Source organism: Triturus cristatus, chromosome 11 (genome assembly GCF_964204655.1).
Source record: "Triturus cristatus chromosome 11, aTriCri1.1, whole genome shotgun sequence".
NCBI classification, from domain to species: Eukaryota; Metazoa; Chordata; class Amphibia; order Caudata; family Salamandridae; genus Triturus; species Triturus cristatus.
The window spans coordinates 987,631,358-987,775,536 of record NC_140594.1 but is presented as its reverse complement, the minus strand read 5'-3'; the positions used below and the strand labels follow the sequence as shown (position 1 = coordinate 987,775,536).

General features: G+C 43.8%; 1 protein-coding gene across 1 annotated transcript; it reads right to left on the bottom strand.

Moving 5' to 3' along the window:
* Positions 1-84,166: 84,166 nt before the first annotated feature.
* LOC146785786 (carboxypeptidase B-like) lies at positions 84,167-131,070 on the bottom strand. The gene is made up of 11 exons (XM_085635045.1): positions 130,955-131,070; positions 129,396-129,471; positions 124,597-124,721; positions 119,252-119,348; positions 119,051-119,152; positions 109,272-109,373; positions 107,207-107,317; positions 107,028-107,118; positions 98,227-98,429; positions 86,691-86,775; positions 84,167-84,395 (listed from the first exon to the last, which is right to left on the bottom strand). Exons 1-11 carry the CDS (start codon positions 131,017-131,019, stop codon positions 84,211-84,213), a joined length of 1,242 nt encoding a protein of 413 aa, XP_085491171.1. The 5' UTR covers positions 131,020-131,070; the 3' UTR covers positions 84,167-84,210.
* Positions 131,071-144,179: the final 13,109 nt, after the last annotated feature.

Sequence of the window (144,179 nt, the reverse complement as noted above, 5' to 3'; positions counted from 1 at the left end):
GACAGTAAAGGGGGTAAAGCACAGGGCCCAGATGGGGTACCAATTGATGTGTATAAATTGGTACCAGAAATATGGGGGCCCTTGCTAACCAATATTTTTAATGCAGCTGTCAGTAACGAGATGCCCCCGACCTGGGAAGAATCCATCCTAATCCCAATTTTTAAGAAAGGGAACCGTGGCGAAGCCAAAAATTATCGCCCAATTTCCTTGTTGGATTCTTCCGTAAAAGTCATGAGCCGAGTGCTCTTAGTGAGGTTGGAAGAATGGGCGGAGGAAAATGGCATTTTGGCTGAGAGTCAGTTTGGGTTCAGGAAGGGTCGTGGTACGATTGAGCAGTGTTTAAATTTAGAACTGCTCATCGGTAAATATACTTTGGCAAAGACCGGCACTATTTACCTCTGCTTTGCAGATCTGAGTAGTGCTTTCGATCTGGTGGATTACGGTATTCTCTGGGCAAAGTTGTTAGAAATGGGGGCCCCAGAGGGTATCGTGTTCTTTCTAGCACGCCTTTACTCCAAACTGAGAGCATGTGTTCGTTATGGACCTAAAGGTGAATGTACAACTATGTTTAAGATCGGGCGTGGAATACGCCAGGGATGTGTGCTGGCCCCACTGCTTTTTACTCTTTTTATTAATGAGTTAGATTCTTTCCTTAAATCCCTGGCAGTGGATGCTCCTAAAATTAATAACGAATATGTCCCTGTGTTACTTTACGCGGATGACGCGGTTTTAATTTCACGTACCACATATGGTCTTCAACAGCTGTTGGATGGTTTTATGCAATTTATGAACAGGAGAAAGTTAGTGCTAAATAAATCCAAAACATATGTCATGGAATGTGGCCGCAGGTACGGCAAGAAACAGCCCCCTTTTTTTATAGAGGGACAAAAGGTACAGGCTATTGACAATTTTTCGTATTTGGGGGTTACTTTTACAAATAAGAATACTTGGGTAAATGAACATAAGAATGTTCGGTCTAAAATGGCCAGAAGCGCTCATGGAATTTTTACTATGGCTACAAAGTTGGGAGATAGGCGGGTTAATGATAAGTTGAACATTTTTCAATCACGCTGTGTTTCAATCGCCTTGTACGGAGCTGGCATTTGGGGCTATGCCCCTGCAGGGTCTCTCCAGGTTGAGGAGAATGAATTTCTGAAGAAACTTTTGTGCCTGCCAAGCTCTGCCTCTAATGCGTTAGTGCACAACGAATTGGGTATCCACCATCTCGCCGATTTGATTCTCCTCAGACCATTGACCCTATGGCGCTCCATTTGGATTAAAGAAGAGACCTCTTTGTGCAGAGCTATTATTTCTGATTGTCTCTCTTTGGCCCATTATTCAAAAATCCCATGGCTAAAGTATGTTGTGGATAACTTTCGGGAGATCTTTAACATTAATATCATCGTGGATCACTATGGGGCAGCTGAGCTGTCCAAATCCGATCTCAAGCAGTGTCTCCTAGATCAGTTTTCCATCAGAAGACATCAAAAAAGCTCTGATCTTTCATCATATGTTTCTTACCATGATTTAAATGAATTTGTGGGTTTTCAACCATATTTGTCTCAAGTAACCTGGAAGGCACACCGGTTTGTGTTGGCCAGACTTAGGATGGGAGTAGTCCATAACCTTGTTGCCTTCCCCTCTTTGCATTTACATCCTGTCGGCCCATGTCCATGTGATTACACTACATCTCAAAGCACTGTGCACTTTCTCTTGCTCTGTCAGCTGTACAAACACTTCCGGACTGCCTATTTGAAACCCCTGTTTGTTAAATTCGGGGTTAGGTCATTACGTGACTGTATGTGTTTACTTTTTAATTTACATCACCCTGATGTGTGTTTTTATACGGCTACTTTTCTTCTTAAATCAATCAATGCTAGGAAAAGTATGCTTTTTAAATTATTTTTGCTGATGTATTTCCTGCCTCTGAACATTGTAATATTGTTGTCTTTTTTTTAATGTCGTGCTTTTATGAACTTGTTTTTATGTTCGAATAAAGCCTTATGAAATGAAATGAATATCAAATGTGGACTACAAAGTGTATTTACATCATCCACATATATCAAACAAATATGTGGGCCACAGGTGTACTACTACGCTCTGACAGGTCTGAAGTTTGAAAACAATGCAATGACACATGTAAAGGAAAAGCGCTTTGGTGATATAGGATTTTTTTTTTGACATACTGACAAGTTACTTTAAAGTATTACTTGCAAGCCAAAGTGTTGGGTGCTTAATCTATAAAACAAAAAGTGACACAACACATGTTTTGAAATGCATGCCATGATAATGACTTTATGTCCAAAAGCTGTTTTTACTATTTAGATTTAGCGTACATTTCCTGAAATAGGTCTAGATATAAATAAAGATCTTAATTTGTGTCTTGGCTTGTGTAAATTCTTACAAAATGATTCAAAGTTATGTTTGACTCAGTTTTCAAAATCTGATCTAGTGGTAGAATTTGATATTTGATGACTTTAGCGGAAAGGTAACTTTGCAAAAATGTTAATTGTACTGCCCAGTTTTTCCACTCATCATACCTCCAAAGGCCACTATGCATTCCTGGCTGGAGTTGAAGACCATGGTGTCCAGACACCCATTGCCTGGCCTCTCTTACTAGGAAGACAGGCGTGCTGATCACACGTTACCACTTAACAGGAATTAGTCATCTGAAAGGGGTCCAAGAACATTAGGCAGATCAATGGGCAGTTTTCACGTTACCTCTTTTCACTTGGAGACCCCATGTCAACAAGGTACCTGAACTTGCGCCTCCACAGGAGCTGAATGGCTGAAGAACTACTCTTGCTGAAAATTTCCCAACTCCCCTGCACTCCTAGAACCGGAAGACTCTCCAATTCCAGAACCACGGGGGAAAGGGGAATGGGAATATAGAGAGACTGCCACACTGGTGATGTCACTGGAAGGCCTGCACCTGTAACATTAAGCAAAGGGTCATAACAGTTCTGAACTTTCTAGACTACTTAAACTCTCCCCAAACCACCCTTATTACCTTCATGTGTGTGTGGATTTTGCTTCTCTCTAGCTGACCCGGTAGGTTGGTTATTCTGGGTAATTATATCTTATATTCCTTTCTTTATGGTGGATGGAACTCAACTGAGGTGAAGAGCTCAGACTTGGCACTGACACCCCCAGCTGAATAGAGGGCGAGGCTGGTAAAGATGGTAAGTAAAAATATATATATATATTTGTATTTACTTGATAGATGAATGGGAGGTTGAAGCTGGCCAGGTAAATGAGCTGGAGATCCTCGAGAGGACTTGTAATGTAGATACGATGGAACACGCTGAATTGAATAGAAGCGTTTAAATTAAAGTTCCAAATCTTGTGCTTCTAAAGTCAAAGTTCAAAGTCTGTGCGCTGCAGGTAGGAATTTGGTCAAGCGCTTCCAAAACTGGAGTTCACAGAAATATTCACTTCAAGAAAATATATTTATCTCAAAATTCAACTGCAATATCATAAGGAGTAAGTCTTTACCCAAAACGGCAATGTGAGAAAAGATACTGTCTCTCGGCAGCTGGAACAAACTGGAACTGAATATTAGCAACGAAAATACCTGAATGGCAGCAAGGAAGTATACTTCTCACGCTAAGTAAACCTGGAGATTGCAAGCGAGAAAATACTCGCAAACAGAATTTCTGGAATTGCTTGAAGCGCTGAGGAGAAAACTCGACTGTTCCTTCAAAAAACGGCAGTTGAAGTGCGCGGAGCACAGAGTGCGCGCGCGCGAACTCCAGAACACAACACTACAGAACCCAGAGTGAAACACTAGAACGCTGACCTGAATCAGCGACCGCCATGTTGAATGTGTCTTTCTAGGTAGGGGAAGACGAGCTCAAGCCTGAGCATTAGCCGCTAACCCTCTAGCCACCCGGTGACTCCAACAAAGGGGTGCGTACCAAAAGGTGTAACCCTGCCTAATCTTGAAGGTAGGGGCTGTGTGTCTAATACATGAATCAGTGTGGCCTATCCTGACAGTAACCCCCACTAGAACCCCCTCTCTAGGTTTCTGTGGGTAAGTTTTGTGAAATTCCTTCACTAGTTCTGGTGCATGAACATTAGTACTGGGTTCCCAGGACCTTTCCTCTGGACACTAACCTTTCCAATCGAACAAATAATACAGACCCCCTCTCTTGAGCTTAGAGTCTATAATTCTTTTAACCTCGAATTCTTTTTCTGAGTGTACTTGAATTGGAGCTGGTGGTAGAACCTGTCTTAGATTTGGGGGACTACGTTTAATCAAAGAGACATGGAAAGTGGGATGCACCTTAATCTTTTCCGGAAGTCTAACCTTTACACTTACTGGATTCACCATCCTAACCACAGGATAAGGACCCAAAAATCTTGGCTGAAACTTCCGATTCCACTTCAACTTCATGTTTCGAGTAGAAATCCAAACCAGATCCCCAGGTTCAAAATTTGGACTTTCTTTTCGATGCTTGTCTGCCTGTTTCTTGTAGGACTCTTTGGACCGGATTAGATTCTCAGTCGCTGTCTGGTAAGCTTCTTGCAATTTCTGAAGAACCTCTCCAGCAGCCGGAACTTCTATCTCAGTTTTCCCAATTACCATATTAGCATGTCTGCCTGAATTCAGATAGAAGGGGGAGAAGCCTGTAGAGGAATGGACAGAATTATTGTAAGCAAATTCGGCTGTACTAAGCAAGGTGGACCACTCTCCCTCTTGGTCAAATAAGTACAATCGCAAATATTGCTCCAGATCTTGGTTGACCCGCTCCGTTTGCCCATCAGTCTCAGGATGGAAACTAGTGGACAAACGAGGATCTATTCCCAAACCTTTTATAAAGGACTTCCAAAATCGAGAGGTAAATTGCGGTCCCCGGTCGGAAATCACAATTTTGGGAATTCCATGTAGTTTCAGTATGTTCTGAATGAACAGAGTAGCCAATTGAGGAGCAGTAGGAAGAGCACTTAAAGGGATGAAATGGCTCATTTTGGAAAAATGATCTACAACCACCCAAATTACAGAATAACCCTGACTGGAAGGTAAGTCAACAATGAAATCCATGGAAACAGTGTGCCAAGGATAAGGTGCTACAGGTAAAGGCATTAAGTGTCCTTGTGGTGACTGTCGAACTGTCTTTCCATTAATACACTGCTCACAGGTAGCTACATACTGCCTCATCTGAGTTTCCATGCCAGGCCAACGAAATGATCGCCTTAAGAGTTCCAGAGTCTTCTTGACCCCCTTGTGGCCAGCTAAGGGGTGATCATGAAACCATTGAATGACTTCTTTTCTCAAATCTTCATTGGGCAAAAATGGTTTCCCTTGAAAGAAAGGTTTCGCATCCTTAATTTCCCTTTCAGTATCTTCCATCTCCCAACTCTCTAATTCCTTCTGTGGGAAACTAGCTCTTATCTTGCTTTCCAATTCTTCGTATACTGTTATTCCCACAATCTTCTCAACTGGAATTATATGACCTTCTTTCAACGGTTCCTTTTCATCACCTATGTTTAAGCGTGACAAGGCGTCCGCCTTTCCATTAATTGAGCCGGGCTTATAGGTCAGAACAAAATTGTAGTCCGCAAAAAAGAGAGACCATCTAAGTTGGCGTGGGGAAAGAGTCCTGGCAGGCTTCAAGAATTGCAAATTGCGATGATCAGTAAAAACTGTAATTTCATGTTTCGCCCCAAATAAATAATGCCTCCATTCCTGAAATGCATCCTTAACTGCCAATAGCTCCTTGTCAGCGATTGAATAATTTACTTCCGCAGCAGATAATTTTCGAGATAAGAAAGCAACCGGATGCAGCTGTCCAGTATCCTTATTCCGTTGAGATAAAACCCCTCCGATGGCCAAGTTTGAGGCATCAGCTTCAACATTAAAGGGCTCACTCAAATCAGGATGCTATAGAACTGGGGCCGTGATAAAGGTTTCTTTCAACAACTGGAATGCATCTTCAGACTCTTTACTCCAACCAAATTTTTCTTTCTTCCTTAGTAGTCGTGTTATTGGACTAACCTTCTCAGAAAAATTTTGAATGAATCGCCGATAAAAATTGGCAAAGCCCAAGAAACTTTGTATTTCCTTGACTGATTGTGGAGCAGGCCATTCCTTGACACTCCTTCAGGCGACAATATAAAACCCAAAAATTCCACTCGCTGTGCATGGAACACACACTTCTCCAGCTTAACAAACAGTTGGTTTTCCAATAACCGTTTCAAAATTGATCGCACATGCTGGACATGTTCTTCTTTATTCTTAGAAAATATGAGGATGTCGTCAATATATACAACAGCATAACGATCCAGAAATTCTCGCAAAATATCATTTAAGAAGTGCTGAAATGCGGCTGGGGCATTACACAAGCCAAAAGGCATGACTTGGTATTCGAACAAACCAAATCGTGTCCGAAATGCCGTCTTCCATTCTTCTCCTTCAGCCATGCGAACCAGATGATAGGCTCCTCTTAAATCCAATTTCGTGTAGAACTGGGCCTCTCTAACTTGATCTAGTAATTCCGAAATTAAAGGCAGTGGATATCGATTCTTTTTGGTGCCTTGGTTCAATGCGTGATAATCTGTACATGTTCTCAAACTCCCATCCTTCTTGGGAATATAAAAAAGATGGGAGGAAACCGGAGCTTGAGATGGGCGAATAAACCCATTGGCCACGTATTTTTCCAAATATTCCTTTAAATGCTGATTTTCAGATTCAGATAGGGCATAAATACGACTACAAGGCAACAAAGCTCCTGGTTCTAGCTCTATCTTGCAATCGTATTCCCGATGAGGGGGCAGCTTCGAAGCTTCCTTTTCATTGAATACAGACTCCAAATCTTGATACTCTTCTGGGATGCCCTGAATTTCCACAGCACAAATCATTCGAGCTTTCTCTGCCAAACAGGTGGATGGGGAAAACCCAGGTTCGTTCTTATCTGAGTGAAAACAATGTTCAATACAGAACTCTGAGTTCATCTTTATAGTCCGTTTTGCCCAATCAATCTGCGGATTGTGTTTAGTGAGCCAAGGTAAACCTTGGATCAACTGAAATTGAGGTGCATCAATGAGATTGAAACGTATGAAACTTCGATGCTCTTCAGGACCCTTCAACATGATCTCTTCAGTATCATACGTAATGGGGCCGGACGAGAGATTTGTACCATCCACGGCTCTAACGGGCTCTGGCTTTTCCTTCTTGATAAAATTGATTCCCAATCGTTTAGCGAATTGGATGTCACAAAAATTTCCAGTAGCTCCTGAGTCAAGCATCACTGCAACCTCTCTCACCTCCACTTCCCGAAATGAAATCTGACTGGAAATTATTAAGTGAGGCGCAGATGACTGCAAAGTATTCAACAAGAACTGAGGATTTGGAGTTGTCTCTTCGGCAGCTCTTACCAGAGCAACTCCTTCTACTGGTGGAGCTGGTCTTTTACCCACGGTGAATTCTTTGGTTTCTTAGGACATTCTTTGACAAAGTGGCCGGATGCGCCACAATACATGCACAACTTGCCTTGTCGTCTCTTGTCTCGTTCGTCCTTACTAAGGGGACCTCGCACAGTACGAATTTGCATGGGCTCTTCACTAGTTCCCACTTCACTTGACCTGGATACTTCCCTTCTGAGCCTATCAAAGCGAGGAGGAATTGGCCGGGAATCCTTTCGACGTTCACTTCTTCTTTCAAATTGATGCTGATCAATTTGCAACACTAAGTCGATTAACTCTGACACCTCTGTGGGTCTTTTCGGAATCTGGGCCAGACCATCCTTCAATTCGTCTCGTAAGCCCCTGTAGAATATGGCTGCTCTTTTGGCCTCTGGCCAATCTGTCTCCACGATTAGTTTATTAAATTGCGCCAGATAAGCCACCAGCTCTCGATTCCCTTGTCTTAGATCCAACAACTCATTGTCTGTGGTCTGTGAAATAGTTCTTCGATCAAAAATTCATTAAAAATTCAGATTTAAACTCTTCAAAATTATAAAGGACTGGATTGTTGGTAGACACAAGAGGCATGGACCAAGCTGCGGCATCTTCACTCAGGTAAGACAGTACGAAAGCCACCTTGGACTGATCTTCCTTAAATATGATTGGTTTACATAAAAAGTGTAGTGAACACTGTGTCACGAAAATCTGCGCCTTGTTAGGATCCCCTTGAAATCTTTCTGGTGGGGCTAATGGAATAGTTGGAGACAAGGCATGGACTACTTGAGTAGTTAATTCTGAAGAGGAAGGGGATGGGGTAAACGCTTGAGACTTCTGTTCTCTAAAACTGGGACTTGGACTAATGGTAAGCTCATCTATTCTTTGTCGTAGATAACTGGCTTCCTGAGTAGATTTCCTTACTTCAGCCCTAGTTTCACTTAATTGCTTCTGTAGCCCCTCTAGGATTAGCGCCAAAGCCTTGGCGTCAAACCCTCAGCCATTCTGCTCAGGTAGAAGTCTTTTCTTGTGGGCACTTCAATCTGTCAACAAGGTACCTGAACTTGCGCCTCCACAGGAGCTGAATGGCTGAAGAACTACTCTTGCTGAAAATTTCCCAACTCCCCTGCACTCCTAGACCCGGAAGACTCTCCAATTCCAGAACCACGGGGGAAAGGGGAATGGGAATATAGAGAGACTGCCACACTGGTGATGTCACTGGAAGGCCTGCACCTGTAACATTAAGCAAAGGGTTATAACAGTTCTGAACTTTCTAGACTACTTAAACTCTCCCCAAACCACCCTTATTACCTTCATGTGTGTGTGGATTTTGCTTCTCTCTAGCTGACCCGGTAGGTTGGTTATTCTGGGTAATTATATCTTATATTCCTTTCTTTAAGGTGGATGGAACTCAACTGAGGAGAAGAGCTCAGACTTGGCACTGACACCCCCAGCTGAATAGAGGGCGAGGCTGGTAAAGATGGTAAGTTAAAATATATATATATATTTGTATTTACTTGATGGATGAATGGGAGGTTGAAGCTGGCCAGGTAAATGAGCTGGAGATCCTCGAGAGGACTTGTAATGTAGATACGATGGAACACGCTGAATTGAATAGAAGCGTTTAAATTAAAGTTCCAAATCTTGTGCTTCTAAAGTCAAAGTTCAAAGTCTGTGCGCTGCAGGTAGGAATTTGGTCAAGCGCTTCTAAAACTGGAGTTCACAGAAATATTCACTTCAAGAAAATATATTTATCTCAAAATTCAACTGCAATATCATAAGGAGTAAGTCTTTACCCAAAACGGCAATGTGAGAAAAGATACTGTCTCTCGGCAGCTGGAACAAACTGGAACTGAATATTAGCAACGAAAATACCTGAATGGCAGCAAGGCGAGTATACTTCTCACGCTAAGTAAACCTGGAGATTGCGAGCGCGGAAATACTCGCAAACAGAATTTCTGGAATTGCTTGAAGTGCTGAGGAGAAAACTCGACTGTTCCTTCAATAAACGGCAGTTGAAGTGCGCGGAGCACAGAGTGCGCGCGCGAACTCCAGAACACAACACTACAGAACCCAGAGTGAAACTCTAGAACGCTGACCTGAATCAGCGACCGCCATGTTGAATGTGTCTTTCTAGGTAGGGGAAGACGAGCTCAAGCCTGAGCATTAGATGCAAACCCTCTAGCCACCCGGTGACTCCAACAAAGGGGTGCATACCAAAAGGTGTAACCCTGCCTAATCTTGAAGGTAGGGGCTGTGTGTCTAATACCTGAATCAGTGTGGCCTATCCTGACACCCCAAGTGGAAAAAATGTGATTTATCCATGTTGCGTTTTAGGTCTTTGGCACAAGGTCTACCCACACAAGTGAAGTACTATTTTTATTAGTTGACTGGGTGGAAGGAAGTTTGTGACCCCCCACAGATTCCAGACCTTTCCATCAAAGAAATATGAGGAAAATGTTTTTTCAGTCAATATTAGTGGTCTGCAAGGGATTCTGGGTAAAAAAACCTGATGATAGCAAAACACATCCCCCCACCCTGGATTCCCTTGTGTATGGTTTTCAAAAATGTACAGGATTGTTAGGTTTCACTAGGTGCCAGCTGAGTTGGGTCCAAAATCCACAGCTACCCTCAATGTAAAAAATGGGTCCATTTTCAGTGAAAAGGTGAGATGCGTCCATGTTGTGTTTTGGCCAATTTCCTGTTGTGAGCACTAGACCTGCCCACGTAAGTGAGGAACCATTTTTATATTGTTAACACCAATTGGACTTTGCTGCATTTGTTCCTTCCATATGTCAGCCAGCGTCTAAGAAAAAAGACATTTTGAAACACACCCTCTAATCATATGCTAGTATGGGTACCCACAAATTCAGAGAGGTGCAAATAGCCACTGCTCCTAGACGCCATATCTTTTGCCCATTCCATAAATACATAGATTTCCTTGATACCCATTTTTAACGCTACATACTTCACCATATGAAAACAACATTGTACGATGCAGCTCAGTTCTTGGCCCTGGGTACTTTGGGTTCTTGAAGTTTCTACAAACCCTATATAACCCCTCAACCAGAAGGTTCTAGCAGGTTTAATGGTATATTGTTTCTGTGAATCAGCAATCATGACAAAAAGTTACAGATGAAAACTTCTCAAACGGCCATTATTTCCTACTCATTTTTAATATCTATTTGTTTCAACAGTTAGTTTCTTTAGGAAAACCGTAAGGGATCTTCACATATGACCCCTTTCTGAATTCTGAAATTTTTCAGAAATCTATAGTTTTTCAGGATCACCCATGGGTTTTACACGTGTTTCCACCACAAACTACTTTCAGGTTGAGAGCACGAAAAACAAGAAAAATGGGCTACCTTTTTAAAAAATGCAAAACATTTGGGATAAAATTTGTTTTTTAATTCAGAACTGTATGTTCCTGAAAGCTGGGAATATTGTGACTTTAATACATACAATTTTATCTGGAGCAGTTTTTCCCTATCCCCCTCCCCAAAACTCAATGTGCAACAGGGAAATCCACAATCCCTTGGTACCTGAAGAGCCTTCACCTTTACATTCCCCAAGATGTTGGAAAAAAAGGATGGTAATTTGGAGTAGATACTAGGCCTGGGCTAAAATTTCGTTCCGTTTGCAGAAATTGCGATAATTTGACATTTTCGCGTTCCGGGGAAAGCGCGAAAATGTCAAAATTTCCGCATTCCGCAGCTTGGCGATAATTTGCTTCTTGCTCGCGCTATAAAATAATACATTCTCGCGCGCGCGTGATCGCCTTACCTGAATCCCTGCGTTCGCCGACAAGTTTTCTTGATCCGGTCGCGTTCTCCATGCGATGTTGTATTGTTTGTAGCCATTTGCGCTGTCTCGCGACAGTTCGCGCCCGCAGTGACGTCATGCGTCACGCAATCACGTCTTTCTTCTCGCGATCATGCACCGCGAGATAACTGAAAACAAGATGGCCGCGCCCGCGAGCAACCACATGGGTAAGTTGGCGAGCTGCAACCATGCAGAAAATCCCGTGAACATGCGGGAAAAAAACTTCCGCATCTGCGCGATATTTCCGCGTGTTTGCGATAATTTTTAACATTTTCGCGATAATTTGCGAAAGTGGATTTCGCAAATTCCGCCCACCCCTTGTAGATACCGTATGTGGATCAGACATTATAGAGCACTACGCTCAAAACACTCCAAATGGCCATAAAAGGGCTCAGCACTTTGGGTCGGGGGGAAGGGAAAGCCCGCCAGTTAAGGGGTTAAGTAAATTACAATTATAATTATTATCCAATGTAATGCTACTTGTGTTGTCAACAATGCCGGACTGCCATAATCTCTGACATTCTAACAGCTCCATTGGCGAACCATGGAACCTATGTAGAACAAAGAAAATATTTTTGAATTTATAATGAGTAATGGAACTCTGAAATTCTTATGTTTTAATTGAGAGTCAGTCTGATCTGGTGCAGTGTGAGACACACAAGCATCTGTTTGCTGATGTTGAAAAACATATAATTTACCTGGCATGCAGGTGAAGGTTGGAATGAAGAGATGCCTGCTGCTGAATGCTTAGTTAGAATTTTAGAATCTACTTTCTTGCAGATGACATTTACCGCTGGAAGTATTTTTCTAAATGTACTTAATCTCAGAAGAGTTGGACAGTATGTAGCGGTAGTGGTTGGCAAAATATTGTAATGTAAAGAGAGTGGGATGAGTAAGATGAGAAAAGCCTTTCTATCATAGTCAAATCAGAAGAGATGTGCAATGGGACAGGATACATTTGAAATTCTAGAACAGCATCAAATGCTCTGTAGTGCTTAAAGACCAATGTCAATTCATGATACAGAAGCCATGGTCTATTAAAAATAATGATATTTAGCTTTGAAATTATTCTTTCATTATATCCGCAGTCTGGCTAGGTTGGATTTGTTCAGGACAGATTCATGTTTGCCATTTATGTATTTTGGTAAGGTATATGCACTTAAAAGTTAACCCAGGTTCCCTACTAGTAATATTGGCATTCAAAGAAATAAATTGGACAGCTTAGGTTCGGAGTTGATATGGATTGGGATAGGTAGAACTGTTTTTATATCAACAGCAGCATGTCCATAGTCTAGACCGTATATTCTAACCTTGGGGTGACTCTTATCATTAGTTCTCGACTTGTCTCCATATGTCCTGGGATGTGACCTAGCCACACTGTTATTTTATCTTGTTTTTGAATTCCTATTCTTTTTAATTAGTCCTGTACTTGTTATCCGTTATTTCATGGAAATAGTCATAAAAAAATATGAAGTTTTGAACAAACTTCAAAAATACTTTATTCTGTCTGTTGTGCTCTCTGAAGGTCCAGGGTGAACTATAACAAACCTTTGATGGTCCAGGATGAATTGGAACAATGCAGAAGCCAATCTTTAGAATACAAGCCCTCTTCAGATTAATAAAAATAAAATTGGATATTTGGGACTATCAGTCATGCATAATCTAGAGAAAGTCACCATAGTAAAATAGCATTTCTCAGGTTCATTCTTCCCGTAGGAGGAATAGACTCTAATACACAATACCCCCCGCCATCATAATATGGCCGGTGGTATTTCTCGTTACAATGGCGTAATGGTCGCCACCGCCGGCTCTGCAGTGGCAATCGTTACGCCATCGTAATGATCCCCTTAGAGGGCAAAAACGTTTCCCTGAGTACAAAGGACCTCCTTACCTATTGGCTAAAAAATAGATATTTGAGGGGTCGCCTATCTCATATCTTATCATGGCATGCTTTATCCTCGGTTACCCCCAACAGTGGAGTAAGGTGGTACTAGTCCAGTGGACTCAACCAAATATGAAAGTTCTTTGATATTCTTTTCAGGACAGTAGAGAAATGTCAAAATATTCAAATAAAAATACCTAGGGGTATAACCCAAGAATTGTTTTTTATTTCGGGGGTACCCTTGATATAAGTTAAAAACATGCAATGAGTAGTTAGTGAGTGAATTTAAATATTTCACCTAACCACAAATAGCTGCCAATATTTTTCAACCGATTTAAATGTCAAACAAAGGTCAATGGTCTTCTTCAGGGCTCAGAACTCCCTACCTAACAAGTGAATGTAAGGCACTCAGAAATTAAGCATACGGCTCTCATACTTGTCTGTTATCACTCAGCAATGAGCAGCTATTGTGGGGTACATCTGAGCTTTATGGTTAAGAGTGGGGGGTCATCTCCCCAGTGCTACATCACCACTATATATAGCATATTTGGTTTTTGGTGATATTGGTTAATTTATCAGTTTAGGATTGCAGAGGCAGCTGAGGCAATGAGTCCAGCTATACTCTGTGTATCTGCGCAACCTAGGTGAAATGAGTTCAAATACTCACCTCTATTCATTCCGGAAACGTTTTGCTAGGAAGTATTTCTAGCCAAAAATATATTAACAAATACAACTCGATATCTTGTCTACAATATGTTTTAGCTTGGAATAACTCAACAAGTGTCTATTCTATTCCATAGTGGATTTCACCTGCAAGACCCCTCATCTTTTTGATGATGGACCATCACATTTCGACCAATCGATTTCACAGGGTGTGAGATTTGTTTTATTTTTAAGCTTTGATTTTGCTTTAGTGTTTCAAACCTACACAAATAATGTATTCATTTTGCTGTATCCTCAGATAAGGAACCTTTATAGGGCTTAATGACTATCCTATCAGGAATTAAGTAGTACCTGTTAGAAGGATCTTAATGAAATAGCACCGCCGCCCTCTGACTGTGAGGGACGACACCGCGACGTGGGACACCTCCCCGTGGAAACCCGAGGCTGCCGTGCCCATCCCAATGAAGAATAAAGGTATTTGGGACTGTTCGTGCTAAAGTACGGCCCGTACCTGCCTTCGTACGAGCCGTACCTGCTTTAGAAATAATTGGGAGCTGTGCGCGTAAATATGGCCCGTACTTGCCTTCATACGGACCGAACTGGCCACTGAAGTATCTGGCTTTGACCCATACTGCCTTGTGACTTGGGTCGTAGTTCGACCCGTACTGATCGTACTTGCATTTGAAGGATCTTGTGTCTGGTGCCGTAGTTTGAACCGAACCTGCTTTGGTAGTATCCTGCTTTGAACCGTACTGACTTGTGCCTGGTGCCGTAGTTCGACTCGTACTGCCCTTGTACGCGCCGTCCCGGTGCTGCCGTCCGTGTACGGCGCGTCCCTGACACTGTACGGACCGTATAGCATTGAAATCTATTGCCGGCGCTCACGCGGGAAGTGTGAGACTTGGCAAGCGTGAGAAACGGCACGACGTACTAAAATAGTGGTACGAAGCGTACCTGAGGCGCTACGAAGCGCACAACACCCGAAAGAACCATTTTTAATAGAACTGTGCCATTTTTATCATCTGTGGACTGCCTTTAAGCCGTTTAAAGAGTAACTGGATTAGTACTTACAAGAGAACTGTATTTTAGCAACCTGCCTGCAAGAAATCTTTTATATAAAGACATATATTTTTACAAAAATACAGCCTTGTGTCTTTGTGTGGTGGGGAGGTGATTATTGTGTGGGACAACTTGCAACACTTAACCTAATGCCCTCTGGAAATCTAGCCTGACTGCTCGCGCCACGTTACCTAGAGGGTGAGCAGGGGTTATTTTTAAAGAGGTAATCCTACGCCCTGACTTAGATGAAAAGGGTCCCTGCTTGTCGCAAGTGCATACCTGCGCCAACCAGAGACCCCGGATTCTAACACTATCCAAAAAAAGGACAGTGAATATTTAAAACTGATATAGACAATTAATTCAGACAACGCTCCTTTGTCTGGGTGATTGTTGCACACATGTCCTCACTTACAGGCACATGCCTAGTGCTGATAAGGACACAAAAATTCAACTCAAAGATCAAAACATAATGAAAGCCTTGAAACATTATGTTTCAAGCAGTGCAGTAAATGTTACTGCAACCAGGGCAACAGGACCTATAAGTAAATATTTATGTTACTCAACTCTATAGGACTTCAAATGTATTTCTCTACCTATCATTCCAGGATCACCATTGGTTCGTCTGGATCACCGTGCAGGGTTAGCCTTTTCGGGATGAAGCCTTGCCTAAGGTCTTAAGACCAGTAGTGGCCCATGCAGGTAAGAGTGGTGGGCCATGTGGGAGGGATTCTTCAGACAACAGCGTGGGAAAATTAAATAAATAATTAATGTTTCCTGTCGTCATCTGTCGAATCCTCCCCCGCCCACTCGGCCTCACCGTTCTTACATGCACAGGCCGCTACTGCTAAAGACAGCACCAAAGTAATCCCAAACATGATTGCATCAATGACAGGTCTTCCTCATATGAAAAGGGTTTCATTGTTTTCAATGACTGGGTGATTCCGGTGCCTTCTGTCACACACTCATCAAAGTTTAGCAAAAGACTATGTTTGCTTCCTCAACATGTTTGTTGGCAAGTTAGCAATGAATACATTTCACCAGTGTCCATGCTGGTATTATAATTCCTTTTTGCATTATTCCAGATGTGGTGAGAATGCTATTCACCACTATAAGCAGAATCATCAAGTTGTAGTACATCTACTGTGGTTTCTAGATCTGCACGAGACCCAGGCCAGAGTTGTCATTTGGAATCAAAGGCCATTGTGGCTATGGTTATCATTGCCCCAGGGGCTTAATCTCACTAAAAGCCGCTAGATAGGTACCTCTTTCTCAGACATTTGGCAAACGTGATGCGTCCTGCCACTGAAGTACCAAACAAGGATTCCAGAGGTATTAAATAAGGCCAGGTTAGCATAGTGGTGAAGGTCACAACAGGAGAAGGCAAAGCACTGAAATTGGTATGATATGTAGACATTATGGAAACTTTCTTCTGGGGTTTGCAGACTCTGTGAGATAAACAGCAGTACTGACATGGACAGAAAATATGGTACCAAAGCATACCTGAAATGACTAGGGAAGACTCCAATCCTGGAATTCATTGACATAGCAGCAAAGTTGTTGTAGGCGAAAGGCAATTTGATGCCTTAAATTGCATCTATTTTATTTCATAGGGTAACATGCACTGGCCAGATCATTGCAGGGATTTCTGGTTGCCAGACTGAGTATGATATGGAGAAGGTTTGAGTTACTGGCGGGCGATATTTAATGAGCTAGCAGAAGTCATTGCTCGTGCTGGCGTGCTCCTGATTGGAGTTACTTCTGCATTTCTTTTCTCTTCTTTCTCTCATTCAACCTGTGATACCAAGAATGAGAACTGTGGATGCAATGCTTATACCAGTGGTTACCTTATTGTTCAGAGTGGCCTGGCTTCCCATAGTCAGGGCCTTATCTATTTTCACTTGTGAATGTTGGAGACAGTCTCTTCCCTCCTCCAATGGTTTGCTCTTCCTCTGCTCATGTTGTAGAGACTCAAGCGTTTGTTCTGAAAATTGAAATGTTGGTCTCCAGGAACATGATTCTTTGTAAAGGTGTATTTGGTGTAATGTGATACTACTAGAATTTAACATGTGTTCCAGAAGGTCTTGGCAGTAGTACTTATATGGGTAAGAATGGTCAGATGATTGGACCTTCCAGCAAACTTGAGGATAGGATGGAGCCAAAAGCCTTGCTTTCCCACAAAGAGTTTATTTTATTTCACCTAGTGCATAAGGTGCTTCCACCACAGCGAAGATTACCTTTGGATGATAAGTTTAAGATTACCTTTGGATGACAACTTTATTCTTTTACAGTTTTTTCCCCTCAAAATTCCTCTCCAAAATAATCAATAGTTCATGTATTAGAAAGGATGTTAGAAACCAGCACAGAAACACTTAGGGGCTAATTACGAGTACGAAGATCCTAAGATCACTGTCCCCCCGGCGGCAGTCCAACCACTGTCTCCTCGGCATGCTTGCCAGATTACAAGCATGATTGTGGGACCACCACGAGACCTCTGCCACCGCCAGGATCTTGGATCCTGTGGCGGTGGATAAAATGATGGGCCATGGAGGTGGTACCATTGCCTGCACAGCTGTGCTGATTACGACCTGCCTTTCTGCCAACCTTTTCATGGAGGGGACCACACAATGAAAAGGTCTGCGGAGAGGCATGAAAGGAGCCGTAAACAGGGCCCCTGGTTGTTTTAGCTCAATGGGCATTGTGGCTTGAGGCACCTATGCCTGCACTGTTGTGCAGGCACTTTGTGCCATGCACGACATGGTCCATGGCAACAGTGCGCGCACAACAGTGCAAGCGCTGCAGTGGGGCGGCATTGCCTTCAGTCTCTCTTTGAGTGCCGAAGCATGCCACCGGCACTCCACCAGCCTGTTGGTAAACTCCAAATACAGCGGCTGGGATGGCACCGACTTGGTAGTACTCTCCAGACTGCCAACGCACGGCTTGGTGGTCCGACCACCAAGTTCAGAGCCTAAGTCTGAAGATACCAGTGGAGTACCGTGCCAGAAAATCATTGCCAAAATATAATCTAGTATAAATATTGTGTTCTAAACATCACTTACAAATATATTGCCCTTTTGTAGTAAATTATAGAAAATCATGGCTGTATGTGAGAATATTAGTTACAAAAATATTGTCTGACATATATATTGTGGCCTCTTGCAAATATATTCATCTGTTGACTGCAGGTTTTGTAATATTAACCCCAGTGGGGGTGTGGGGAATATTTTTGTCAGATGATATTTAGGCACCAAAGTTCTGATACCATACCAAAATCTACATCCAATGGAACAATATTTTTATGAGCGATATTTAGGACACAATATTTTTCTCTAGTGATATTCAAGATTCCGCTGAGGTTTGTGTAACTTAACAGAATAAACAGTGGTAATTTTATTACAACTTTTACTTTCTTTCCAGCCATAGTCATTACGGTTTATCTCACTTTGTTGGCTGAAGGGGATTGAAACAGTGTGAAATGTTCCTCTGGGATAGATAATACAAGATGTATTGTATAAAATATTCTCCTTGATGACACACCAATAGGTATGTGACTAGGACAGCATTAGGCCCAGGTGACATTTTGTTCACATTTTCCAGAATGTTTTAAATACACGAGATTAAACTAATATTTCATGTCACGTAATTGAGATTTCGTTCGGGAAAAAATCCCATCGAAACAATGCGAAAAAATCAAAAGCTACTGATTGTTGTTCACATCATGCAAACTTTGTTCTATTTTGTGTGAATGCTTCCTCATGTACCTTTTGAGTATGAGGATGCATCTTTGCTAACGCCAATCAATAGCACCAGATACTATATTGACATTTCCCTTATTTTCTTATAATTTAGCGTAATGTTTTTGGAATTTCTCGTTATGGCCTAGTATATTAAGGGGCCGATTCCGATTCCGGCCGTAAAACGTACCGACCGACACGGACCGGGAACAGAGACCGACCGACACAGACCGGCGCCGTACGAACCCTGCAGTACGATGCAACGCGTGTGAATTACAACCTACACGTACGGAATACAAGCCGTACGACCGAGCCATAGAGAAACCAGTGATTCGCCAGGAAACGGGATGCAATTCGCACCGACCGACACGCACCAGGAATGAACCCAACCGACACGTACCCGTGATGTCTGACCCGTGCAGTACGATGCAATGCGTGTAAAACCAGACCGACTCGCACGGAGCGCAAGCTGCATGACTGACACGCACAGAAAACAGGGACTTGAAGCAATAGAGATCTCCGTGACCGACGCATATGAAACACAGAAGAAAGTCAGCGTGAAAGACCCGGAGAAGCCCGCACGAGCCAACATCATTGTCCGTCTCGGTCAGAAGAACGTCTCCTTCATGCCTAAAAAACCCAAAGGAAAAAATACAAAAAAAGGACAAAACAAGCAATGACAAAGTCAATAAATATGAAGAAAAAAAAACTTGGAACAAAGACACACCCACAACTCCACCTATATAAAGGCCACAAATCACTACCATGATCCTTTGCAAATTCAAGAGAACAGCCAGCAGAGAACACCATCAGACAGCAACCACAGACACACTCACAACTCACCATCACACAACTTTCACACCATTAGCACCTCTCCAAAAGCACTCACACATACATCTAGCAAAACTGACACTCACCCACCCTCACTTGCACCCTCACACGCACACCACTCACCACCACCACCCATCACCATGCCCATAAAGAAGAATCCAAAGTTAACAGATAGTGAGTTAGAAGTCATGGTAGATGAAATCATCAGAGTAGAGCCACATATGTTTGGTACATTGGTCCAAAGGACCCCCATGTCACAGAAAAGAAAGATGTGGGCGAAGATTCTGGACAAGGTCAACGCACAAGCACCAATGTTGCGCACAAACGATGATATCCAGAACAGGCGGTATGACGTGCACAGGATCAAACCTTGAGTCAGCGCACTGGTGGTGGCCCTCCTGCCAAACCAGTATACTTCAGGTCCTGGGAGGAGAAGGTGCGGGACATCCTACCACCAGAGAGCATCCATGGTCTATCAGACATACCAGAGCGTGGTGAGTACATAACCAATATACTCAATATTGTGTGGCAATACACACACATCACTGTAAAGGGGTCAGTGAAACCATGCACCATTAGCAAAGCCACAGTAACCAATAGAAAATCATCCCAAGATGTGTATGCTAGTCAGACAAACACAATACCTGCCATCTCATAGTGACTTGTAACTGTGTCATGACATGTACAAACCTACCAACAAATAGAGCAAGGCAGTGCCACAAATCTAAATAAACACTGTCAGACATTTTGCCACCACAAACACACTACCTCACAGTGCAGCTGACTGACAGGAAGGAATAGTGGGTATGCTGGTGAAGGGAGTGTATCCAAAAGCATAATGGGGTTTGTAGTCACAGATAATGCTCCCCTTCCCAACTGGCCCATCAAGACCTCTCTGAACTATGCTTACATCACAGGGAGTGGAAAATAACTGACAACATGGCTGACACTGGGTGTTGCTGTGGGGAGCACAAGGCCCTGGTAGGGCTTGTGCTCAAATCAGAAGCAGGACACCACTGCCTGACATCCTGAAAGCCAACTTGCACGCCCTGCAACGGAAGCATGTTTCATGGTGGGATGTCTGGCCGGGTGGGAAGGAGGACTGACAGCTCTGACCATACTTACCAGCATGTTTAGACACACATACCCCTCAACACAAACTCCACACAACTCACCTGGGATAATGCATTGACCCACACCCAAAGATACACCACACTGGGTTCTGCTGTATAAAGCACAGGGGCTCTCTTTGGACCTGTAGCCAAACAAACACCAGGACTGCACAGTCAGCCATCTTGCCATTGCTGTCACACTCCCTCACAGGGAAGCAGAGTCAAAAGGAAGGAAGTATGGGCATGCTGGGAAGAGGGGTGTAGCCAAGAGCATGATGGGAGTTGCAGTCACAGACAATCCCCACCCACCCACATGGCCCAGCAAGCTCACACTGAACCATGCTCAACTCACAGGCAGTGGAAATGGACTGACAAGATGTCTGACACTGGGCTCTGTTGTGGGGAGCACAAGGCCCTGCTGGGAACTGGGCACCAACAAACAACAGGACTGCACTGACTGACATCCTGAAAGTCAACCTGCACCCACTGCAATGGTGGCACGCTTCATGATGGGATAACTGGCCTGGGGGAGATGGAGGTCCTGACTTGAAAACAAATAACACCGATGCTGGCCATACAAACACCTTCTCTGCTAAAACACATTGCACACATGGTACCAGTCACTCACAAAGTAAATGCCCGGACAAGATGGCTGACACATGGGCCTGATAAATGATGTGGCTGCAAATCACACACATGCACTGTCCAACACGTTTGAACACACAGCCATTGCAACCGTATGTTCAAACTCACTGTCTGGGGATGTAGTGTTCAGGGGTGCCCTGGCTGGCTGTGGAGGTGTGTCTTGCAGATAACAAGTGTGGAGATCCATATATAGTACATTGCACAAAACACACAGGAACTCACATATACAACATTGACAGGGGACATCTGACAGTGAATGGAATGGACACACCAATGTAGCTGACACCATAGCATGGTCTCATTCACACTAGGTGCTGTTGTGAGCTTCATTCTACTCCTACATCGTTCTGCAACATATTCATCCTTCACACAACACACCACTCACTGTCATAGACACTGTAGACAAAAGGTCTAACCTGGACTGCATTGGAGGAGACATGCTACTCACAGCAGCAAAACCGCAACACACACAACACTGGCTATCACTGTCATGAGCATGGAAAAGCCAGAGAGCTGCCTTGCTCAATCCATATCATCATGGAGAACATTGACAAGTCAAATCACATATGCACGTACAAAACTCAGCACCAGACTCATTAACTACGGTGACATCATCACTTGTATGAAATGAGATGGGAACTAGGAACACAGGAAAAAAAACACTTTCTCCCAAGAGATCACAGGCATACTGGACTGTGATCATGTCGTACCAACACACCAATGTGACGCACAAAGACTAGCAAAAACTGCTACCACACATGCCCCAATCTTGCAATATATCCTAAGTGGAATTGCACGTATGTCCTCGTTAAAGGTCAAATGTGGACAGAGATGACACACCTGTGTCAGCTACGTGATGGCCCTTGAGTAGTAATGGCCATGTACAGTCGAATCTATACAGGAGCTGGTCATGCACACACTTCGCCATGCACATTGAAATGCCTCATGTTGGCTGGACAATGTGCTACAACAATATCAATCTCTGTCCGTGACAACTTTGGACAATGCAGTGTACAGGCACGCATCCTGACGTACAGTAGCAAATATCATGTATGTGAACCATTGATGCCTGTAGAAACATAACTTACATTGGGTGTGTCTTCCAAACACAGGTGGTGCTGGGGGCACAGCAGCAAATGAAGAGGAGTCCCTGTCCCAGACTCTGGTGGATCCTCAGCTCTCTGGTGTGGATCAGTCTCTGTCTTCTTTGGATGACGTAGAACAACCTGGCACCTCCGGTGTGAGTCATCATGCAGCACCAACAGTACAAACATCTGCACCCACACCTCCAACATCTGGCAACAGACAGGGCACCCCACCAACACGGACAGACCAAGGACACAGAATTCCGACAGCACAGGGACACATGCCACCCAGGAAGCTACAGACAACACCACCAGTAACAACACCCAAGCGTGCCCAGGGCCACCTGTGCGTTCCGCTGCAGGTCCTGCCCGTGTAGCTTGGGGTGGTGGGAGGGGTGGTAGGCAGAGGTCGCGGCTTGCAGACGGGTCTGGACTGCATGATGACCCCCAACTGGCACGCATCATAGATGCGTACTAGGGTAGCACTGGAGGATTCAGCCAGGTAGTAGGGATCCTCAAGGACATTCAACAGGAGCAGGCTGCCCATCATGCTCGCATGGAGTCCAAGTGGGATGCACTTACTGCGGTGCATAGGGACATACTCACATGCCTCCGCCAGATAAGCACCAACATGTCCACATCTCCCTGTGTGCCCACAACATTTGTTGCCGCTAGATCTGCTAATGACACAGGGAGGGAGGATGACTGTTGGAGAGTCCTCTGCACCACAGACGCCTGCACCTGAGGAACCCCCCCGAAGAAGAAGAGGGGTCGTCCGAAGAAGGACAAGTGAGAGGCAGATGGCCATGCACATCCCCCAGGGCCTCAAAACCTGTGCTGGAAAATGTTCTTTGTCTGCAAGCCATTCATCTTGTCATATATAACACAACTCGCCAACATGACATGGAGGGTTTATGTTGGTCTAATGTAGCAGATGACTGTGGACTTTACTCTGGACATTTCATCTACCAACACTTCCAACTCTTCTGTGAACTTTGGATTCAAAGCCCAATGTACAGCACCCACAATCCTGTGCACTATCCTCACACTTGTTTGTAAATAAACTCACCAGTACACTATACTTGCCTCTGTTGTGATTCCAACTTGGTATTAGGCCTGGGCGAAAATTCCGTTCCGCTCGCGGAAATTGCGATAATTTGCCATGTTCGCGTTCCGCGGAGAGCGCGAAAATGTCAAAATTTCTACAATCCGCATCTTACCAGAAATTTTTTTCTTGCTCGCGCTGTAAAAAAATACATTCTCGCATGCACGCGATCGCCTTACCTGAATCCCCGCGTTCGCCGACAAGTTTCCCCGATCCGGTCCCGTTCTCCACGAGATGTTGGATTGTTGGTAGCCATTTGCGCTGTCTCGCAAAAGTTTGCGCCCGCATTAACGTCATTCGTCGCGCGATCACGTCATTCGTCGCGCGATCACGTCTTTCTTCTCGCGATCATGCACCGCGAGAGTATGAGATGATTGAGATCTCGAACACGTCATTCTCCACCGCGAGCGAGAGCGTGAGGACGCAGGCACGTCATATCGAACGCGAAAAGGAGCAAGAGACCCCGAACACGTCATATCCAACAAGTAAGTTGGCGAGCCGCGATCACGCAGAAAATACCGTGAACGTGCGGGAAAAAAACTTCTGCGTCTTCGCGATATTTGCGCGTGTTTGCGGAGATTTTTAACATTTTCGCGATAGTTTGCGAAAGTGAATTTCGCAAATTCCTGCCCACCCCTACTTGTCAAGGAGATGATGATCTGCTAAAGAACACAGTGCATGCCAACTACTACAGCAATGTGATCACCATTATGTGAATCATGGTGATGTGACACATGTGAGGGAGACACACCACTATGGCACCACAACACATACTCACCATGGCCATGTAACTCATCGCATACAATGATGTTGACCGGAAATACAGTGGAATGCACAGACACCATACCTAGCCACAGTCAGTGGTGACAAGCCCACAGGTGAGGTAAGCAAATGTCAGTCAGATGTGGGAAGACAGAAAACACACATAACAAAGTGTAGCACAGGTTCATTACACATCAGCAACATGTTAACATGTTTATTCCACAACAGTTGCAAGGTAATTCTACGTGACAGTAGACACACGGTCACAAAGTGTCGAAGAATTGAAGTCCAGGGGTGTGTGGTACATCACTTGATGGGAATCGACAACTTCCACCCTGGGATTGGATTCTGGGTGTTGGGGGTCAGAGTTGACCAAAGAACAGGCAAAGTACCCTGGAAAGGACAGACATAAGACAGTCAAAACCACAGCAGAACAGAAGAGAAATGCAATACACATGCACAAAACATGTCACAAGAAACCTACATAGAAACAAGTTAGCATGTCAACACTATTGTGGAGTACAGACTACCTGAAAGGACACAACACTGCACGCATCCAGTCAAGTAGCACACAGACACACTCAAACAGCAACAGAGCAGCCCCAACACATTTCAGGCTAACTCAATACATTGACATAACAATCCTGTAAACTCACATTCAGGTGAAGAAGTTGTTGATGAGCTGTGTGCAGACGTCACCCTCATCATCATCATCACTGGCTTCGTGGCCAAGGCCTGGATCCTCCACAGGTGGCGGATGTATGTCATCGTCATCCTGGATGAGAGGGAACTTCTTCCACACTGCCATGTTGTGTAGCATGCAGCATACAAGGATAATTTTGCACACCTTTGCAGGTCTTGTACAGGCAGCGGAAGCGGCTTTTCAGGAGACCAAATGTCCGCTCAATCACCCTCCGGGTCCGACCATGTGCCTCATTATAGCGCATCTCGGCTGGTGTCACAGGGTTCCTGAGGGGTGTCAGCAACCATGGCATGTTGGGGTATCCGGAGTCACCTACATACAAACAATTGAACAATTAGCTGAGTTTTGAAAGAGGGTGGAATACATCATTGCCAAACACACACAATGGTAAACAGTCAGTACACACCGACAAGCAAGGCACGCTGGTTTGGCATCTGGGACATCAGCATTGCAATGCGACTTCTCCTCATGATGTAGGCATTGTGCGCAGAACCGGGGAAATGTGCACACACATGTGTGATACACATGTCCACTAGACATACCACCAGAGCATTGATTGAGTGGAAATGTTTCCTGTTCCGGTATGTCTGCTCATGTGCCCGTGGTGGTACCAGGGCCACATGTGTACCATCAATATATCCGATGACTTTCGGCATCCTCCCCAGTGTATAAAAAGCATCCTTTATGTCAGTGAGTTGACCTGGACTAGGAAACTTGATGTACAGGTCAAGGAAATGCAACATCCCTGTAGGAAGGTGAAATCTGACTATATGGTTGCCCCCATTTTTTTCCTGGTGTTTTGCTGGTTTATGACTTAGTTGGACTGGGACCCTGCTATTCAGGGCCCCAGTCTATCTGCTTTCTCTGTAAAATGGTTTCCATGTACATTAGATACATTTCTTATTGGATTCTGGAGTGCCTTATAAGCCCCTAGTATATGGTATACTATGTACCTAGGGCATAGGTACCTCAGAGGCCCACCAGGGGCTGAAGCATGTATTATGCCACCCCTGGGAAGCACTCCAAAATGACACCACAGGTCTGCTACTGCAGCCTGGGTAAGGTGGTATAGGCTACCGATATCACTACCATTGCACACACATATAAAACCTATAAGTCACTCCTATGGAAGCCTTAACAATCCTGAAGGCAGAGTGCTTGGTTTTTATGTGAGAGGGTGCCCCTGCATGAGCAGAGCCCCTCTGCAGCGTTCGGAGTACCTCCTCTGATGCTGTTTGTGGTGCAGCCTGACCATATACTCTTGAGTACATTATAATCTCGAGGTAAATGCTAACTTTGCGATGGTTGCACGGAAACATGTCATGTCAAACACTTTGGAATACAACCCCCTCACCCCCCCGCCAGTTCTGGCGGCGGGGGTAGCATTCCACCCTTCTAGAGGGAGAGACATGTTCACACTGGTGTAACCCGACAGGCAGATGTGTATTGGGGCTGGGCGGGAGCACTCTCTGGTGCTTTGAAGTCCTGCACTGGGGGCACACTTGGTGTCCCTGTGCATAGTCCAGTTCAAACTGGTTGCAAGGGCTACCTGCCCCTGCTCTGGCACAAAACTGGACAAAGGAAAAGGGTGTAACCACCCCTCTTTCCAAACCCTCCCATAGGTGGGTCCCTAGAGTATGTCCAACCCCCAAACTTAGTATAAGTGTGGGAACCCAGTCCTTGCGAATTTAGATTATCCTGGATAAAACTCTGCAACATATATCCTGGACCTTCGACTTTCTATTTCGACTAGAAGACGGAAGAAATCTCCCTTGGGGTCAAGGAGTGACTCCCCTGCTTGGCAGGCACCAAAGAAGCAACTGACCGGTTTGCATCGCTGAAGCTCCCGCCGGACGCCAAAGTCTTTGCATCACCAAAGGTAGATTTCCAGACTTCCCCGAGGCTACCCTGAGTACACAGCAAAGCTGAGGCCCGTGGCTATCGTGGGTGACGTGGAACCGTGACCCCTGGACACTGTGAACGTTTGCAGCCCCATCATCTTCCTGGTCTTCCTCGAAGTTGTGCTTTGGGCTCCGAGTAGCCCCAGCCTTGAGCATCTCCTGCACCAAAGATTTCTGGCCTCCATGAGTGACCCGTGAGCCAGTTTCCAGTGCGACCGTTTGAGGCTCCTTCGCGATTGCTAGCCCGTTGGCTAGTGTGTCCCCACGAAGACAACTCCTCTTCTGATTGGGCTTTCCCCCAGACCTTGTTGGTCTGCACCGCCGTCCTTTCTCTGATTCCAAGTGACTTGCCGTTGCCAAGGCTTGTTGGGTCCAATATGGTCGCCGACACCGCAGCACTCGACAGACTTTGTGGGACAGCTCAAATCCAGCTCCTGGTCATCATCGGCACCTCCTGGACCTCGTGGCTGAAGAGTCAAGACACCTGTCAACTCCCCTGAAGCACCCGACATCTGTGGGCATTGGTCAATCGTGCCCTTGATCACTGGTAAGTGACCCAGACTCTGTCCCTTCTGCTTTCAGGTTCCTTCCATCCTAGATCCAGGCTTGGATCGCTTCGGACACTTCTCCTCTTCACGGCAGCAGCACTTCTTCGCCAGCTTCCATTGAAATTAACGACGTGACCCCACACCAAAATACACCTATGCACCCGGCTACCCTGGGTGAGGTAACATGAGTACTCCGGTGCTCCCGTGGGTGCTAGACCTAGAACTTACTAAATCCAAAAGGGTTTGGTCCTACCTCGATTCTAAGTGTCCCTAATATTTAAATTTCCAACCACGACATTGCCCATAGAAGCTAACGGGAACCCGCGATTGTGTTTACACACTGCACACGGCCCCCGTGGGTCCCCTGTGTCACTACCTTGAGTGGTTCCTTGGGGTCCCATTTTATAGGCTTTAGGCCTTGTGTCTAGTTCAGTTGTGGTTCTTATACCACTTTATTGGTATATGGTTTGGTACACCCCTGGGGCCCAAACGTGTATTTGTGCTATTACTGTTGATTGCTTACTTGTAAATTAAGTACTTCGAACTCCAGCCTCATAAAGAGACTAGAGGGGTGTGTTTTATCTTAAATACATATATTTTAAATATATACCTAGTGTGGTTGTCCTTTCATTTGGTCATTCAAGAGATTATAGACTGGTAAAACAAGCTGCTTTACATTCCTTCAAGACTTAGCCTGAAGGCTGCTCTCCATATCTACCACTAGGATAGCTTTCAATAAAGGTTTTCTTTAACCTATTCACCATAAGAGGTTGTTTGGACTGATACAAGGTGCCCACTATAATTAGTGGACAGCATATATCAGGCCAACTTCTCACAATCCCCTCCAAGACATCGCGTAGCACACGACTGAACATGGTTTGCGACATACCACCAGCAGTAGCCACAGTGTACTGGAAGGTACCGGTAGCAAAGAAGTGCAGGGCTGCCATCACCTTCCCCTCTGGGGTCAGTGCTGTAGGGTATGTCCGGCCAGGTAGCAGATGTGGCGCCAACAGCTCCGCCAACTCCTCAATCAGTGGCCTGGTGAAGCGGTACCATCGGATGCAGTTGCGTTCCTGCATGGTTTCAAGGTCTGGGAATGGTCTATGAACAGCCGGTGCCCTGCAGTACAGAGATGAACAAAGGAAGATTGTCGATTCATCCACCCATGTGGCTATGACCAAGCAAAATATATACATCATGACAATACACAATGTACTGAGGTGTGTGCTGTTGGGTATGGACACATATGTCACCTACATGCCCATCATCTCACATCTCAAGTACACATGTCTACATAAGTTACATGTAGTTCAATGGCCAATCATTAGGCTGTGTCACAGTACCTACGTACTGCTGTCACGTTCCAAACACACACCACAGTGATAAGTGAGGCCTGATGTCTCCCAGGCATCACAGCACTTTGACAGGCAGATACCCAGGGTCCCTGTATTGCCACATGGACACTGGCATGACATGGCGTATCATGTACATGCCACAAAACAACCATGAGTCCCACAGGTAGTGGCCCCTGTTATCTCTGCAGGCCATACATGGACGTCTCTGAGACACACACACAACATCAATGTTGATGCACAAACCACATGGATGTGGAGATTGTCTCCCTTTGGGCACATGGGATCAGACACATCTGAGACAACATGCACACAAACTGTGGGTGTACATCAGAATTGTGGCTATGGGTCTCACTGTGACGTACATACCATCCCACCCAGGACTCAGGGTGTATGTGACATGTCCTAAACATATCCAACCTGCAACTGTGTCCATGACTCATGCCCATAACTGTACAGTAGCACATCACAGTGGTAATGTGCACAGCACACAAAGGATTCTGTCCCCATAAACACGTGCACAGCCTGGGAGTGGCTGCACAAGAGTGCCACACAACAAACCAAATGATGCCCCCCTACACACACAGGTAATGCAGCCTTACATGCAATGGGATACAGTGTGGCACATTCTGTAGTGTGGTAGGTGTGCACCTGAGTCCCTGGCAAGTGATTGTGTGTGGAATCCGTCAACAAGTCACACCAATGTCAACCGACGTGGGTGACTTCCACAGAGATGCATTGCACAGTTCTGGACCGAGCCGTGCGCACGCCTTGGCTATTGACTGCAATGTGAACCGATGCTGGTGACTATTATGCATACGGGTCGTGCAGGCATGGACCGAGCCATGCGCACTCATAGCCCATTGACTGCAATGTGAACCGATGCGGGTGACTATTATGCATATGCGGCATGCAGGCATGGACCGAGCTGTGTGCACGCATAGCCCATTGACTGCAATGTGAATCGATGCAGGTGACTATTATGCATACGCGTCGTGCAGGCATAGACTGAGCCGTGCGCACGCATAGCCCATTGACTGAAATGTGAACCAATTCGGGTGACTATTATGCATGCTTGTCGTGCTGGCATGGACCGAGCCGTGTGCACGCCTTGGCCATTGAATCGTATGGAGACGGGTGCGTGTGGATTTTCAAACTACACGTTGTACAGTTAGTTGACCGAGCCGTGCGCACTCATTGGCTATGGACTGTCATGGAGACGGACGCGTATTCAAAACTTGTACGAGTCGTGCGCTGGAAATTCAGTTGGCTGACTACAACAATGTTGCAATTTCTGGGGTGTCATGAAGGTGAAAATGTGAACGATGCGAAAGACGTGTACGAGTCGTACAATTCCATGGATTTGCCCAATTCATAGAATGCAACTGTGTTGAACCTATCACTTAGGACACATGGCACAGATTCTGCCTCTGCAGCACAGATATAAGGCTGGCTGGCCCCCAGGGAGCTCACTTGCCTGCACTACATGCTACTGGACCACATCTCTGCTACCACTGCTGCTGTCTCTGCATCCTCTGGCTACTGCTATGGCACGTACTCTGGAGAGAGCCCCAGCCTTCACTGAGGAGGAGAACCAGGCCCTGCTGGATGGACTCCTTCCACAGTACTGCAAGCTGTATGGGAAACCAGGGGAGTAGGTGAGTGTGCAGTCCCCTGCCTTCCTAATTGTGCATGCTGTCTGACTAGCAGTACTAGCAGTGTGTACACCAGTGGCAAGCGTACTCACTGAGTACTTTCAACCCCCAAAGTGTGTAGGTACATGTGATGAACAGGTGTTCTGCAGCAAAAGTGCATTTGTACAAGCTTTAACTTCCCAGGCAATGTTAACATGTCAGACATGCAGGGCATTTCTCCATTTCTATGGGTGCACTACCTGTGTACCACATTTACCTTTGTGATGACTACATGTATATCCAACTGTGTGCAGCACAAATATGTGGCATGTGTGGTAATGGCCTTTTCACTTTGTCATCCTCATAGGTTGATGCCCACCAGAAGCACAAGATCTGGCTGACCATCGCCCGGGCAGTTAGATCAGTGGGGGTCTACAAGCGTCGGATCTGCAACTGCCAGATGAGGTGGCAGGACCTTCGGGGCTGGACCCGGAGGATCACAAGGGTCCAGCTGAAGCTGTCACCTCCTCGCAGGAGGGGCGGACACAGCAGCAAGGATGGGATACATCCATGCCTAATCTATGTACTATGTCTGACATGCTAGTTGCAGTCTTTTGGCCTGGTCACACTACCACATTACGTCGGTCTTGTAGTCCAGGACTCATGTCCCTCAATTGTGTTATGCACCCTCTTCATCTGATCCACAGGTGTGGCCCCTACAGTCTGTGGCTTGTGTTGCTAGGGCACTGTGTCCCTGCAGTCAGCTATGCTGAAGGTTCTGGACAGCATCTGTTGCCGTGACTCTGTTGTGTGTTTCATGGGTGGGTCAATTGTTTACACAATGCCTGAGATCTGACATGTGATCTGTGTGTGCCCTTGATATGTGTTCCAATTGCTGGTCTGACTCGCCACATGTGCCTGGGGTATTTCAAACACACCCATGCAACAGGTGACTCAAAAGTTTGGGACTCAGGAGTATGTATATCAAGTGTGTCACACTTGCTTAGCCACCTGCCTACTGTCCAGGGCTATACACTGTTTCACGTAGACCTGGGCAGTCATGCCTACTCCAGGGCATTTAGAAACACTCTGTACTCCCACTCCTGTGTATCAACTTACAGATTGTGCTTAGTGACATGTGCCTTCAGTTGTCTGCCTCTGTGTCATTGTGGTGTGGCTTCCTTTTCAGGAAAACTGGGGTGTTCATGAGTTTGAGGGTCAGCAGGACATCTGAGATGTGACTAAAGGAGACGAGACCTGTGTGACATATAGGTGTGTGATCGCTTGACAGTGCACAATGGTGTATGCAACTGTGAAGATCAGGCAGCTGTGTTTCATGCACAGCAGACTGTGAGGTGCTCATGTTCAGGGAATTGTGTTCACAGTCACTCATATGTCTGATTTGTATGATGTGGGGTCATCTGGGTCCGGGATATGTTGTTTGCAGGGGATGGACAAGTGCACTTGTCAGCTGCAGAGTTTGCTTGACCCATGACCTATGTTATGTTATGTTAGCCGGATTTGTATAGCGCACAGCTGCCCCAGCAAAGGGGCGTCCCGGCGCTTATGATTGTGACACAGTGCATACTGTTGTTGTCTGGATGCCCTGCCCCTGTGACAGGAGACAGCGATGACTGACTTTCCAGGCATGCTTGTGCTATGGCATTTAACTTGCTATGAGTGCTCCTGCATTGGAGTCAAATGTGCTCCATGCACCCCATTGTGGCATTGACTATCAGGACATGACAACATCATAGTGTGTGTTGCTGGTATGCATCACAAGCATGTGAAATGAGACTCTGACCATCCCTTTTTCCTGACACCTGTACTGAGTCAGTGGCAAGAGATGTGATGTGTGTATAGTGACAAACTTCTACATGTTCACTTGCATGTCCAACAACTGTGTAGGTGGTGCATGCCTGCACATTGGGGTATTAGCATCCAACATGCAACAGACATATGGGTGCAAGTCCAGGAGGGATATGAGTGCCATGGCTGATGGTCAGACTGACAATTGGCTTATTCAACACAGTGTGAGCACTTTGAGCAGTGTTCAGATGATGATGCCAGGGATTTCCCTGTGATGTGCTGTACTCACTGTGGTGTGTGCGGTCAGTACAGGTGACTGATGTTGTTCTGTTTTTCCTAATTTTATCCAGATACATCCACGGTCACAGGAGGGGACAGCGCCACGGACCAGGAGGAGCCACACTTTTGATTTGTATTTCAAATTTGCTGAATAAAGCATTTGTAGTTATCCTTGTGAATTTGATTTAGCTGTACATTATGTTGATAATGTTCACCATGACCTTGCAGTTATAATGCTGAATTTTCAATGTTGAATACTGAGGTGTTGATGTGATGTACTCCATGTGGTCCATGAAATATGTATCCTATTCTGGTCGGTATCCATGTCATCCTTTGCAGCAAACTGGGTGTGTCATGATTAACAATTTGTGAACATTTCTGAAAACATTTCATTTGCATGGTCACATCTGTGGCTTGCACCCATACACATATGATGTGCTTCCCATTGTCCAATTTGTCTATTTCCCTGACTGTGGGCACATCTCCACTGGACATGCAGGTGTAGGCATCATTGGTGTAGGAGCAACCAGGTCCTCTGTGCAACTTGCTAGACATATGTATTGAGTATGTGCAGATAACTTAAGGGACACTCCCGTACCCAGGCTGATGTGACCAAAGCCTTCATTGGATGGTAACTGATGGCTGACTGACCAAGTGTTCTGCTGACATGACTGAGACCTGCTGGGACTATGTCTGGCACAGCTGAGCTTCCACAGGAGTTGAGTCCCCTCAAGTAAGTGTGTTGTTCCGTGACATTGCCTGGGCCCATGGTGTGTGTTGTGTGAGCATGTGTGCGTGTGTGTCCACATCCCTTTTTCTACCCAGGCTGTGTTCCCTTGATATGTTCCTGTTGTTGATGCTTGCTGAGATGTCCTGTGTTCATCCCACATCTTTGTCCTGGGCTTCCAGATATGTGGGTGCATGACACACTACTGTTCATTGGTGTTTCATCATTGGGATTTGTCAGTTCTGAGTGGTGATGATGTGGTCAGACGCAGATGGGACACAGTCAGGGGTCCCCATGGCACTTGTTTGTTCGCAATATCATGTAGTTGTCCCTAGGTGGTACCTTTCGGTGATTGAGACATGTGTATGTGTGTGTGACTGCTCCCACTCATCAGGTTCAGAGCTGCAATGTTGGCAGGTGTCAGCATGTGTGCCTTGTGGTTCTCCTTGGCTTCTGCATTGTCCTGGGACTGTGGCAGGGATTCCGAAGGTTACGGGAGCTTTGACATCATGGCTATGTACCGCATACTGTGCAGTATGTCTGTCATTCACCAGGGTTGTAGACTGTCATTGTGTGATGAGTCTGTGCACCTTAGTTCCTACCAACATTACTGTGTTTGTCATGGGTGCATGTGCATTGTCACATGTCCATTTGGGCTTCACTGATGCACATTGGTGCAGTTCAGGGTGTGTGGTGTGGTGTTGAGGGTGGACAGATGTGAATGTTTGCATGGCTCGGCCCCTACCTCACATTTGTCCCTGGATAACGGGCCATGCTGAGTGATTTGTGTTTGTGTAGGTGTGATGTACGTTTGTGGCACAGGACACATGTCTGAGTTTCACAGTTTGTACAACATCTACCTTTGTCATCACAGTGGACGTATCATGCATGCTTGTGTCACCCCGATGTATGGTCCCTGGGGGTAGTGCTATTGTGTGTCAGTCTCTTGCTGTATTAGTTGCTATTCATTCCAGCTTGTGTCACATGTGTCTGTTGGGAGCCCTCTCATCTCACAATGCCTGATTGCCCACTAAGGGGTGCCCAATTGATGGGTTACTTTTGTATGGCACTGTGTCCACATCTGAGTCACTGTGGTTCAGCCCCCCTCATGTGTTGTGTAGTTGCCTGGGGATACTGAAACACACACACACATGTTGTATCAGATGTGTAGTGTGAGGTTGCCTGTTTGTGTTTGTGCATCTGCATCAGTTCATTGGTATTGCTGTTGTGGGCCATTGGCTGCAAGTTGTTTGGGTGAATTTCAATGCTTTCCCTGTGAGTCATATCTCATCATTCTGCACATTCATCTTGTTTGTTAGGTCCCATTGCTGCCATGGAATGGGAGTTTGTGACCTGACACCTACAGTCTACACAGGATGTATTGATTTGTGTGTCTATTTTCGAGATGTGTGTATGCATTATGATGGTCACTTCTGCTTTTGTGTCATTGTACACTGTATGCAATGTCAGCCCCCATGGATGGTGCTTGTCTGCACATGGCCGAGAGTATGTTAGATTTTCACAGCACTGTTTGCCACACCACATTTCTGTGGGTATGGGACACAACCACTACTTTGCATCAAAAGTGTTTCATGTGTTGGGACCAGGATACATGCTGTTTGGCATTTGCAGCTTTTACCTTGATGACTCTTACCTTTTGGTCACTGTGATGATGGTGGGTTTAGACCCCATTACCACAATGCTCAACTTTTGCTGCAGTTTGGAACGCCACCCTTAACTTTTGTTCACACAGTGAGGGGGGGTTAGTGCACATTGACACAGTGCTATTGTGATGCTTGCCTTGTGTAGGCCACAGTCAGTTTTTGGTCACCCAGGATGGGAGTTACATTGTATGTTCGAAGTCATATTCACTGTTGTGGGCATTTGTCACAGACTACACACTCTTGTCATGATGTTAGGGGGGATGTATTTTGATGACATACCTAATGTTGGTGTATGATGGATGTGTGGCGCATCACCAATCCTATGGGCGTGGGCGTTGATATTGATAGTCACACAGCACCCTATGAGTGGGGGCGGAAGTAGTGATAGGCAACATGCCCCCTATGGGTGGAGGTGGCAGTAGTGATGGGCAACAAGTCCCCTATGAGTGGAGGTGGCAGTAGTGATAGGCAACATACCCCCTATGAGTGGGGGTGGCAGTAGTGATGGGCAACAAGTCCCCTATGAGTGGGGGTGGCAGTAGTGATAGGCAACATACCCCCTATGAGTGGGGGTGGCAGTATGGATGGGCAACAAGTCCCCTATGAGTGGGGGTGGCAGTAGTGATGGGCAACAAGTCCCCTATGACTGTGGGTGGCAGTAGTTGTAGTGATAGGCAACATACCCCCTATGAGTGGGGGTGGCAGTATTCATGGGCAACAGGTCCCCTGTAAATGGGGGAGGCAGTATTCATGGGCAACAGGTCCCCTATGAGGGGGGGTGGCAGTAGTGATGGGCAACATACCCCCTATGAGTGGGGGTGGCAGTAGTGATGGTCAACAAGTCCCCTATGAGTGGGGGTGGCAGTAGTGATAGGCAACATACCCCCTATGAGTGGGGGTGGCAGTAGTGATGTCCAACAAGTCCCCTATGAGTGGGGGTGGCAGTAGTGATAGGCAACATACCCCCTATGAGTGGGGGTGGCAGTTGTGATGTCCAACAAGTCCCCTATGAGTGGGGGTGGCAGTAGTGATAGGCAACATACCCCCTATGAGTGGGGGTGGCAGTAGTGATGGGCAACAGGTCCCCTATGAGGAGGGGTGGCAGTAGTGATGGGCAACATACCCCCTATGAGTGGGGGTGGCAGTATTCATGGGCAACAGGTCCCCTATGAGTGGGGGTGGCAGTAGTGATAGGCAACATACCCCCTATGAGTGGGGGTGGCAGTAGTGATGGCCAACAGGTCCCCTATGAGTGGGGGTGGCATGAGTGATAGGCAACATACCCCCTATGAGTGGGGGTGGCAGTAGCGAGGGGCAACACGTCCCCTATGAGTGGGGGTGGCAGTAGTGATGGGCAACAGGTCCCCTATGAGTGGGGGTGGCAGTAGTGATGGACAACATGTCCCCTATGAGCGGAGGTGGCAGTAGTGATAGGCAACATACCCCCTATGAGTGGGGGTGGCAGTAGTGATGGGCAACAAGTCCCCTATGAGTGGGGGTGGCAGTAGTGATGGGCAAAAAGTCCCCTATGAGTGGAGGCAGCAGTAGTGATAGGCAACATACCCCCTATGAGTGGGGGTGGCAGTATTCATGGGCAACAGGTCCCCTATGAGTGGGGGTGGCAGTAGTGATAGGCAACATACCCCCTATGAGTGGGGGTGGCAGTAGTGATGGGCAACAAGTCCCCTATGAGTGGAGGTGGCAGTAGTAATGGGCAACAGGTCCCCTATGAGTGGGGTGGCAGTAGTGATGGGCAACAGGTCCCCTGTGAGTGGGGGTGGCAGTAGTGATGGGCAACAAGTCCCCTATGAATGGGGCTGGTAGTGGTGATGGCCATGCGACCCCTATGGTGGCCTGTTGCTAGTGGAAAGGATATGGATCCCCTGGGTGTGTGTGACATTTGGTGGGTACGTGTCGTTTGTTTGTGTGGTGGGTGTCTGACTTACCGTCTGCGCCGTCCGCTTCTGTTCCTGATCCGGTCATAGATGTACAGTACTGGTATGACTTGCGCGATGGGATTCAAGATGTGATTGTCTCATACATGCTGCTTGTTGCTCCGTCTCGTACCCGTTGCTAGCTGGTCCGTCTAGTAGCCGTGGATTGTGTTCAGGTGCGAATCGTACCTGATATGCTGCTTTCCCGGATGCTGTTACGTGCTGTACATGGCGACCCATCCGGCACGTATGATTTGCGCATCGTACTTGTCCGGACGGAAACTGCTGTGGGAACTGCTTCCGGCCGACTCGAAACGGCGATCGTAGGTACGGCTCATACAGGAAATGCAGCTTGAATTGCAGCCCACGTGTCGGTCGGATTTGTGTCAGTTATGCGCATCGTACTTCATTGCCCGGACGCACCGGCTCCCGGAACATGTCGGTCGCAAGGTAAGGCTACAAACAGCTCTCGGAGAGCTGTCCGATCCGGATCGGAATCAACCCCTTAGTGTTATTTCTAACAGACTTACATAGATAGTATATGCGAAGGGAAAGGTATATGGGTCTTTAGTGGGTTTAGAAGTCCTCAATTTCAAAGAAAAGTGACAGTGAGTGGACTTGGCAGCACTGCTTATCTGTGATTATCGATTTAGGCAAAATTAATAGAAGCTAGATTTCTCCATCTCTTCACTCCATACTCCATTACCTGGCCACTTGAATTGACTCCCTCTTGTGTGTGGTATATTTTGCTATCATCTGTTCCATTTCTGATGTCCTGCAACAGGGTTGGATTGGGATCAAAAATCGGCCTGGGGCACACCAAGGAAAAGGGGCCCATATTTACGTATTGCCTTTCTGCAAAACACTGCTTCAGTGAAGTTTTATGAAAAGAAAGGTGGTGGGGGGCATGTTTTATTAACTTCACTTAGATAAAAAAAATTGCACAGATTAGGTCACACTGCTGAGCCACACATGAATGCAAGTGAGACCACTTCTGCTCAGGCCCTCTGCCCCGCTCATCAGCATACATTAATGGGCTGGCCCAGCGAGAGAAAGGGAGTGATACATCCGCCCATCTGCCTCTAGAAAGGCCACTCAGGCACCCACTGGGCCACTGGCGGCATCCTAAGAGCACACACAGCCCCCAGACTGCCCAAAAAAGCAGCCCAAAGTTAGAAAGCGGCTACCGGCCCTTCGGCTATTTCCTGAGTGCCCGCGTTACCAAGCCAACCCTGTCCTGCAAAACATCTTTTGAAAATCTAGTCAAATATGCAGGACATCAATATATATAAAACAGATTTAGAGAAATCGAACAAATGGAAACATAATACATCGTAAAACTTTGAAATGTGGTGATATAACTGTTTCAAATTCAAGCTTGGGATGGCTGCAGATTTTTACTAACTTGTAGCATAGGAATTACTTGGCACTATCCCCATTTTGCTGTGCTTAAATTGGGGTGCGCAGTTACTCAGCCTTTGTTACAAACTCATGGTGTATCTTTCCTTTACAAGTTTGTTGAGCATTATAAATATTTATTTTAAAACAAACTTGTCAGAGAAACAAACACCGTTGAATTCTGCACAAAACTGTCACTAGGCAAAAGATTTCTCGCCATCAGGAACATTAATCAACAAATGTATCTTGACATTTTTATTGTTGCCTTAAAGGCTGCTGAGTACACAGGGAACTGTCAATCAATCAATCAATCAATCAATCAATCAATCAATCAATCAATCAATCAGGGATTTGTGAAGCCCACCCGTGAGGGTCTCTCAAGGCGGTGGGGGAGGAATTTGAGCAGCTCTGTCTCATCTAAAGAGCCAGGTCTTGAAGATCTTCCTGATTTCTTAGAGTGTGGGAGTTCGTCTGATGCTGAGGGGGAGCTCGTTCCAGGTCTTGTCTCCGATGTAGGAGAAGGCTCTTCCTCCCGTTCTGGCTCTGCAGATGCATGGGATTTCGGCCAGGGCAAGGTCAGCGGAGCGGAGGTTTCTCCCTCCTGGGTGTGCGTAAAAGAAGATTCTTTCATTGAGGTATTGGGGTTCAGTGTTTTGGAGGGATTTGTAGGTGTAAGTGAGCAGCTTGAAAGTCACTGTCTTATCGACAAGGGGCAGTGGAGGTCTTGTAGGTGCTGGGTGATGTGGTCTTGTCATGGGATTCTGAGGACAAATCTGGGTGAGGCGTTCTGGATGGTCTGGAGTTTGAGAAGTAGAGATTTGTTGATTCCGGCATAAAGGACGTTCCCCAAGTCGTCTGGTTATGAGTGCGTGGGTTATGGTCTTTCTGGATTCGGGGGTATCCATTTGAAGGTCTTGCGGAAGATGCTAAGGGTATTGAAGCGCGTGGAAGACACAGCGTTGACCTATCGGTTCATGGTGAGGGAGGAGTTGATTTTGATACCGAGGTTGCGGGCGTAGTCTGTGGTTGTGGGAGGGTTGCCAAGGGTGGTGGGATACCGGGTGTTGTCCCGTGTGGAGGGGGATTGTCGGAGGATGAGGAATTACGTTTTCTCCGAGTTGAGCTTCAGGCAGCTGCTGCTCATCCAGGATGCAACATCTTTCATTCCTTCCTGGAAGCTGTGTTTGGTGATGTCGGGTTCCTTGATAAGGGAGAGGATGAGCTGGGTGTCATCAGCGTAGGATACTATGCTGAGTCTGTGTTTTCTGACAATGGTAGAGATGGAGGCCATGTAGATGTTGAAGAGCGTGGGGCTGAGTAAAGAGCCTTGGGGTACTCTGCAGCTGATCTCTGTGTTTTCGGAGAGGAAGGGTGGGATCTGATTATTTGAATTTGGCCGGTGAGGAAGGAGCAGATCCAGTCTAGGGCAGTTCCCTGTATGCCAGTGTCGTGGAGTCTGGTGGTTAGTGTGGGGTGGGGGACAGTGTTGAAGGCTGCCGAGAGGTCTAATAGGATGAGGGCAGCCGTGTGGCCTTGGTTGAGGAAGGTGCGGATGTCATCCGTGACAGCTAGGAGGGCGGTGTCGGTGCTGTGGTAGCTGCGGAATCCAGATTGGGAATTATCGAGGATAGAGTTGGCTTCTATGAAGTTCGTGAGCTGATTGTTGGCGATCTTCTTTGTGACTTTGGCTGTTAAAGGGAGGCATGAGATGGGTCTGTAGTTCTTGAGGTCCGTCGGGTCTGTGGAGGACTTCTTGAGGAGGGTCTTGACTTCTGTGTGTTTTCAGTCATCGGGGAACGTGCCTGTTTCGAGGGTGAAGTTGATGGTACATAGTAGTTTGGGTGCTATAGCAGAGGTGGCTCTGTGGAAGATGTGCGAAGGGCAGGGGTTGGTGGGGGCTCCTGAGAGTATGCTCCTCTTAGCAGTGTCTTCTATGGTGATAGGGGTCCAGGCGGTAATGGTTGGCTGGGTGGCGTTGCAAGTGGTAGGTGTAGTGTTGGTGCCTTGGTTCGGTTTGTCAAAGTTATCGTAGAGAGTCCTGATCTTGTGATGGAAGTAGGAGCCGAGTTTGTTGCAGAGGTCCTGGGAGAGAGGGATGTTGGAGGTTTTTCTGGGGGCTTTGGTGAATTCTTGTTTGATGCTGAAAAGTTCCTTAGAGTTGCGGGAGTTGGAGAGGATTCTGTCCTGGATGAAGTTCCTCTTCGTGGTTCTAATGAGTTGGTGGTGTTCTGTCATGGCGGTCTTGTGGGCGGTGAGTGCTTCGGAGGTTTTGCTGTTCCTTCAAGCTTTCTCGAGTTGTCTGCATGTGCGCTTGGATTCTCGTGGCCAGTGGTGAACCAAGTGGCTTTCTCTCAGCAGCAGGTGCTTTTTAAACCTATGTTATTTGTAAACACACACTCCCCGCAAGGTCAGCGCAGGTGCAGCTCCATTAGCCCTGCCTGTTCGGCTTAGGATGTAAGTAAGCCTCTTACACACACACATCACTCAGGTCAAGATTCTGAGAAGGGACCAATTCAGCCCACTACTACCACCCTCTTTCTCCTACCACCACCAGAATAACTGTTCTTGAGGCCATCTGTAACTTCATGAGGGGTGAAAGTCAGAGTCATGCATTTTGGGGAATCACATGCAGGAATCTCTGGTTCCACACCAGTTCCCGCATGTTTTCACTCAGCATTTCAAACTGAGTCCCAAGGTGAAAATGCAATACTTGTAATGTCGATGGAGACAGTAAAATCTATAACCAGCACCATAAGGTTTACAGAACAATGTTGTTCCTGTTTACAATTCACATTTTACTCACTTTTGAATGCCCTAGGGGTTTTTACAATTTCCAGGATGTTGTAATTCTGTAGTTTTTTCACAAGGCAATTTGATCTTCCTCCAGCAAAGGTTTTTCTGGAAATACTTCAAAATGCACATTGATTGCCCAAATGGGATTCAAGAATTGAAGAGTAAAAATATTACCTTCCAATTACAAAGTTACTTAAACTCTGCATACCTATGGGCGAGGGCAGCCTTTGTGGAAATACACTTCAGTCGTGTTCAGATAACCTCTGTTTTGTATGGCCAACATGGTGATCAAAAAACCAGGGTTGAATGACAAAAGGTGCCCAGAGGCTTAACACCACATTACTCTTGTATAGTATGTAGTGTGAAAAAAGTTGCTTTTAAGTAGCTCTGGTTGTTCAGGTTGCGAGTGGGCCATTATTGTGAGCTTTGGAGTTTGTGCTAAATGCTGGTACCCCAAAGTTTTTCTCAGAAACCCTCTGTTCGGCTGCTGAATGTTGGTGTGAAAAATACCTAGTCAATCTATTCTTTTTTTACCTCATTCCTCCTTCTTACCACTATCATGCTCATCCTGTCCCTTTACTCACTCTTGAAGGTTCTTTTTTAATTCTGCTCTATGCTGCCCTCATCTTTCTTGTTCTGTATATAACAACAAATAAGTATCAGTCCCCAATAAAGAGTGCTGGTGGACCCCACCTGCAATCACTTGCTCAAATTAAACACAGCTCACACTGCATGTCAGTGGAACATAACAAGTTTGGAATACATGCTTATCCAATTCTTGACCTTGCTGCTGAGTTCATGTGTGCCAACTGTAATTATGATTATATGTGACCATGCATGAAGTAGGTACATAGCTGTTAAAAGATTGCCAGGGCGAAAGTTAAAGACAATACAGTGCATACAGGTGAGTGGTTTTGCATTGTGTGTGGGGGAATTGGTCAAGTGAAGAAGAGCGACCTTTGACCCTGCCATCAGGTAGGTCGCTCCCCTCACCGCCACGCAGCCCCTGTGTGTCAGGCTTCCCGCTGTCTGCCGCTCTCATCTGCCGCTTGCTCTGCTTGCTGAGTGCCACCTCTCTGCCTGTGCTGAGTTTCGCTTCTGTGCCCGTGCCCGTCATTCTGCATTGTGCCCCTTTTCTGTTCTGTATCCACTGCCTGCACTAACTTTTGCCTTCTGTACCCCCGCCCATTGATTTCAGCTTCGCTCTCACCCTTTTTCCTTTCTGTACTGCTGTCCCCGCCGCTCCTTTCCCACCGCTGCGTCCCTGCGTCCCTGCTCCCTTGAATCCCATTGGCCGCCCCGCTCCCGCCTCCCAGCTGCTCCTCCCTCCCTCTCCCACTGTTATGGAGGCCGCGCAGCGGCCGTGCAGCGGCCGTGCGCAGCTGCCGCGCCGCTGGCGTGCCAAAGGCGTGCCTAAGGCAAGCCCGTCTGCGCCCGTCCACGCCTGGCCCGCGCCCCGCGCCAGACCCCCTGGCCCCCGCAAAGGCCAGCCCGCCCGCCGGACTTACAACGTGGCCACCCTCAACGCACTCAACACCGGCCGGATCCCCGGCTGCCACCGCGCCACCCCAAGACGCACCCACGGACCCTTCACCTGCCAATCCTGCAAGTTCTCCTGCATCCGGACCTGCACCGCACCCGCCAAGCCGAGCTCCAGCAGCAACCACCTGAAGTGCATCCTGCTCAACACCCGCTCCGTCCACAGACACGCCGTGGAACTCTGGAACCTGCTCGACACAACATCTCCAGACGTCGCCTTCCTCACAGAAACATGGATGAATGCCCCCTCAGCGCCTGACATCTCCATCGCCATCCCGGACGGATACAAGATCACCCGGAGGGACCGCATCAACCAGACAGGAGGAGGCATCGCCATCGTCCACAAGAACACCATCCGTATCACGACCAATGCCGACGACACCCTCACAGCCGCCGAACATCTTCACTTCCAGATACACACCCACCCCAAGACCACACTTAGAGGCACCCTCATCTACAGACCCCCAGGACCCCGCATACAATTCAGTGAAGATATCGCAGACTTCATCAGCCCACCCGCCCTCCCCTCCGCTGACTACATCCTCCTAGGGGACCTCAACTTCCATCTGGAGAACAACAACAACACCACCACCCTGCTGGACAACCTCGCCAACCTCGGACTCAAGCAACTGGTGAACACCCCCACCCACTACGCTGGACACACGCTTGACCCAGTCTTCTCCTCCAGCAAGTACATCTCCTTCAGCCACTCCACCGGACTCCACTGGACAGACCACAGCTGCGTCCACTTCAGCTTCAGAAGGACCACGACTCACCACCACCCGCAACAGGCTCCCCTCAGGAGCTGGAACAAGATCACCACCGACCAGCTCACCACATCACTAAGCCAGAACCCTCCCGCCAGCTCAACAGGCCCCAACCAAGCAGCCAACAACCTCACACAGTGGATCACCACCTGCGCTGATGACCTCGCACCGCTGAAAAACCATCCCAGCAGGCCCGGCAGCAAGAAAGCCTCCTGGTTCAACGACGACCTCAAGAACTCCAAGAAGAACTGCCGTACCCTCGAGAAAGCCTGGCAAAAAAACCCGACTACAGACAACATGACCGCCCTCAAGCACGCCACCCACAAACACCACCAGCTGATCCACACCACCAAGAAGACAGCATTCAAAGAACGACTAGACAACAACGCACACAACAGCAAGGAACTCTTCAGCATCGTCAAAGAGCTCTCCAACCCCAGCGCCGGAAACGACATCACTCCCTCACAAAACCTCTGCGACTCACTCGCCTCGTTCTTCCACAGCAAGATCGCCGACATACACAACAGCTTCGGCGCACAGACCACGTACCCAACCACCGAACCGACGTCCCCCACCACCATCCGCGCCTGGACCCCGGTCAGCACTGAAGACACCATCCACACGATGAACACCATCCACTCCGGATCACCAACCGACCCATGCCCCCACCACGTCTTCAACAAGGCCGACTCCGTCATCGCACCCCAACTCCGGGACATCATCAACTGCTCCTTCAACACCGCCACCTTCCCAGAGAGCTGGAAGCATGTCGAACTCAGCGCCCTGCTGAAGAAACCATCAGCAGACCCCACCGAACTCAAAAACTACCGCCCCATCTCGCTCCTCCCGTTCCCTGCCAAAGTCATCGAGAAGACCGTCAACAGACAGCTTGCCGCCTTCCTCGAGACGAACGGATCCCTCGACCACTCGCAGTCCAGCTTCCGAGCCAACCACAGCACCGAGACCGCCCTCGTCGCAGCCACTGATGACATCCGAGCCCTGTTCGACAACGAGGAAACAGCGGCCCTCATCCTCCTGGACCTCTCCGCAGCGTTTGATACTGTCTGCCACCGCACCCTAGTGCAGCGCCTCAGCAACATCGGAATCCAAGAGAAGGCACTAGAGTGGATCATCTCGTTCCTCGCCGGAAGAACCCAGAGAGTCCGCCTCCCCCCGTTTAGGTCCGAGGCCACCGAAGTCATCTGCGGCGTACCACAAGGATCATCCCTCAGCCCAACCCTCTTCAACGTCTACATGAGCCCCCTCGCAGCCATCACACGCCAACACAACCTCAACATCATCTCCTACGCCGACGACACCCAGCTGATCCTCTCCCTCACCAACGACCCAGCCACCGCCAGAACCAACCTTCACAAAGGGATGAAAGACATAGCCGAGTGGATGATGAACAGCCGCCTGAAACTGAACTCAGACAAGACGGAAGTCCTCATCCTTGGATCATCACCCTCCGCCTGGGACGACTCCTAGTGGCCCCCTGCCCTGGGCAGCGCACCCAAACCAACGGACCACGCTCGCAACCTGGGCTTCATCCTGGACTCCTCCCTCTCGATGACCAGACAAGTCAACGCCGTCTCATCATCATGTTTCTACATCCTACGCATGCTCCGAAAGATCTTCCGATGGATCCCCACCGAAACCAGGAAGACGGTCACCCAGGCACTCGTCACCAGCCGACTGGGCTACGGAAACACCCTCTACACCGGAACTACAGCCAAACTGCAGAAAAGACTCCAACGCATCCAGAACGCCTCCGCACGACTCATCCTGGACATCCCCCGACACAGCCACATCTCCGGACACCTGAGGGACCTGCACTGGCTCCCCGTCAGCAAGAGAATCACGTTGCGACTCCTCACCCACGCACACAAGGCCCTCCACAACCTAGGCCCCAGGTACCTCAACAACCGACTGACCTTCTACACTCCCACCCGCCAGCTACGATCAACCAGCCACGCCCTCCCCGCTGTTCCACACATTCGAAGAGCCACCATGGGAGGAAGATCCTTCTCCTACCTGGCAGCCAAGACTTGGAATTCCCACCCCATCCACCTCCGACTGACCCAAGACCACCTCTCCTTCAGGAAGCAACTCAAGACCTGGCTGTTCGAGCAGTAGCAGACCCCCCTCCCCCTAGCGCCTTGAGACCCGCCGGGTGAGTAGCGCGCTATACAAATTTCTTGATTGATTGATTGATTGACAAGGAATAACATGCAGGGGAGCATTAATAAAGAGTGCTGAAGAGAAGAGATGAGGTGTGCGATATGCAGATTGAGCATTTAGGTAAGCTATGTGGAGAAAAAGAGTGTAAATATCTAACAAAGGACTTCCAGAGGAGCGTAATATTAAGTGGAGAACCGTAGTGAGCGAGAATCTCTGAACACCTTGCCCCTTTCATACACCATAGTAATGTTTAATACACAGTGTGCTTAAAAGGTTTATAATATGTATATAACATATGTAGATGTGTCTGTGTAAGTATAGATACATATATATATATATATATTCACTAAAAAAACAAAGGTCACAGGGACGTTACAGTTAGGAATTAGCATTTAAAGAACCTTAGAAATTCACTGAAAAATCCAAAGGTTACATGGACGTTATAGTTAGGAAATAGAATTAAAACACCTTAGAAATTCACTGAAAAAGCAAAGGTTACAGGGACGTTATAGGTAGGCTGACATTTCACTTGTACAAAACCAGAGAAATTCAGTAGCTATAGTTAGCTGAGGTAACTATAACTCGTGCCCCTATTATGCACTACTTATGACCTCACATATTACATCACTCATGACATGGTCATGATAACTCACTATAAAAAAAGCTCTAGAAAAACATTTAGCAGAATCTTAATATCTCTATAGCAATGTGTATTAATGATTCACTGATACTTTTTTATATTCCCACCAATATTCGCGGTGTCGGTGCGATATTTGTGATGTGCCCACAATGGTAAGCGGGGTCACACTGGCAGTCGCGGTCTTGTCGTGAATATCGTGTGCAATTAAAAAAATAACATTTTGACCACATAACTTGTGTCACTTACACCCCCATTTCTCAAACATGGGGTCAGAGTACCTCTACTCTGAACCCTTATGTTATCTTTTTTAGAAATTTTCAGCCCCAGGAACTGTTCGGGTCAATAAAATGGTGGCCGCAACCTTCTATTTAGGTTCCGTCCAGCCAATTAGAGCATTCCCGTTGGCGTGTGAATTTGCGATTAATCGTGAAACAACAGCGAAATATCTGCGGCAGGAGATATCACTATAATTTTCAGCTTAAATTTCTCAAAAAACACTGAACAGATTTACACCAAATAGGTAAAAGGCATTTCCTTGAACCAACATCTACCTCCCTGCCAAATGTCGTGTAAGTCCGTTCAGCAGTTCGGGTTGTAGGTGTGGCTAAATGTTCCTATGGGAATTAATATTCCAAACACCACCTTATTGCACACCCCAAAATCTCAGTCCCAACTAAACGGATCACCCCCAAACTTTCCATGACAACCAAAACCTACCGTGACACTTTTTGGGGAAAATTTCATGAAGATTGGTCAAACTATGCCAATGGTATGGGCAAGTCAAAAAAAGCCCTGCACTGCTTATGATCTCACATATTACATCACTGATGACATGCTCTATGACATCATTTATGGCAGTACTAATGACATAACTGGTGAATTTCTGTGTTTTTATATGTCAATACGGTATGTTGGCGCTGACATATTCACCTATTTATACCGTCAATTTAAGTTTTGTTTTTTTCTGTGAATTTCTGAGGTTTTTTCATGTAAAGTAAAATATAATACCAATTCACAACTATAATGTCACTTTAACCTTTGTTTTTTTCAGTGAATTGCTAGGTATTTTTTTTAACGTAAGGTAATATCTTGTTACCATACATAAAGCCAACCCCCCAGCCATGCATGACCTTTGGCTGTGCATGGCAGGGGAGTGGCTGCAAGGTCTGCAACCAAACTCACCTGAGGCACCCAACCCTATGCCACGCAGGTCCCCCTCTGCTTTTGTATTAAACTTGGCCCCCGGGACTGGGCTCCACTGCTCCTATAATGGTTTGGGAAGGGGGCAGTGCACACCCTCCCCTTAATTAAGGAATTCAGTCCCAAAAGATGGGCTCCTGGGTTCTACAAAGGCTCATGCTTGGGGGCGCATTGCCTCCTCCCCATCTTTGCACATCTCGGCCCCAGGGGATGGGGTACCTGGTGCTGCCACAGGCCCAGGGAGAAAGGCCCCACAAACCCCTCTCATTACTTAAGGTACTCATCCCTGGGGGATGGAGTACTTGGGGCCCAATATTGTCTTAGGGAGAGGGCCTTATCCAGGCCCTGCTCCACAAATATCTTTTTTCCGAAAAATAGTGAGGCACCTTGTTCTTTTTTATGGCTTGATCCTGTGGGATTTGTGCAAAAAATGCTGTCTTCTAAATTATTTTGGCCCCAGGGAGGTCCATCTGGGCCCCCCTTACAAGGCTTAAGGGGGCAACGAATCCCTATTCAGCCCCTTTATATAATTTTTTTTTAACTTGATGTCAGGGGACTAAAACCCCTAGGCCTGTAATGGTTGCCAGCAAAATGTTTGTCACGTTGCAATTTGTTAATGACTGTCAGTCAACTCAGTACTATGTAAGATATTATGGAAGCCCTGAACTTGGATTGTCTTTCCTAAGAGGAGTGATGTGCCAAAGTTTAGTCCTCCAAAGCCTAACTATGCTAACACTGATGAGCATTAAATGACCCACAGGGAAGAAGCACCGATGGGAAAGGAGGGAAGAAAAGAAGGAAAATAGGGGAAGTGAAACTGCTTTAGTGTCTGCCCTGAATCTGTCACTGTCCACCCACTGAAATCTATGCTGGTGTAATGCTGTCATAAACCAGTGTGAAGGATCAGTACCCCTGTGTTTCCTGTGATCCTAGAAGACAGAGTATACTTAGAACAAATAGCAACTCATCTGGCTATGCTCTATGAGAGTGACTGATTGAGCTGTTAGCTCTTAGTACCTTAAGCGGTGTTAGTGAAGCGGTGTACTGGGAGCTCTGTGGATCTTAATGATTCATGGCGCCTTGGTGGAATGTCCTGGACTAGGTCCAACTCAACCAGGTGTTAGGGATTTTGGGGGGGTTGAAGGTTGACGCTCTTATAGGCAGAAGTTAGAGCTGGTTAAAAGGAGGCTTCTGTGGTTCTATTAAGGCTTTCTCACTCATTTGCCATTCTTTCTATAGCCCTTCTCAGTCACTCTGTTTACACATTCAAAAGAATAGAAATCGCAATAGCAAAAGGCAAATCAATAAACTGCTCAGTACTTAGTGGCATTCAGAGTCTCAATGCAACTCAGTATTTCAATAATAAGTCTTGCTCAGTAATAAGGCTCTCCCTCATGCTGGTATTTAGACCCCAATGCTGTGCTGCGATATAAATACAGAGGGTTTCCCCAGGTCCTCGCCTTGCAGCTGGGAGTCATTCTGTTAGCGCTTTTATTTCAAATGCCCCACGTTTTTTGCACGGTTGCTTTAAAGTTCTACTTACACTGCTGAAGACTAGAGGCTGATCCTGAAGTAGTCCAAGACTTGGAGGAAGCTGGCTCAGGTAAGAAGAGCTGCTTCTGGTTCTGGTGTCGGATTGCTTAAAAAAGTGTGGCACTGGGTGTTGCTCACGTGACCTGGAAATTACCATACAAATGGTTTTGAGTTGGGGAATGTAAGCTTTACTGGCATGTGGCTGTGCATGAGTGGGCATGTCTATGGACATGTCGGTGGTGTGAGTGTGTGCATGTTCAGGAGAGGTTTCTCGACATGTGATAGCAGCGTGTTTAGGTGTGCCTGTGCTGTAAGTGTGTGTATGTTCCAGTATGCAATGAAGGAGGTGTTTGCAGGTGTTTTTTGCCTCGCGCCCACTGCCCTAGTCCGCAAGAGCCCATAAAGGGCTGAATGGACAATAGGGCTAAGTGGGCTCTGGCAGTGACATCATTACTGTTTTGAACTGAAAAAACACAGAAATTCACCAGTTATAGCTAGCAGAGCTAACTATAATTTGTGCTCCTGCCAGGGACTGCAAAACTTTAATGTTGTCACTGACAAATTCACCTAATTATTATGTTACTTTAACCTTTGATTTTTTAGTGAATTTCTAAGGTTTTTAGTAAATACAAAAACAGATCTTGTATCACACCTAACTATAATAATGTTAATTTAGCCTTTGTTTATTTCAGTGTATTTCTTGGGGTTTTTAAATTACCATAGGCAAATCGAACCTGCCGCAGCACATGGCCTTTGGCCGGCAGCCAACCCCATGCTGGGAAAGGCCTTAGACCGTGCGCATCCCATCCCCCATGGCCACTCATTTACATAAAGGGGAGGGCATGTGCCCCTTTCCCAGAGCCTTTGTTAGACCCTGGAAACCCTTTCCACCAAGGCCATTACTAAAAATGATGGGGAGGGAGATGTGCCACCCAAGCCTTGTTTAGTCCTGGGGACACTCATTTACATAAAGGGAAGGGGGCATGCAGCCACCCATGCCGAGCCTTGCTAGAACCTGGGGACACCCATCCCGCAGGGCCATTTCTAAAAATATAAGAGGAGAGGGGCTTTGCGCCCCCTCCACCATAAGCCATAAAAAGGCCCTCTGGACTCCATTTCCCAGAGTTCTGTATTTTTTTAAGGAGAAGGGTCTGGCCTCAGAGGTAGCAAAAACAGTGCCAATAGCTCAGGGAAACACATTATGAGCGTCAGACTCAAACTTCCTTGTTTTCTACTCATTTTTTCTTACAATAAAGGTGGCTAATAGTTTATCATTCACTGTAGGTGGAGTACGAAGTGGACTAGCAGGATCTGGAACAAGACCTTTACTGGCATCGTAGGTTATTAAAATAAAATGCTTTTAAATGTATGTTGTGATAAACAGTCTGAATATCGAGTTTTTTATTTCGACTCGCACTTATATCGAGTGCAAAATATTGTTTTACAAAAATATTGACTGTCAGAATATTGTGGACAAAAATATCGAGTCTAAGGTAAGTAATATCGTTTTGTAACAATATCGAAGTAATTAATATCATTTAAAAAAATAATGAAGTCATTAATATCATTTGCAAAAATATAGCTGTTAAAAATATCGTTTTTTAGTTAGTGTTATGTATTTTAGTATGTATTTTAAATTTATTTTTTCTTTTTTTTGTCTAAGTATTGCATTTGTTTTTAATATAGTGTTACATTTTTAGAAGTTATTATTTTTATTTTAAGTAAATTTTGCGTTTTAGTTCTGTAGCGGGTTGTGGGTTTATAGGGGAATAGGGTGGGAAATAATTTAATTATAATACAAGTATTAATAATTTTTAGAAGTTATAAATTTGATTTTAATTACATTTTGCATTTTAGTTCTGTAGCGAGTTGTGGGTTTATAGGGGAATAGGGTGGGAAGTAATTTAAAATTAATGAATATATTAATATTTTTTATTAATTAATATTTATGTATAAAGGGGCCTATTAGGATCTCTGGCGGATCGGCGGTGGCGATCCGCCCGCCCTGTGTCACCCCCCGCCATATTAGTATGGCGAGGGGTACCGCTGTGGACGACTCCGCCACTTTTCCACGGGTCGGATTGCCGGCCGGGTGGAAAAGGCAGACAATATTGTGGCGGTGCCATCCATATTATCATGTGCATTTTGAAAGGCCTTTCCATGGCGGTGTTGCCACCATGGAAAGGCCAGCGGAAAATGCTTTGGGGGCACGTTACAGGCCCCCAAGAGGTGGGGGATGGCGGGCTGCACTTGGGGGGTACCTATGGTATCCCTCTTCAGTGGCATGCACAGGGTGGCAGGCCCGCACGGTGCCCGTCACGTTGTGCATGCCAATGCACAACATGCATATTTCACATTGCGGCGGGTGCTGCTTACAGCACCGCCCGACGCAATGTAAAATATGCGGGATGCGACTGTCAGGGTGGCGGTCGCCTCCTAATGGGCCGAGCGGGACCGCCGCACCTCTGGCGGTCGGTCCTGGTTACCGTTACGGTTTGTCCGTCCGCCATCGTAAAGGGGCCCTTAATATTTTATATTGTTAATTATGGGAATTAATTTATTATTAATTATTTTTAATTGGAAGTTAATTATTATTAATTAATTGGTAATTATGTTATTTGTGTCATTTTTTAGGAGTGCATTGTGGGTTGATAGGGCAGTAGGGTGTGAAGTAGTATAATTTAAATATTTTTTTTAATATTTATAATATGATATTTATTTAATGTTATTTTATAGTGTTAATTGTGTGAATTAATTTATTATTGTTTTTATTTTGCTTGTTAATTGTTATTATTAATTAACTATTACTTGATTATGTTAATTGTGTCATGTTTTATGAAATTGGTGGTATCATTTATCGGGGAATGTGGCGGTAGGTAAATTATTTATAATAAATTAATTATTTGTTAATTCATGCTAATTAATTAATTAAAAATTAAATATGCTAATTGTGAAATCATTTTGATGTGTGAGTTGTGGCGATTATATAGTTATAAATGTTGGGAAGAAAATGTATTAAAATTAATTAATGATTTGTTGTTAATTGTTATTAATTTATTAATGTAAAATTAGTTATGGAAATAGTGTAAATGTTTTTAGGTGTGTGATTTTGTGTTTATTGGGGTAGAGGGTGAAAATTAATTTAGTTTAAAAAAATAATCATTAGTTGATCATTAATATTCATTTATTAATTGATAAATATTTTTAGTAATTGTTTTGTTTTTATTTTGTTTGGGGATTGAGGTCCAATAGCTGTAATGTTTGTTTTTATCCCCTCCGCTATCCAACACTTTCCCTACTTTTGTACTTGCTGGAGTGGGAATAGTAATTTTATCCCCTTTGCTATCCAACCCTTTCCCTTCTGTTGCACTCGCTTGAGTGGTAATAGTAAATTATTTCCCTCCGCTATCCAACACTTTCCCTACTGTTGCACTCGCTGGAGTGGGAATATTAATTGTATCCCCTACGCTATCCAACACTTTCCCTACTGTTGCACTCACTCTAGTGGGAATAGTAAACTATTCCCCTCCGCGATACAACACTTTCCCTACTGTTGCACTCGCTGGAGTGGGAATAGTAATTGTTTCCCCACCACTATCCAACACTTTCCCTACTGTTGCATTCATTTGAGTGGGAATAGTAAATTATTTCCCTCCGATATCCAACACTTTCACTACTGTTGCACTCGCTGGAGTGGGAATAGTAATTTATCCACCACCGCTATCCAACACTTTACCTACTGTTGCACTTGCTGGAGTGGGAATAGTAAATTATTTCCCTCCGCTATCCAACACTTTCCCTACTGTTGCACTCACTGGAGTGGGAATATTAATTTTTACCCCTCTGCTATCCAACAATTTCCCTACTGTTGCACACGCTGGAGTGGGAATATACATTTTTACCCCTATGCTATCCAACACGTTCCCTATTGTTGCACTCGCTGGAGTGGGAATAGTACATTTTATGTCTCCCCTATCCAACACTTTCCCTACTGTTGCACTTGCTGGAGTGGGAATAGTACATTTTTTCTCTTAGCTATCAAACACTTTCCCTACTGTTGAATTCATTGGAGTGGGAATAGTAAATTATTCCCCTCCGCTATTCAACACTTTACCTACTGTTGCACTCGCTGGAGTGGGAATAGTAATTTTATCCCCTACCCTATCCAACACTTTCTCTACTGTTACACTCATTGTAGTGGGAATAGTAAATTATTCCCCTCCGCTATACAACACTTTCCCTACTGTTGCACTCACTGGAGTGGGAATATTAATTTTTACCCCTCCGCTATCCAACAATTTCCCTAATGTTGCACACGCTGGAGTGGGAATATACATTTTTACCCCTATGCTATCCAACATGTTCCCTATTGTTGCACTCGCTGTAGTGGGAATAGTACATTTTATGTCTCCACTATCCAACACTTTCCCTACTGTTGCACTTGCTGGAGTGGGAATAGTACATTTTTTCCCTTAGCTATCAAACACTTTCCCTACTGTTGAATTCATTGGAGTGGGAATAGTAAATTATTCCCCTCCGCTATTCAACACTTTCCCTACTGTTGCACTCGCTGGAGTGGGAATAGTAATTTTATCCCCTACGCTATCCAACACTTTCTCTACTGTTACACTCATTGTAGTGGGAATAGTAAATTATTCCCCTCCGCTATACAACACTTTCCCTACTTTTGCACTCACTGGAGTGGGAATAATAATTTGTATCCCTACACTATTGAACATTTTCTCTACTGTTGCACTTGCTGGAGTGGGAATAGTAAATTATTCCCCTCCGCTATCCAACTCTTTCCCTACTGTTGCATTCATTGGAGTGGGAATAGTAAATTATTCCACTCCGCTGTCCAACACTTTTCCTACTGTTGCACTCAATGGAGTGGGAATAGTAATGTATTCACCTCTGCTATCCAACACTTTCCCTACTGTTGTACTCAATGTAGTGTTAAATGTAGTTTTAAAAATTAATAACTATTTTAAGATTTTAATTTATAATATATATATTCTTTTTAATTTTTATGTTACAGGTGTATGTATATAACATTTTATAATTTATTAAAATAATTATTTCTTAATTATTATTAAGTAAATATACATCACATTTTATATATGTATGTTTAATTTATTTTTACATTACATTTATTACTTCTAATTTTTAAAAAAATCCAATTTATTTTTAAGTTATATGTATTATTTAATTTATTTTTAATTATTTTTTAAACATTTAAAATATTTATATATTTTGTACCTCGATATTTTTAACAACAATATTTTTTTCTCGATATTTTAGTACTTACCATTATGAAGATAGGATGTCGATATTTTTGACATCGATATTTATGTCACGATATTTTGGGAATACGATATTTTGACACTCAATATTTTGTCAGTGATCCATATGTGGGATCGTGTGTGTATGTGTGTGTGTGTAAGTGAGTCAGCATAAGTGAGTCAGAGTAAGAGTGAGCGAGAGACTGAGTGAAAACGAATGAGTGCAATTGAGTGCGAATGTGTGAGCAAGGTTGAGTGTGAATGAATAAGAGTGAGAAAGAGAATGTGAATGTAGAAGGCATAAGAATCTTTTGTTATGCTTGCAAGTCTGCTGTTGGACCTGACATTCTTCTAGGTTTATAACCAGTGTGTCCCTGATAGAAGATGTCAGGATCACTTTGCTTGCTTACTACAAATCAAGTAAATGTACCTTAGACATATCATACCTGCATCTTAAAATAGATAATATCTAAGCCTCTTTTGTGCTGTTATATTATTCATTTATATGTTATGGAACTTCCGCGATGTTTATTATTGTGATGCCATCAGGGCTGATGCCATTTTACAACACTTCTTGGAAAGATTCAGGGTCAATGGCTATATAATGTCACTTCCTGTGATGTCTTTAAGGTTAAAGGGGATATGATATCAATTCGGACACCCCTGGAATGCAGGTGAATTGATACCAATTATCTTTCGGTTAGGTCTCATGCTACTTGAGACATTGAAGCATTGGCGCCCAAAACGAGAACCAGGCATACAGCGTAATCTAGTTTATGTTCATTTTCCATTGAATATTTTAAATGCATAGTTATATTCAATCTGTTACTGTGGGTTGCTATCCTATGATTGAATCCTGGTTTAAATTCACAATTATCAGTTTCTAAATCGGTAGTGCTGTTGAAGAGATTATTTGCAAATTTGCGGCACTTAGCATACATTGGTAATTTCAAACAGTGAATACACACTTTCTGACTTATTTTTTATTAAATAATATATAGTGGTTTATAATTATTGGTTACTACAAATAGTTTATAATCGTTGCCTTGCTCAAGCACACTGTATTACACAAATTCATTATTAAATAATTTACAAAAATGAACCCTCCCCTGATGTCTCCCTCCCCACATCCCGCCCACACACGCATCCTCACAGCACTCACATTCCCATGCAACGAAGCATGATAGACAATTCAAAGTAAACTCTAGCATGTTGATAGCATGTTAGAGAAATAACGGTTGATTTCTGTTTATTGTAGAAGGTGCACAGGTTCAGCTAACAGCGCCTAGTGGATTATTAATGACCGCATTCTTAATGAGCTACAGCTATAAAATTAAAATAAAATTCACTTTCTTCCTAAGCACCTAAACTAAAAACCAAATGCTCTTTTTGAACCCCTGCCTGTATTATTATCCAATGACACTAGATGGCACCTTACCACTAAAGATGAGCTGCAGTCAACATTTCTACTGTTTGTGATTATATGGTGCTCTGAGAGCTTTCTGAACATATGGAAGGGATGGGCTTCGCATGAAAATACAGAAAGGCGTCTGCAGCTGCAAATGAGGCATTTACAATTACATGTGTTTTTACAGGAGATTGTAAAGTACAGAAAGTTAGGTATGATTAAGCAATCCAATGTTAAGGATAACAAGTGCTAAATTTTAAAGAGAGCTGCTATGATTTAACAGAGAAATGTAGACATTCATCAAGAGGTTTATGACCTCTACATACAAGCCAGCTGAGATTTACTAAGGGCATGATTTTTTTGTGGGTTACAATTGCGGGTTGGCTGGTATTTACCTCATCCTGTTAATTAAAAGCTGATTCAAATATCTAAACCTCCATGACATTTCACCAGGTCAAACCTCCTGGGGCCGTATTACACATTATCACTGTTTGCGCCCAGGATCTCACATCTATCCAAACCATGGGACCCAACAATTAATCACAAACACATCAGGGAATGACTCAATTGGTACATAAAACTGCAATTTTATTAAAACAATAAGTTCATAAAGCATAAAAAATACAAAAATGTAATAAAAAGGTCTCAATAAAAATTTACAAATACAAAACACAAGAGACATTAACATATGTGAAAGACATACACATCATCATAAAATGGTTATTTCATCAGAATCAATCCGTTGTAACAAAATCTGGCAATGGGTATTGCAATTAGATATGGACGGTTCAGTGAATATAACCAAGACAAACACAAAAAGCGTTGACACGTTTCTGTGGCACTAAATTATTCAAAAACCACCTTCATCAGGACTAGAATGGTAACTGTCTCCCGTAATATTTATTTTCTGGTTCAAATTCATGTAACCTGATTAAAACACAAACATAAACAACAAATCCTAATCATATTTAGACATTTATGCATAAGAATCTATTACTAGAGTCAATTCATTACAAGAGTCAAATACTAGAGTCAATTCATTGCATTACAAACATACAAGATGTATCCCTAAAATAGACTCTGAGCATGCATAATGTGGTTGTGTAATTGTCGCTAAGGGTCCCTAATTCAAACCATGCACTCATATTTCTATACACTATGCACTATTGTCACACACTAATTCCAACACTCACACTCATAGGCCAATACGAGCATTTTAACCCAGTGACAGCAGGGGTATGAAACCCCCTGTGTTTTATAGGGACATAGGGAACATCCTCCATTATTTTAGTCTTTAACTTTGGCACATATATCTAGGGGTGTATCAACCTATATATCCTATGATTTCTCAAAGGCATACTAATAGTAATAGCCATATAACCACCTGTACGGTAGGGAAGAAGTAAAATGATGAATCAATAAGGAGAAAAGCAGCGATAAGTTAAAACAATTTAAAAAGGACCATAGGTTCCTAACCATCCTAAAAAGGAAAAGAATAAATAAAACATGTTGTAATATGATACTCATCTTGTACTCAATATAGAATAGGGCTTTATCCAAACACTTTGTTACACCTACCATGAAGGGTGTCTTTTTGGGAGAACCAAAGAGGCAAGGGCAGAGTTATACTTAGTGCTCTTGCAACTTATTCAAGGGTCATCTGCCTCTATCCGGGATATTATTGCATCCCCTGGGTTATCAGTGGAATACTGAAAAACAGGCACATAAATAGGGGTGTGAATAAACTGTTCTTAAATATCTATGTCTGCCCCTATGAAATACCTGCCTGGTTCTCACGCTACAGTAGTACACCTACCTACCTTAGTAATATTGTTCCCTGCGCCCAGATTATGGAGGACAAGGATTCTCAATCTGAAAGATGGGCGCTGTATTCCCTCTGTTTGGAATATGCAATCTAAAAACAAATATATGTAGTTAGATCCGGATAATGGCCGCTATGCCCCTGTATCAAAGAGGCCCATAGTTTAACCCTATACTCCAACCGGAGGAAGCCCTGGTTTGAGAAGGAGCCAATGGTACAAATTCAATTGGAATAATCTATATGTGAATGCGTGCCGTTTTATTCACATACATTGATCTACAGGGGTTCAATGTACTCCTTTCCCCTTCGTGTCTATATAAGTAATGTGGGTTTATTTAAATTTAGGTAACATTCTACCCTTTAGTGGAACAGGGTTCAATGAATTACCCTCTAGTCCTTGTGTTCGATCAGCTGGTGATACTTTAAAAAAAATATAGGTGAGCTCCTACCCTTTCCCCCTAAGATTATGTCCTCCAATATCAAGAAAAAGGAGGCAAACTATTACTTTGTTTCCAAATGTCTGCCCTCCCTGGGCCCAAACTATAAACTCGATGTCCCACAGTTCATTCGAGCAGTGATCGTGCACTCAACTTCATTAAGACAATATGTCAGCGCGTCCTCCTTAGTGCCGGGTCCTTCGTGGACGAAATCAAATGTATGGCCAAGAGAAAAAAAACGGCTATTTGAAGGGAGCCTTGTGGATTTGGCACACCTGGAATGCCAAACGCACGTTGACCTACGTACGGTTGTGTGCGTCAGAGGCCCTACGGCTATTTAAAGTGGCAATGCTTGTCCTAAGTTTAAAGTGGTAATATCTAGCCCGATGTCTTTGTGGGACCCACACAGGCCCCCGAACCTCTCTTGTGTGTGTGAAATAGCGTAAAACACACATTCAATGCGGGGTATACCATCAAGTATGTCTACTCAGGTAAAAGTTTACTTAAAGAGTAAACTTACAGTACATATCATAAGCTAGGCAGTGCACACGCACTACACCCTGGCAGCCTTTTTTTGAGTTTCAATTCAGGGAATAACAGCAGTAGTTGTTCCCCCTTATGCAATGCAGTGTCATGAATTTGGTTGTAGAGGCAGCACTACATTGTGTGAAAAATTAGTAAATCTGGGCCCACGTATTATCTCAAGTACTTTCCATTTTCTGTCTTATGAGTACCCATTACGGAACCCCTCTCTTTGTGTTTTTACTAGCACACCTGCAGGCAAGAATGCTTCTAACGGTGGTGTGCACAGGAAACATTCTGTGCAGATGTTCATCCTTCACAAACAACAAGTAAACAAATGGTGCCCACTCAAATCACTTCTGCGATGTTCTAGCATACGTTGACCGGGTGCAAAATGAGCAATGGGCATACAGCCCAGGTAACATTAGACATGCTGCCTGGACTGCTAGGGCATTCCAGGCTGCTCCTGGGTTGACAACACATATTTATGATGGTTAGGGCATTGTAGTGACCAGCTAGACACTGTTCTAGTGTTCATAATTGTATGTGTGTACCAGCCACTTCCTGCAGGCTGGCTTACACCCCATACCCAATCAACACAGGTGTCACAGGCCATATGACCCTGTTAATGAAAGTGGCTGGGTGCACATGCCCTGGGTCAGTTCTAGATGTAGTACCAGTGTGTTATGTATCATTATTGCAAGTTTATGGTGGCCTAGAGCCCCGACCCTTTGCATTGGCGACGAGCGGGTGCACCCACATGTGCAGCCGCCTTGATGGTGGAAAAGGAGGAGAGAGTAGTTCGTGTTGAGGGCACCCCCTGCCGGTTCTGCAGGCAGTGCCTGTTTGCCCGCAGGGCGTGTGGTGAACCCGCGAGGTGAAGGAGTTTTGTGGAGCTGTGGTGGTCCTCTGCGGCACAAGGAGTGGAGTGCCAGGTCAGGCACACAGACCCTGAAGATGGAGCTGAGCGGGAGCCGATGCCACATCAGGAGTGCCCGCCAAGACTTCGGGCGTGAGGTGAGTCCCAGCAAAGCCAGCATGAGACTTGGAGCAAAAGCAGTGACACTAAAAAAAAGTACCTTCCCCGCCCCACGAAAAATCCAGGCCCGTAGTGGACCTGGGATAGCGTGACTGAAACTCACCGTGGAGCGGGAAAAAGTGCTGCTAACCAACGATGGGGTATCACGCTGCATTCAGACAATGGTGGCCTTGAGCAACAGTGCCCAGCCCATGGGTGAAATGAACACAGGGAGGCCTGCAGAATTGAGGGTGCTGTTGCGGAGTGGCCCAGCACTCGGCCGATTACAATAACGCAGCCAGCGTAGCAAAGACATGGCTCTTCCAGCACCAGCAAGGCGTTGCACCACAGCTTGTCTGAAGCTGCTGAGGCCGATCCTGGCAATGCATATGAGATGCCAACCCAGGCACCCTTAAATGAAAAGTGCAGTGGAGCAAGAAGGCGGCCGGGCGTATAAGAAAATATAAAGGAGTGCTGCGCTGCAGCCTTACCTGGCAGCCAAAGTGTCTGAAGTAAGCAGGTGGGGCCGCTGCAGAGTGCACAGTGCAGCACGAGGGCCCTGCCCGTGCAGAAAGGAATTGCCATCGGAGTTGGGCAGCATCTGGAGTCTCGAACCCCACAAGGCTGGCATCCAAGGAGGGAGTGTGGCGGGCTGAATAAGAAAGTCCAGAGAAGCGAGCCTGCTGCTGGTGCACATGTTCCCTACACGTGGGCAGTGCGGGGCTGAAGGAAGTACCATTGGCACTGTGCAAGGCCTGCAGAGTTGGGAAAGAGAGCTGCCGGGATGTGCTATCATTCCTCACAGTGCCACCTAGTAAGCGTATTCAGACAACGTATCCAAAAGAAAGAAATGAAAGGGAAAGTGGGGCAGGAGAGAGAGTGTCTCCCGGAGAACAGAAACAGCCCAAACTAATGCAAGTGTGTAGAGGTGTGATTCACTACCCCCAAAATAAGCTGATTGGGAACTGCCAGGCTGCAAGGCAAAGACAGTATGAGGGGCTTATTAGGAGAGCTGCATTGACACCTAGTGGCCATGGGTGGTCACTGCAGCGGTGAAGGACACCGATGGCAGAGAAAAAAGCACCCGCATCACTAAGAAGGCTGATGTGGCCATGGTGAAAGAACTGCCAAGATAAGAGTCTGCTGAGAAGGAGGTGTGATCTATGTGGGCGGCACAGTGGTATAGTAAGCAGAAAGATACCTCAGACAGCTCCCAAAATGTCATCACCACAGCAGTGTCTGGCCATATGATGGCCAAACTTTTTGAAAATGGAAGTACCGTAAAGCCATGCAAGCAGCCTCAGAATCAGTGGCATAACGATAATTGAGGGGGCCCCCCTGCAAGGTACGTGGATGGGCCCCCTCCGGACTCTATTAGGAGCTCCCTGGCCGAAGTGCAGTGCTGAGGGGGCCCCCTGGAGCTTGGGCCCCCCCCCGCACTGTGGGGGATGCGGGGGCTGTGTTACGCCCCTGCTCAGAATGGTTACCCTGGAAAAGGTCGGAGGAGTGTTGACCGGAGCAAGTAGGCCTTAGAACTGCGAAAGACTTAACTAGAAGAAGGTGGGCGATGAGCACCCCGTGCGGTTTTATACCTCCACCGCGTTTAGGATGAGAGCGCTAACAGGTGTGCCCCCAGTGACAGAAGGATGCCACCCCAAGACGTGGAACAGTATGTGAAAGGTGCCAGTGGAAGAAGCACCCTCAAGTGAAGTACAGAGGGTGCAAGGCCAGAAGTGCACCGAATATCCCACCAGAGAAGCTGACTGCACACACTGGAGCCTGAGAGTGAGATCCCTGCAAAGAAGAGGACTGATGTTGTCACCGGTGACATACCCGGTGAAGCCTCCCTGAGTAGAGGCAGTAGAGAGTGCCATGAAGGCACAGTCTTAAGGTGCAAGGAATGCGCCCTCAAGTGGAGGAGGAGACCTGTGAGAGGTCAGAGAAAAAGACCTGTGAGAGGTCAGAGAAGAAGACCTGTGAGAGGTCAGAGAAGAAGACCTGGGAGAGATTGGAGAAGAATACCTGCGAGAGGTCATGAAAAGAAGAAGGTCATGGCAAGAGCTCTGGTCAGTGGACGAGTAGAAGGCTCCATCCTATAGGTAGGACACGGCCAGGGAGACCCATGTGAAGTGCACGCCACATGGAGAGGCCTGGTCAAAAGAAAGGAGAGTAAGACAAGATGGTACCAGACCGCGTTGTGAAGAGGAAGAAGATGGAAAGTAGATAAGTGGCATGATGCCACAAGTAAAAATCAAGAGGAAGAAGGTGGAAGTGAAGAAGTGGCATGATGCCTCAAAAGTAAATCAAGAGGAAGAAGATGAAAGTGGAGAAATGGCATGATGCCACAAGAATAAATTAAGAGGAAAAAGATGAAAGTATAGTAGTGGCACGAGGCCACAAGTTAAAATCGGAGGAAGAATTGAAGAAAGTAAAAGAGACAGTTGTGTAATAGAAGTCTGGCACACCGCAAAGTACAGAATGTGACTGTAAGTGCAAGAACATCTCAGGAGTTTTGGATAGTGTGAGTGAAGCACTGTACTTATGTTACACCCAGAGGTCACTGAAGCATCTGTGGCACCATAAGAGGCTGGCTGTCCAGAAGTCTTCAGTTACACCAAGCAAACCTGACGTCTGCAGAAGAGAGCAAGCTGGACTATTTGTACCATCCACCTTTGGGGTCATACGTGACACTGGATTGTGGTCCTGCTAGGACGTCCTGAGTGACGTCAGCCATGGGGTCTAAAAGAGGATCCAACCAATCCATGCCAAACCGTGGTGATCCAGGAGCAAGGGCCTCAGGGATTACCGGTGAGAGAGGGATCCCGACACAAGAGATGCGTCTGCAGCAGCTCCCCCATAGGTACCAGGAAGCATGAACATATCTTGTCAGAATCTAGTTACCCCAAACACTGTTCTGTCAATGGCAGTGCACCAGAGTCTGGATAACAGGAACATCTCGCTCTGGAAACAACTACCCTCGAGGCGGAGTGAGTGACTTGAAGGTGGGACTCATAGCGATTCTTCCATGTGCCTTTAGTACGTCATTGGAGCGATACGGCATAGTCCACACAGCCCCTTTGAAGCCTGGTGAAGAGGACCTCAGGGGACGCCCTTGAGAGGGGAATCCTGGTATGAGAGTGGAATCCTGGTGAGAGAAGGATGTTGGAAAGTGCTCCACCGTCAGACAGCTGGAAGCACTGTGGCATCTAAGGAAGACTAACAGTAAATAGGATGTAATTTGTTTTAGGAGGCTTTCTGTTCATGGAGCCAGGACATCTCTTCTGACAATTCACAGCAAGCCTTGTAGATAACTCTTACGCACTGAGTCCAGATGGGACAGGGTCCACAGTGCCCAGGTGAACTGTGACCAATCAAACTGGTCAGCGATAAATCCAGAGTTCATATACACTGCCATTCGTGCCCAGAGCAGGCTGGTTAAAATTACAGAGGCATGCTGTGATGCCTGGTGCTCTCAGTTGCACCTGTCCGCTCATCCTGTCGGGAAAGCAGCCTAATAGACTCTGAAGTTTGTTTTGTTGTCTCTCACTGGTTGGACTTGTTCCATTTTCAAAAATGTTCAGGAGGGATGTAGTGACCGGCTGGTCACTGTTCTAGTGTTCCTAATTGTATGTGTCTACCAGACACTCGCGAGGGCTGGCTTACACTATCACCCACCACCCATCCATCACAGGTGTTACAGGACATGTGACCTTTTTAATGAATGGGGTGATGCGCACTTGCTCTGGGCCAGTTCCAAATACAGTACCAGTGTGTTGTGTCATTAATACAAGTGTATGGTGGCCTGGGCCAGACCCTCTAAAGGCATGGATGACCTCCTTTTGGTGCTTGATTGGATGTGACCACATCATCACGTCCGTACTGGCCAATGGGGACACAGGGAAGATCCCCGGTAGGCAGAGACCAGAAGTCTGTATTTACAGGTGGATTGAAAGTGTGATGGGCGGCTGTTCACCTTAGAAAAGATCCCTGATGAATCTCTCACAAGTTGTTTGCAGACATGTATCTAATGTTTTACCTCACACCCATCCTCCTGGAGACTGATGGATTCACTCACTATGCTTGCTGGGTACTGTATGGATCTGGTAGAAACACGTGTCCCAGGATAGTTTGGAGCTCCCAGTCCACCACTGGGCTTATGCGACACACGCTTCTGTGCAAGATAACTCTGGTAATATGACAGGAAAACATGATTGGAATGTGGGCGGAGAACAGCATAGAAAGACACGCCCAGCGTTGAACCTATATATCACATGAAACAAACAATGCAATACACTGCAAAATAATCTTCCTGCACGGGTACTAAAATACAAATTACTTGTGTATTAAATCATCCCTTTAAGGAGAGGTGAACATCTGGTGGCCGAGAAACAATCCCATGCGAACTCTAAGGACATTGATTCACCAAATCCCGGGTAGTGAAAGTGATTTCGGGCACTTTTCCTCTCTACAATGACATCAGAGGACATGTCATATTCATTGTTTTGCATTTGATGCTTAGGACCTCACAGGAAGTGAAACAGTGTGACATTGGAAGCTGATGCCCTCACATCCCGTGTTGCCCTGGTCAATATGTGTCTCAGGTGAAAAAAAAATTGAAATATAATTAAAAAACGAAATAATCATTTACTCAGGCCTATTAATGACCATATTTGAATTCTCTGCACTAGTAAGATGGACAGGCTTTTGTTTAGAACCAGAGTACCCAAGATGTAATTAAGGGGCATATCAGCAACAACCGGCGATAATTATCACTAAGCGCACTTAGCGCTATGATAATTATCGCCGGCTAGCATGGATTTTTATCGCTGAGATAGCATGCTATTAGCAACGCTTATCTCAAAAGCGATAAAAATACAAGCGCTAACTGCCTAACCCAGCGATAATCTCATGAAATGTGGCGTTAGCTTGTTGATAGGGACTCACAAACTTAGCCATGATATCCTCCTTCCATAGGATATCATGGCTAAGTCAGTCCTGAAGCAGGATAACAGGGGTTATCGCTGCTTTTCCTGCCGCTATGCTTCATAGCGTGGGGCATGATGATAGGAGAAATGTCACAGGAACGCCCACTTTGCATTTCATTAGAGATGCAAAGCTGGGCGTTAAGAATAGGTGCGCTAATGCAAGGTTTCACGCGTTAGCTTGACCTTGATAATTAGGCGATAAAATTATCGCCGCTTTTTGGCAGAAAACGGCCGCAAAAGCGTTGATAATTTACTATCGCCGCCTTGTAAATATGTCCCTAAATGCGTTGCACATGAGCAGTAGAACAACTGTTCTTTTTTTAAAGACAGTGCATTTGAACAGCCGAGTTATTTATGTTATTTTTTTTTAAACGACAGCGCATTGCAAATAAGTGGTTATTTATTTCTGAGTTTGTAGAGCGCCTGGTTACACTTACCAGTGTGTCCCCGCGCTATCAAGGATTGCAACAGCACCTACTCAACGAGACCAAGTAAAGCAGAGGGGTTAGCCTTTAGGGAAGAGAAGCGTCTTCAACTCTTTTCGAAAAGTCAGTTCTGATGATTCTATCCGTAGACGGGGGTGAGGGTATTCCATCTACGGGCAGTTAAGGAGCGGAAGGATCTCCCTCCCATCCTAGCCTTCTTAATTCTAGGGGCCGAGAGGAGTCCAGCTCCGAGGGATCGCAACTGTCGAGCAGGAATGTAGGGAGAGAGCAAGTTGCGCAGGAAGCCCGGGCACTTCCCCTGGACTATCCTGTGGGCCATGCATAGAGCCTTGAAATCACAGGTTACAAGCTACACAGACATTACCCTTGCTAGTACATACGTGAACTGACATTATTACTTTAAAAAAATGCATTTTCTAAAGTCATGTACAACTTTCTGGTCAAAAATCTAACAATACATTCCACATTTCTTCAGAATTAATTTTTCGAATACTTATTGTCCTTACTTTGAAAGCAAGTTAGACAGCAGCACTGCCCTGAACCAAAACTGCAATTTTAAAAACAGGGCATTTAATTACGAAATGTGTAAGATCTGCTATGTTTAAACATAATACATTCTTTCCATATTTACTCTGTCAAACTAAATTAGAACACAGTTATGCGTAATATCCTGATCAACCTTTGTATAATGTGTATTTTCCTCATGGGAAGAAAAAATTAGCCTTTTAAAATGTGACTTTTTGCAGTAAATTATGTGTACATCACAGCATGCAGTCTTTTTTGAAGTACCCTCCAGCTGAGAGTTATATCAACAGTGCCAGTGTATCACATGGCAAGCCAGGGAATGCAGCTGCTACCTCTGGAGACCTCTAAACCCAAGGATCCTGTTGAACAAACAAGTGGCAGAAAAGCTTGGCTTCTTGGGGAATGCAAGCTGAAAGGCTGGCCTGAATTGGGGACGTTGAGGTACTGTTGTGGACCTTGTCAGGAGACTACCAAAGGCTGGACAGTAGGGCAGATCTAGAGCCTTGTAGCCGACTGCTTCTAAGAAGTTGGAGTGGGCAAAATATTTTGTTCCACCCACAGAACTGGCGGAATTTGGTGACTTCAGTTACCCTTGTAATGCTGAGTTTAGGGCAAATTCCGCCAATTGCCCTGTGGTAGAATTTTTTCTTGCACGAGACTCCCGAATAGTAAGTTGCAGAGCGGGAGTGAGGTTTGCCATCCCCTTGTGAGATATCCAGTTGCAAAAAAGGACATCGTGCAAGATTTTTCTAACGCAGAAGGTCCCGGTAGGTCACAAGTACTCGCGGTCAGAAGGCTGCTGCTCGAGTAGAAAATCTACTTGTACAGCAGCAAAATCAACTCGAGAGGCTGCGTCCTCTGGTGCACTGCATTGTGATGTTCATGCAGATTTTTACGTGCAGATCGTGCTACTGACATTAAATCACAGCATGAGCAGCGCGACGTTCCAATTTCCGCCTATTGGCGGAACTCCACTGAAGCCCACAGAGTCAAATTTCATGTATTCCACCTACCCCTACTAAGAAGGAGGGCACAGCAGGGTCAAAAGGGAAGTAAAAAGCGCTGAAAATCAACCATAAAAAATCTGGAGACCAGGAGTCCCGTAAAGAGCACTCCTGAGGATTAAAGTACATCAATTTCATATCAAAAGAAAGGAGGGGAGCAGAAGCCAAAATTGATGAGTTTGCTCAGCTTCCAATACTTTAACAACCAATATCGCTGGAGAGAGGATTCTTATGGCTTAACATTTCTAATGCCTCTTTTTGATTCATATGGAGAGGGGGAACTTGGTTAGTTTTTAAAAAATACGCTCACCAACCAGTTCCACTGGTTTCATGTTTCACCCTTGTTTCTTACCTGAAGCACCTAATGTGTTTGGATGGGCTCTACGCCGTTGACTCGCGGAGCTCTTTTTTGGGGGAACAGGGAGATCTTGAATAAACATTTTTTATTGAGGGTACATTTGACAAGGTTAAAAACAGAGAATGATGTCCTTAGAATATGCAATGTACTCTAACAACTAAAGTTGACATGTTTCAGCCATTAAGATTCACCTAAAGAGGTTGTATCGCTTTCTTCAGGACCAAGGTTAATGATCCCTAAAAATCTTTACTCTAACTGACTCAGCACTATTTGTGAAGACCAATAATCAGTGATTGTTTCACATGCGATAAAGGATGTATGCCTATACAAACTATACAACGGGAACTCCCTCAGTTATTCTTCTGTACAAATAGGTGGCAAAATTGACTACCATTAAAAATGACCACGTCTGCTGTGGCCACTCGTGGAACACTCTGCACTCTATAATATTGATGTAGGTGCTCATGCAACGTCATTGCTAGCTTGTATAATGGTACAGGGAAAGCACACACTGGTCTAGTGTTAAGGTGTGAAGAGAAACGGTACATTAAAAGAAGTGCAGTACACATTTGTGAGTAAAAGCATGCAAAAATATCAAATATCAATCCATACTTTCATTTGGTAGCCTTTGGACCCCATAGCATCTTAGAGGTGGGTGAATCTCGTAGTCACTCTCTTGGTTGTCATAACAGGATGGATATAACATTAAGATCAGTGACATCATCAAAACCATCTAGTAAGAATACCTCATACCGAAGATAGTGACATAAATTCAAATTCAAAGAGACTTTATTCGATTGCTTTTTGAGTCAATCATAAAAGTACATAAAAACAATTCATTTATTAAATACTCTAACATTTTATATACAATACATAATCAAGTTTCATGTTGAAAAATTAGTCATACAAACAATCATACTAGTCTCCTTAATTACAAAATAATAGATTTCCTGTGGCTAAGTTTTTTTTAAGAACATGCCTATCCTCCAGGCTCTGTGCACATCGTCCAGGAGCTGCAGCACAAGCAATGCAGGACGCCATTGTCTCAGGCCCAGCTTCTTTAGGATTGGGACGATCCAAACGTTCCTCAAATTACTATAAAATCTACAAAATAGAAGGACGTGTATTGTCGATTTTTCCGAACTATTATCACACAGACACAGTCCTAATATTCAAGACCAATCATTCATACCAGGAAGCTCACAAGTCTGTGAAAAATACTACACCTAAAACGAGTTAATAAAAACCTATCATAGCCACCAGGTACATATAATAAATAAGACTGAATGCTAAAAGAAGATAAAATCAGTTGATTATACTGGACAGTGGATTTTAAACTCTCTGTTGTTAATCTTATAGTGTCCAGAAGCAAAAGGCCCTGTCTTTTTAATTCCTTTCTGCTGATCAATTGCATAGTACTCGGGTTGTTATAATATTCTAAATGACCAAGATCGGACGATAACGTTTCTAATAAACCTCAGCCATGGAATCAATAAAGCTCCTTAAAGTTTTAAGCTGTCTGCTAGAATATCCTGATTTAACTTTGTCTAGGGTTTAGTTCAAATCCTATGCCATAGGAGAATTGGCTCAATTTTTATTAGATCTGAAATATATGTCAGGCCCAGCTCCGAGTGACAGACATACGCAGATAAGCTACTAGGAGCAGCTAAAATGTATCTCATAAAGATATTTTCCACCATTTGCAGCGGCTGTGTATCCGCAAAGCCCCACACAGCCGCTACATACATGGCTGCAGAGATACATTTCGCTTTGTAAATCTGTATTAATTCCAAAGGCGGTCTTCTCACAAGTTTCCTTGCAAAATTAGCAAGGGCCATTGTTGATCTAGCAAATAGAAGTTTTTTTGACATAATGGCTCATGTCCAAGAATCGCTTTGGTCAAATAATATTCCCAAGTATGCAAAACATTTATTGTGCTCTATTTTCTGACCCTCTAAAAACATATCCCTACACTTATGTCTCACCGTTCCACACCTCATTATGTAGGTTTTTGAAGTATTCACCTTAAGGTCCAGGTGGCTCATAAACTTAGTAAAGCTATCTAAAACCCGTTGTAGGCCTATTTGGGTCCGGGTCCGGGACATTAAAACCGCATCATCTGCATAGAGAAGTGCAGGAATGCAGCTATTTGTGGGATGTCTTGGTTATCCTTAAGTAGTGCCTCACTTAAACCATTAATGTAAAGGTTAAAAAGAAAGGGGGCCAGGACACATCTTTGCCTGACCCCCTTCCTGATAGGAAAAGAGTCTGTGCGTTCTCCACCCAAGCCTAAACGTACTCGCGCCTTGGCATCACAATATAGGAGTGCAAGAAAATTAATAATTTGTGTATCTACCCCTATCTTCTCAAGGATAACCCACAATCCGGAAAATTCTACCCATTATCATATTTCCATTGGAACAGGTGATCAATGGGTCCCTTGGCGCTGCAGTCGTGCCTAAGGCTTGGAAACAGGCCAGGGTAATACCACTGCTCAAAAAACCCTCCTTATACCCAAAAAAAACAGAAAACCTTTGGCCTATCTCCTTGCTACCTTGGACTGCGAAGATCAGGGAGGCCTATATTAATTCTCTTCTCGCGGAATATCTCACTTCTAATCACAGGGTCGACCCCTCTCAAAATGGTTTTCGCCCTGGCCACAGTACCAAGTCAGCGCTTCTGGCCGTGACTGAACATCTTTGGAAAGCCTTAGACGCAGGGCAAACGTCGGCACTGATCCTTTTGGATCTTAGTGCCACATTTGACACGGTGTCCGACATCATTTTGCTAAGTCGTCTGACGGAGGCTAGAGTCACTGGCGCTGCACTTAAGTGGCTGGCCTCTTTCCTCGTGGACAGGACATTTCAGGAGATAGCCCCCCTTTTGCCTCTAGCATTCTCTCTATAGGTCAAGGGGTTCCACAGGGCTCGTCCCTGAGCCCTCTGCTTTTTAATGTTTATGTTCAACCCCTGACCGGAGTAGCCAAGAGCAGAGGGCTGACCATGGTCTCTTATGCCGACGACACACAGTTGGTGGTGGCTCTCTCGAGCGACCCTGAGCGGGACGCCACGAAATTTCAGGGTGATCTCGTGACAGTCGCTGAATGGATGACCACCAACTGTCTCCAACTGAATGCCAACAAATCAGAGGTGTTGTTGGTGGGAAAGAACCCTGACCACTGGAACGAGTGCTGGTGGCCAAAGAGTCTAGGCACTTCCCCTGCCCCCAAACCTGTAGTGAAGAACTTAGGGGTGTGGATGGACGCATCACTAAACTTTAAGACTCAAACCAAAAAGGTGGTGGGAACCTGCATTGGTCTGTTGCGCAGACTCAAACCTATTTTGGGATTTTTTGATGCCCCTACTAGGCAGATCATCATCCAGGCTCTGATTATGTCAAGACTCGACTACGCCAGTTCATTGTATCTGGGAGCCAACAAGTCAGAGGTACAAAGGTTACAGAGAGTTCAGAATGCGGCTGCAAGAGCTCTACTCGGCCTGCGCAGAGCCTGCTCAGTGACAAGTGCAATTCGCGATCTGCACTGGTTGCCGGTCGCTAGGTGTATTGAGTTCAAGACACTTTGTATAGCCTTTAAAATCCTGAAAGGTGCATCTATGGAAACCTTAACCGACTTACTTCTACCCTACACCCCCACGCGTTTGATCCGCTCTATGGGACAATGCCTGGTAGTGGTCCCCCACGTGAGAAGGGTTCATGCCGGAGGCCGCTCCTTTCGGAATAGAGCTGCCATCCTCTGGAACTCTTTGCCGGCCCACATCCGGGGGCTTACTAACTACCTCCAATTCAGAAAAGCCATTAAAACTTTTCTCTTCCCACTTCCGTAGGCCTTCCTGTTGCCCTTCTGTGCGTGGTCATTTCTCTGCTATTCAGTGCCGGGACGCCTCTTTGCTGGGGCAGCTGTCGTGCTTTACAAACCCATAACATAACATAACAACTCCTCATGTCTCACAAAGTCAAAGGCGGCAGTGAGATCAACAAAAGCTAAAAACAGCCTGCCTTTCTTCACTCGTGTATATTTACCAACTAAAATAGCTAAATTAAGACTCTGTCCCACTGTCCCCAGTCCTGCACAAAAACCATATTGTATGTCAGACAGAACATTGTTTTCCTCTGCCCATTCATTTAGATGTTCCAATATTATACGTCCAGCCACCTTAGTCAAGGCATCTAGTAAAGAAATGGACCTGTAACACTTCGGGTCCTGACGGTCCCCCTTTTTAAAAATTGGAACTATGGTTGATTCTACCCAAGTTGTTCGAAAGGGGATACGACAACTAGCCATTAAAACCTGAGTAATATTGGCCCCCCATAGTTCAATATTAAATTTAAAAAGGTCTATAGGGACCCCATCCGATCCCCGGGCCTTCCCCCCAGAACTCGCAGAAAGTGCATGTGTCACCACCTCCAGTGCACACTGAAGATCAGAATACTGGGCCTCAGGGTTATTGATGGTTTCCCTGAGAGCACTCTCATTGTGGATGACAGAATTTCCATCTATATTGTATACCCCCGAGAAGTAGTCGATCCACTGCTTCTCGGATATTGCAACTTTCACTGACGGCCCTTCCCTGGAATTCAGGTAAGGTGCTTTTACTACTCTCCAAAAGGCCAAGCTATCTCCCCTTATGGATGCTTCATGAAGAGATTCCCAGGCTTCATTTCTTATTGTGGATTTTCTTTCCTTAAGGGCCACTCTATATTTCCCTCTTACGTTTCTTATATTTTCAACATTTTTAGGAGTCTTATGTAACTCCCTTTTTAAATTAGAATAAGCCTGGGAACACTTTGAATCAAACCAGCCACGCGGGTTTCTTTTATTCTTCAGTAAAACAAATAAAGATTCTCTAATGGCCTCTGAAATTAACTGAGAGGAGGAAAGGATACTAACTGGAGTAGCTGCCTCACTCAGGCAGATGTCAGTAGCTGGTCTGCACTTATCTATCACATTTCTGGTGATCACTGCAGGATCCGCCATCGACCAGCGTAAACTATAGCCATTTATCTTATTGATAGAGATGTCAGATAAAGCCTGGTCTGTTATATCTTGACTATGCAACTTACTAGACTGTATTAAAACTGAGAGACATAATGGAAAATGATCGCTCAGTGGATTATCGTCCATGCGAAACAAATTCAATCTATAAGCATGGCTATTCGATAGGAGAATATAATCTATGATGGATTAACAGCCTCTACCATTAAAAGTATGGGGCATAGATATAGGGTTGTTAGTTAACTCGTTAGCAAAGCCCAAGTCCATGCTAAAAATCAATGGGCATATTAACAACGGCCAGCGGTCATTATCGCTGGCCGTGCTTAGCGATAGTTATATTATTGCAGGCTATCTCTGGTATTTATCGCCCTGGTAGCACGTTATTAACAACACGTTAAAAATTCCAGAGATAGCAAGGTTATCACCCTTTTGCAGGGAATATCGCTGGTTTTCCAGCGATGTTCCCTGCAAAAGGGTGATAACCTTGCTGATCCGACCCCCCAAGATCGTATCAGCATAATCCACCCCCTATGTTAGGGATGGCTAAATCAGGATTTTAGCAGACGTTAGGTTTTGGTGAAAATGGCTGTTTTCGCCAAAATCTAATGTGTGCTAAAATCATGTGGGCTGTCTTGTAAATATCGCGATGTAAACATCAGCGATATTTGCAAGGTAGTCCATTTTGGGTACGCCCAGTAACGCCCACTTTGCATCTCATTGGAGATGCAAAGTGAGGCGTTGGGAAAAAGGGTGCCATCATGCGGTTATGCATGTTAGCACCCTCTTGTAAATAGGGCGCTGGTTTTATCTCCGCTTTTTTGGCTTTGTAAGTCAAAAAAGCAGAGATAAAGCCCTTGTAAATATGCCCCCAAGTTATTAAGCAGCTCCCCCAATGAAGAATGACGGAAGTGGGTATTACTAATACCTTCTTCTGTTATAACACCACAGATTTTACCTTCCTCGCTTAAACACAAGACGCAATTAAAATCACCTACCATGATTAACATCATGTCTCTATAATTTTTACTGTACAGGGTCTGCAGATTATTAAATAGTTGCGTTAAGACACCTCTCACTTTGGCTGAAGGTATATTATTATAGAAATGTATCAGTAATATACAATAATTACCAGCAACATGAATTAAAATTAATTGATAGTAAGGTTCCTCTGCATAAAGCTCTAACTTTTTCACTTCCAGCCTATTTGATATATATTTTCCAAGTCCCCCTTTTGCTCTTTCACTCGGGCCTTCGATTGTTGGAGTATGGAATGTCTTAAATCCATTAATATGGATTGCCTCCTTTGTCCACGTCTCTTGGAAGCATAGAATATTATGAGTCATAATAAATTCCCCGAATAGAGGGTTTGACTGTTTTGACAGCAAGCCAGCGACATTCCAGGATAATATTTCACAATATATTCTTTCTACTTTATCAGGTGAAGCCTGTATACATGAAGGGCTCGCTAATCCACCTTCTCTACTAGATGGCAACTGTTCTAGGATGGTAACGGACATAGAGTTATAAATGTCCTTTGTGCTCGAGTTTGTAATAATCATATCCTGTGCCTCTTGAGTATAGGGAGTATAGGGAGTTGGTTGATCCTGTACCACAAGGTTTTTATCTTTGTGACCCTTACCTCCACGACATCTATTTTTTAAGAAAAATCCTGGAAAAGGGGCAAGTCAATCTTGTTTATCTAATGAGTTAAAGATACCATAGTGATTACTCACTCGGCTAATATCTAGGCCAATCACTCCTTGAAGATGGTTCCCCCACAGGATTGTATTTCAAGGCTCGAGGGGCTTGATAGAAATACCCCAGGGGCAGTATGTTTATGCTCTGGGGAAAGATAAACTGATTCTCTGCTATGTCAAGAATAGACTGCACTAGTCTGGGTGATTTAAATGTTAAAACCACAGTCACCTTCCAAAGATTTGGTCGATTTACCTACCCAAGGTATTCGACAAGCCATTTTAAACTCTGAAAAAAGAAGAATGTCGGTCAGCCCAGTTCTGACGGTCAGTAGATGTAGCGACTTATTCCTTAGGGTTGACCAGTGCTCAACGGTGTTATGAGAAAGAGGAAGAACATTTGCCAACACTATCGTATAAACAGTGGCTTCAGGAGGAAGATGTAGATTTAAATTTGTAATACTATTACTCCCCTTATTATAGCCAGGGTTGTGCTGGAATGCGGATGTTCTGAGCCCATCTATCGGTACATTGCTTCCCGTTACTATAGGTGCCGTATTAGGGGGTTTAAAGCCTTGGTTATTCCCAGAATTTAGGCCATCAGGTTGGAACAGGTGGAACGGGCAGGCACAACAACGAGCAGACGTTGCGGTCCCCACGGACCGATCAGGTAACTGGCAGCAGGTCAAGCCCACAGCAACTGGCAGAAAGAAGAATAACAGGACCCGAGGAGCGGGAGCCCACGACGGCTTTTGAGGCGCCTCCTGACGCTTCCTCGTGATGCACGTAGCAGTGCACTTCAAGGGGGAATGCTGGGAGTGCTGGGAAACGTAGTCCCTTTGTGCTGCGAGAGCAGGTGGAACAGTCAGGCACAACAACGAACAGACGTTGCGGTCCCCTCGAACCGATCAGGTAACTGGCAGCAGGTCAGGCACACAGCAACTGATGCATTAACCAACTGAGTTATCTGGACGGAAGACGCAGCTTGTATAATGGTACAGGGAAAGCACACACTGCTCTAGTGCTAAGGTGTGAAGAGTAACGGTACATTAAAATAAGTGCAGTACACATTTGTGAGTAAAAGCATGCAAAAATATCAAATATCAATTCATACTTTTATTTGGTAACCTTTGGACCCCATAGCATCTTAGAGGTGGGTGGATCTTGTAGTCACTCTCTTGGCTGTCATAACAGGATGGATATAACATTAAGATCAGTGACATCATCAAAACCATCTAGTAAGAATACCTCATACCGAAGATAGTGACACAATTAGTTGGAGGATGAGGTCAATAATATTGCAATTCAGAAGATGACTACCACTAATAACCTCCCCCATCACTCACCCCAAAAAACCCCAAAGGCTGTTTATGGTGACTCATGACTTACATGACGATGTAGATAAACCTATGATCTACATGACTGCTTCAGCAGGATCACTGACGTTACACCTCCTCGAATAGACCAGCTGACTTAAAAACTTAACCAATCTAGCTCCTCAACAGACTGCAATTCCCTTTAAACCCTTCTGCAAGTCATGGATAAGCACACGTAAATCCCTACCATCATGGAGTGCCATCAACACGCTTTCTGATGCACCAAGTTAAACGTAAATGATTCAAATACCCACCCATGTACAGCCGATCCCCAAGAAGCAGGGCTTATAGGATGCTTTCATATCCTCCGGCGGGTCAAAAGCACTTGATAGAGTAAGTTGGGTGAAAAGGCGAAGAATTTAACTTAACTATTTCTACCTGCATGTATCTAATAATTACGGGTGCTGACACTTTGCAAAACAGACATTGTTGCATTATCTCTTCCTTTCAGAGTGTGACTACAGGGTCTACTCACCTCTAAGACTGTTTGGGGTCCTAAAGATACCTAATGAAAGAATAAATCGATATCTGATACTATTGCATGATTTATGTACAAGTATGTACTGCACTTATTTTAATGTACCTTTATTTTTCCCTGTACCATTATGCAACATAGTGTTGTTGCACTATGGGCACCTACACCACTATTTGAAAATGCTTATATTCTATGAGTAACCACTATAGAAGTGGTTGCTAGTTTTTAATGGTAAACAATGTCTGTCTACCTATTTTTACAGAAGCATAACTGAGGAAAGTACCCTTCATATGGCTTGTATTGGCATGCATTATATATTGCATGAGAAAAAATCCTTCATGAATTGCCCATACAAATAGTGCTCATGTCGATAAGAGTAAAGAATTTAGGGATCTTTAACCTAAGTCCTGAAGATAACCATACAACTTATTAAGGCAAATCTTAATGTCCGAAATGTGTAATTATTAGATGTTGGTATACATTGCATACTCTAAGGACATCATTCTATGTTTTTAACTTTGCAAAAGGTCCCGTGAATGAAACATCTGACAAACAAATAGGGAAAACCTGCAGGCAATTTTATTTCAAGATCCTGCTTCACCCCCAAAAAAAGAACTCAGCTAGTCTATAGCATAGAGCTCACCCAAACACATTAGGATATTTGGTTGAGGACCCAAGGCTGAAGCTTGACACCAGTGCAACTGGTGGGTGAGGGTCTTTTTTAAAATCTAGCTAGGTATTCCCTCCCCATACAGATCAAAAAGAGGGTCTAGAGATGTTAACTCATAAGAGTTCTCTCTCCAGTGATATTGGTGATGGAAGTACATCACCAACAGCGTGTGAAAAACAATACCTTATGTTCACATGTCCATTCTTACTGATTCTACTTGATCTTTGATAGAAAGATTGTGATGTTGTGGCTTAAAGAAATGTACCAAGTAATGCACACCACTAAATATACTTAAAAACATTTTGGACAGTGGAGTGGGAGGTCAAGAGATAGCCTTTTTTATGGCAGATGGCAGAGATGCTGAACTGTGAAAACAGTATGTATTAACATAGACGGAAATTGAGTCATCCGTCATCAGGACTTAAGTAATGAACAGCAAAAACTGTTTCTTCAAAGAATGGCACAACTATGAGCCTCCATCACAACTGAGGAATCAAGGGCCAGATGTACGACCCTAAATTGCATGCACAAATGGGCTTGCGACCCGTTTGCGCCTGCAAAATGGCCAAGGGCCATGTACAATTCCGAAATAGTGGGTCGCAATTTATTTGCGACTCACTATTTAGGAATTGCGAGTCACTATTAGGAAGGGGCGTTCCCTTCCTAATTGCATCTGCAAAGCAATGTATGAATGTTTTGTGACCACAATTGAGTCGCAAAACACTCACAAATTACCACTCTCTTCAAGAGGGTGGAAATGCAGTCGTACTTTGGAAGAGGTCCCCATGGGACCCCTTCCACTTTCTGATTGTCTCTAAAAATATTTTTTAAAGGCAGGCAGTGGTCCCAGGGACCACTACCTGCCCTTAAAAAATGAAACGAAAACGTTAAATTTTAAAAAAAATTAAATGCATCCCATTTTACTTTAAGGAAAACGGGCTGCATTTAAAAAAAAATGCTTTATTTAAAAGCAGTCTCAGACATGGTGGTCTGCTGAGCCCAGCAAGCCACACTCTCTGGGATGGCCTGTCATTCCCAATGGGCTCTCAAATTGTGAGAGGCTCATTAATATTCATGAGCCTCGAAATTTGTGAACCCATTGGGAATCGTAAACAGTGTTAAACATACTGTTGTACATGCCAAATAGCACCTCGCAAATGAGTCACAATTTGCGAGGCACTATTTTGCAGGTCATACATCTGGCCCCAAATTTTCTATCTATCTAGAGGGTTGTGAAACATTTAACTACAAATATCAATATTTTTCAGGAAATATACATTTATTGCATATCATATACTCTGAGAGTGTGCAGGTCCATCTAATGACTGAGTCATAAGGCTGTGCCACATTATTTCCACTATAGGAAGTTGCCTCACAAAGTCACTACAAACAACCACATTACTGCAGAAGATTACAACAAATGGCCTAAGCTACATCTCCTGTTACTAGGGGATATAGAGCACCTAATCAGAGAAATGTATCTGGCTCTCAAAAGCCTGACTTAACAGCACAGTAACCCCCAAACCAACCCAGACAATGTCAATGACATACACCAGACATAGGCTGAGGACTTTTCATTCTGAGGCCCCAAGATATAGAGTAGGCTGAACCCTTTGGAATTGCAATAAACACTGAATGCAATTAGTATAATAACAGTGCAATACTCATTCTAGAGCACAATCAATGATGCTGCTTGAAAATCTCAGTTTCACGAGCAATCCTGCCACGCTGACTAAAATGAAATGATTAATTTGCTCCTTCAATTCCTGAAAAATCCTGTTAAGTATAAATATTACTCTGAATTTGGCCTTCCTTATCATAGACCTTTGCCCCCTTTCTTGCTTTTGCTTCTCAGTCTCTGAATGGGCACCTATATGATGTCTGGGATATTAGCCTTCTCCTGGCAGAGGAAAGGGATGGGAACATTCCCTCAAACTAAACAACTGTATCTCCTTGATAACCATAGGCAGAGTACTTCCACAAGGGACAAAGGGAGAGCAGGGAGGTGTTTGGCTCTAGTCACCACAGAGAAGTTCTTTTTGAAGTCTTGGAGGGAAGAAATAAGAAATGACTGGGAGGAGCCTGGCTCAGAGGACCGGCATGCTCTATTGTTCCTTCAAGATGGCATTCTAATGTTTCCCAGGATGCTGTTCAGCATGTTAGGTAGTCTATTGACTCCAGAAGCAAATGACCACAATCAACGTGATTGAGTCCCAGTTACCACTACTTGACCAGTGGCTCACAGGAATGGAGTTTGAAACCTATCCTGAGGCATCACTGTAGAGGCAGTAGGATATTTGTTTCAGGTATTGCTGTAGTATGACAAACTCATAATTTTAGTGCATGTACGTATAGTGGCAAGAAAAGAAATCCGGCGAGGATTTTGAATTCTCCATAGACCCATATACAGCATTGGCAGCATATTTATTTACATCTGTAAGAACCCATTTCGAATATAGTGGTTTAGTATGTAATTTATAAAGCATAATTTCTCTGTCCCATTACTGATGAATTATACTTGGGATGGGCCAACTGAACTTTCTGCTGACTTATTTTTTTAGAATGAATATCACTTTTCTGATGGTGAAGTGGTGGGTTTTTATCAAGAAATGCAGATAGAGAAATGTGTTGAGAAGTACAGCTCCCTAGATATGGTAAAAATGCCCAAGTGTAATCCTTTGCTTATTTATTTTTCACTTTCAGTATTTACCCTGCCAATAAATATCACACTTACACAGATGATCTGATGGTGACAACAAGCAAATTTGTCTGCCTCCAGGTTTTCTCTTTTAATAGTTTTGTTGAGCTGAGTATTTTCATCTTCCTTGTCTGAGTAAACCAATAAGTATGTTTGTTTTCTTCCTTGAAAGAGCAATAGGAGCTTTCCAAGAGGGTTTATCTAGTAGCATTTTATGACAAAATGACATTCTGTTCGTGAAGGATTAGATCAAACTCTTCAGAAGAGCATTAGAGTCCCATTTAAAATTTGATGGAAGGAGTAGTGTATGTCGGGATGGTGGAGAACATTACTTCTGCCATTCCATAGGTACTCTCACTGCCAAATTTAGAGTTCTATACAGGCACAGCTGACAAGTCTGTACAACATGGTGGTTCATTTCAAAGTACAAAAAGTTTGGAGTATGTCCACTGTATGTGTTGATGAATGTAAACAAAACGTTTCAAAGGATTTGTTTAAAAAAAATAAACTCCCTAAATTGGAGTATGATATTGAAAAACAAAAATCACAATGACACCAACACCCTGGGAGGTATCTCCCTGGGTAATGGGGGGGTTGGTCCTCATTATTTGTTTCCTGTCCCTCACCACCATGTTTTACCAGGTGGTGATGGACAGGGAAAAAAAGACTGTACACTGCCCATTCTAAGTAGAGGGTGGGGTGTTATGTCCTTTTTCCGACCGCCTCTGATGGGGGCTCCATCAATGGGAATCTGGCAATCTGCACAACTCTGAGTCAGTCGGAACGATGGTTTGGCAGAAAGGGTAATCGGACGGAGTATATTATCCACCAAACTCTAAACCAGTCCATGAATTTCATTGTAGATTTTAAAACCCATTATCAGGTGCAGGAAAGTCAGCTTTATACAATCAAAAAATATCTAACCAGAAGGGACAAAACAGAAGCTGTACTAATAAGAATGTTAAAAACAGAAAATATATGCTTACTACTAGTGTCTGTACTTCAATTGAGCTGGAGTTTGGTTTCTTGAATGTTTTCATCTTCCTAGTGAATCAAGTAACTATTGGCCTTATTTAGAGTTTGTCGGACCGGATACTCCATCAAAACATGATGGATATCCCATCCACCATATTACATGTTCTATAAATTACCATTAATATCTAATATGGCTGACAGGACATCTATTTTTGTAAAAGAGAGCCCAATGTATTTGTTGACAGTGTGTACTCCATCGCAACGGTCAAGGACTAGACACACCACCAACATAACGGTCTGCCCATCCGATTTAATTGGGGCTGGGTCATAGGTTTGGCTACAGTGGTAAATACTCTGTCACCGCCATAGCCAAACCTGTCTGACTGCCCACCTGAGTAAAGGAAATGGCTACATGTCTGCCCACCCAATCAGGATGATTGCACATGCTATTTTGTTACTGTTTATCACCTCCAAGCAAACCCTGGTGGTAAGGGACAGCATAATGCAAATAATATTTTTCCTGCCATGTGAGTTGACTTCCATGGCAAGGGGAGCATATTTTTTTTATTTTCAAAAAGAAAATCCTGTTTTGATTTTCTTTTTGAAAATAAAAAACAAATACTGTTTGAGCAGGGTTGCGTCATGCTAATGACGTCCTGCACAAAACAGTGGACTGCATTGACAGGAACCTCCATGACAGCAGCTCCTGTCAGTGCCTTATAAATAACCTCATGCTCGGTGGTCATTTATAAATTTGATGAGCAGTCCCTCTGTCATGGGGATGGAGGTATTCACTCTGTCTTCATGTCGGAACAGCAGGCGGTCTGACAAGATTCAATGATCCCAAGAATATCCCATTTCCTCAATCACCAAACTCTAAATGAGGCCCTATATGTGTGCCTTGTCTTCAAAGGGCAGTAGGGGCTTACAAATCAAGTTCATATAAAAAAGTTTTCATTTTCCAAAAAGATTCATGAGGGTCTCACATGTTACATGCTATGTGTTAGGTCCACATTTCTCTGCGTTCTTGAAGGTTTTGTTGAAATTTCTCAGAAGAAAGTGTTAGATTTTAATCTTTAACATGGAAAGAAATATGGAGACTTTTAACCAGGACAGCAGGTGTAGGAAAGTCAGTTTAAAAGAGTTATCCAACAAGATGGAGCAATGCAGAAGATATTGTGCTTGATTACAACTGGTCGGTAAAGATGTTGTTCTTGCTGTGCAAAATGTTGGTAGAGAGATTGCAATTATAAGTGATGTGGTATGTATCACAGCTGGTAATAACCAGGTGAAATAAAGTTGGCCCAGCCATTACATTTTGGAAGGTCGAAAAGAACTGGTATTTACTAGGACATGCAGATTTTTGTGTGCTAAGCACCAAAATCCATGTCACCGTCCTCATCACGGAGAACATGTACATTTTATTATATCCGATAAAACTTTGTGTGACAGATTTTCTTTGGTTTCAAGAATTCGCAACTGTCCATCCGGGGCACTCGTCATCAGGCCATTAGTGATAAAAATGTCTCAAAAATAGGAGGATTATGATTGCCACCAGTGGCTGTGCAGAAACCCAAATTATGCTTGTGAACCTGAAGACCAGTTACCAAAGGGGAAAGCATGCCCTTCATCATGGTTGTATGATAGAAGCATGAATGGTTTTACCATATGTGCCTCTACCACGCAGCCGAAACATGAATGTGTCTTAACCACACATTCCTTTACCACGCACGCCTTCACCACAAAATGTCATGGTATAAGCATGAATTGTAAAGGGGCATGTGCAGCTAAGGTCGCCACTACCCCGCCTCCCCCCGACCACCTGCGCTGTCCCTTTAACTACCCCAACCCTTTCCACTGCCTTAAAACCTACCCAAACCCCCAACACTAAAAACTACCCCAACTACCCATTTCCCTCCCACTGCCCTAAGGCCTAAACCCCTAACCTATCCCTACACACCTGCCCCACACCGTCCCTCAAACTACCCTTACCCCTACCACTGCCCTAAAACCTACCCTGACCTGCCCTAAAAACAAACCCAACTACCCATTCCCCTCCCACTGCCCTAAGGCCTAAAACCCTGCACACTAACTTACACTAACCAAAGCCCCTGCCCCCTGTGCTGTCCCTTAAACTACCCCAACCCCCTCCACTGCCCTAAAACCTACCCTGACCCCCTACCCTAAAAACAAACACAACTACCCATTCCCCTCCCACTGGCCTAAGGCCTAAAGCGTTGCACCCTAACTTACACTACCAGACCCCCCTGCGACATCCCTTAAACTACCCCAACTGATTCCACGGCCCTAAAACCTACCCCAACCCCCTCCCAGCCCTTAAAAAATAATTCAGCCCCTTTTACCTCACCGCAGCATCTTCCTGCTTCCGTCTTCCAGCAACTAAACCACACACTGCCTTAACCACGCATATGCGTGGTTAAGGCACATGTGTGGTTAAGGCATGTGTTGTAGAGCTTGCGTAGTCAGAATACGCGTGGCTCAGACTGCGGAGTTCCGACTGTTCCCCTCCATCATAGGTACATATATATTTTAATCTACTTAAATTGGTGCACTGTCAATACACAGCCAGCTTTGTCAGAGGCTTTTGAAATCTTTCTTAAATTGTAATCTTGTTTGAGAGAATGTCATTGGATTCCATTGAAATAAGGTATGAATATATAGACCAGTGTGAAATATCAAACACTAGGTAATACTTATCTAGAAAGGTGGCAGAGCTCCTCACCTTGCAAGGTAGTTAATGATTTCAAATAATTTCTCAAGGAGCCTAATATCCTCATACACCAGGAGCTCATTCTCATACATAAAGTATTTAGATGAGGGAAATACAAAAATAAACACATAAACTAAAAGGCACTGTACAGAATAGTACATTTATTTCAGAATGTAATTAGTTGATGAGGTTATATGTAGGGAAAACCTAAACAGGAAGAAGGGCTCGCTTTGAGCCACCAGTTCTTTGGACTTTGTGCACAAGAATGAAATGATGAAGTAGTATTTAACATTTCTATCTGGGTGTGAAAAGTAGAGCAGCCTACACATTCCTAAAAACAGTATGAATGACAGTAGATGGGAAATTAATGTGCTGGAGATATGAGTTAGTGATTGTAGAGGTAATCATCCATGGTAATTTTCGATTTTCTGGAAATGCAATCCAGGAAGTCAGACGGCTAAAGAAAGATTTGATTGATCCCTTTCTTAAGGTACCTGAATATGAATTGAAATGTATTATTCTATAGCTCACATTGAATTTTCTGCCGACTTACCAAAGGCTCAAAGCACTGAGTACAAATGGTGCTGGTAACACATCAGTCTTTGATCTCAAAAAGATTAAATGTTACCTCGCTAATCAGAATTTGTGACCTGCATCACGAACATGGTTCTGAGGAACGGACACATTTGCCTACTGAGTTAACAAATGTTTAGGCTATATTGATCCTGTGCTCAATAGTTAAAGGCTGTTAAGACAGCTTATATGTTAAGCACTTGCTTCTGGTATATGTGGATCATAATATGTAACAGAGGACAAAAAAACCTTTATTTAATAATTTAGAACCAGGCCACCATATGGGAATTAGAACAGCGGTTTAACAGGTCTCGCTTTGATCAGGTATGTTCAGTATGTGAGGCTCTGTATTAGACAAACATTTATCCCACAAATTTCACAAATTCCCATGTTGGGACTCACGGTGATTCTTTTGCAGTGCTCCCAAACTGCTGAATTGTTGTGTGTCACAATGCGGGTGCTGGGATCCAGTACACGTTGACCTGACCTCTGTTTGCCCATTTACATGGAGATTAGTTTACCCTTGGTATTGCTATCCACGTGTACCATAATTCTGGCAACCTGGACATGAGCATTGGAAGACTACATGACAGAGTTTTGTGTGCCAGATTGCGCTTTGGTCCTGAGGAGATCTATTTAACCAGTGGCTTGTGTCAAAAAGTTGACTCTTTCTCAGGGGTTGTCCTTGAAAGAAAAACATTGAATATAAGGAACCATATTAAGAGTGGACTTTAAATCGTGTGGAAACAGGGGCCACCCCTGGTTGTATATATATGTATCATATTGTTTTATATTACTTTCACTTTTGGGCGCTGCACCTGCTGCACTACTCTATATTGTTATGCACTCTTGAAAGGTCTTTGTTGTGGAACTCAAGTACTTGTGGATTTGCATTTCACATAAGGCCATTCCAGCAGATTGTACTCTACATTTGGCTTTCTGAGTTTGATACATTTAATAGCATTACAGTCAGGTACACTAACACATTGTTGGAATGGTCAGAATTGTGATATGAGTCACCGTAGGAAACAAAACAATCAGTGAATGTTATTCCCAAAAATGTGTTTTGCATATTGTGGGAGAAATTCTATTTTTGCCTGTTTTGTCAGAATATTCTACTCAAAACTGAGTCAAAACCATGTTTCATTGTCGAAGTATACGGGGTCACCATACCATTGAAAAATACTCATGTGTGGCGATTGGAAAAATTATGACCCAGTCGCCACCGGGCTGGATGATCTGGGAACACCGTCTAAAGTATTGAAGGGAGTAAGAAACCTCGGAATGACTATGGGAATCTTTGTCACTAATTTCTGTTGAAAACTTCTTTTGCCCCTCTGTTAATGATCCTCAAACATTTTTAAGTTATAAAGAATTCTTTGTTGTGCTCATCAAAATCCTTTATTCCATATGATACTCAATTTCCCCTTAAAGAAAAGTTGAGACACAGATATTGATTTTCAATAAATTTTATTAGACTGAATTGTGCTCTGTTGTCTATACCTTCTTCTGGATATAGTCAGCAATATATTTGACTGCCAACATGGTCTCTTCACATGTAGGCTTGATCTGAGATTCGGGCAGGACGAATCCGTACCTTCCTTTGTCCCGGAGCTCAAAGGTGAAGGAATACCTGATGCCCTCATCATAGGCCCAGTCATCAGAGCCACCAGCAGCTGGATCTGAAATTGGGGAATAAAGGGTATCATCAACAAATCCACAAACTGGATGGCAGAAGATACATATTTCATAAAAAAACGTTTAAACCTGTCAATGATGAAATAGAAGTTATAATTTCAAAATATAACGCAATTCAATAAAAATAAGAAATTGTGAGTGTATACATAACTTAGAAAGAACATCAAACATCACAATTTCATCTACACAAAAGTTTCAATAATGTGCTCTCTAGGCTGCTCCATGAATGTCACATTTGGACTGGGCACCAATATTGACCACCCTCTTGTGATCGAGATCAATTGTGCTTTGCGTTTGCCTTTGGCTGGACCATCAAATAATGACTTGAACTGCCTCATTGTACTCAGAGATGAAATTTATTTTTCCTTATTTGATTTAGTAAACACAAATGCTGTATAGAATATTGAAATAAAAACAAGAGAATACTAGTCCCATAAAGAGGAAATTTCAAACATTACCTCCATCTTCAATTTAATTCTTCACCTTGAAATTGAAAAAGTAATAAATAACAAGAGGTTTGCTACACTAACTTTAAAACAACCTAAAACCAGGATTATGTTGCCAGTACCACACTTTTCTGGATGTAAATACACATGAAACACACACATGCATGTATAATAATTTTTCTTAAACGTTAAATACAATTTTATGCGTGCTCCTTCTGATGCAAATATTGTATGGGTTGTAATTAGTTTAGCCACACAGCTGTGTGCCTTAAAAGAAGTTTGTTTCAAGAGCTGCATTATCAGGAATGTTTTGAAAGTGGATAGACATCTTTCTGATCTAATAAAAAAGGAACGATTTTGCTCTAGGCATTAAAAATTAAGAGCTTTCATTACAGCCGAAGGCTGAAACGTATTGTTGTCTGAAACACAGACAAGCAGATAAGAGAAATTAAAAGCGTCATTGCGTCGTGGTAAAATATCTTTGAAGGTGCCAGATTAATAAAGACCCAAGTCTAAGCGTCCTACTGAAGAACATTTCACAGTTTCCAGGGATTCCCACCTAGCTTGTAGGCATTTTTTCTAATAAAAGTACTCCCAGTGCTGTAGATAGCACTTCCTTCAATCTCGAATGCAGAGTGGGCCACCAGCATTTGTTGTATTTCAGAAGCAGTCCCCCAAAGTGGGGGATCTCTTTCCAAAATAATTTTTAAAAAGCAATGTCCTTAATGTTCAGGGACTTTTCTCCCTGTGCCTGGGGACCCAGTGGGTTTTCCCTGCACTGGTCTGCTATGCCTCGCACTATGGGCTTCGTAGAGGAAACTCTTCACCTGAAGGACCCGTAAATAGGGTAAACCAGTGCTTTAAATGGGCGGATACTCATCGGTACGGAGTACCGGCACTTCCGATTATTTTGCCGTCAGTACCGACACTTCTTGGTAGCCAGGAAGAATACCAGTACCCTGATCCATGGCAGGGTAGGCTCAGGTTAGCTTTCTCCTCCAGTGCAGGGAAGATGCCCTCCGCTTTCCGAGGAGCTTGTAATGAACCGAGCCGTGAACTAGCCTTTTGCAGAGTTTCTGGTAAAGAGTCCAGCAGAGCCCATTTAAATGTCTCCAAACTGCAGGGGTTTGAGAGGGCTTGTGCCACGCTGTGATTAACAGGACAGAGTCTCTAGACGGACCCTGCACTGTCAATCAGGTGCGCAGCGACCATTCGGTTGAAAGTGCCATCATGGCTTTCATTTTGTGGAATGAGTTAATCTGTTTTATTGACATAAATGCATTTCTCTATTGTGTTTTGATATGTGCTGCAACTGGTACAGAAGTCATTATGTATGATCATATCTTGCCCTTAGCCCCCCCCCCAGCCCCACCCACTTGTCACACCTCTATTTTAATGAGTACCTGCACTTATTTTTTCTCATTTAAAGCACTGGGGTAAACCTCCCAAAGCACTAGAGTTGGCGGACATATAACGGACAGTCTGCTACCAAAGAATATGTGTCAGCAAAGCCAGCAGAGGCCCTAAAAGCACGCAATCGGTGTGTTCCCCATTGGGTGGGTGAGCCCCATTTTGGCAAGAAGCAACCCTTCTGGTTTACAATAAGATTTCCACTTACCCAAACTCTAAATGAACCACTAAATCTCTTGTAGTACCTCCTCATAATAACACCACATGTAAAACAAGTTGGGAAGAAAGCTGTGTAGTGTGTTTCTTTTTTAATCTATAATATGCGACTTATACTAGTGTAATTTAGGTGTGTCAAGTCACAAGAGAAAAATACACATTCAAATACTGTTTTGTATGTTCTTTGTAATGTGTTATAAAACTTACAGATTGTTTTGGCGCCTGGACCATAAGCGTATCTTGTGTTATACATGCTGGACAGTTGTGCGACAGCACCTTTCGAAATTGCGTTCTGAAATTAAAAAAAAAAACATACCAATTTAGTTACAATTTGCACTACAGCCGTATTAACAGTTTGTTTTCTATTTATCTCCCAGACAATAATCTCGACAACTGTTTATCCCATACTTCAGACACCCAGTAAAAAATATTCTCATGGATAGTGATATTCCATACAATGATCTAGGGCCACAAAATGTCTATTATACATTATTCCCAATGCGTATACAATATCTTACGGCCCACAAAGTCTCACAGCTTTGAAAGGGATACATAAAATGTGGTCCCTAAAGGGTTCAATAACATTATTTGATAAGGATGTTAGTGGTTCTCTGTACAAACAAATATAGGGGCAGATTTATGAGGCCCGTTGCGCCATCGGAACGTCACTTTTTGTGACGTTCCGTGGCGCAGAAGCCTGCGTGATATTTATCAGGCAGCACTGAGCCACTTTTTTTGGCTTAAAGCTGCCTCATAAATATCAGTCCCTTTAACGCAGTGTTCTGCGTTAAAGGGGCGTGCAATGGGTGTTGCTGGGGGCGTTCCCAGCAACACCTATGGCCTTTTGACACTGCCCCAGATTTACGAGAAATCGTAAATTTGAGGCAGCGCCAAAAGCTTCCGCCTCCCCAGGGGAGGCGTAAGGGAGGCGCAACGGGGAGAAATATAATTATTTCTACTCGTTTTTCCTTTTTCTATGTGTGCTGCATTCTGCAGCACCCATACAAAGAGGAAAAACCTCTTGTGATTATTTTTGTACAGAAAGGTTTCCCTTCCTGTACAAAAATATTCATCTCCGCAACGCAGGCACCCTTGCACCATGGTGCAGAGGTGCCTGCGTTGGCGCAGGCAGCCCATTGTGCGCCGGCGAAAAGGACAGGAATGCGCCGCATTTTATAGATACAGCGCATCCCTGCCCTTTGCTTTTGCCGTAGGGAAGCGCAGCAGGAAGGCCTGCTGAGCTTCCCTACGGCAAAACCTCATAAATCTGCCCCATAGTATCCTAATGTGTAAATCGGTCAGTCATTTAAGACAAAGGTGCAGATTTGTAATTTTTTTTAAATTACGTAGTAGAGGGAAAAAGTTGCAGGGAACAATATTTACAAAAAATGGCCTTCTGTTAGTCTCAACTACGCTGGTGCAAAGAGAAGCTGCCTAGCGACATGGACAGCATTTGCACCACGGTTCAAAGGTTTGTGTGTAATGTCTAGCATATGTTCTGTACTGGAAATGTACCCTCACAGTACACATTCCTATGTCTAGACAAATTCATTATCCTTTCACACATTGGATGTGTGTGGCACAGTGCAGCAAAAGCAGTGTGTGTAATCTTTCAAAAATTTGAAACAGTTTTGCACTAGCTTCAATGAGGTGTTATTCGTTGATACAAAGCCCACTCTGTCTACCTTAGTCAGACCTTGCGTCAAAAACTAGGGGTGATTATGCTGATCCGACCAAGCATCACCCATGTAACATCCCCGTATCGCAAAGTGACACAAAAGCAATGCATGCCACAATTTGTGCCAAGAAAAGGTCATCTTTCCAGTGTGAACTGATGCCAAATGGGCAAGATAGCAGTTGGTGTGCTGCAATCAAAGCTGGAGATATGACAACGTTTTTGCTTACCATTTAAACCTGGGATGTGCATAATGTGAGGCTCAAATGCCCACATATTGATTCTTCCAGATTAAGAACCTGATTTAGAGTTTGGTGAATGGGGTACTCCATCACAAATGTTACAGATATCCTGCCTGCCTTACTACTAGTGCATTTTATCCTAAGGCGGTGCCCGTCGCATAAACTTATCCGGTGCTAAATTCATAACTTCTACATTACTTGAGAGGTGTTAATCAGAGCTGGTTTCTGTGTATCAGTTACTGCTCTAGTTTCGCGATTTTCTAACACATACTTAAATATTGCTTAATTTATTAGCCTTTGAAGGATTTAAAGCTGAGCTGACCCTGCCCAAGTTCATAAAACCTTATGGCCTAAAAGATCACATACAAATGTAACCTATGATGATTCAGAGGCATTTTTATTAATAATATCCATCCACACTTTGTTTTTGTTGCCATATGAAGCTTCTTATAAATTTATAGTCTGTGCAATTGCATAATAACACTTCTTTTAAAGGATTCCAAGGAATAGCTACAGGCTGATAACCTCTCAGTTGCCATGAGGACTTTCCAAACATCATATGCAAATGTGCAAATGTGCATCAAGTTGTTTTTGTGAATCATAGTTTGTCAGCTTCTGTCTCTGTGTAAGATCAAACATTTGAACATTTAGGGTAGGGTATCAGCTGCTGGATTACACACATTCTATCTTTTCTCCATAATTTGCTTTGCCCAACCAGTGCAACATATTGTTTTCAGTTGGTGCAAATTAACAGTCAAATTTACTAAGCTACGGTGTTTTGCAGAAAGGAAAGAGAACAGGTCATTCATTGCCATCGCACAATTTGGCTCCCTTGTGCCATACAAACACCATTCAACCATAGTGCAACAGTGTGTGTACATAATTCCAGCACAGATTTCTGCACGGGAAAGATAGCCTCCCAGTGAACAACACTATGCTATGACTAACTTTAAAACACTTCCCACTTTATTTGTGTGCTGTACAGTGCAGCACACATGCAAATTGAGAACATTTGGAAAAAATAAAATGTTTCTCCTACTTTTCCGTGGCCTCAAAGAGGATTGTTTTTGTGTAAAGAGCTGTCTACAAATGTTTGTAGATAGATTCATGGGAAAAAATCATGTTTGGTGGCATGGGAACAATATGTACCAGTGATGTGGCACCCTCTTGACACACTGCACTTAACACAAAGGGGGATATTCTCAAGAATGGGCGATAATTATCGCCAACCTAGGTTAACGCAATTTTACATAACGCCGTCTATCGCTGAAAACAAACACAGTCCATCTTGGCCAAGGTGAATGCATTTGGAGGGAAGTGCCAAGAAGCACTGGAATGATGTGAAGCGCAAAACCAAGCTGAAACTCGCTAACAACCGGTAAGCAGAAATGCAGACTGGAGGTGGGAGTCCTGCGCCACAGCAGGAGCTGGATGAGATGGAGGAAATGGTGTCCACAGTCATCAGTGGGGAGACGGTGGCAGGAGTTGGGGGACCGGGCACTGCTCAACATGACCTGACCCATCAGCAACAGAGTGAGTACTGCCCAGGGACTGGGGGGACAGGGGAGATGGACACAATGGCACACAAGCACAATTAAGTATAGCACAGTGCACACCCACAATGACTCTGGATCATGCCCCTGATCTCCTTTGCATACTGCAGCACACATAGAAACAGCAAGTAAGCCCCAGTCGACAATGTGCCCAGAGGGGGCCCTCCCCACACATCACTAATCTCACAACAAACCCATGCACAGGTGCTGAACCCAGCAAAGCAGCGGGGCCATGAGCCACATTGACAATGCAAGTGACACTGCATGACGATTAGCATGGCTGCAGTCCAATTATCATGACATGGTGCAGGCCACAACACTGAGGTGGCTGAGTGTGGACCACATCAGTAAAGGAACAGGTCACACTCTGACACATTCATGTGCACAAACAATCCCTGATGTCATCTACCTTACGTCTATGTTGCTCATGTTGTGGGACTTGAGTCACAGGGTGCATCTCTGCATCAGGGTGGCTCATATCTGACCCTAAATGACACCCGCAATTTCATATTTGACCCCAAATGACACCCTGGTTTTCTTATTGAACACCAATGACAGCCTTCATGTCATGTTTTTGTACAAATGTGATACGTTGTAGGTGGGATTATGTACTACATTTGACACCCTGAAATGGCATTCCGAATGCGTGACACCCTAAACAGCCTCTCTGCACAGAGGTGACATCCCCACCATCTATTTGCTATTCGTGAGATTGTTAGCACTTAATGTTGTACTTACACTTGTCAGAGTGATGTGCTATTGCAGAGGACTGACATGCATACAGGGAATGTGTGTTGCAATGAATGTATTTGCACATGCTGTTCATATGGTCATTTTGTACTGTTCCATGATTGCTAAGGACAGTCACAATGTGATGTGCTCATGCGAAGAAATTGTTAATGATTGTGTTCCTTCAGGCTATTCCTGCAGTAGCTGCAGTGGGGTGTGGTCCAACTGCCTCATCTTCCTCATCATTGTCCGGTGCATCTGGCACTTGGATCCATGGGGCGTTGGTGCGTACACATATGTTGTGCAATACACAACATACAATGATCATCTTGCACACTATTTCTGGGCTGTACAGGAGTCTTCCACCTGTGATGTCCAGGCATGACAAATGTGCGCTCAACAATGCCCCTGGTGCGTTTGTGTGCCACATTGTACTGCCTCTGGGCCGGGGAGTTTGGGGCTCGGAGGGGGGTCATCATCCACGGGCAGAGTGCATATCCTTGATCACCTGTGAGAGGTAAGTGAGATTAGTGTAAATTGGTGGTTCTGCATGCTGTGTTGGCAGACTTATAAGTTTTGTGGCATGTGATTTGTGCGACTTTGTGATTCATGTTTGCCATGTATTGCTTCTGGCAAATGTGCGGGATCAATGTGCATTACGTAGCCTCACAACTGCTCCTCCCTCCACCGAGCCTATTTACTTGTGTGCGCTGCGCGGTTGCATCACTTGCACTCCTACGGCACACCATTGTCATGCATGTCTGCGCATGTCCACAAGCCTGACAACAACACTGTAATATTGCCCGTTGAAGGTGGGCGGCAACGTGTGTGTAGACCTATGGTAAGGATAGGGTGGACACAGATGTAGAGATCAGGTCTGGCTGAACTCGCGCTGCGATTGAAGCTAGGTCTTTGCCTTACGCTGCAGCTATGAAGATACACACAACAGATGGCATGTATGAGCCAAGACTTCGAGCGGTCCTGCGCTCCTTTATTTATCCATTCGGGCTAGCCTGCCCTCCGGGTGCATGCTACATTGCAACATTGTCAATTAAGGGCCGGGTGGCGCAGACACTACAAAAGGCACACACCATAGTTACTTTTGTGGCCAGCCCGGAAATGAACCACGCCATGAGCCCATAACTGAACCACGCCCAGAGCCCCGGGCTATTTATTCACACTCCTATGCTGGACTGGTGTATGCCGGCCCATCCCACTACGCTTACGCTTACAGGGGGGCGACATAGCTACATGTCCAAGGTATTCCCCACTGTCTGAGGTAACATGGTTGCGTCCACTGTCCGCAACACTAGAAACACCATCAGTATATGTCCACATGGACATGTCTGTGCTCTGCATACTCAAGACTGTACAGCACATCACCGCCACACTTGGCATTGTGTACATTCTCATTCATGGGTCACTTGCCTCCTTCGCACATTCTTGGTTCCCACCTCTTCCCACATTCTGAAATTCTGTGGCAGAGGGGCTATGCCTTTGTTGATGGTTTGTCTACAAGTCTGGCCCCTGTTACCACAGTTACTTGTGTTGTCGTGTCTGGTAGGTGAGCATGTTGTTTGGCATGTTGTATGTGATTTTGTTATGTGTGCATTCCCACAGTTGTGAGTTGTATGATTGTGGAGTTGAGGTGTGTGATGTGTTCCGTTGGTACTTGCCAACGAGCAGTCCATTTCCATAGGTGCCATCCTGAAAGCGCTGGTTGATGATGGACTGTCAGAAGATGTAGGAATCATGCACACTGCCTGGGAAGTTGGCGAAGACATTGGTGAACAGTCCCCCGGTGGTCCACTATTGCCTGCACATTGATGGAATGCGCGTACTTTCTGTTGTGGTAAATGTGTGCAGTGTTGGCAGGGGCACAAGTAGGACATGTGTGCAGTCAATTGCCACCAACATGTGCGGGAAGCCAGCTATGGCATAGAAGCCTTGCTTGGTTTCCAGCTGTTCCTGCGCAGTGTGGGGGAAGTGAAGGTGCTGGGGTATCAAGCTGATGAAGGCATCCAAGACATGTGTGCAGAATTGTGATAGGGCAGGGATGTTGGTTGTCCGCTGTGTTGGTACCGTCAGCCTGTGGGCAATGTGGGACAGGATGCGGAGGATGGTTGTCCTTTTGAGCCTGTAGTGGGCAATGACATCCTCTGGCGTGAAGTCTCTGAGGCTGGTGCATTTTTAGAAGGTCCGCTGTCTTGTTCTTCGCTGCCTTGGTGGTAGTCCGGGGGGGCGGTCCTGGGGTTGGTGGCGGTGGGTGTTGTGGCCCTCTTGGGTCTCCAAGCTGCATGATTAGCAGCTCCATGGCATCTGTTAGTCTTTTTAGATGTGGCTCTGGGCTGGGCTCCCTTTCTACTGCAGGTTTTTGTCCTACTTAAGACCAGAAAAAAGCAGGTCATAAGTCCTTGCTGCTAGCGTGCCTTATTGCCTGCTTTTGGACAGCATCACCAATCTGGCTGGTCGTTGAGAATATCGCGAAGTGGTGTTACCGTGAATTTTTGGATGGCAGCGCCTACTCTGCATATGATTAGCGTTAGTTGTCGCTGTCAGGCTTGGCGATGTTTTTAGCGGCAGCTATTGCAGGCAAACTGACGATGTCGGCTGTTAGCGCAGGCTTGTGAATAGGGCAATAAATCTATCATCACTTTTGTGGTGGAAAAGGCCGCTAAATTGGCGATGTGTCCTTGAGAATATGCCCCAAAGTATTTTGCGCCTCTTTTATGCAAAAATGTTTGCATTGGAAAGTAATTTCCATATCAACACTTTGCACTGGTTTGCACCACTTTTGATGACTGTGTACTGGTGCAAAGTGTTCATACATCTGGCCACTTGGTCCTACACTGGTCATCCAGTGAACATTTCATTTTGAACTAATCAGATAGTGCAAATACTGCTGCAAATTGGCTGGTTAGCAGTGCAAAATGTATCTATCCTCTGTGTAGCCCATGTAATCTGGCCCTAACATATTGAAGTACTTTTAAAGAGTACAGAACACTACTTTCATCTGCACGTTTGTCCTGATGAAGGGTTGCAGGTACTGACATTAGCGTTGCTATGCTGTTGGCCTCTCCCTATTAAATGTTCATCTTATTAGGCATTTTTTATTAGGCTTTGTTTCCTTCACATCAATATGTTATTTCATTACCTGCATATTTTTAATCGCCTATGGAATGCGTTATGGTTATTAGCATATCCAGCCCCTCCGCCCATCCCGGCCAATCAGGAACTGTGTGACAGAATCGCAAACTTTTTCTTTGAAAAAGTTGATGCCATCTTTTCATCCTTCATCAATACTAAGATTAATACGTTAACCACACACCCTCCTGAGGTAGAGACAGGATTTAATCCCGGAGCATTTTTAACCGAGTTTGCCAAAATCACCACAATAGACATCTCCAACGTTCTGCTGAAAGTGAAAACAGGTTCGCCATCTGACCCATGCCCAGTCTCATTTTTAAAACGAGCAGCTGACCCTGTTGTCTCCACTCTGACGTCCATTATTAATGCCATGTTTGTGGAAGGATACTTTCCCAAACTCTGGAAGGAGGCATCAATACTACCCTTGCTCAAAAAGCCGAGTCTGGACCCTAAAAACGTGAATAATTACAGACCTATTTCCCGACTCCCCCTTCCCACAAAAATTGCAGAGAACGTTATGAATGAACAACTCAGCTCCTTCATGGAAAAAGCTCAGGTATTAGACCCCACACAATATGGCTTTCGTGGTGGCCATAGTACAGAAACTGCACTGCTCAAATCGACAGAAGAGATCAGAGCCATTATAGATCAGAGAGGAAAAGCAGCCATGATTATGTTGGATCTCTCTGCTGCCTTTGACACGGTCCATCACGCTTTGCTGATGGACCGACTGCGGGAGATCGGAGTACATGGTCAGGCATGGAGGCTATTGAAATCATTTCTGTCAGAGAGATGACAGACAATTACCTCTGGGGGAATTTGCCACTAAAAATTACTCTCTCCCGTGTGGGGTCCCCCAGGGGGTCATCATTAAGCCCTACACTTTTTAATGTATATGTTTCACTTCTTGCTCCCCTGATTGACTCATTCGGTTTTAATTTGAACTCATATGCAGACGACACCCAAATTGTGGTGTCACAAAGGCCAGGAGAATTGCAAGGAACAGCATCCACATTTCATGATTGCATGATAGCAGTGGGGAACGGGATAGCCCAAAATTGTCTTAAATTGAATTCCAGTAAGACGGAGGTGGTTTTATTCAGCAATGATGCTAACTTCTGGACCCCAGAATGGTGGCCAGACACACTAGGTCCTCTTCCCACACCGGTCAAAAAGGCTAAAAACTTGGAAGTCTGGATGGACAACAAACTTAACCTCAAGGATCGGGTGAACGCAGCAGTCTCATCCATCTCATACATTCTAAAAGCCTGTAAGAAAATCCTGCCAGTCCTGCCCAAAGATAGTCATTAAATAATCATCACGGCTTTAGTAATGTCCAGACTGGATTATTGCAACAGTTTATATGTTAACATCCAGGAAGGACTAATAAATAATCTACAACTTCTGCAGAATGGTGCAGCCAGATTGCTGACTGGCACTCCCAAACATGCCTCCACAGCAGCAGAAATCAGAAGGCTCCATTTGCTGCCAGTGCGAAAACGGATACAGTTTAAGGCTCTGTGTACAGTACACTAGGCATTCTATTAAACTGGACCCAACCATCTCAAAAAGCAATTCCAATGGTACAAACCAACCAGATGTTTACGCTCTTCTGATGCTAAACTAGTGGCGGTACCTTTTGAAAGAAAAAAACAATTGGGGGGGAAGAAGCTTCACGGTCGGGGCTGCTAAGGCATGGAATGGACTCCCGATGCATCTTAGAGCCATGCCAAGCCTACTGGCCTTTAGAAAGACTTTGAAGACTTGGCTCTTTGCTAGCTAGGCTCAATTACTGGTTTACCCCCCCTCTCACATTTGGACCCAGGTAGGACTTCATGCAGCGCCAGGACACCCTCGGGTAGCAGTTCGCGCTTTAGAAATATCAATAACATTAACATTAACATTGCTTGCCTGGATATATATATTCTATGGTAGACGCTGTGCATATTTCTAATTTAAATCCACTACCTACTCTATGCTTCTTGATGTGACCTCTGCATGACCCCTGTGCTTGTTATTTTGTAGCAAATACAGAACACTTTACCCCTGATTATAAAGAACCAGGTGCTAATTCCAAATCGCGTTGCATTTGCCCATGTGTCAGTTGCCCATCTGCAAAGTGGGCACCCTGTGCTATTTGTGCATAAATGAGGCCCTGTGTTTTCTCTCACTTAGTGCCCCCTACCAATCCGCATTCCTCTCCCTTTCCACTGTCACTCTAGCCCCTGTTGTGCATCCTGCTTGTCGCATAATATATTTAAATATTATATACCTGCATGTTTTTTGGGAAATTTGACCCCCCCCCACCCCGCTCCCAATCTTACTGACCAAGCTACGTCCCTGTTCAAATGACTGGGATTGTGAATTTTAACAACATTTTGCATGTTTGCTCCCTGTAACTCCCTCTTTTCCACTTTAGCTCCTCAGTAAATAAAAAAAGAAAATCCACTATGTAGACCTATTTTCCCCATTTGTAAGTTTGTGCTAAAAAAAAAAACTCCACTCATTTAGCTATTGGAATTTTGGAGCACAATTTAAGGTTCACATGAAAGAGAAAAAAAGATGTTAGTTGGGTCCGGAAGGGCCGTTCAACAAGTAAAAGTTGCAGCACAGCCGAAAACTGTACAATGATTCCTTCTTTATGGTCGCACTCTTTTTGTTAAAGACAGAATGGGAAACAAATTGTTTTGACAAATCTGGCGAATTATTTCTTGTCCTTGGCCTTTTAAAGAAAACTTTCAATTAAGATTACGTGCAGCTATGCGGAAAGTAAGAGAAGATTCGATTAATTTATTGTAGGTTTCTACTGAAAAGGAGTAATTTCTTCGAAACCAAGACTGCATACATGCTCAGAATATATACTCGAGAAATGTTTTTATTAGATTTCCAGGAATCCATTAGTTAACTGTCACATCTGGTTCTGGGATGGATTCTGGTTCCCTTGCCAGGAAATGCTATCATGCTTTGCACACATTAAAGTTGAAGACAGGCCTGTGTCAGTGCTCGTTTTCCCTTTAACAAGCCTGGAATTATTCACTAGCCGAATGTAGAAAAACGCATTACAAGTTCTAAAGATGCGAGTATGTGAGTCCTGGGAAGACCAAATCATCCAAGGAGCTTTCTCTATGACAAATGTCACCCATATATCTTCTTATAGGATAAAAAAACTCCCACATAAGATTTTATTTTAATAATCTCTATATTACATGTGCACATGTGCATGCCACTGGTCCAATTTGTATTGACATAACACAGTTAATTATAAATATGCATTCATTGTGATAGAAGTACGAACGTTATTGTCTTCTAACATATTTTGGCGGGCATTTAGCTCTTGCTGCTGGTGGTCAAACTCATGCAATGCAGTTTGCACCCATTCGCAAGCACCGATCAGGAGTTGACCAGAAATAGCACCCACTCCTGTGTTTAGACAGGCAAGCCTCAAGGGCATACCTGATGGCAATTGCCTATATAAATCAGTTGCACTGTGGTAACCATGTATGCAAACCAATTGCAAATACAGTTTGCACAAGTTAGTCCCAATTTTCTGATATAGGCAATATTTGAGTTCATAATATACTCGACACATAGCCATCCCCTGTTGAGCATGGCTGTTAGAGATGGGATATCCTATATCATTTTTTAAAAAATACAGGAAAATCTTTAAGGGTAAGTTATGGTTTATTCTGCTCGTCACACTTTCATTTATGCTTGAGATAATTTAGCAATTCCCTCGAAACTACCGTTTACCTTAGTTATGATTATGAACATACGTAGCAAACTATTAAATTGGCCATAGCGTGTGCTCCTAACATACAAACCATAACTAGTCCATTAAATGCACTGATTATGACCTGACAATAATTATACTGATAAATAGCAGACAATAGCAATTTAACATTATGAAATAGCAACACATAACCAATGAAAACATACCACATCCATAGTGAAGTCATCCATGATATCAATGGTAATGTGATATGTAATATATTCAGTAATAGTTTTTAAAGCACAAACTAATCACCCATAAGGGTCTCAAGGCGCTGGGAGCCGTCGGGAGATTAAGTGAGCTATTTCCCAGAGCTAGGTGATGCTGAGCAGAGCTGCCTCTGGTGCCAGGGAACGAACCGCGAGCCCTGTGCACCGGAGTCAGCCGCTCTGGCCGCTGCGCCACGCCTCTCCCTCCATGTCATTTGTCATGTCGTGTCACATCATGTGTGAGTGCATACGTAGTGCATTTGAGGGGGCCATCTATGGTTTTATAGCTTGGGTGTGAGTTGTTTCCGTCAGTCACAACAGAAGCCACCATTGCTACTGGATAGTTATAAGAATTAAGGCTGATTTTAATATATCTAAAAAGAACAATGACAAGTCTAAAAAATGCATTCTGTACTCACCAATTCAGCATCGTTGCTTACAAGACTGTAAGTGTAGGAGTAAGGGTACAGCAGCAGCTGACTGTAGGAGTGAACAGTGATGTAGCCGCGGATGGTTGAGAGATGGCTACGAATGAAGTTAGCTAAAGCCTTTGTCTCCTTTTCTGATTCAGGTGCTGGCCCACAGTATGTCTCATCACATGGATTTTTAGAAGCACCAGCAGCTGTAAAGAGGAATATACTTTACTCAACTGACAGTTTTGACAACAAGGTGTGTGCTTGAAATAAAACATGTGTATAAGTGCAGTGACCCTATCTGAATTGACCTCGTCCACTCAGTCCCAATCTGTGTAGGCTCTATCCAGAACGACCCTATCATCAGTGAGGATGCCTGTGTTACAAGGATGCCTGAAGCATGGTAGCCAGTGAGAGCGGACATATCTCAGTAGACGAGGCACATTTCTGCTCCCTCCCTTCCGCGCAATGGAGCGCAGTGGGTAGCCTTGCTGGGTTGCATGAAATGTTAGTACAATCGGGCCCAAGTGTTTGGTTGGTGCAGGCAGCTCAGAAGGTTTTGTTGGCATATCTAAACTGTCTTACTAGGTTGGTGACCACAGATACATCACTTTACAAGAGGCACTCCTCTGAGGGACTAAGGGTGGGACAGGTAACTGATGAATAGTGAGTCATATCCAGAAATTCGGCACTTGTTGGTAGAAGGAAGCCCCACCATAATGGGGGTCATATGTAGGCTCAATCCGGGTTATGCGAGGGAACCCCAAGAAAAGTCACTCAGGAGATGGCCTTCAGAAACTAGTAAGTAAATATATGCCTTTTGTGGGTGAATTTTGAAAAAAAACCCTAACCCTAGTGGAGAAGTGGAACGAGAGAGTGGTCTCTCTGCGGGCTCTATTCTGAAGAAAAAAAGAAATTAAGGCAAAGCTCACATCATGGGATGGGGCTCAGCATGTCAATGTAGACATATATAATACTTCTGACACCTAAAAACCTAAATCTCAGACTGTTGTGAGAAGGCATCCAACAATGTAGATGAGTGTGCATGCTCATTACATCCAAGATCTACACCAGGGTCAATATTGTGGCCTTTCCCATAAGCCTAATACAATAAGGGCGGTAATAGACAAAATTGCAAATATGAGAAATTAGAATAGTAGTTTTATTCTTTCAGTTAAATCCACATTTACAAGACTTTTTCCATAAAGACTCAAAGTCACCTTACAACATACAACTCATTATTTCCATTTATTCCATGTGCTCCCTTGATACAGACAAACACTGGTCTTGTGCAACTTTTGCTCAGAATTGCTCCTTATAACTGTCTCTCACTGGTTTTCCTCATTTAGGCCCACATGCATCAAAGCAAAAACCGGTCGCAAACGGGCAGATTCTCAGAATCTACCCCTTTGCTACCGGTAGTTTTGCATTTGGGATGCATCAGGGGTGCAACAGGGTGTCCTTTTGACACCCTGGCAACCTTGAAATTGCATTCTCAATTTGCGATTCTCTAATTGAGAATCGCAAATTGAGAATGTCTTCCCATTCATTCCTATGGGCCTCTAGGCCCCTAAGAATGAACGGGGAGGTATTCCTTAATTGCGACTCGCAATTTCCCTTGCACCACAGACCATTTTAACTAGAGCAGGGCTCTAACACTCCAATTTAATTCAGTGTCCACTGTTCATCTTTCTTTGTCTTGAGTACTTACACTGCACAACATTTGCATTAGTAGACATTGTTGATATTCTCTATGACGTGAAAGGATGAGCGCATGATGTGCTTTGTGTTGAAAAATAGGAAATTGTAAGCTTTTTAACTGCTGGAGCAGTGCATTTCTACTCATGTTTGGGCCCCCTCTTGCTTGAATAGATCTGTCCTAACCATTTACCCTATACTGGCTACATTTGTACATCAACAAATCAGGATGTTTCAAAGTCACCAGAATCAGACACTTGTTTGAATTTTTAAGGGGCATGGAGGAGCGCAAATTGGTTGAGGGAGGACTCTCGTTTTCGCAGTGCTCTGAATTATGGTACACTAAGAAACCCTGGCAGTCAGAATGACTTTTTCTGTTTATAATAAAAAATATTGATATAAATGTAATTTATCCAAAGTACTTGAAATATAATATTCTGTATGGTTTTATTATTATTATTATCATCTTATTTTTACAAAGACTTTTAATAGCCAAGCAGCATATGCCCCAGTGACACTTTGGAGCAGTACTGCTTTTTGGAAAAGTAGACCTGGTATTTTTCAACTTGTAGTTTCTCTGCTAGTATTAGACATATATGGCAAATTCACATATGTATTTTTGGCCAATTACACCTGGAATTCACAGACCAGTGCGGAGACATCCACAGTAGTAAATCCCATGCAAGGGATGAGAAATGAGTATTGCAAGGCAACGTTTTCATTTTATCTTTGTGAACCACTGTTACATCTGGCATCTTTGGCGTGTTTCCCCTGCCCTTTTGCTTTCTCACCTCCTGGTTTTGTCTCAGTTTTTGCTGGTTTAGTGTCTCTGCGCACTTTCTCACTGATGTCCAGTGTTAAAGTGTAAGTGCTCTGATTGTAAATTGTATTATGGATTGGTGTTTCCATGATTGGCATATTTGGTTTACTGGTAATTCCCTAGCAAAGAGCACTGAGAGTGCCAGTGCCTGTAAATTAAATGCTGCTAGTGGGCCTGCAGCACCAATTGTGCCACCCGCACAAGCAGACTTTCAAAAGGATCTCAGACCTGCCACAGCAGTGTCTGCTAACAGTTTTTACTGCCATGTCAACCTGGCAAGCGCACCCACTTGCCAAGCTCTAACCTTCCCTTGTATTACATGTAAGTCACCCTATAGTAGACCCAAGGTACTCCTATGGGCAGGGTGCAGTGTATGTGAAAGGTAGGACATGTAATGTTATGGGTGACATGTCTTCACTGTGAAATACAGTGCATTTTGCTTTTCACTATTGAAAGGCTATCTGTCCCATAGGATAGAATGGGAGTTTGCTTATAATATCTTATGAGTATATCTTCCCATTGGGACAAGGTAGAGAAATTGAGTTTAGTATGCCTGAACTCAGAATATAGAAATGCGTCTTCTAGTAAAGATTATTTTCATGTTCTGTGTTTGAAAATACCACTTTTAGAAAGTAGGTATTTTCTTGCTTATCCACCCTGTGTGCCTCTGCTGGTTTCTGGATTGACTGTCTGGCTTTAGAGTGATAAGAACTGGGGATGTGCATTCTCTTCAGACAGCCACTGGGGGGTTTGAGGTGTGTCCTGCCTCTCATGAATGAGCCAGGGCTCGGCTGAATAGGCCTAGGCTGCATTTAGAGTAGTGGGAGGAGATTTCTTTGTACCTGAATTGGACAATGCTGTCTCCAACCCTGCCAGAAAGCAGGACCAGGGAGGACCGAACTGGTTTAGGTTTAGCACAGACACTCTTTGCCCAAAAGAACAAAGAGAAACTGAGTATAAATATAGGGGCCCAGACCCCACAACTTTAGAACTTGCTTGGATCAAGGAAAATGCCAAGAAGATGAGCTGGAAGAACTTCCAGGAGGAGTACTACCCCTTTGTTGTGTTGTTACTTTCCTGGGTTGGCCTGCAGTCGCTGCTTCTGCCTTGGGAAGTGAAAGGACTGGACTGAACTTTCTTCACTTGTCGCTGAGTATCTCCAAGGGCTTGAAACAGAGCTTGCCACCTGATCACGAAGTTTAAGGGACAGCAAAGACTTCACTTACCTCTGGAACCATGGCTTTCAGTTGCCACAGAGGGGGAAAGCAGCCGACACCATCACAGACTCTGCTGCTGGCTCCTGCATGTAGGCACCGTCGCATTTTGCACCGCAAACCTCGTCTCAACTACGATGACGACCGACACCAAGACTTTGCTTACACTGCAACCTCTGGGCACCGCACTCTGCATCACCTTGCTTCACTCCACCACCCTGGTCTCACAGACATTGCTGCACACTGACCACAACACCTGTGACTGCACCGTGGTTTGAGGCACCACTCGTAAGTCACACAACACACCACCCCATACCACACCACAGCCTGGGTCAACCGATGCCAGCTTCCATCAGCCTTCACTGCGGCTTACACCATGACCTGTCAGCACCGTATCGAGCACTGCCTTGCTTCGTACTGCAGCCCTGGTCTCACCGATGCTGCTGGACAAGCATCACCGAGCCACTGCCTGCACTGCGACTTGAGGGCACCGCACACCGCACCACTATGCTTCAAATCGCAACCGCGACGGTCGCTGCAACCGGCCTGCACCGACGCAGTTGGCCGGAACCAAAGGTACTGTTTACACGTCTGCTGACACTGACGCCAGTCCGCACCGATGTGGTTGGCCGGAACTGTTAGATTCTGTTGAATTCAATACCGTGGTAGCCCCAGACTGAGCTACCAGCTTTAGGGAACTGCATTTTAAAGTCCTTGTTGTACAGTACCTTTTTTTCTTTGCTGTATGATGGTCTTTCATCGTTTGGTCTTATTTGCACAGACAAATATTGTTTATTTTTTTTTAAACTGGTGTGGTGTCCTTTTGTAGTGTTTTCACTCCATTTCTGTGTGTTACGTGCAAATACTTCATACACTGCCTCTGAGATAAGCCTGACTGCTCATGGCAAGCTACCAAGGGAATGAGCAGGGGTTATTTCAGTAGTGCATCCCCCTTATCCTGACTAGGAAGAAGGGTCCATAGTTGGATAGGACAACAATCTGCCGACTAGAGACTCCCATTTCTAACAACCCCAACAATGTGCGTTTAAGGTCTAGTCATAAAGTGTAATCTGACTCTTTCCCACCATAGAAATCATAGAAAAGTTACAACAGCCATTCCAAACAACTGCAAGAAAAGGAGTCTACATCAAAGTATGCAAAAGAATTAAGTCACTCTTGAATAACCAACTATGCCAGAATCTCTTGCATAAAGTAAAAGCAAATAAAAATTAACTGCCTGTTCGTTTGTTGTGGGAAAGCACTTTGCTCCCAGAATCCTTTAAAAAAGTGGTTAACACCATCCTGAAAAAACACAACTTTGCTAAATGATAAAGAGGCCTTTGGAGCTAGATCCCATGCATGGATGATCCTAGGAGAATACAAATCCCTTCAAATTCATTCCTACCTAGAAGACGGGTGGCCATTGCAGTTAAAAGAGCTTTTTATCAGACACCACTTTGGTTCCCTCCCATGGGAAATGGCCTTTACAACTTGGGCTGAGTCATGCGTGCCATTTCTCTGCAAGCAGAACAATGCTTGTCTGAACCATGCATCTGCCTTAAAGACACATTTGCGTGGTTTCGGCAGATAGCGGTCTAGTGTCCGGATGGATAGGGAGAGGAAGATGAGGCATCGGAACAGTAAGCTCCGGACGGGGACAGGTAAGTGGGACATTGGCCAAGTTTGGAGGGGTAGTTTTTAGGGGTGGGGACAGTTTTAGGTCTCAAGGCGGCAGTCAGGGAAGTTTTAAGAGCTGGGGTTGGGTTTGGGGTAGATTTTAGGGGTGGAGGTCAGTTTTAGGGTTCAGAACAGGGGATCAGGGCAATCTTTTTAAATGGGGAGGAGTTTTAGGGATCAGGGTGGGGTTTGGGGTGGAGTTTTTACAGGTGGGGGTCAGATTTTCAGGCTTAGGGTGGGGGGTCAGGGTGTTTTTTTTAGAGGGTGCAGGGTTTTAGTCCTCAGAGTGGGGGACGGGGTAGGGGTAGTTTTAAAGACACCACAGTGGTACATTCTAGGGCTCAGACCAGGAGGACTGGGTCAGGGAATTATTTTGTAGGGGTAGGGCATGGGTGGGGGGAGGGGCAGGGTAGTTTAAAGGCTGGGCAATGTCAGTTTTAGGGACCAGGGCAGGGGGGCGATGTAGTGAGATAGGATTTTAGAGCTTAGGGTGGGGAGGGGTGTCGGAGTAGTCACAATTTGCCATGCACACCACTTTAGCAAACATGCCTTGACAACAAACTTAATTGTAAAGGCCTGCGTGGTAAAGGCATGCGTGGTAAAGGAATGCTTGGTTAAGACTCATTTGTGGTTGTAACTGCATTGTAGAGGCAAGTGTGGTTCAGTCATGCATGCTTCTATCATGCAACACCTTTCCAGGTCTTGGCATAGGACCATCAACAACGTTCCATGCAGATTGTGTAAGACCGGGAAGGAGGACATCATCCACTTAATGCACCTGTGCCCTGGTCTGCTGCCTGAAAGAAGAACGATTTCTCAGCCAATGTGGTATATGTACATGCAGGTAAGCGGTAATTGCTTATCTCAAGGCAACGGACACTGCCTTCAATAGTAATTCCACTACATTTTTAAAACTAGAGGCAGTTAAACTAGAATCAAGTGAACTGCAGCCTCTGTTTATTGTTTTATTAAAAACCTGTTTATAAACGAGGCTTTAAAAACAGTGGCTAGCAATGTTTGTTTCACATGCATGTTTGTAGCTTACGTCTTTTTGGGTAGCACTATGGGGTTCTAAATAAAAACTTTGTTGCCAATAAGTTTACTTAACCATCACTTTGGAATAGAAAACGTAGATATACACCCCAGGTTGCACCCATGAGGCCTTCTTAGGCTAAACTTCACTTGCTCTTTATCTGGTACGTTAGAAGCAGCTCAGATTGTCTTTTTCTATTGATGTTTGTATTTAAAATCATATGTGCAGAATTCCATCAGCAGCTCTTGTGTTTTGCGTTTTATACCATGTGTTTTATGTATTTTTCTCATGATCAAATTGTAAAAACTTTTCAACAAAACAAGTTTAAGCACTATGTTGATATGCATTTCAAGGGACTTAAATGTCTAAATAAAGAACTTTACTACTACTCCAGCCAAGGGCTTGAGTGACATCCATACCAGAATGTGAAGGAGAATGAATCTTCCCAAGAGTTGTAGGGTGAAATAGGCGATGGCTTTCTCCACAGGTAAATATAAGTGTTTTCCTGCTGAGAAAACAATTGCTGTGTGCTTGTACTTAGGTGCCGATTATGATTTTGGGCGGAAGCCTCCTCATGACAGTCGGTATCTCCTCAACCGTGTCGGAGACCTTCCAACAGACTTGGTCGGTTTACATTCTGCCCACCCGATTACAATGTTCTTAGTTGGAAAGTGAAACGCACAGTCATTCCAAATCGGTTCTGACCGGCTCTTGAAGTATTCGTGTCGGTTGGAACCACATCGTACACCCCTAGGGACAGCGTTTCAATCCTCTGGATTATGATGTCTATTTCCAACAGTCGTTCCGCGTCAGCCTCTCTGACATGGAAAGGCTGTCAGAAAGTAACTTAGGGAGATCCTAGCAGGGCTCCCTTCATCCTGCAACCTCTGTTTGTGGGCCAAGGGGGTACCTAAGGGACCCCCCTGTAAAACCTTCATTTTGTGGCAGGCACCCTGGGGTGCCAGCGACAGGGTGCAGGGTTTTACACACACACACCCCATTTGCCCATAGGATCCTGTGTTATGGCTGGTAGTCGGGCAAAAGAAGAGCTCCCATAGGAAACAATGGGAATCTGACCCAACAGTGTTCAGTCGCATTGTAATGCAGGGGGCAGAACCACTGACTGCAAGTCGGTTGGTCCCGATTCCGAGTCGGTGTCGGTCGGATGTTTTCCACCAGGAATCGTAGTCGCAAGTGTACACTTATTCCATAGGGGATTATACACAGGAGTGGCCCCTGTTGGTAAAAGCAGTGGGGTGGGGGGAGCCAACAGACAATGATGAGGGGAAATTAAATAAATAATTTCCCTTGTTGTCACCTGTCGGGTCCCCCCATCTCCCTGCCCCACCGTTCTTAACTGCACGGGCCCCTCCTGATTATACAGTCTTAAAAAAGTCATAACAGGTCCAAGTCTATACCAGCTAGCCTGCATCTGGAGTTGGTGTTCAGTAGTACTCATTTGTGAATCGCAGAACAGTACTTTAACAATTTGTTTTCAGTAATTGAGCCTTTCGGATCTAAGAATGCAAGTGTTGCCGTCTTGTCATGGCTGGATAAGGGAACATGTGCAGAAAAAAAGAGTATAGCAACAAAACCTTATGAATTGCACAGGTTTTTGCAAATACAAAAAAAATGTAGGGATAATGGGTACAGTGTAAAAAAGCCTTGAATGCTCTACTCCACATGAATAAGGGTAGCATTGAGCTAATGGTTGAAATTGTCCAAGATATTTTATGACTCATTCTTAAAATAATTACAGAACAATCTGTTATACCTTCTTTAATTCCACAGCCATAGGCAAACTTGTTTCACGTTTCAGCACACAAAGAATAACACGCATTGACAAAGTCAATAGGTCTAGCATTGACCGCCAGCCTTTGGGCTGTTTTCTTTCTCTGTTTATTTTTATCATGATTTTTGCAAAACAAGGGTGAACAGCAATAATGTTTTTGTGGTCTCAAAAAACATTGCTACAGTAGCCCATGGCACGTAAGGGAATTCCTTTGTGCATGGATGTCTTCTGTGGGAATTTCTTTGTGCATCAAAGGGCAGAATGCTAACCATCACAGTAAAGGTAGCCAATATGCTGAAGTGAGCTTACCTACTGCCCCATGCTGCAGGCTGTAGTAGGCACATGAATAATATGAATAAAAAAATATTAAAAACTGTTTAAAAAGTCTTTAATTTTGCAGAGGTATTTGTCTTCCAAGAATTCAAAATTCCCACCAGGCCAAAACCTTAATTTTTTAAATGAGAGGTGACTTTAAAACCTGATTTATGTTGCTCTAACTATTAAAGATGGAAAAAGTAAAACAAATTATCTAATTTTGCATTGAATAAAAGTTTCATTTAAAAAAATACTTACTGCACCATCCTGCATTGAAATTCCTGTTGGGGTCAGTTCCGATGCAGTCGCTGTTAGCATTTCTGGATCGAGTCTTCCTCCACATACGGTTCTACAGTCAAATGTTAGATGTAGGAACATTAAGTGAGGATGTTGTTCTAAAACAGGTCAAGTGTTTTCTGAAGGGCATCCATACTTACATTAGTCCATGTGTAGGAGTAACCATCAGCATTCACAACAGGCAAGACGTAGAAGTCTAGATTGTCAAGGAGGTTGGTCATCTGAGTTTCAGTCCCATACGTGCGAACAGCCTTTTTATCAAGAAAATATATTTGTTATTTTTTATTTTATATAATAGGTTTTTAGTTCAGGTGAAGAAAGGGTTTTCTGGCTAAAAACGCAATAATATTGTTCGATGTAATAAGAATTTAGGCCACAAATTGGGTTCACCTGCATCTGAATTACCTCTGCGTTCACTAATGACATTGTCTCGGGTGGCTAGTGGCAGGAATATTTCTTACTTCATGTTTAAGAACTTGAAATAATTACAGCTCAATGCAGTGATATAATCTGATGTGCTATGGTGAAATGCTTCAGTGGCCCATGCAGGTAAGAGCGGTGGGGCAGTGGGTCCGGGTCGCGGGGGATTTCAACAGACAACTAGGGAAAATGTATTTGTTTAATTTTGCCTCATAGTCGTCTGTTGAATCCCCACCAACGCGGCCCCACGATCTTACCTGCATGGGCTGCGGATAGCCAGAGTATGTTAAAGAAATGTGTGTTTCTGAATTTTGAAAAGACTTTGTCAGGGGCGTAACACAGGCCCCCCGCATCCCCCGCGGGGCGGGGGGCCCGAGCTGCAGGGGGCCCCCTCAGCACAGTAGTCAGGCCCAATAGCTCGGATGAAATCCGGAGCGGGGGCCCCTCTGTGTGCCTGGCAGGGGGGCCTCTTCAACGTTCTTTACGCCACTGGACTTTGTTGCATATTTCGCACAGCAAACCTTTTCATGGCTCGGTTTGTTAGCGCCAAGCCACGCCCTTGGCTCTGCTCTGGCCCGGCTCTCCCTATTAATTTTTTTGCTCATTCGCCTCTATTGTGAATACCACAGGATTAAAATATGCAGGAGGTCACTGCACGAATACTGCACTTCTCAGACCACCAACAGACACTTTGCTGGGAACACCCACAACTCATCTCATCTCTTTACGTGGTATCTATCCACGTCTCATCTATTTATATGGCAGCTGCGGCCATGTTAGGGCCAGAGGCACAGTCAACTAAAAGAGAGAACTACTTGGCCCGAAAATGGCCGCCATGTAAACAGAAGTTGTCATGTGTTACCACCAAATGACACCACCCCTATTGCACGTGTGGAACTTACAATGAGGGCCACTGGAATCATGTGACAGAGGAGAACCAAATTATGCAGCAGGATTGACTAAATTATGCAGTAAGAATAGGTATCAGCCTGGGCTCATCATCCTATGATTCTGGGCAAGTCGCTCCAGGCCCAAGATCACTGCGCGTGAGTACAACAACACCCTGAAGGCCAGGCTGTAAGCACCCAAGCAATAGCTTCTACCTTTCTTAATATCTAATCTTGAGTGAATTTGCAATTTGTGTACATGCAACTCGTGTATCTTTTATGTAATTCATGTACTCTGAAGTCCTTGTGTAATGTAACTGGTTTTATTGTAAAGCGCTCTGACACCTTCGGGTAGAGTCTGTGCTATATAAAAATGCATAAATAAATAAATCTTCTAAGTCCGTTTTATGAATGTGGACAAGCTTCAGGGTTAGTGGTATTTCTGTAGGTAGAAGATACCCACCCACATGTCTTGATGCATCCCTTTGGGTTCTACAGGCAAAGGTTCAGTGCTATTGCTACAGATAGATGTGACTTGTGCTTGTTGTCTCCTTGTTTATTCCAGATTCGCAGAACTAAGCCAGGTAAACTCCTATCTCATTGCTGGCTTTCAAGCATATGGCAGGCACACAGCAACAGTAAGTCACAGTAAGTTGTATGTGAATCTTTCTACCAATGAAGGACTCGTAGGGAAAACATGTGGATTGGTCATTTGTGAGGTACTAAATTCAGTGGCATAGATGTTCATAAAGACAAGTTCATGTAAATTGTACTTCCATTAAAGAAGTATTGCAAAATATCATTGGAACGTGGTATAGTGAATGTATACAGTGTAAGCATTGTTCATGGCATTCTCCTATTTTAATGTTTACGGTTTTCATGCGGACAGTATATTTACCTCTTTCACAAACCACTGACAGAAAGCAGGGGAAATCCACTCCCTGGCATGGAAGCCACAGTCAATAAAAATGGCTTTTTTATTTGGAGCACTTTTTCCAACCTGTTGGGCAATAAAGGAAAAAATTAGAGAAGTTGTTCCAGGTATGGTCGTGACAATTGATCGTGTAAGGCACATGCGTGGGAGGTATTTACCACAGGCCTAACACAGGACTGTTAATTCTCCCTCAAAAAGTGTAATAGGTGAAACATCGACACGCCAGTCTCATATTTTTGCTTTACAGTTATGAGTCACATTTCCCAGAATAACTACTTGCTGTATAAGTAATATTAAGGTAATAACCAGCAGAATTTACTCTAAACGGTGGTCGTACTGAAAAACGAATATTATTGGTATTTCTGCTAATAAAGAAATATGATTGTTTGCTACCATTTGTTCTTGGCAGCTATTCTGCAACAGATAGTTAAAATGCTGAAGGCGAACTTTTTCATGATGTCCTTTGTTTTGTCTCTGTTTGACTCGCTCTCATTGATAGTCAATAGATAGTCAAACAAGTATCTCTGTGAGCTAATAATGAATGTGCTACTTTACCTTTGTATTAAACAATGGAGCGAAATGTTAGTGCTAAAGCAAGTTAGCAAACTGTCTGGTTTTGAAAAGCATCATGTAGAAAAAAATTACAGATACAACTTTCCATAACTTATATGGAACCATGGGACATTGGGCCAGATGCACGACCATTCCATTTTGTGAGCCGCAAATTGTGACGTTTTGCAACTTGTAATTTGCGACTTGCAAAATGGAATGCACAACAGTGTCTCAGACACTGATTGCGATTTCTAATGGGGCTGCTAAAGACCTACCTCATTAATATTAATGAGGTAGGCCGCAATTTGTGACCCCTTTGGAATCTCACATGAATATAGCATGTTACAACGCATGTCAATACATCACATGCCACAACAACGCAGTTGTTACAACGACCTCGTTGTTAGTACGCAATACCTTTCGATCTCAAGTCATTACAACGACTTGCTGAATGGGGGTCGCGCTGGACTTAGGAATAGTATTATTTACTATTCCTACTCCAGTTTGTGCAACAGCAGGAGAGGTGTTGGATTTTATATCCAATACCTTTGCGCCCCCTACAGCAAGTCATTGTAATGACTTGCGCTGTAAAAGTATTGCTTACTAACAACGTGATTGTTGTAGCGGCCGGGTTGTAATAGCACTGCGTTGTGGAAACAGCGTTGTAAATGCTGTTTCCCGACCCAAATATCACAGGGGTGATGGCCTGCTGGGGACAGCAGACCACCATGTCTGTGTTTGCTTTTTAAAATAAAGTAACTTTTTTTTTTTCAAATGCAGCCCGTTTTCCTTAAAGTAAAATGGGATGCGTTTAAAAGAAAAAATGAAAGTTTTCTTTTCATTTTTTAAGGGGAGGCAGTGGTCTTTGAGACCACTGCCTGCTCTTAAACAATATTTTTGCAGATATACACAAAGGGGACGTGGTGCCCTCGGGATCCCTTCCTGTTTGCGACTGGCTTACCACATACTTGAAGTAGGTGGTAAATGCAATTGTTTTGCAAGCACATTTTCAGTAGGAAAACAATCATACCTACCAGTGCGACTCACTATTGGGAAGGGACGCCCTTGGCACACCCCTTCCTAATATCAGCTTGCAAACCTTATTTTGCAAGTCAGTAATAGGTTACTGACTGGCAAAATAGGATTTGCACATACCACAACCCCTTCTAGGGTTCGCAAATGGGCCAATTATCCATTTGTGACCGCTAAAAAGGGTTATACATCTGGCCTATTATGTACAAAACACTGGTCGAAATATAACTGGTCTCAAATTGTAACCAGAGTGGAATTTTGCAAATATTGAAGAGTTATTTCGGCAATTGCAACTTTCTCCAATTAAATGCTATCACAGGGATGGTCATCAGCTCAGCAAACATAATGAGACGATGGACGGAGCACTGAAACTTTTCAGACACTCTGCCCCAGCCACAGATCTGGGATGAATCCATCATTATTCTTTAGCTCAATTTGCCACCCCAGTTCAGATCCAGCTATGTGCAAATCAGTCTTGATCATGTGCCTCATGGAACAGTCCAGCCTGAACTGCCAAGCCATTTCTTCCCTGGACCAGAAACAAGCATCCAGGGTCCGGTTTCAGGGTAACACCCCTCGTGAGTCAGGCTAGCTTGAATCCAGTGGCAAAATGAGCAAGGAACTCACGTCTGGGCATACCCTGCCATCTTAGGGTGAACAAAGCAAACACAACAAGACGATGGACGGAGCGCTGAAACTTTTCAGACACTCACCCCCAGTCACAGATCTGGGTTGAATCCATCATCATTCCTTAGCTCACTTCACCACCCCAGTTCAGACCCAGCTATATGCAAATCGGTCTTGACCCTGTGCCTCATGGGAACAGTCCAGCCGAACTGCCAAGCCATGTCTTGTCTGGATTGGAAACAAGCATCCTGGGACTGGTTTCTGGGTAACACCCCTCCTCAGCCAGGCTAGCTTGAATCCAGTGGCAAAATGAGCAAGGGACCCATGTCTGGGCATACCCTGCCATCTTAGGGCAAACCAAGCAAACACAACAAGACGAGGACGCAGCACTGAAACTTTTCGGACACTCACCCCCAGTCACAGATCTGGTGTTGAATCCATCATTGCTCTTTAGCTCACTCCGCCACCCCAGTTCAGACCCAGCTATAAGCAAATCAGTCTTGACCCTGTGCCTCATGGCAACAGTCCAGCCCGAAATGCCAAGCCAGGTTTTACCTGGACCGGAAACAAGCATCCTGGGACCGGTTTCGGGGTAACACCCCTCATCAGCCAGGCTTGCCGGAATCCAGTGGCTAAGTGAGCAAGGGACCCACGTCTGTGCATAGGTCAGCAGACCCCCACATCTGTGATTGCATTTAAATCAAGTATTTGTTTTTTAAAGCAGCCTGTTTTCCTTAACAGTAATGTGCATGTGTTTAAAAAAATGCGAACATTTTTTAGTAATGTACAAGCAGATGGGGAGCCTTCCCCTTTGCAAGTGGCCCAGCATCCCAACTCAGTTTTGGTTGCTAAACATTGCTACATCTCTTAAAGAATCAGTATTTAGAAAGGACACCAACAATACTCCGCTTCCAAATAGTGATTTCTTATCTCAATTGGGTCAACCCAGTTATGATTTCAGAGCTAAATTCAGTCTTAGTAGGAGTAACGGTATACCCCATTCGGATCTTCACGAAGGATCTTATACATTTACTTCCAACTATCCCAAGTGCTTCAATGTTACATTGTCCCAGAGTTCTGAACCATACAATGTAGCACTAGCTGCTTGGGCCCTATGAATTTCAAGAGTAGGGGACACAGGATAGAATATTGTAATTCTGGCCACCCTATGCGGTCCTGTGATTCAGCAGGACAGTGCTCTTCGTCATTTGTAGATACCAAAATACTCAAATTATACAACTCTCTCAAAAGTGACGTCACCCATAAGCAATATTTTGTGGAGATTAATTGTACAAATTAGTTTTTTTGAGCATTTATCTCAAGGCCAGGGGTACCGAGGAAAATCTCTCTAGAAGAAACATTAAACCCATTTGAGTTTTAGAGATCAGTAGGGTATTGTCTGTGAAGAGTAAGGCCAGGGTATTGTGAGCAGCCAATGCAAGTGAATTGCTTTCTCAACTAAGAAGATAGTCAACATAACTGTTTATAAAAAGAAGAACAAGAGTTGGTGTCAATAGGCAAAACTGGCAGACTCCTCCAATAACTACTGTTTCTCACTAAGTTCCCTATTTGAGTCCCGTCATACCTGTAAAATGTAGCCACATTGTATTAATACTGCACCTAATGTGTTATGCATGTAACAGCAAGAAATCATATGATTGTAAAGTTGTCTGAGGGCCACAACCTCAGGTAAGCACAAATTTGACCTTAGTTTACCTATTGATTTAAACAATGTGCCACATCTTGTGTTAGCTGCCATACACAACATCCAATGGGTGCCAAATTCACCTTTAGAAGGTCTGTTGTATAATGTGAATTTATGCCTTTTTAAAGTTAATTTTTCAATTGCAGAATGATGACCATTGAAAGTGGTTTGGACTTATCATTCTGATGATGATCCCAGATTATCAGAGTTGAAACATTGACACTCTTTTTTCTAGACAAGAATATTGTACCATTGGAGTGTTTTATGTTATAGTCAAAGATTTACTTTTTCTAGACAGATTATAACATTTATTCCCTGATAAATGTGTTCCTACATAAGCGTCTAAAGAATATTGTGAAATGTTTTATTTTATTGTCATTGTTTTCTTCACATCGTGCACTGGTCACTGAGCCTCTCCTTATAATGTTGGCTTGTTATTGTTTGTCAATGTAATTGTTATTAAAAAAATGGTAATCTATAAATAAGGCTCCCTGTTTTCCGTTTTTACTGATTTTTACAGATAAATACAGACAGAAAACCATTTATTTTCCTGTATGTATTTATATGTAAATATGGATAAAAACGTAAATTAGTCTCTTTTTTGAGTGATTCTAAATTCTGTCAGTCATGTCTGTCAGGCCATAAACTGTGTAGATTTACATGTAAGCGGTTAAAAAAGAAAGAAATTATTGTTATGAGGCTTTAACTGCGTATATGCAAAAGGTTGATACCGAAATGCTCATATTTTCATATATGTGCATTGATTTATCATCTGTCGGACTTCATATTATTGAAATCGGGCATACATTCAGACAAGAGTTTACATTTATTGTTTAAATAAATGTGGAAATGTACTATTTTTGCTTCATTTGTCTTACAAAACCCGAAATAAAAATGGATAAATACAGATAAAGTTTGTAAAAAATAAATATGGATAAATATAGTCGGAAATGTCAAGAAAATAAATACCATAAAACCGGGAGCCCTATCTATGAATCAACTTTCCCGTCGTGCTAAACCTCACTGCCCACTCCTTTTTCTCTTTCTCTAATTTACATTAACTGTACTAATGCTTTTCCACTGTTAATCGAATTACTAATATGAGTAGCTAGTAGCTAGTGCGTTTAGAAATACTGTTTAATTTCTCCCAATGTCAATCTAGTCCAGTTGAAAGATGTTCTTACTTGGAATAATGGGAAGCGATTTTAAACAGTAATTGAGTCCTTGGTAGCACTTAAAAATTAAAATTTTAATGTGTCCAAAAAGTGAAAAAAAACTAAGGGAACACCATTTGCAAATTGTATTATTCTGAAGGGGTGTTACAAAATGGTGGCCCACTGACGACAAAGTAGCCACACCTACGAAAGAACTAGAATGTTAACCTAGCACACAAAACATGGAAGTTCAGGGTGACATACTGCTGAGCAAAACTACCCTGCAAATATTCAGGCTTCTCTTCTGCAGGCTGAGCTTATAGATGGAATTATTCTTCACTGTGCTGATACCCACCTATATTACTATAGATGGAACTAAGACCATATTTAATATTCCTTTTAAGGTCGAGTTAAACACTTAAATTATTGTTCTTTTTGTATACGTGATTGTAAATGAGGAATGTTTGAAAGTTTCCATTGTAATTTGGTATAACTTGCTCTTCATAGTTTGATGAAATAGCGTAATTACTGCAATGACATGTCTGAAATTTGGTTTTAATGAAACAGTAATTTACAGTGCCAGGATACGTTCGCGGGTGAGAGTTCACTTTAGAAATACACATAACATAACTGGCTGCTTGATTAATATTATTTCTCTCTGCTGGACTGAAGGTTTTATAATTATAATCATATTTAGAATGAAAACTAATATGAAATGTCTTAGATGTTCTTGAAATTCGATAATATGAAACTAGGAATACTAAAAGCATATAAATGTAACACAATTTGAAGCTAGACCATGCTGTATTGCCGCTACCACATGTAGCTGCAATTCTACACCCCATAATAGAAACATCCTTTATCATCTATTATAGAAATAGAAATGTTCATTAACTCATGCCATGCAGTTTATTTGACATCCATCCTTTACTGTTTGCAATAAAATGAATTTTGCATTTACTGCATTTCGTGCACAGAAAAGGAAGGAAACAAATAGATAAAGGGAGAAAAAAACTTGGATCCTACAATTTACAACACTAGCAAAGATGCTGAAATCCCATTTGGGCACAGAGCAACTTAATGAATCAACTTTATTTGGAAATAGCTCCCTACCCCTCTTGAAAACCTACTATAGTTTAAGAACAAAACACAATTTTTTTCCAGAGCATCCAATTTTCAGATTTTAGAATGTTTGAGTCATGAAGTTAGGAATAGGGTAGTCTCAATTTGGAGTCGTGGAAAGGATATTCTTTAGCAATTTAAAGCTGATTAGTCCACAAAAATGTAGCATTATATATAAACACACACATGCACACAAATATACCCCATATTTTCTTACTTTCGCTCAATCCACCTCAGTGGGGGATATTCCCAAGAATGGGCGATAATTATCGCCAACCTAGGTTAACGCAATTTTACATAACGCCGTCTATCGCGGTAAACTAACGCTGTGTTAGCGGCGTATTCTCAACATGCAGGCAACAGGCAATAGTATCCCGATAACACATCAAATGTCCATGTTAAAATTACCGGACGCCGATAAAAAAAGAAACCCAAACATGAAAAAAGTGGCGATGGGCCCAACAGCGATAAAAATATCAGCAATAAGTGATAAGCAGCACCAGGGTTGCTATCCCCACATAAGGCGGGAAAAATTACCATAAAAGCTGCAAAAAAAAAATAGAAAAATAAAAACAAAACCCAAACAACTGAGAAGCACCATGGAGGAAGCCGGAGCAATTACAGAGGCCAACCAGAACCCCACAAACCCCCCAGAGGACCAGCCAGGGACCTCAGGGAAGGAGAAAGGCAAGGAGAATAAGAAGAGGAACCCGCGATTCAGTCCACAGGAAAACAAGATCCTGATTATGGAGGTGGTAGAACACCACCACCAACTGTTCATCACCTCTACTGTGTAATTGGCAACTAAAAATGCAATATGGCAGTCCATCTTGGCCAATGTGAATGCAGTCGGAGTGAAGAGAAGGGAAGTGGACGACTGAAAGAAGTGCTGGAGTGATTTGAAGTGCAAAACTAAGCTGAAACTGGCTAACAACCGGAAAGCAGCAAGGCAGACTGGAGGTGGGAGTCCAGCGCCAAAGCAGGAGCTGGATGAGGTGGAAGAAATGGTGTCCACAGTCATCAGTGGGGAGACAGTGGCAGGAGTTGGGGGACCGGACACTGGTCAACATGACCTGACCCAACAGCAACAGGCTGAGTAACGACCAGGGACTGGGGGGACAGGGGAGATGGGAACAATGGCACACATGCAAAATTAAGTATAGCACAGAGCACACCCACAATGACTCTGGATCATGTCCCTGATCTCCTAGGCATACTGCAGCGCACATAGAAACAGCAGGCACCACCGGTCACGGCGGTGGCCTCATGGCAGGGTGAGAGGCGCCGCCCTGGTAGACACGCCCCTGCAGGGGATGACGAGATGTGCGCCGGGTGGCGTGTGATGTAGCCACCTCGTCGCCAGTGTATATTTGGCCGTTGAAGGTGGTCAGACATGTGTGTGTAGGCCTATGGTCAGAATATGACGGACACAGAGACACACGCATTAGTTACTTTGGTGGCCATCCCAGAAATGAACCACGCCCAGAGCCCGTGCTATTTATTCAGGCTGGACTGGTGTATGTCGGCCCAGCCCACTATGCTTACGCTTACAGGGGGGGCAACATATCTACATGTCCAAGGTCTTCCCCACTGCCTGAGATAACATGGTTGCGTCCACTGTCCACAACACTACAAACACCTGCAGCATATGTCCACATGGACATGTCTGTGCTCTGCATACTCAAGACTGTCCAGCACATCACTGCCACACTTGGTATTGTGTACAATCTTATTCATGGGTCACTTGCCTCCTTTGCACATTCTTTGGTTCCCACGTCTCCCCACATTCTGCAATTGTGTGGCAGAGGGGCTATGCCTTTGTGGATGGTTTGTCTACATGTCTGAACCCTGTTACCACAGTTACTTATTTTGTCTTGTCTGGTAGGTGGGCATTTTGGTTGGCATGTTGTATGTGATTTTGTTACGTGTGCATTCCATATTTGTGAGTTGTATGATTGTGGAGTTGAGGTGTGTGGTGTGTTCCATTGGTACTTACCAACGAGTAGTGCATTTCCATAGGTGCCATCCTGAAAGCACTGGTTGATGATGGACTGTCGGAAGATGTAGGAATCATGCACATGGCCTGGGAAGTTGGCGACGACATTGGTGAACAGTCCCCAGTGGTCAACTATTGCCTGCACATTGATGGAATATGTGTGCTTTCTGTTGCGGTAATTGTGTGCAGTGTCGGGAGGGGGAACAAGTATGACATATGTGCAGTTAGTTGCCCCCAACACGTGCGGGAAGCCAGCTATGGTGTAGAAGCCTTGCTTGGTCTCCAGCTGTTCCTGCGCAGTGTGGGGGAAGTGAAGGTGCTGGGGTATCAAGCTGATGATGGCATCCAAGACAGGTGTGAGTAACTTTGATGGGGCTGGCTGCGAGACTCCTCCGACTCTAGCAGTTGTTGGTTGGAAGGTACCAGAGGCCAACAGGTGCAGCACAGCCAGCAGCTTTGTCTGCGGAGGGATCTTGGTTGACCGCTGTGTTGGTACCATCAGCATGTGGGAAATGTGGGTCAGGATGCGGAGGATGGTTGTCCTTTTGAGCCTGTAGTGGTCAATGTCATCCGCTGGCGTTAAGTCTCTGAGGCTAGTGCGTTTTCATAAGGTCTGCTGTCTTGTTCTGCGCTGCCTCTGTGGTAGTCCCGGGGGGGGGTGGTCCTGGGGGTGGGGGTTGTCCTAGGGGTGGTGGCGATGGGTGTTGTGGGCCTCTTGGGTCTGTATGCTACATGATTAGTAGCTCCATGGCATCTGTTGGTCTTCAGATGTGGCTCTGGGCTGGGCTCCCTTTATACTGCAGGTTTTCGTCCAACTTAAGACCAGAAAAAAGCAGGTCTTAAGTCCCTGCTGCTAAGGTGTCTTATCGCCTATTTTTGCATCGGCGATCTGGCTGGTCGTTGAGAATATTGCTAAGTGGTGTTATTGTGAGTTTTTGCATGGGGACGCCTACTCTGCATATGATTAGTGTTAGTTGCCGCTGTCGACCCTGGCGATGTTTTTAGCGCCAGCTATCAAAGGTAAACTGACGATGACGGCTGTTAGCACAGGCTTGTGAATAGGGCGATAAATCTATTGCCACTTCCGTGGCGGAAAAGTGCAGCTAAATCGGCAATGAGTCCTTGAGAATATGCCCCAAAAAGTGCCATGAATTACATGTCTCCTGGTACAGCTTCATGATGGAAATGGCTACCTTTATTTTGTTCTTTCCTCATTAGAAAATGTCAATACTTAGAACTTTATTAGTACTTAGAGCTATATGCCTGGGCTTTCTCAGGGATCCTAGTGGCTTTTTTTCATTTTGATATTCTCATTGCACCCCCAATATCCTTCTCGGGGTGTTAGGTCTTTATTTAGCCCATTATCACTTGCAATGAAACATGCACATACTCCCATGATCTACCATGATCTGATATGTATGTTACTTAAATCTGAATGTAAAATACAAACTGTGAAAGAGGGAGTTCTTGAAAGAGTTTTTCGATCAAAGAGCTCGGTTGTCCACCACAGTTTTTTTTTTTTTAAAGGAATCATTACAAATATTCAGAAAAATACCTTGAGTATGTAGATCGGGCGATTCTCATAGGTTGTTCCAATTTGTGTACGACTCACGAGAGATGGATTCTGAGAAGCAATACTCGCAGTCCAGGAAACAATCTGTGCAAAAATATTCAGATAGGTTATGGGATATCAAGGGGGTCTTGCAACCATATAAATCATCAATACAATAAAATGTATCTGAATTGCTCATCTTACCGTATTATAGTCATTATATTTTTCATAACTGTGAACAGCACGAATGTTGCTATTACGCTCATTATCCAAGGCAGCTTGCAGATCATCAATCAATATTCTACAATAAAATTTGACATATGAAACATTAGACCTTCTAAACATTGAGAAAAAAATAATGTAGTGGACTAACTATGGGCCATATCAGAAACGGCCAGCGATAATTATCGCTGGCCGTGCTTAGCGATAACTTTCTTATCGCTGGCTATCTCTGCTTTTTATCGCCCTGATAGCGCGTTATCATCAACGCGCTGCTCCAGGGCGATAAACATTCCAGAGATAGCGATGTTATCGTCGTTTTGCAGGGAACATCGCTGGTTTTCCAGCGATGTTCCCTGCAAAAGAGCGATAACCTTGCTGATACGACCCTGTGGTCGTATCAGCATAATCCACCCCCAATGTTAGGGGTGGCTTAGTCAGGATTTTAGCAGACGTTAGTTTTTGGAGAAAACAGCAGTTTTCTCCAAAAACTAACGTCTGCTAAAATGCAAGGGCATCCTTGCTGATAGCGCAAAGACACGTTATTGCTCTCCTGACATGTAGTGTATGTCAGGAACGCCCACTTTGCATCTCATTAGAGACACAAAGGTAGGCGTGGTGTAAAAGGGTGCTAACATGCGAATACGTATATTAGCACCCTCTTGCTGATAGGGCTTTGGTTTTATCTCCGCTTTTCTGGCTTTTAAAGCCAGAAAAGCGGGGATAAAGCCCTTGATGATATGCCCCTATGTGAGTGAAATACGATCGTATAATTTTTTGTGATGGGAACAAATAGAAGGAGCAATTCAATAATGCACCATGAAAACAGCAAGAAATCAAAGAACGTATTAACTCACACAAAAGTAAGAGATAGCTAAACACATTGCATAACAATTATAAAAGAAAGTATAATTTGCTTTCGTATGCTAAAACATTGTGGTGTAATAAACAAGATATTACTTTCAATAATGAAAATTATTCCAATTAAAGGGCTCCTTACTCATTCCACTCACGCATATTCCCTTCGTTAAACCCTTCTATCACATTTAGCCCTTTAACATGTCTTACAGCGCTGTATGGTACTATACATACTGGGGCATATCAACAACAACCGGCGATAATTATCGCTGAGCGCACTTTGCGCCAGGATAATTATCGCCGGCTAGCGCCGATTTTTATCGCTGAGATAGCGTGCTATTAGCAACGCTTATCTCATCAGCGATAAAAATCCTGGCGCTAACAGGCTAACGTGAGATTATCGCTGGAAACCCAGCGATAATCTCACGTTAGCTTGTTGATAGGGACTCACAAACTTAGCCATGATATCCTCCTTCCATAGGATATCATGGCTAAGTCAGTCCTGAAGCAGGTGTTAGGAAAGTAGCGATAACAGGTGTTATCGCTATTTTTCCTGACGCTATGCTTCATAGTGTTATGCTTGCTGATAGGAGAAATGTCGCTTAGCGACATTTCTCCTGTCATGCCAGGTCAGGAACGCCCACTTTGCATCTCATTAGAGATGCAAAGCTGGGCGTTAGAAATCCTGACGCTAAAGCAAGGTTTCACGCGATAGCGTGACCTTGCTGATTAGGCGATAAAATTATCGCCGCTTTTCGGCCGAAAACGGCCGCAAAAGCGGCGATAATTTTTTATCGCCTGCTTGTTGATATGCCCCACTATGCTTTCACCAAAAACCTAATTCATGCCTTTCGGCTGCACTTGCTGGAGGTCTATGCGTGTTTGTAGATCTGTGTGAACAAGTGCATATTTGCGTTCATGGTTCAATGTGTGCATGGATGTGTGCATGTGTGTGCATGTGTGTAGGCACGACACAAAACTCATTCTTATTCCCATTCCCTCATTTTTGTTTTCTAAGAACTTAGCAATATGGTTGTCATAATATTCTATCAACGTTAATTAAGACCTTTTGTATTCCATTCAATATTAGGAATTTTTAAGAGTGTATTGTAATGTTTTCTGGATTAAACCCACCCAAAATAAATGAAATGTATAATCACTCCCACTACAGTCACTATAGTCACAGAACTGCTGTCAGATAAAGAGGATAGCAGTTCCCTCAGAGAAAGAAGTAGCAAAGTTAGGTAAAGACGTTTGAAAGGAAATTCAGACAACCACAGAGAAAAAACATGAATTGCATTTTGGCATGTTGTCTACAAAACATCTTTTTTTGCTCTTCTCTAAAGACCTTACAATGTCTTAAATTAAATTAAATTCAGTTTACACCTTTAATTACATTTTAATTTCATATTAAAATGAGTGTCCATTTGTAAGATGTATGTCAAAACAATGTAATCCCATATTATCAGGATGTTTTACGTGGGGTTGGAAATAACTCGCATAATTTGCAGTAGCGAAATTATGCGGAATTACAGCAAAATGAGTTGAGGTTATATGGAATTACATGAGGAGCGTAACCAAGGATTTAATGCTATTTTCTCAGCGCAAAATGCATCATTGGTTTCAAAATGGACACAAAAATGCATTTTACCCTAAGAAAATGGCGGATAAATTCAACAGAACACAAACAGCACCAGCCGCTTGCGCTCACTAAATTCATTGTTTCTGGGCTTCTGCAATAGGATCTTTGCTCCAACAGACTCTTATTTATGTGAGCAGGTGTAATTGCCCAGGCCTAGTATTAAACCCTTTAAATAAGGGATTTTACTCTAGCAATTCTTGACATTTCACCATTTTTACATTCATGCCTTTTTTTGTTACCTTTCTTCACCAGTATTAATGGCATAAACCACCTCCAGTGCTCTGTTGTTCTTAAGCAAGGTAGTTACTTGACAACAGCCAACCAGACGGTGTATTAAAGAAGTGTGATTGTTTACTATCTTTAGGAAATGTCTGTCTTTGGCTGATGAAGTCTGAAGTTATATTTGGAATCTTCAGGGGCAACAGGGTTTAAACAGGGGGAAAGCATGGTGGATAAAAGTTTATGGGGCATGCTTAATTTCTTACTGCACCTCAAGGTAAATGGTTTTGTGATGTTTTACTTTGCAACAATATAACATTGGGTGCAAGTGCATCAAATAGGGATAGTCGCCAGCAGCAGATGGCAACACCTGGAACAGAAAGTTAACATTACTGCAAGAGCCCTGTTGAATTTCTATTGCTTCCCCTCTTTCCTTTACCCTTGTCTCAAAGCAGTAAAAGACAGGGGGGCATATTATCAAGGACGGCGTTAAAATTATCACTGCTTTAGCGGCAGGAAACTGCTGCTAAAGCCGTGATAATGGGCTTGATAATATGCCCTAGAGAATTCACATAGAAGCCCATGTTGACACCAGAACATGGGCTTCTATGGGAATTCTCAAGGGCATATTATCAAGCCCATTATCGCCGCTTTAGCGGCAGTTTTCTGCTGCTAAAGAGGCGATAATTTTAACGCCGTTTCTTGATAATATACCCCAACCTGATTAGTAACTGCTGGCGAGGCAAAGTGGAAACCTTGTAATGTTATATGATATGTTTTCTCGTCAAAAAAGCTTTGTGGATCGCAATATTTCCCCCTTATTGAGAATGCTTTTCTCCTAGAAATGCTTGACTTTGCCCCCCTTGAGCCTGGAGTAGGACAGAAGCAGTCATATCAGATTAGCAACAATATCCTTCGAGAGGACGACCAATCCGTATTCAGACCTCACGGCAGCACAGACTATGACCTTTAAAAAATAGTTGATGGTGAGCTCCTGATTGCTGGCAAAGAAGAACCCTAACCTTTTGCTCCTACTCGACCACTATGCCGCTTCAAATACAGTCAAAACCAATCACTAATTCGGTTACTGCAAACATGTACGGGCTTTTCTGTCATGGTCATACTATGGTTCATTTCCAGCCTCACCTACTACCACCAATTCTCGCAGATGTGAACGTCACGATCCCAGAAACTGCAAAGTGTCCAAGGCTCCATCTGGTCCCCCAGCATCTTCTATCTCTTGTAACCCTCTTATCAACAACCACATCAAAATCCATCAATATACCAACAACAAATTACGCTACCTTCCAAATTCCACTCCTCGCAAAATCCATTAGCTCAAAACATGCCTTGCTCTAATTCCCAATATGATCTCAATGCTTACCTAATACTGGACATGATTAAGACAGAATTCCTTTAATTTGTCAATACTAAAAGCAAACACAAATGTTAGACGTCGGACATTAGATGGTTTCATCTCCCAAGTGACAAAGAATGCAAAATAACTTGGCTTCACCCTTGACACCAAGTTCTCATACAAGAAATACAGTAACAAGGAAAGCAAGACAGCCTGGTGCCATCTCGCCCTTGTTAAGGATGTAAAATTCCACCTCTCAACCTCACTTCATAAAACCGTCAGACTTGGGGCCTGATTTAGAGTTTGGTGGACAGAATTTACTTAAGTTTGATTATGGCAGAAAATACCTTCGCCATCCTAAGGGACCTCCAGCCGCCACATTTAGAATTGTCTACAGGTCTTGCAGACAACTCTCTACATGGAGGGGATTCACCGTCAAGGCAGCTTTTGTCAGCGTAGACAAAGTCTGACAGATGGTATGATTATCCATGATGGCTGGCCATCAAACTTTTCAAATGTTTCATTTTTTTTCAAAAATAACCTCCTAGATAAGAATTTCTTTTTTCGTTCCCTCCCAGGAAGTGGGGGGTCATCATTGCTTTTTTCCTGTAATTTGCTAACGTTTTTTCTCCTAGTGATAGACAGTGAAAAAGATTTTACACATTCCATTCTGAATAGGGCAGGGGGTGTAAAGTCCTTCCTCCAAGAGTCTGTACTCCATCAGGTCATTGGAGGAAGTAGTCCATCGATGTTCATCACAGAATTAGTGCAGACAGACATTGCCTGAATCTCACCAGCCTAAATCCAGAACCTCAGATGTGTGTCATTGTTTTGAATCTAAGTTATATCTTCAAAGAAAATTATTTGTATATATTCTAGAGGGCTTCTGAAGGGTGAATGATCATATATATCATATTATAGCCACTATGGATATCAATAAAACACAAATGTCTTGCTAAGCTTTCCTCTAGAACTACAGTTGTTTGATTTCTAAGATCACCATTGTACTGCAAATCTTAAGGAGGCTTAAAATATATAGATTAGTAAAACTACCACTAAGTCACGCTATTATTAAGAGATTACCTGAGTTACTCTTGTCATCGAAAAACTATACCATGTGATAAAATAGCCGCTGACTTTAGAGCAGACTTCTAACGCCAGTAAGTTGTGTGAACAGTTACAGAAAATGTGCTATAATTTTTAAAAAAAAGAAAAAGTCAAGCAAAAAAGAATGTCATGTCAAGATGAACGTACTTGTATTGTATTCCACTTTCTGCAAGAATTCTGTCCACCCTGTAGGTTTTATGGGCTTCAACATGGAAATCCACATTAATTCCAGCTGTTATCAGTTCAGCAGATTCTGGGTGCCAGAAGTCAACCTAAGTAGAGGGCCCAAAAAAATTAAAGAAGAAAAATGTTTGTGATAAATTTACATGAATATTTTATATTCTGTGTGTAACTTAATGTTCTATCACCTGAGTATCTATAATTAATTGTATATGAATGTTTTCATTGAATAATAGTCAGCACTGAACACATTGAAGGAAGAAATAAAAGTTATGGGAACCATTAATACCCAATGATTATGCCATGATTATTTATGGTGGATTCGAACAGGCCAAAAAACTTAAAGGAGACATACCATTTCCAGACCTAAAAGTGTTGGAATATATACACGTATATAACAAAGACCCATGCTTCACCATATAGGCATTTTCAATATAAAGAATATTTCTTGATTCACATGCTATGTTTCAACATAGGATGTTGGATTGAAATATCAACACCAAAAGGCCTTTTAGGTCTCACCTAGCAGCAACTTTATCTTTGGCTGTCATCAAAAGACCTATTTTATCCAATACACTTTAACATAAACTGAAAGGAAGATGGTGGTTATCACACTTTAGTCATTGTCTTGTGATAAAAAAAATCAGCCAGTAGCTTCAGCTATTGTCAATCACAATTTAGATAATTTTAGATTGGCTCTTTTACCTCATGCTTTCTAGGTCCTTGCACCTCTTTTTATTGCAATGCAGTTTACTAGATACTTTTTTCTCCCTTTCCATCTGTCACTCTCTCTCTAGGGGCCCCATTATGAGTTGCACAGAGAGGTGTCGGTCCTGCTGTGTCTCTTTAGTTGCATATGTGCCCAGGATTATCCTGTTAGTAAACTGCAGACCCAATACTCCCTGGCCCGGAGTCATCCGGCCTGAACCTCAGGAGCTGCATGTAGTTGTGGCCGGGTCCCTTCTGTCAGCATCTTCAGCCTGAGGAGCAGAAGAAACTCCTTCGAACTGAAGTAATACAGAAAGCCCTGTGGGAGGGTGGGGAAGGGGGTGAGGGCCGACATGGACACTGTTTTGTCAATACTATGAACAGGGTCTGGGGGGGCTGCAATTGGAGAAGGCGAGGGCTAGCATAGACCGTGCCGCCATTATGGCGGTCACACTAGTCCCCGTCCAGGAGAAGGGGGGGTGCCGCGTCAGCAAATGACGCGGCGCTCCCTCCCCCGCATCGACCAATGGAAGAGGCGGCCTCTTGAACTGGAAGCACTTTGGTGCTTCCGGCTCGAAACCGTCCAGCCTGCGCCCAGGTAGACCGGTCTGATCTGGTCAGCCTGGGCGCCCTCCTTAAAAGGGGGCCGTGGGAAGCAGAACAGACTCTTGTTCTTGCTCCCCACAGGAACATTCACCGGGCCGGCTGCGGGCCCGTAATCTGTTTTTCTTAATAATGTTTTACAAATTGTTTGCTAATTTTTAATAAATACGGCCGGGGGGTTACACCCCCCTAATCCAAAAATATATCATTTTGGTGTGGTTTCCAATACCGTTATGCTGGGGGGAGGGAGGTGCCATCCATAAACCCAGAGTCTGTCGTTGGAGTAGGGGACATAGGTGAGTACCAGACCATAGTGGTTGCAGTCCACCCGCTACCCTTGTGGCAGCAGCAACAGTTTCACATAGTGTCCACAGGAGCACCCCCTTTATTTAAACATCCCTAGCTCTGTACTCCGCAAACATTCAGACATTTAAAGAAACGTTCAATCTTGCGGACTAGGCGCCTTCTCAGAAGCCCTGAGCCATACTTTTAATTCACATATCTTGCAGCCACTTTGGAGGAAACTAAAGTTCAGTGGAGAGTGACACCAATTGTGAACATGCTGGAGCGTTAGTGCACATTCAAGTTTGTACTGACCTCTCCACAGACAGTTGGAACAAGTGACTGCTGCAAAATATTGCACCACTAGTCAACAGAGCAATCTATGTTAAATGAGACATATTGGTGGAAATTATTGAAAATTGCACCAGTAAATATGGCATGAGGGCTCCAGTTGCCTAATTAATGTTAAACCCCTTACCTCGTTTATTAGAGATCTGTTTTCCCAAGGGTTGCTCCATTTTTTTCATGCCCCATATGTTTCAAATAATGTTACAGGTATGTCGAAGCGCTACTATGCTAATGCTTGCACTTTAGAGGGTCTCATTACGAGTAGGTTGGTGCTTTCCTACTAGTGCGTTAGGCAGGGGTCGGAATTATGAGTTGGAAGATATTTGACATATATGATAATTTTCTGATTTGTTAAGTAATTTAGCCTCTGTTTAATTTTGCCAGGTCAAACCTCCCGATATTTAAAGGGGAAAAGCTTACAGTACTTTCTGAATCATGTGAAATTTGATGGGCTAAACACCAACATATGCATGTGATGTTGTCACTCCCCAGAAACTTGCAATAGGTGATATTTATGGCACCCTATGAATAAGGTACCGGGTGGCATCAATATTTATAAGGTGTGATGAATAGCGCCTACACTCCCTATCAGGGCCTAAGTGTCAGGAAATCAACTTCCTCTTTCACAGTTGAACTGTCGTGTGCGCATCTCTCCTCAAGTTATAGCCTCGAATTTCTCCTTTGCTTCCTTAGATTAGGTGTCCTGCTTACTTTTTGCTACAACGCGCCTAAAACTGTGTAGTGATTTTGTTGGCGCTGCTGGCATTCTGAGGCAGGGAGGGGGGACCCTGCTGGAACCGAACAGCCGTTTTCATTACCTTGAGGGGTGTGGAGGACAGATGCAAGGGAGGGGAACGCGTCTCGTTAATTGCAGCTGTTTACATTTCACGTCGAGGTCAGCGACTCCCTCCTCCTCCTCATCCAAGGATAATTAAAAACGCCAGTCTGGATCTGTCAGCCCACGAGCGCTCTAATCAGGATTTTGCTTTGCATAGCCATTTTACACCGTGAGGAAAACAATGCAAGAACATTCCCTAGTTTTACAGTTTTTCTTTTTTTTTAATGTGACATGTCAAAAATTATGTTTCCAAGGTAAGAGCATCAAAATGGGGGATTGATGAAAAAAAAAAATGAAAAAAATCACTAATAAAAAACTAACACTAAAAGGCTGCAAAAATAAGTGCAACACAAGCATATTTAACTTCATTTCTGAGGCAAAGAATTCGCTACTCGCTTCTATATCTGCCATTTACTTATGTAATGCCGTTAAAAACCTCACAAGTGAAAACAAATAGGTTATATCACACCCTTGACTTTAGCAGGCTAGCCAGTGGCGTAGCATTAACTGCCACCACCAGCACTGTGCATGGGCGACGGGCCCTTGGCCTGAGAGCTCCTGACTCCATGTACTTTGCAGGGGGGCCCCATGAAGTTTTGCTGCGCCATTGAGGCTAAGGGGCAGCTGTCACACTTGGGTGGGCTACCATGACCTAACCATGAAAGCCCCCATGACCCTATTCTAGTCGAGGCCTCCTGCAGTGTCTTCAGGTTTCAAACAATTTTGCCAGGACTGGCTTTTGTTTTCAATTCCACCCTGTCTGAAGGTCACATATAACATACATATATGTTTCACTCATATGGACCCCCCTCCCACAGGCAGCCTGCCAGGATTCCAAGATATCCTTTTGTTGCAGGGATTCTGCTCAGGAACAGAACTATGCTTGCTACCACTGAACATCTGTAAATAGGGGCTGAGTCACCATACCCCCTCTGTATCCATGAGCCAGAGTCTGACTATTTGTGGTGTCTCACTTGTTCTCCTAACCATATCCAGAGAGACAAGTGAATTGACACCCCAGAACACAACACTCCCGACACTCTCAGTGATCGCGGTAACAGGACACCCGTTAATGTTGATCCAGTGGTGCGTATTTACTGGGTATGGGTCCATGCTGCTCACAACGAGGGCCTTAGTGGAGGGCAGATCCTTCTTCCTCTTTGGTCCCCCCATCCCACTTGTAGATTCCATTTTGACGTCCCCTTGTAAACTAATGTGTCACATCTGCAGACTTTAGAGTTAATATAAAGATGTCAGTTGGGGAACTGAGTGGTCAGGTTATAGTTGAGATCTGACCAGTTCAGTTTCTCATGGGCAATCATTCAAGTGAATGATTGTTATTTCATAAAAAATCTCTTTGATTTAATATGTATTTAACTACAATAATGTGAAATCCAATGCTCGTTTGAAAATTTTTGCATTGACCTCTGGGATCGTGATTATTAAAAATAAATAGCATGCTGCTCACTCTACCTGATAGTTTAGAGGACAGCGAGCAGATGAATATATATATTTTGTTTCTTTGATGTATGAAGTCGTTTGTGAGCTTCAGTTGAAATGAGCTCACATAGAGCCCGATTTAGATCTTAGCAGACGGGTTACTTCATCACCACTGTGTTTGTAATGTGAATCCCATAGGATATAATGGGATTTATATTTTGGCGGCCGGGATATCCATTACCATTGTGACTGAGTAACCCATCCGCCGAGATCTAAAGCAGGCCCATACTCCACAGACAGCACAGCTCAGAGAGAGTAATCCACGGTTGCCTCTCTGTTTCCGTGCCGTGTGTTCAAGCACTACTTCGGAGAAATTCTGAGTTAAATGTGTGAGCCTGATCGCAATCCCTAAAACCAGTGGTGTCCTGCATGAGTTCAGATATTCATGATATTTATATTAAAAACATGTGAAAGCAGCAAAAATGAAGGAGAACATGAATTTGAGGTGTGCCAGTTGTTTTGAAATAACTATGCAAGAACACTGTACCTGCATTGAACTGGTCAGAGATGTCACGAATGCTACCTCTTCTTCATTTTGCGGGGTGACACGAAAAACCTTATCCCTAAGGATTTTACACAAAAAAAAATTACAAATATTTTGTTATTCATATATCACACCACTTATTGTTGATACACTTGTAAATGTTTATTTTTCCTTAAAATATTGGTTTACTTTTCACCAATTATTTATAGGTGTGGCCTAGAGAAAGCTCTAGCTGTCTCGCTGACTCATGAGTTCCAAAAAAAACACAATGAAAGACATATACATATAAACCACAATGAGAGACATATAGATATCTAAATATATATATCGCTAATTTTAGTATATATATGTATTTATGTATATATGTATGTGTGTGTGTGTGTGTGTGTGCGTGTGTGTGTGTGTGTGTGTGCAGAAAAAATGTTTCCAATGGGAACAAACAAAACACACACCGGGGTCTGGAATCCAAAATCAAAGTGATGTATTGTTCCAGCACCACACTGGTGTAGGGAAAATAAATAACTTGGATTCCTGTCCTGAGTGCGCGTTTTCTTTCAGCAGCGAATTGCGATGCAGCGCGCGCTACGAAATTCGTTTTATTTATTTAATTGTTTACTTACCTCCAATTATCCATATTCCGGTTTTTAGTACCCCCCACCCTGCCCCTCCCCCGCCCCGCCTTTCCGCCCCACGGAACACCCTCCACGGGCCGCGGCTGTTTTCTTTGTTCCCATAGGAAATGTTTTTTCTGCATATTTGATGAACGAGTCCGCTCCCGACACAATGCCCCATACCCGTTGGGAGCAGCATCCTTATAGAAGAGCTAGTTACTTGGACACACACACACACACACATATATATATATATATATATATATATATATATATATATACACACATACATAAAATACAGTGACTTTTCTTTAGTACTCTTCATCAATTGGTCTGTCCAAGAAGCCGTCACATTTTGCTTCTCCCCACCAATGTATAGGAGGGCGCACTGTGAATGACTGCGTTTTCCCTGACCACCTGTGCACAGCTGCCTGAAAAGGAGTGGACTTCGGTACCGGGGCTGGTTTGCATGGGCTGCTGCACCAACCCTATATTTGCATATTTTTGTTGATCAAGTTTGTATATTGAAAATGTTTACAGAATAGATAAAACAAGTATTGCACGCTCGCCAAGGCCTATCAACTTTGCCAATGTTTGTTTACTATTTGCGTGACCTCTAAGGCTGCACATACTGCTTCATCGTCTCACAACCCCAGATGACCAAAACTGTCCTTAAAAACAGCAAATATGAGTATTTATTGTAGGAATTCCTGAACAGGACGTTCTGCTGCAAAACGGATCAACTGAGCTATGACCTCTCACATGACCTCTCGCATGGCCTAGCTTTTTGTGAGACACAAGATCACGTGACTGAGACCAATGCAGCTTTAGCTCATTACATATCCTCTGTCTGACAAAGGAGTAACATGCAACGCAATCTGTTTTTTGAAGTTTAAAAAATACAGAAGTAAAGAGGGGTGTGTAGTATACGGGCACACACTCAGTCCTTACCTGTGGAAGTTGTCAGGTTTCGCAGACACAGCTGCAAGACTCACAAGCAGCAGTATGGCCCACATGTTGACCTCTCAGGCTCTCCCTGCGCACCTTGCCCCTTAAATACCCCGGCGTGATGTTTGGTTTCCCTATCTAGAACACTTGCCATTTCATAATCAGCCTGACCCTGACTTTTTCCAAGCCAGCCTGTGCACACCTGCGACCGTGGGTGGAAGTTCCCATGTCTTATTTCACCATAATATCCCCTGCAGAAGGCCTTGCACGTGTAAGTCCCTATTCACAAATGGATTTGAAAATTATTGCAGTGGAACCCCTGTGAGGAAAGCGAATCGTTTTTCTAAAGCACTAAAGAAAAGGAAAGGGAAGTCCAGCATTGTTTTAATCTTTAAAGTAGGGGTGAGCGTAAATCGCATAATTTGCTGTAGCATAATTACGCCAATTTACCAACTACTTGCATACTTTAGATGTGTAGCATTTACAAGCTTCCTCAGTTTTAGTAAAACACTATTCAAGAGGTATCTTCCCAAAGGAACTAATTCATATATAACTATGCAAAGTTTGTTAACTGATCAAATTGAGCATGTCTACTAATGCAAAGCTAGAACCTACAACAGCTCTGTCTCCAACTAAATTACTTCAGGGAGTATTGAACATCTTTAAACATCATCCCTACTGGGTGAACACTCTGGCCGATAGTGTTTTAGGGGTGTAGATTCAGAAGTGACATTACGAGCACCCTGCGCCAACTTTAACAACAGTTTGTGCTGGTGTAAAGGCACCACAAGTTCTGCAGCACCTCACATAGGAACTCATTACGATACCGGTCGGACCAGCTTCCACGGACAAATCAGCGGCGGTCGGACCGCCGCGGTATTGTCGGAAGCAGTCTGTCCAACTGCCAGATTACAATGCATGCGTGTACACAGAACACCGACTACGGTGGTCCCTCAAACTCTGCCAGGAAATTTCTACCATGGTGGTGTCAGAAAGAACTAATGGAGCTAGTCAGAGAGCTGACGGCCGTACACATCATCCTCCCAGTTACGATGTGCCTTTCAGATGAGCCGACTATGGGGGGTCCAACCACCTCATCAGAGCTGATGAATAGGGAGGGAACGAAGGCTGAAACACACCTGTACACAGCTTCTCACTTTCTGAGGTGCCATGGAGCCGATCCACATGTCCTACGACTGCTGTATCTGCTCAATGCCGACAAATTTTACACCGTCATGGCGCAACTGCCAGTAAGTGTCACACATACCCGTCTAAATGGAATCCTCAGCAAAGCTTGATCAGTATGAGTGGAGGTGTGTGAGCAACATGTTTCCAAGTCATCACACTGGGACATCTTGCCAATGGTTCACTGATAGAACATCGATTACACAAATATCGATGTTAAAAATATCGATAAAAAATAACGACTACAAAAATATTGACTCCCATACCTAACAGGTAAGTACAAAAATATCGAAACAAAAATATCTATGAAAAAAATATAGATGTAAAAAATATCAATTTAAATATATATATATATAAAATAGAATAATATATATGAAATATCATTATTAATTTTAACAAAATTAATTAAATGTGAAAATACATTTTAACAAAACATAACAAATAAACTTAATTAAAAAAATTATAAACATGCAAACATAAATAAATATATATATTTACTTTAAAATAATTAATAAACTAATATTTTTAATTTATTTTAATAGTTTAAAATTATATAAAAATAAAAATATATATATCAATAATTTAAAATATAACAAATATTCTATAATAAATTAAAACATTAAACTATTAAAAAAATACTTAAGCTTACATTTCCCAATACAGTCAGTGCAACAGTAGGGAAGGTTTTGGATAGTGGAGGAATTAAATCTACGAATCCAACTCCAGTGAGTGCAACAGTAGGGAAAGTGTTGAATAGCGGAGGGGTACAAATTACTACTCCCACTCCAGTGAGAGAAACAGTAGGGAAAGTGTTGGATAGCAGAATGGAAAAAAATACTATTCCCACTCCAGTGAGAGCAACAGTAGGGGAAGTGTTGGATAGCAGAGGGGAATAAAATACTATTCCCACTCCAAAGAATGCAATGGTAGGTAAAGTGTTGGATAGCTGAGGGGTACAACTTACTATTCCCACTCCACTGAATGCAACAGTAAGATGAGTGTTTGATAGCAGAGGGCTAAAAAATTGTATTCATACTTCAGTGAATGCAACAGTAGGGAAAGACTCCCTGCAGATTTAGGTTACCCAAACCAGAGGGACTCCTGGAAGGCAACGTGCCAAGGCCACAGTCCATATTGCGCCTTCTTCAATGTCTCCATGTGTACAGGACAGGGGGCATGAGTTATATCAGAGACAACCAATACAGTCACAAAGTGCCATGCACTTGTTGCTAATGTGTAAGTGCAAGTCCTGAGAAAAAACACAGCAGCAATAGCAGTTGTCAGACATCAATTACAAGTATGTGGAAATAACACACATAAAAAAGGGCACACGTGCACCCAAAGTACCAATTAGGTATGACAATACAATACCCCACATGGGTGGAGAAACAAATACAAACTTTGAACACATAGCCACCCTACATCTCAGGTAGTACAGTAAGCAGAAATACGTGGACATTGGCCAAGTCATGCTGCAATACTTAGCATAGCAGATCCCACCTAAAGCAATGTCAGCCCTAATTGGAATTTATCCTACATATACATCCATTGAACATTGCCCCTCGTCGTCTGAAAACCATAACTTGTCCTAAGATCTTTCCATACTTACCACTGCAAAAGGATCAGCTATCATGTTCAAACAAACACAGCTGTAGTCACAAATCCCAAATTAGCCAATAACAACAAGTAGTAAAAGTAGCAATTTGCGGACAAAGGTTTCTAATTAAACCAAGTTGTTTATATGTAGTACAAATTGGGATCTAAAAACAAAGGGCAATGGTCAGTCTAAAATCCGGAATGTGGTCCAGCACACTGCTGTGCCACCTAAACTTCCAAGCAGAACACTGCCAGGCAAACCTCCCCAGGATGGGGCATCTAGTGGGCAGTCCAGGCATCTCTTTGATGTTATTTGGGTGGGCTGGGGTTGGGATTGGGAGAGCTGGGTTGGTCCTTGTGAGGGCTGGGTTTGTCCTTGGAAGGGCTCGGATCAGATAGGGAGCGTTGGTTGGTTTGTGAGAGGGCTGGGCTCGGGTTTGGGAGGGCTAGGCCTGATCATACGGAGCATTTTGTACACTTGAAGGGTAGTGATGGATGTAGGGAGGAGGTAACAGGTTTAGTAGTTTTTTTTTGCTTAAAAGATCTGTGGTGGGGTGGGGAAGAGGACTTTTGGGTGTGGTGTTTTAGACGGGTTGATTTCAGAGGCGGCTCCTCGTGGGAGTGCTGTGGGCGGTGAGGCGAGGTGGTGGAGGGGCAGCGTGGGGGGGTAGTAAACTCCTGCTGAAGGCAGAACTGAGTTCAGTTAATAAATAAAGAAATAAAACGAATTTCATTGCATGCGCTGCATTGCATCGCTACATTGCAGTGCGCGCAATGAAATTTGTTTTATTTATCAACTGAATTCTTGTTGCACACTACAGTTTGTCTGCATTCATTGTAAAGGCTCTAAATTTATGCATAAATGAATTTATATTTACAATACAAACTACTTTTTGTTTTCTCTCCTTGAATAGTGTTTCTTCTTGGCTTGGCATTTCATAACTTGCTACATACAATACAAGTGTTTAATTTTATTTAAATCGTCTTCTGAACTTTAAGTTTATATTTCGGCAGTGCTGAAAGGGTTCCTTACATTAAATCTATCTAAAAGGCTATAAAGAATGGCAGAATGTTGAACTGTATGACCTTTTGTATTAGTCAAAGTCTGGACCTTAATATTTCTGCTTAGACAGACATTGATCCAGGGATGGTTTTAGAGCAGTGTGACTGCACTGGGCGCTGACCTGGAGGGGGGTGGGGACACTGACCTCAGGTGTTTAGCAATAACTTAAGATTTAAAAGCACCGGCTGCAGAGTTCCTTGTGCGTCATGCTTTGAAGGAGCGATAAAAATGTCAAGACAACTCGTGATTAATGTTCCTGCTAGAGAGAGAGATCAGAGCTTTGTCTAGTGGCAGTATGGACTCGCCATAAGGTAGCGCAGAGGGTTAATATGCCTGCTTCAAAGAACAGGTCTGTATTTATTGTAGATAGCTGAGTAGATTAGTGAAGGCAGACTTTAACATCACTTTAAAAGAAAATGTATGTTAAAGAGGGACTATAATGAGATGAGGGGCACTTTTGCCGCGTGGTAGTGAGTGATTCCAAGGAGACGGTCATTGGGGGGGGGGGGGGGTGCACCAGCACTAAAGCCGTCCCTAGATTGACCATCTTACATCACGAGAAAAAGAGAAAGCTGATGGATTGAAGGCTTTAATAAATCATTGCCATTGGTAATGACTCTGTGCCACATTTCAATCCAACATTTGTTTTGCCCATTGTGCCACTAGAGAGAGTGTCTAACTGTTTGCAAATCAGTCATGGTACTGTACCAGCGGGAATAGTGCAGTTCAAACAGCCAGGAAAAGCCCAGGAGAATGTAAACAGAGCAACCTAGGCCAGTCTCAGCTCCTCCCAGGGCCTTATCAATATGGTATAGCTTGGTTCCCAGATCTCTGTTGAGTGCAAGCATGTCAACCTTCTCATACCAGTGGCTATGACTGCAGATCTGGATGAAGACTGTCGGGCCAGTGCTGTACCAATTAGTGATTTCCTCTAATTTAGCAACTAGATGGAGGCAAAGTTGGGTTCTACTTGCAGGTCCTACGTTCATCACTAAGCTTTATTTATGAAACATGACTTCGCTGAGTTTATTGGGTTTTGATCTGACTATGGTCTTACAAGTTATGGAGGACGTAGTTGAAGTCATAGGTCCTGCTGTCTTGACTCTGAGTGTCCAGTCGGTGGCTATGTCGCTAGGTGAGCCCACAAAGACCCCAGTTCAGGTCTGTCCTCCATTAAGAGGCTGATTAGTTTGTTGCTTTGGAGATTTGCATTAAAGAGACCTCTGTTCAACAACCAAGCTTTTTGCAGGCTTTCACCAATGGTACGGTCTCCACTCTGGGGCTGTACTTTGAAGTCTCCAGATGAGGAGGCTATTATGTTTTGTCAATTGTTATGTCATGTTAGGAATTTATAAAAGCGCGCAAATACCCGAGGGTGTCTTGGGGCTATCTGAAGGGCAGGTTAGAGGTAGTTTCAGAGGTTACATAGCCAGGTTTTTATCTCCTTCTTAAAAGCCATTAAAGAAGGGATTGCTCTAATATGCGATGGGAGGCTATTCCAAAGTTTGGTCTACTGTAAATAATGCTTCTGCCACCCCATTGCACCTGCTGGAGCAGAGTTTTCTGTTAGAAAATTCTGGGCCTTTTGGAGCTCTGGCATGTCAATGCGTTTTATTAATTTATTAATAATTAACAACTAATTATTTGTCTTGTACAAGTGCGTTCTATTAATCAACCTGTTTGTCCTAACACAAGAGAAGGTTACACGAGGGTTAGCATGTGTGTGCTGTTTATGTATTCACAATAACGTGCAAGTTTTCATGTTTAAACGTTGCTGCGTGCTATTTATTTTGAGCACAAAACGCTGTCTGAATTAATGCTCTATATGTCGCAAAGCTAGATAAATGCATACACATAGGGGTATTAGTGGGGTTAACACTGTCTAATCATTATGATGTAGTAATCTTTATTTTGTCTCTTTAATTAAAGATGATCTATTGTGGCCTATGGAGGCCTTTGTGAAATGATTGAGAATAATTTGGAGCCTGGCTGAGCTGTGGTGCAGGCGAAATCTGTGATGTGACAAGGGAGACCCCTGCTGGAATTCGGTTAAAGACAACTGACCGTAGTCCTTGAATGGAAATTTCCGTGAGGACATCAGCAAGCTTGGAGGATCTCCAAAAGAAATGAGTTGTCCTTGGTAAACAAAGGGCCTTAGAAAGAACATTGTGCTGAAGCCAGTTTGCCGAGGGAAATGAACGAGATGGATACTTTAATAGTTTCTAATTCTTGGTTCCTGTTTCGTGATATGCGTATTGTGACTTTTCCTGAGCGGAGATTTCAAGATGTTGCAAAGTTACATCTCTTCCTTCTCGTTCTGCTCAGTGATACAGTTTTACTTGTCAAATTTATGTGTGTTTTCATTGTATTTTTTCATTATAAAATGTTAGCTTAGGGAGGGCTCTCCCCACTCTTTCTTTCGTCGCCTTGCCGCGTGAACTTACGTTGCTGAGGACTGATGCTGAGGACCTTATCCTGAAAGACTTTTTGAGAGACTGGTCCTGACCCGTTCTGACACTAGTTAGAATAGGTAACTATGAGAAATGATTTATTCTGATTTCATTCTGACTAATTTTAGATAAAGCAATATAATTTTTAAACATGGTGTTGATTATTTCTTTCCTTGTCATTTATTGAATACTATATGATTATTGTTCATAGATTGTTTATATTATGTTAGGCAACCACTAAACTGGTCCTATCGCCTAGATATAGATGCAGGGTGCTTTAGGAGTTTTCTTCCCACAGGTTTATTGCTGGTAGAGTATTGGAGCGTATGTTAGTGAAATGGGCCCTAGCGTATGATGAATGCATGTGCGTGTAACTGTGAAGATTACTCTATCCGTGGTAGTGGGCATATTTCTGATACCCTGATCTGTATCAATTTCTCTGGTAGCAGAGGATGGTTTAGATGGTTGTCTTGATCTGATAAGATAAGATTGCTTGTAAATTAGCTTATTGATTATTGATTTATTTTGATGTTGTTGGTATATGTACTAATATTATATGTTGGAGTCGTAATGTTGAGTTATATGTAGTGCTTCTGGAACTTGGAAGCTGGAAACAGTTCCGTAGTAGGGCAGAGGAAGGTGTATATGCTGCTCTCGGGAAAGACGGGATTGTAAGGAATTACGTGTGACAATTGAAGTTGCGCGTTCACATTGTCTGGGTTCGGAACCAGTGACATTGTATGTTACTATTAGAAATTTCTGGTATATAAGGAGTGTGTATCGTAGTGAAGGTTATCTGTGAAACTCTGGTCTTAAGTCCCAGGGATCCGTAAGGATTGCCGTTAAAGCTTATTGCGGGAGGAGTAATAGGTATTCTCTGAGCTTGTTTGCAGAACTGGGCAGAGGTAAGCTGCTTAGTTGTTGTGAGTTATAATTCTGAACAGAGACAGATTGTGCGCTGTTCTCAAGAAGCAGGATTCTGTGTGTATGTACTATATTTTCTTTTCTTGTATGAATGTGCGTGAATGCATATACATTTATTGATTGTAAGACTCTTTGGATACGTCCTAGAGGAAACAGTTATGAGATGTATGTAAAGTTGTTGACTCTTGAGAAATAGACTCTCTTTTACTATTCTGTGGTTAGCGGAGCAGACAATGGAGATGTTTTTATGTTGTAACTAATAGATTTTGTAGAAATTTTGACACACGAAGTCTACTGAGAGTTTTGTAAAGGAGGGGTAGACGAGTGACAGAGACAGGAGACAGAGACTGCAGCGGCTGCTGACGTCAGAAGGTTCGCGCACTGATTGGATAGTGACTCAGAATAGGGTTCGCGCTAGGATTGGTGCGTTAGTGTGAGTCGCGCAGGGATTGGAAGAGATATTTAGTGACGTAGACGCTCCAGGACTGGTGCGTTAGCGAGAATTGAGTTTTTCAACCTAAAAAGTAGAGAGTTTAATAAGTGCTCGCTAAAATGTATTACCAAGAAGAGAAAAAGAAAAAGACATTCTTTGGAAAGGTTAAGAAGTGGTTTAGCAAGGATAAAGAGGTTAAGACAAGAGAGGGTGAGTTGCTACCTCCAGCGAAAACACCTGCATCCTTTATGGTTGCGAAATATGGATTACATACCTGTATATGGTTGCAGAATTGGGTTGGCTATACTAAAGAAGATGGTGTTCTAGCATTTCCAGAACATGGTTCATTTAATCTGGCCGTGTTAAGAAATTTACGGGAAAAGATGGCACATCTGGACCCGAAGCCGAGACCTACACAGTTTGAGGCTTTAGTGGAATGGGAAGAAGAAGTATTAAATCGAGAAAGACAGAGAACTGGAGGTCAGTACAGATATATGTTTGGGAGGAGACATGATCGTGAAACACATCATGATCGAATGAAAAGGTGGCGGGATGCTAATATGTCAGAAGGATTATATCCTATGAGAACAGTTGAAGCTTCTGCTCCTTCAGAAGAAAGGGTTTCTGAGTCAGATAGGAGAAGATATGGAGAGTATGAAGATGAGGTCTTAAATGACATGATTTACAAGAGACCACCTCCATATAGATCAGAACCAGATGAGAGTACACCAGTTGTTTCTCCGATAAGAGATACAGTTGAGAAGGAAAAGATGACACCTGAATCAAGAGGTAGTGGTTCTTTCAGAGAGAGAGAGAATCGAGGTAGTGGGGAAAATGCCAGACAATTAGCGAAGACGACAACAGAACTGACTGAGAAAATTAGAGAGTTAACGATGAATCTGGAAGCTGTTACGGTACCTGTAACTATAGGTCCGGTTATTCCTATGTTTGACAGACAGAGAGCAGGTGAAAATGGGCTGATAGTTCCATATATTGCAAATGATTTGACAAATTCAGCTGGTCCTTCAGGAGATTCAGATAAAAGAACAGGGAGAAATGACCTGAGACAAACAAGACATGACACAGGTAGTGAATTAATGGATGTTAGTGAACCTGGTTGTTCACGAATGCCAATTTTAGAACCGCAGAAAAAGGTGGTTCCAGTGAGAAAAACTGCAGAAATAACAGTTGACGATTTAAATGACTGGATGAAGGTTCTTCAGAAAAAGGATAAAGATTCACAAGTTATTGATGTGGTTAAATTACGTATAGAATTAGAAGAGCTTGTGACAGGAACGGTTCCGACAGAAATTCTGAAAAGTCATCATGATGGTGAATTAATGTTTATGTGCAAGAGCATAACATGGAGAGCGAGAAATACACATGATAGATTGAGAGCGATAGCAAATGAGCAAGGAGTTGACATTGATAAGGTAAAGGCTTTACAGAAAACGTACAGGATGGATTTTACAGAGAAGGACATAGAGAATTTGAATACTTCTGGTAGAACAGGACAGATTAAGGAAATGGTGGCATTATTGCGAAGATGGGGTGACGTAGAAAAGTGGAAAGATAGGTGGTATAAGAAGAGAGATGAATCTGAAGATAGAACAACTTACTCAGCATTTCCAGTAAGAGAAAAAGAGAAACCAGTGGAGCAGTTTCCCATGAGAGAAATACCTGGAGGAGGATATGTACATGTTCCATGGACCAGACAGGATATTTTATCATTTACGAATGATTTCCCTCGATTGAGAGAAAAGCCCGTCGAGTGGTATAGGCAGGTAGACAGGTTTGTGAAATTGTCAAAAGTGCTGTGGGTTGACCTGAATAGTCTGTTTGATATAATTGTTCCAGCAGACTTGTGGACTGAGTGTAAAATAGTTGTGAGTTGGCCTACTGAAGAATATCCAAGAGATTCAAGAACAGGGGCACCAGATCCAGAAGTGATGAGGAAATATGAGCAGGTGATGGTATACCTGAAGAGTAAAGTTCCACCAAAAGAGACAGACTGGGTTAAAATAGATCGAACACAACAGGAAGCAAAAGAATCAGTTCATGCTTTTTACGAAAGGCTGATACTGGCTTTTAAACAATTCAGTGGAGATGAACACCTGGGTGACAAGGATTTGAGTCATTTTGTATACCGATTTGTATATGGTCTTAGACCTGAAATTGGTGAGAGAATTCGTGAACACACAGTGGATTGGCAGAGTAAGAAAGTAGATGAGATTCTGAGACATGCAAAATATTTCAGTGATGAAATTGAAGCGAAACAAAGAAAGCTGAAGGAAAAAGCAATGTGGGCACAAGTGAAAGTTGCAGAAAGACAGGAAGCACGGTTAGTGGAACAGGCAAATAATCCAGGAAATAATACAGGGAATAGGCCAAGATTTGCAGGAAAAGGAAGGGGAAGTCTTGAGGAAGCCAAGAAAAAGTTTCCGTGTAACAACTGTGGCCAACTGGGACACTGGAGATCTGAATGTCCTAATCCACCATTAAATGAAGGTAAATCCTTAAATCAACAGGTGCAGAATGAAGGGAATAACCAGCAGCAACAGCAACAACAGCAGAAAGTTGTGAGACAGCAGCAGAGTCAAGAGCCAAAACCACCTTTACCGCAGAATAGAGGGGTACAAAAATACAGTCAGGATTCGGGATTCTTCAATGATGAGCAGGTAAACAAACCAAGACGTACTAACAAGGTACAGCAGTACTTGTTAAAGAGTGAAGGGAGTGAGTCTGAGGGTGATTATTGACGGTGCCGAGGAGAGGAAGAAGAGTGCATACTTGGTGCAACTCTAGAAATAGACCAGGCAGGACCATTTGTGGATGGGAAAATAAATGAGGAGAGTGTTACTTTTTTGGTAGACACAGGTGCGACAAGATCAACTGTCAGGTCAACAGATGTTAGAAATCTTCCTCTCTCGGATGAAGCAATCCAAGTAGTTGGTGTAGCCAATACACAAATCAGAACACGTCTTACTGAACCAGTGAGAGTACAGATAGGGAAATTTTCAGACATGCATAGATTTATTGTCTGTGACACGAGTCCAGTGAACCTGTTAGGTAGGGACTTATTATGTAAGATGAACTGCACAATTTTTTGTACACCGGATGGAATAGCTTTTGAAACACCAGATGATGATGTTTTCTACCGAATGACTCTAGAAAATAGGGAGAATGAATTAATTGGTGCATTTCCAGTGTTTAATCCGGAGGATCTGCCTCAAGAGCTGAGAGACACAGTGAAAAGAATAGTTTGGGATTTTACTGGAGAGGATGTGGGATTGATGAATAATGTAGATCCAGTGAAGATTGCAGTGAAAGAGGGAATTACATATCCTAACATTCCTCAGTACAAAATGACGCCAGAAATAATTGAAGGGATAACTCCTATAATTGAGAAAATGATTCAGCAAGGAGTTCTGAGAGAATTACTGAGTAGTCCGTGTAATTCACCGATAATGGGGCTGAAGAAGCCTAATGGCAAGTTCAGGATCGTGCAGGACCTGAGAAAAATTAATCAGATTGTGGTGGCATGTTGTCCCATCGTGCCAAATCCATCAGTGATTCTGTATCAAATTCCACATGATGCTGAGTGGTATACAGTGATTGATTTGTGTCATGCATTCTTTTCAATTCCATTGCATCATGACAGCCAGCCGATTTTTGCATTTAGGTTTGGCCAGCGTATTTTAGCATGGTGTCGTATCCCACAGGGGTATACGGAGAGTCCTTCGATATTCAATCAGTTATTGAAGAAATCGTTGGAAAGTTTGGTCATGCCTGAGAACTCAGTACTAGTGCAATATATTGATGACCTACTTGTGGCATCAAAGACACGTGAGGCTTGTGAAGTAGATACCATAGCTTTACTGAATCATCTAGGAGATGGAGGGTTAAAGGTATCCCCAGCCAAATTGCAGTTTTGCAAGAAAGAGGTGCATTATCTTGGACATAATATTGAGAAAGGTCTGAGAAAAGTGACTACTGATAGGATCAAAATAATCAGAGAGATGAAAGCTCCAAAAACCCAGAGAGAAGTGAGAATGTTCCTGGGAATGGTGGGATATTGTCGTCAGTGGATAATTAATTTTTCCCTGATAGCAAAGCCATTGATCAAATTGACAAAAAGTGATATGACAGATCCATTGGATCTGGATGCAGAACAATTGGCAGCATTTGAAGAGCTAAAAACAAAAATGTGTGAAGCTCCAGCTCTGGGTATGCCAGACTATGAAAAAGAATTTGAACTGTACTGCAGTGAGAGAAATGGATGTGCACTTTCAGTGTTAATCCAGAAACATGGGCAATTAAGAAGGCCTATTGCGTACTTCTCATCGACACTTGACCCTGTAGCTGTGGGTTTACCGGGTTGTCTAAAATCTGTGGCTGCAACATGCAGAAGCCTGGAACAAAGTGAGGGAATCATAATGGGGTATCCTGTAAGGGTATTCGTACCTCACAATGTGGCAATTCTTTTGACAAGAAGCAGAACTCAGCATATGTCAAATAGTCGGCTGACTAAATATGAAAAAGTGATTTTGGGAGCATCAAATGTGACCCTTGAGAGATGTACGAATGTGAATCCAGCGACACTTTTGCCGGATATTGAGAATGTGGGTATAAAGATGGAAGATGATCATGATTGTTTGGATGTGCTTGAGTATTGTACGAAACCAAGACCAGATATCAAGGATGTTCCCTTACCAGAGAATGACCATGTGTTGTTTGTGGATGGATCATGCCTGAGAAATGATAATGGTGTGCTATGTGCAGCATATACAGTGTGCAAAGTTTCAGAGGTTATGGAAGCATCACCATTGAAAGGAGTAAAATCTGCGCAAGTTGCTGAATTAGTGGCATTGACAAAAGCTTGTGAGATTGGGAAAGATATGAGAACAACTGTGTTGACTGATAGTCAGTATGGATTTGGAGTGGTGCATGATTTTGGCCAACTGTGGCTACAAAGAGGTTTCTTGACATCGGGTGGAACTCCGATAAAGAATGCTGAGCTGATTGGAAAATTGCTTGAGGCGATACAGCTGCCTAAGGAGCTAGCAGTTGTAAAATGTGCAGCACATGTTTCAGGAGAGGATTTTATCACTGTTGGCAACAGGTATGCTAACGATGTGGCGCAATATTGCGCCAAGATGAATCTGTCAATTAACAGGGAAAGAGAAAAGGAAGAAATGTCTTTTCTTTCTGTGATGTTTACTAATGTCCTAGAAACGTGGGATGAAGTGAAACAGTTACAAGATGAGGCAGGAGAAGAAGAGAAACAAGATTGGGTTAAGGCAGGATGTGCTCCAAGAGAAACAGACAATGTTTGGGTCTACAGAGATGGCAGACCAGTGATGCCAAACTCAATTTTGTCGTCAATGGCAAGGATGTATCATGGCCAGGGACATCTGGGGAGGGACACAATGGTTAGGTCCTTTAAACAAACGTGGTACAATGCAAAGTTTAGGACAATTGCGGAGAGCATCTGTCAAAGGTGTTTGATTTGTCAGCAATTTAACACTGGGAAAAAGACAGTGGTGAGTTTAGGGACAATTGGCAGAGAAGGAGGTC

Coding starts and splice junctions, on each gene's coding strand:
- LOC146785786 (XM_085635045.1), bottom strand. CDS start 131,019: ATGTGGGCCATACTGCTGCTTGTGAGTCTTGCAGCTGTGTCTGCGAAA. Junction 124,722..129,395: donor CTCTGACCAGTTCAATGCAG/GTACAGTGTTCT, acceptor CCCTCTACTTAG/GTTGACTTCTGGCACCCAGA. Junction 107,318..109,271: donor GTCAGTGGTTTGTGAAAGAG/GTAAATATACTG, acceptor CTTGATAAAAAG/GCTGTTCGCACGTATGGGAC.